The sequence below is a fragment of the Canis lupus genome, chromosome 27 (assembly GCF_048164855.1).
Source record: "Canis lupus baileyi chromosome 27, mCanLup2.hap1, whole genome shotgun sequence".
Classification (NCBI taxonomy): Eukaryota; Metazoa; Chordata; class Mammalia; order Carnivora; family Canidae; genus Canis; species Canis lupus.
The window spans coordinates 31,395,911-31,499,345 of record NC_132864.1 but is presented as its reverse complement, the minus strand read 5'-3'; the positions used below and the strand labels follow the sequence as shown (position 1 = coordinate 31,499,345).

At 41.0% G+C, this 103,435-nt stretch overlaps 1 protein-coding gene across 1 annotated transcript; it reads right to left on the bottom strand.

The window, feature by feature from the left end:
* Nucleotides 1-4,515: 4,515 nt before the first annotated feature.
* SLC5A1 (solute carrier family 5 member 1) lies at nucleotides 4,516-78,855 on the bottom strand. Its single transcript, XM_072803371.1, has 15 exons — nucleotides 78,536-78,855; nucleotides 71,544-71,615; nucleotides 49,885-49,989; nucleotides 49,195-49,254; nucleotides 47,881-47,985; nucleotides 30,674-30,779; nucleotides 29,980-30,060; nucleotides 28,505-28,725; nucleotides 28,125-28,260; nucleotides 26,591-26,698; nucleotides 24,135-24,285; nucleotides 21,831-21,999; nucleotides 18,345-18,560; nucleotides 16,303-16,408; nucleotides 4,516-6,518 (listed from the first exon to the last, which is right to left on the bottom strand). Exons 1-15 carry the CDS (start codon nucleotides 78,668-78,670, stop codon nucleotides 6,301-6,303), a joined length of 1,989 nt encoding a protein of 662 aa, XP_072659472.1. The 5' UTR covers nucleotides 78,671-78,855; the 3' UTR covers nucleotides 4,516-6,300.
* Nucleotides 78,856-103,435: the final 24,580 nt, after the last annotated feature.

The window sequence follows — 103,435 nt, the reverse complement described above, 5'->3', positions numbered from 1 at the left end:
CATGAAATACATTTGATTTCTAAATATCTTTTTCCACCAGAATAATGCTGCAATAATTATATTTATACATAGATTTCCTCTGGTGGTTTCATAAGAGATAATCCTCAAAGTAGTATACTAAATAATGAATACATTTATTTATATTTTTAATAGATACTGGCAAAAAAACTTCCAAAAAGTTGAAGCAATTAGCAAGCATACCAACAACAGGGAATGAGTAGGCTTAGTAGGAAAAAAAGTTGTTGCTTTTTCAAAATTGCTGATCAGTCTGGTTGATGAAAAACCTTGTAGAAGTTCTAATTAATCATCTATTTTCACTTCAGTGAGTTACCTATATATAAACTTTTTCTAGCTTTCTATCTGGTGGTTTATGATGAGAAACATTTTTTTTTAAAGATTGATTGATTGATTGATTGATTGATTGATTTGACAGAGAAAGAGAGCAAGTGAGAACGGCAAGGAGAGAGGCAGAGGTAGAAAGAGAAGCAGACTCTCCTGCTGAGCAGGACTTGATACCAGGACCCCAGAATCATGACCTAAGCCGAAGGAAGATGTTTAACCAACTAAGCCACCCTGATGCCCCAATGAGAAACATTCTAAAGCAAAACAGGAAACCTAGAAACCACAAGAGTTGAAAATACATATTTAACTAAACAAATCATTGATTTTTTTATATCAGAAGGTAGTCCAAATGGAAGTTAAAATATGAGGCTAAAACACATTACAGCAAAAGAAAAAGAAAGAGCTCCCGTAAACAAATGATAACGCAGCAAATAGGCCTTATCATGGCACTGTATCTGAAAGGAAAGACATAGATTTGGGCTTCTCTGAAGGTGATGTAATTCCTGAAATCTAGAAACTAGTCTAGAATGGCCAATAAGTACACATCCAAGGAAGTTATTCCTACAAATTATTCCAAGAGATTTCCTCCTTTGTTGCATGATGTTTGTTTATCCTTGACTTAAATGGAGCACTTCTAAGTGAAACCAATAAGAATTATTTAGGCTTATAAAGTTTTGTCTTATTAAAAAAAAAAGTTTTGTCTTACTATGTTAAGGAAGTCCCTTTTAATTCTTTTTTTTATTGGAGTTTGATTTGCCGACATATAGTATAACACGTGGTGCTCATCACATCAAGTGCCTGACTCAGAGCGCTCACCCAGTCACTCCATCCCCCATGCCCAACTCCCCTTCCCCTACCCCTTGTTCATTTCCCAGAGTTGGGGGCCTCTCATGTTTGTCGCACTCTCTGATTTTTACCAATCATTTTCTCTCCTTTCCCCTTTAATCCCTTACACTATTTTTTATATACCAAATTTGAGTGAAACCATATAATGATTGTCCTTCGATTGACTCTCTTCAATCAGCGAAATACCCTCCAGTTCCATCCAAGTCGAAGCAAATGGTGGGTATTCGTCATTTCTAATGGTTGAGTAATATTCCATTGTATACATATACCACATCTTCTTTGATTTTCTTTTTAAGGTTTACTTTTAATTTATGTGAAATTCAATGTGAGTCCGATGACTTTCCAGGGCAGCTTTCCTTGGAGAGGATTCTTAGATGATGGCCCTTACGTCCAGGCTCCCTCTGTTTTATATTATTTCATTTTATTTTTATTTTTTTATTGAAGTTCAATTTGCCAACATATAGCATATCACCCAGGGCTCAACCCGCCAAGTGTCCCCTTAATGCCCAACACCCAGTCACCCCAAACCCCACCCACTTCCCCTTCCACTACCCCTTGTTCATTTCCCACAGTTAGGTGTCTCTCATGTTTTGTCACCCTCACTGATATTTTCACTCATTGTCTCTCCTTTCCCTTTATTCCCTTTCACTAATTTTTATATTCCCCAAATGAATGAGACCATATAATGTTTGTCCTTTTCTGGTTGACTTATTTCACTCAGCATAATACCCTCCAGGTCCCTCCAGGTCGAAGGAAGTAGTGGGTATGTGTCGTTTCTTTTTTTATATAATAAATTTATTTTTTATTGGTGTTCAATTTACCAACATACAGAATAACACCCAGTGCTCATCCCGTCAAGTGTCCCCCTCAGTGCCCGTCACCCATTCACCCCCACCTCCACCCACCTCCCCTTCCACCATCCCTATTTGGTTTCCCAGAGTTAGGAGTCTTTATGTTCTGTCTCCCTTTCTGATATTTCCCACAAATTTCTTCTCCCTTCCCTTATATTCACTTTCACTATTACTTATATTCCCCAAACGAATGAGAACATATAATGTTTGTCCTTCTCCGATTGACTTACTTCACTCAGCATAATACCCTCCAGTTCCATCCACATTGAAGCAAATGGTGGGTATTTGTCATTTCTAATGGCTGAGTAATATTCCATTGTATACATAGACCACATCTTCTTTATCCATTCATCTTTCGATGGACACCGAGGCTCCTTCCACAGTTTGGCTATTGTGGACATTGTTGCTAGAAACATCGGGGTGCAGGTGTCCCGGCATTTCATTGCATCTGAATCTTTGGGGTAAATCCCCAGCAGTGCAATTGCTTGGTCGTAGGGCAGGTCTATTTTTAACTCTTTGAGGAACCTCCACACAGTTCTTTATAGATTTGGAAAACTAGCCCTTTATCTGATACGTCATTTGCAAATATCTTCTCCCATTCTGTAGGTTGTCTTTTAGTTTTGTTGACTGTATCCTTTGCTGTGCAAAAGCTTCTTATCTTGATGAAGTCCCAATAGTTCATTTCTGCTTTTGTTTCTTTTGCCTTCATGGATGTACCTTGCAAGAAGTTACTGTGGCCAAGTTCAAAAAGGGTGTTGCCTGTGTTCTCCTCTAGGATTTTGATGGAATCTTGTCTCACATTTAGATCTTTCATCCATTTTGAGTTTATCTTTGCGTATAGTGAAAGAGAGTGGTCTAGTTTCATTCTTCTGCATGTGGATGTCCAATTTTCCCAGCACCATTCATTGAAGAGACTGTCTTTCTTTCAATGGATAGTCTTTCCTCCTCTATTGAATATTAGTTGACCATAAAGTTCAGGGTCCACTTCTGGGTTCTCTATTCTGTTCCATTCGTCTATGGGTCTCTTTTTGTGCCAGTACTGCACAGTCTTGATGACCACAGCTTTGTAGTACAACCTGAAATCTGGCATTGTGATGCCCCTAGCTATGGTTTTCTTTTTTAATATTCCCCTGGCTATTTGGGGGTTTTTCTGATTCCACACAAATCTTAAGATGATTTGTTCTGACTCTCTGAAGAAAGTCCATGGTATTTTGACAGAGATTGCATTAAATGTGTAAATTGCCCTGGGTAGCATGGACATTTTTACAATATTCATTCTTCCAATCCATGAGCATGGAATATTTTTCCATCTCTTTGTGTCTTCCTCCATTTCTTTCAGAAGTGTTCTGTAGTTTTTAGGGTATAGATCCTTTACCTCTTTGATTGGGTTTATTTCTAGGTATCCTGCAGTGTGGCAGGATAGAAATGGGATTGACTTCTTAATTTCTCTTTCTTCATTCTCATTCTTAGTGTATAGAAATGCCACTGACCTCTGGGCATTGATTTTGTATCCTGCCACACTGCCAAATTACTGTACGAGTTCTAGCAATCTGGGGTGGAGTCTTTTGGGTTTTCTATGTACAGTATCATGTCATCTGCAAAGAGAGAGAGTTTGACTTCTTCTTTGCCAATTCAAATGTCTTTTATTCCTTTTTGTTGCCTAGTTGCTGAGGCTAAAACTTCTAGTACTATGTTGAATAGCAGTGGTGAGTGGACATCTCTGTCATGTTCCTGATCTTAGGGGAAAGGCTCCCAGTGTTTCCCCATTGAGAATGATATTTGCTGTGGGCTTTATATATGGCTTTTAAGATGCTGAGGAATGTTCCCTCTATCCCTACACTCTGAAGAGTTTTGATCAGGAATGGAATGGATGCTCTATTTGTCAAATGCTTTCTCTGCATCTATTTAGAGGATCATATGGTTCTTGTTTTTTCTCTTGCTGATATGATCAGTTACATTGATTGCTTTTTGAATCTTGAACCAGTTATTGCATCCCGAGGATAAATCCCACTTGGTCATGGTGAATAATCTTCTTAATGTTGTTGGATCCTATTGGCTAGTATCTTGTTGAGAATTTTTGCATCTGTGTTCATCAGATCTATAATTCTCCTTTTGGTGGGGTCTTTGCCTGATTTTGGAATTAAATTAATCTATTAAATTAATTAATCTATTGATCTATTAAATTAATTAATTTAATAGAACTTTTCATTTTAAAAAAATATTCCACTACAATTTATCACTTACTGGACCCTGGTCACCCAAGCAACTTAGTAAGTCCTAAAAAGGCATGCATTGAATGTAAACTCATGTTTAGTAGAGATTTTGAAGTTGAAATCTTCTCTTTTGCTCCCTTTTATTCAGGTTGCTAGACTCTATTCCCAACTGTCTTGGTTCCTATTTCCTAATCTGCATCTTATGCCAACAAAACTCACCACACACAGTCAGTATCTGTTTAGAGTATCTAGAAAACAGGAAATCCAGATGTTACATTTTTTTAATGTTATTATTATCAAAGTAATACATTTTAATTTATGGGACTAAATGCAGCTTAATATAACATCTGTTTGGCATCTTTCATGTATGTATCTCTCATCTCCTTTACAAAGTGACTTAGTCACACCCAGAGGAGGTAGGTAGATGCTATGAGCACCAAGGTCCCCATTTTTCAAAGAGAAAAATATACAGTTAAGACGAAATAATTTACCACAATATACACAGTGAATCATTGGCAATGCCAGAAATTGAATCCAGGACAATCTACTTTGTCCCTCCTTCATCCACCAGCTTACAATCCTTTCCCTTTATCTTATCAAAGCTCAAAAATACTACAAACCCTCATCTGAAACTGAGTCTGTTGAGTAATGCCAACCATATAAAATTCTCCACTTTCCCCTCTTCTCTGCCTCACTTAAGGGCAATATGGACGGTGTATCAAATAGTATCTTTCCTTTCACAAAAAATGAAATTTAACTTCAAAGTTTATATTACAACATAATTGAGATTTCACAGGTAGGACTAAAAGAATTTAATTAACTAATTAATTGATTGATTAAAATTCTATTTGAAAACTTCTCCCTAGGAAACAGGTTCAACAAGAAATACACTCAGAACAGGGAGTACCTACCCTAACTTTGGTCAATAGATGATGACCAATCAAGATACCCCAAAAAGGAAGGGCTACAGTCACATGAACTCATGGGGAGGAGAATCTTTGGATAATTATTTCTATGTTTCAGGAGACTGTGGCTTTTTTGAGATGACAGATGCCCCAAGAGGTACATTTGTTCTTTTATGTGACATAGATCAGTTTCTAAGCTCATATGTCAACATCCGCACCATGAGGAAGAGTGGTCTCTGGAAAATGCATTTCAATTGATGAGAGTCACCAGTCTGTATTGTGTGCAGCCACACACAAGAAAAAAATTAACCAAGGGCAAAGCTTACATAAAAATAATGCAAGTATTTATAAATAAGTGTCCAAATCACCCATTTGGTCCATAAGCATTGCTGAGTTCCTAAGACATTCCAGACACATTAAATGACAAAATAAGTAAAATCTCAAACATGAGGAACTCACAATGGACATTTTAAAGAAAACTAGAAAATCGCCTTGACTCAAGATTACCCACTTCCCACACTGGTCTGAGGCTGGTGCCTGCATCCATCCCCTTGGGGTAAGTCCTGCCAACCCCAAGCTTTCTCTTCAAATAGCAAAACACCCAGGGCAGGGACCCTATCAAGTTCCCATCTTCAACTTCAATGCATTCATCAGTTTGTCAGATTGGTTCTTCTTGGGCTAGAAAAAAATTGACAGGGATATGATGAGAGGGGAAATTTTTTCTTAAAAAAAATGAGGGGAAAGTCATGAAGGGAAAGTGGCATGAACCAGGGAGACCACAACTCCTAAAATAATATTTAAGAATCACAAACAACACTGACACACTGAATCTACCTGAGGAAAAACTTGCATTACGCATAGCAGGGCTTCTTTTTTAGTGTGCCTTTTCCTGGACATGACTGAGTTGGATTTTCCTTCTGCAGCTCTAATATGTACAGCTGAGGATATCACACTGGCCTCAAATACATAAGTTAACAGCAAATAATGACTTTTCTTCAGCTAGCCTATAATTACACATTTATCAACTGGGCAAAATTTACAACTGACTGGTTTATCACAGGCTTAACACCACAGAACAGAACTAAAGAAGACAGAGTAAAAAGTCTGGCCTTCCTGAACAGAGCCTGCAGCAGAAGGCAAGGCTCAGGCAAAAAATGCATGGCAGAAAACTGCCACAGACAGCAGGATGATGCCATTAATGTTCACTACTGTTCGCCAGAAAGGTTTCTCTGAGGTGTCTGTCATCTTCAGCTTCATAGCTTCCTCCTCTTCCTTTGTCATCTTGGGGCCCTTCTGCTGGTCCAGGCCACAGAATAGGTCATAGGCACGCCTGAAGCATCCTTTTTTCTCCTCAGGAACTTCTGTGTCAAAGAAAAGGTATAAAAGGTTTTAGGGAAGATGCCATGACATGGAACATCTGTCATTCTGCAGACATATCCCAATTTTCTTGTTTGCAGGAGTGGAAATGGTACAAAATGTTTGAGTGAACTTGATTATTTATAAGATGATGGTAAAAGATGGATTCTACGTCTTTGTGATCAGCTAAATTAAGCTTTATCTCTATCAGGCCAATCCAAATATATCTTGATTTAGAAAAGTCAGGCTCAAACAGGAAAAAAATAGTCTATGAGAAGAAATGTTAGCATCAGACTGGGAAACTATGACATGAACAACATGGAAAACCCACCTCTGAAATACATAAACTCATATTTGCTTACCACATCACTGGAAAAGTCAGACTTGCACTACTCAGGAGCATATTGGTTATACCTGAAAGTTCCAAAGAGTTCCAAAGCCATGGATCCAGCCATGTGGTAATAATTGGTCTGAATACTCCCCGACACAGGGCAGCAAAAATGAAAACTTCCAGAGCTTAAAATCTGATGTTGCATATCAATACTGCTGAATCAAACCACCCAACTGGCCCTGCCATTCAAAGTGGATGACCACCAAGGGAACCAATTCTCTCCTCTGAGACAGCGTGGCATTAAAGGCTAATAAATCTGGGTTAGAATCCCAGGTATATAGTTCACTAGATATGAAATCAAGCCCACTGTGTTTTCAATACCATAGTCAGAGACTACTTCTCTCCATTCTCCCATTTTTTAAGAGTCACAGACTTTTAGAATTGCAAATAACCTTAATGATTAAGCACATATATGTGTCAGAACTGGAACTAAAACTCAGCTTTATGGTTTTGCTAATTCACCTGCATTCAAGTGCAGATAAAATTGGATAAATAATACCTTCTCCATTAAGATTCTATGAGAGGATGCCCAGTGTGTAGCAGATGTCAAGAGGTATTAGTCTCCTTCTACTCTCTTTTCTTTCATGCACTTAAGAAAGAGAGGCAAGTTTCCTTGTCCCTCTCCACTTCGTTCATTCCACCAGGACAGAAATATGAGAAGTAACAAAAGTTTGGGCTTACTTACCAGCCCAAGGGAGAAATGCCTGGTTGGCTGGGTGGCCTTAGAAAGTCTCTATATCTCATTTTCCCCATCATAAATTTGGAAGAATTATATTTGTATTATCTGCTTAAAAGTAAAATATGGTGCTAAAATGAATCACTAGCGTAAGATATTCATAATAAAATATATCATGATCATATCATTATCAATCATGATGACAATGATGGTGATGATGACAACATGAAGTTGATACAGCTTCATGCTGTTTCTCAGAAAATGGTGACAGTGACAACCATTATCTATAAAAAGCCCTCAAAATATCTTAATATTTTACTTTAATGGGTCAGGGCCTTCCGTCTGCTTTCACCATGAGTTGACCAAGAAACAACAGAATTCAAGTGTTGTCATGAACCTCACAAGTCACTAAGCCAATTCTCCAACCAGGGTGGGAGTCTCCTCTATGGAATCCCTGATAGATGCACTCTTGCTGTTCACCCTTTTCAGACCAACTCAGAAAAGTATTCCTTAGTAGCAATCATAATGGTGACAATTATAGCCAATTCTTAAAATGGAGCATTATCTTGCTCAATGTTTCTTTTTTTTTTTTTTTAATTTTTATTTATTTGTGACAGTCACAGAGAGAGAGAGAGAATGAGGCAGAGACACAGGCAGAGGGAGAAGCAGGCTCCATGCACCGGGAGCCTGACGTGGGATTCGATCCCGGGTCTCCAGGATCGCGCCCTGGGCCAAAGGCAGGCGCCAAACCGCTGCGCCACCCAGGGATCCCCTTGCTCAATGTTTCTAACACTGCTATAAGTATATGCTATCACTTAGAATACTTTTATATTAAAAACCCAAGCTTTAGAAAAAAATGGAATCATTTGCACAAGGAGTCAATAGAGAAGTGAGGATTCAATCTCGGTTCTTCCTGAATCCAAATCCCACACTATCTCTTTGCAATATCCTGCCTCCTCACTTTGAGTTAAGATTGAACGAGTTCTGTACTGCTGAACAGAGGATATTGCACTGCAAGGCATTACAGGACCTCTTCTTCATAAGGTCACTACTTTCAAGAGCAAGAGACATAAGTGATTCTCCTAATACATAGAAACAGACACAGAGAGTTAGACAAAATGAGGAGATAGAAGAATATGTCCCAAATGAAAGAACAGGACAACTTTACAGCAAGAGACCTAAGCAAAATGGAAATAAGTAATATGCCTGATAGAGAATTTAAAGTAATGGTCATAAAGATACTCACTGGACTTGAGAAAAGAGTGGCGTACCTCAGTGAGACCCTTAACAATGAGACAGAAAATATAAAAAAGAACCAATCATAAACTAAGAACTCAATAATTTAAATTAAAAATACACTAGATGGAATAAATAGTAGACTAGAGGAAGCAGAACAAATCAGTAACCTGGAGGACAGAGTAATGGAAAGTAATCAAACTGAACAGGAGAGAAAAATAATATTATTAATTAATTAACAAATTAATTAATTAAAATAGACTTAGGAAACTCAGTGACACCATCAAGTGTAATAACATTTGTATTATAGGGATCCCAGAAGGAGAACAGAGAGAAAAGGAGGCAGAAATTTTATTTGAAAAAACAATAGCTGAAAAATTCCCAAATCTGGGGAAGGAAACAGAAATCCAGATCCAGGAGACACAGTAAACCCTCAACAACCCAAGGAGGTAGACACCACACACATAGTAATTAAAATGGACAAAAGAGAGGAGTTAAGATGGCAGAGGAGTAGGGGGGCCCTAAGTTTGTCTTGTCCCTCAAATACAACCAGATAGTTATCAAATCATTCTGAACACCCAAGAAATCAATCAGAGATCTGAGAAAACAAATGCTGCAAGTCTACCAGTGGACCAAAATTTAGAAGGTAAGAGGTGTAAAGACTTGAATCTGGTGCGGCATAGCTGAGGATATGGCAGAGATAAGGAAGGCTGCTTAAGAAGGCTACCACAATGTATTATAAGCAACAGAACTTTTAGAAGTCTGCTACAGCCGAGATGTGCCTGGCTTAAAAGTTCTTAGGTGGTGAAGCAGAGCAGAATCCCAGCTGTGACAGCATGGTAAGAGGATCCCCGGAGTTGTAAAAAGAATGGGTGATGCCTGAGTTTAGCTGAGTTCCCGGGCAAAGGAGCAGGGATGCTTGCTGAAAACAACGAATCTAGGTATTGCCTTTCTTCTCTGTGTTGCCATCAACTATGAATCACTGCATGGTCATATGACTGCATTCCTGGGATGGGGTCCAACAAAAGACAGAATCCTGAAGAGATACCTCACATTCCCCTGGGAGGAACAGTGCGCAGGCCATGGGAGTCCATAAAATTTGGAGTTTTGAGACTCAGTCACATGCCTGAGATAAAAAGTCACAGATCAGGTGAACACAGAGTTCTGACAGAAACCAGGTAGACAAGACACATTGGTTGCTTTTCTGTGAGGGCTTACTGTAGAGTGAGGGGGGTGCAAATTTTCAGCTCCAAGGTTAGAGAGCAGTGTGCAGCCATATTCATCTTGCCCATCACCGCTGAAAGCCTTCAGGAGGCAAAACAGCGCCACCTAGTGACGTCTGGAGCCGCTTACTTCAAGTTCGGCCTCTGCTCACTGCAGGCACTTTTCCACTAGGGCAGGTCCACCTGAGAATCAGGGAAACAAGCCCCTGCCCTAGAAGACCAGAAGAAAAAACTGGTGCTCACCAAGTTTACTGATCACAGAGGGCTTCGAAGCTTCAGCTCTTAGGGAAAAGAATATGTAGCATTCTTTGTATTTTTATTCTTTAGTCTTTTGGTTTTACATTTTTTAGTTATTTTACTTTTGTCAATCCTTTGTTGATTTTTATTTTAATATATACTTTATATTATTTTAACTTTTTGTTTCCTTACATTGTAGTGTGTGTCTGTTTGTGTGTCTGTGTGTGTGTGTGTGTGTGTTTCTTTCTTTCTTAATTTGGGTTCTAGTTTCTTTTAACAAGTAGACAAAAACACACCCAGGATCTAGTGGGGGTATGTTGTTCTTGTTGTTCTATTGTTGTTATTGTTATATTGTTGTTTTCTCTTTCTTTCTTCTTTTCTTTGCTGGGCAAAATGACAAGATGGAGAAATTTATCCCAAAAGAAACAACAGGAAGGAGTACTTACTGCCAGGGATTTAATCAATAAGGTTATAAGTAAGATGGCTGAACGAGAATTTATGGAATATTACTCAGCCATTAGAAAAGACAAATACCCACCATTTGCTTCGACGTGGATGGAACTGGAGGGTATTATGCTTAGTGAAATAAGTCAATCGGAGAAGGACAAACATTGTAAGGTCTCATTCATTTGGGGAATATAAAAAATAGTGAAAGGGATAAAGGGGAAAGGAGAAAAAAATGAGTGGGAAATATCAAAAAGGGAGACAGAACATAAGAGACTCCTAACTCTAGGAAACGAGCTAGGGGTGGTAGAAAGGGAGGTGGGCGGGTGTGGGGATTACTGAGTGACGGGCACTGAGGGGGGCATTTAATGGAATGAGCACTGGGTGTTATTCTATATGTTGGCAAGTTGAACACCAATAAAAATAAATTTATAATTTAAAAAAACTGTGTGGAGGTTCCTCGAAAGTTAAAAATAGATCTATGACCTATGACCCAAAAATTGCACTGCTGGGGATTTACCCCAAAGATACACAGCATGAAAGGCTGGGACACCTGCACCCCGATGTTTATAGCAGCAATGTACACAAGAGCCAAACTGTGGAAAGAGCCTCGGTGTTCATCAAAAGATGAATGGATAGGGATCCCTGGGTGGCGCAGCGGTTTGGCGCCTGCCTTTGGCCCAGGGCGCGATCCTGGAGACCCAGAATCGAATCCCACGTCGGGCTCCCGGTGCATGGAGCCTGCTTCTCCCTCTGCCTGTGTCTCTGCGCCTCTTTCTCTCTCTGTGACTATCATAAATAAATAAAAATTTTTTAAAAAGATGAATGGATAAAGATGTGGTCTATGTATACAATGGAATATTCCTCAGCCATTAGAAACGACTAACTCTGGGAAACGAACAAGGGGTGGTATAAAGGGAGGCGGGCGGGGGGTGGGGATAAATGGGTGAGGGGCACTGAGGGGGGTTAGTGACTGAGCACTGGGTGTTATTCTATATGTTGGCAAATTGAACACCAATAAAAAATAGATTTAAATAAATAAATAAGAAATTTTTAAAAATTAAATAAAAAGCATTCAAATTGGCAAAGAAGTCAAACTCTCCCTCTTTGCAGATGACATGATACTGTAAATAGAAAACCCAAAAGACTCCACCCCAGGATTGCTAGAACTCATACAGCAATTCACAGTCTGGCAGAATACAAAATCAATGCCCAGAGTCAGTGGCATTTCTATACATTAAGAATGAGAATGAAGAAAGAAAAATTAAGGAGTCAATCCCATTTACAAATGCACCCAAAAGCATAAGATACCTAGGAATAAACCTGACCGACCAAAGAAGTAAAGGATCTATACCCTAAAAACTACAGAGCACTTCTGAAAGAAATGGAGGAAGAACACAGAGACGGAAAATATTCCATGCTCATGGATTGGAAGAATTAATATTGTGAAAATGTCCATCCTACCCAGGGCAATTTTCACATTTAATGCAATCCCTATCAAAATACCATGGACTTTCTTCAGGGAGTTGAAACAAATCATCTTAAGATTTGTGTGGATTCAGAAAAGACCCCAAATAGCCAGGAGAATATTAAAAAAGAAAACCATAGCTGGGGGCATCACAATGCCAGGTTTCAGGTTGTACTACAAAGCTGTGGTCATCAAGACGGTGTGGTACCAGCACAAAAACAGACCCATAGATCAATGGAACAGAATAGAGAATCCAGAAATGGGCCGTTGACTCTATGGTCAACTAATATTCGACAAAGGAGGAAAGACTATGCATTGGAAAAAAGACAGTTTCTTCAAATATGGTGCTGGGAAAATTGAACAGCCACATGCAGAAGAATGAAACTGGACCATTCTCTTACACCATACACAAAGATAAACTCAAAATGGATGAAAGATCTAAATGTGAGACAAGATTCCATCAAAATCCTAGAGGAGAACACAGGCAACATCCCTTTTGAACTCGGCCACAGTAACTTCTTGCAAGATACATCCATGAAGGCAAAAGAAACAAAAGCAAAAATGAACTATTGGGACTTCATCAAGATAAGAAGCTTTTGGACAGCAAAGGATACAGTCAACAAAATTCAAAGACAACCTACAGAAGGGGAGAAGATATTTGCAAATGACGTATCAGTCATATTTGCAAGCTAGACTAAAGGGCTAGTTTCCAAAATCTATAAAGAACTTATTAAACTCAACACCAAAGAAACAAACAATCCAATCATGAAATGGGCAAAAGACATGAAGAGAACTCTCACAGAGGAAGACAAAGACATGGCCAACAGGCACATGAGAAAATGCTCTGCATGACTTGCCATCAGGGAAATACAAATCAAAACCACAATGAGATACCACCTCACACCAGTGAGAATGGGGAAAATTAACAAGGCAGGAAACCACAAATGTTGGAGAGGATGCGGATAAATGGAACCCTCTTACATTGTTGGTGGGAATGTGAACTGGTGCAGCCACTCTGGAAAACTGTGTGGAGGTTCCTCAAAGAGTTAAAAATAGACCTGCCCTATGACCCAGCAATTGCACTGTTGGGGATTTACCCCAAAGATACAGATGCAATGAAATGCTGGGACACCTGCACCCCGATGTTTCTAGCAGCAATGTCCACAATAGCCAAACTGTGGAAGGAACCTCGGTGTCCATCGAAAGATGAATGGATAAAGAAGATGTGGTTTATGTATACAATGGAATATTCCTCAGCCATTAGAAATGACAAATACCCACCATTTGCTTCAACGTGGATAGAACTGGAGGGTATTATGCTTAGTGAAATAAGTCAATCGGAGAAGGACAAACATTGTAAGGTCTCATTCATTTGGGGAATATAAAAAATAGTGAAAGGGAATATAAGGGAAGGGAGAAGAAATGTGTGGGAAATATCAGAAAGGGAGACAGAACATAAAGACTCCTAACTCTGGGAAACGAACTAGGGGTGGTGGAAGGGGAGGAGGGCGGAGGGTGGGGGTGAATGGGTGACGGGCACTGAGGGGGACACTTGACGGGATGAGCACTGGGTGTTATTCTGTATGTTGGTAAATTGAACACCAATAAAAGATTAAGTTATTAAAAAAAAGAAGAATCCATCAAAATCCTAGAGGAGAACACAGGCAACACCCTTTTTGAACTTGGCTACAGCAACTTCTTGCAACATGCATCCATGAAGGCAAGAGAAAGAAAAGCAAAAATGAGCTATTGGGACTTCATCAAGTTAAGAAGCTTCTGCACAGCAAAAGAAACAGTCAACAAAACTCAAAGACAACCTACAGAATAGGAGAAGATATTTGCAAATGACGTATCAGATAAAGGGCTAGTTTCCAAGATCTATAAAGAACTTTTTCAACTCAACAGCAAAGAAACAAACAATCCAATCATAAAATGGGCAAAAGACATGAACGGAAATCTCACAGAGGAAGACATAGACATGGCCAATGAGCACATGAGAAAATGCTCCGCATCACTTGCCATCAGGGAAATACAAATCAAAACCATAATGAGATACCACCTCACACCAGTGAGAATGGGGAAAATTAACAAGGCAGGAAACCACAAATGTTGGAGAGGATGCGGAGAGAGGCGAACCCTCTTACACTGTTGGTGGGAATGTGAAATGGTGCAGCCACTCTGGAAAACTGTGTGGAGGTTCCTCAAAGAGTTAAAAATAGATCTGCCCTACGACCCAGCAATTGCACTGCTGGGGATTTACCCCAAAGATACAGATGCAATGAAACGCCGGGACACCTGCACCCCGATGTTTCTAGCAACAATGTCCACAATAGCCAAACAGTGGAAGGAGCCTCGGTGTCCATCGAAAGATGAATGGATAAAGAAGATGTGGTCTATGTATACAATGGAATATTACTCAGCCATTAGAAACGACAAATACCCACCATTTGCTTTGACTTGGATGGAACTGGAGGGTACCATGCTGAGTGAAATAAGTCAATCGGACAAGGACAAACATTATATGGTCTCATTCATTTGGGGAGTATAAAAAATAGTGTAAGGGGATAAAGGGGAAAGGAGAGAAAATGAGTGGGATATATCAGAGACACAGACAGAACATGAGAGACTCCTAACTCTGGGAAACGAACAAGGGGTGGTGGGAAGCGAGGTGGGTGGGGGGTAGGGGTGACTGGGTGATGGGCACTGAGGGGTGCACGTGATGGGATGAGCACTGGGTGTTATGCTACACGTTGGCAAATTGAACTCCAATAAAAATAATAATAAATAAATAATAAATAAATAAAAATTTAAAAAGAGCACATTTATCTTGATGAGCACTGAGTAATATACAGAATTGTTAAATCACTATACCATATGTCTAAAACTAGTGCAACTGTATGTTAACTATACTGGGATTAAAATAAAATAAAAATGGTGCTAGCACAACTGGATAATCATATAAAAATAAAAATAAAATAAAATAAAATAAAATTCCACCCAGAGTTAAATCTGCCCTCTGCTACAGAATTAATCTCTTCATCCACATTAAAACATTCAAAAGACTTCTCATCTATGTCCCTTTTAAATCTTTGATATTCTCACTTAATGTGAAGGCACTTTTGGAAGTAGGAGAAGCAAGTAGCATGCTCCTGCCTCCCTGCTCCAAGGAAGCAGGAAAGGTATATCTTTTCAACAACATCTCAACTGCCTATGGTTCCAGGTTCCTTCCAGTACATGCAGAGTCACAGGTTTCAGAACTAAGAAGTCTTTAGAGACCAAAGCAGATTGTTTCAAAGATGGGATAATAGGCAAAACCTCTCCCTTCCTGGACCTCAATTTACATGTCTGTAATATAAGGGCATAAGACCAAAAGCTCTCTAGGGCCCTTTCCAGAGCTAGGATTCTATGACATTTCTGATGGCCATTCTCAGAACTTATTCTGCTGCATCTGTGCTCTCCTTAAGATGGAATGATGAGACCTCTGGCCTGGCACCGGATGAAACCACACATGACCTTATGCTCCCACACCTCTGCACACCACATGCCTCCACAACCATCGTCCATGTGTGCACCAAATGTAAGAAGAAAAGGTTCCAACACACAAGCTGAGGAAAGTTTTTTCCATGATCAGGATAAATCTCTGGATCCTCACTAAGCATTATCTTACTGAACTTCAGAGAAAATTTATTTTCTAAATCCTATGTCAGGATAAGATCCCCAAGAGCCTCTCACCTCTCCTCCTGATGTCACTAGACTCACCATTGCTCAGGTTCCATCTACTTTCAGTTCACAGTCTCTGACTCTTCCCTTCTCCCTGGCCATGCTCCCAAATCAAGTCAGGGTGGCAAATACCCGACTCATACTTACTGCGCACTGTGAACTATGAGGTATAAGGAGGCTGCTGTGATTCTGCACCTTTCTCTTCCCCTTGACCAGGTCTCAGAGTGAACTTCCCAAAACCCACTTATCCATCTCATCTCCCACTTCACTCCTTACTCCTAAAAGAGAGATCTGAGCTTTGATGTAGGCATTTTGCAAAAACTTCAGTAAGGTGGTCTTGCTGTTGGAAGGGTAACTTTTTAAGGCTTGGGATAGGCTCCAAATCACAAATCACCTATATCAAGGGTCTCCTCTGGGGTTTCTTGGATGTCCTCCTCTCCAGCATCCAAGTCAATACGCTCCTCTTTGCTGTTGCGTAGGCTCCAACACAGGCGGTAGAGCTGTGGAGAAAGCAAAACAGGTTGGCAGAAAGATCCAAATAGCATATTGGACCAGAAGTTGAGAGAATAAAAAAGATGTGCATCAAGAAAGGAAAAGGTGCATCACTTCTTGGAAGGTGTCAGTGGATGGCTAGTTATTGCTCTAGAACACAGTGAACATTGGAGGTGCTCCATTTAAGGCATTCATTTGGCCAGTGTTTGCTGAATGAAACTCATTAAGAAATGAAAACAACAACAAAAAAGGAGGTACTGTAGTCTCTCAGTACCAACAAAAACATAGATAACAGTTTCCATCCACATTATCTCTAAATAAGTTGAGCACTTCAGTGTAAATTATATGCATGGATATACAAATCCTTATAATATTCAGAGACTAAGAGTCTGCCTTGAATAAAGAAATGTTTGTCAAATTAATGAACTCTTCTTACATATGATAACCAAGTTTGTTCCTTTTAGCCCTGGTGCTAAGAAAGAAGACTAAACACCAATTTGTCCAGACCAGTAGTATAAGAGCAGAGTTTTGTACTATGTGTTTGTCACATTATAAGCAGATAAACTGTAGAATCATAAGTCATATTCGAATAGAATAGAGCTGAAGACACAGTTTCTTGGAAATGAAACCAGAAATTTGAAGAAGTCTGAAAGTCAATGAAATGTATTCATTCCAACTATGCTCTCTTTGGGGACTACCTTGCTTCTCTACTTCAAGAAGAATCATGGAGCTAAATGTGTTTGAGCTGCAATACTTGCAAACACTGAGACATCAGGAATCAATTAATACAGTGCAAAGAAAGCTATTGACAGATTCAGCCAATAAACATAATGGTGGTTCTTCTGCTATAAAAACAGTCTGTTTGACATTAAGATTAGTCATAGCTTTGAAAATTTGGCAATGAGGTTGAAAGTCTCTTAGGGATTCCATAAATCCCTATATTTGTGTATGCATGAGTAAAAAGTTAACAAAGTCCTTTCTCTTTCTTTATGGGTTAATATGATCTTGGGTTAACTCTAGCTCTGTTCCTTGGAAGCCTGGAAAAGGTAAAACATTAGCTATGTTGGATTACCAGATAATACTGCTTATGGTAAAAAATGACCTATAACTGGAAATCTTCATCTGCACTGGGGGAGCTATGAATAAATCCTAAACCAAGGGTGACATCTAGAGTTAAAAAAGAGTAATTGCCATTTCTGGAGTCTTGAATCAATTAGACTTTGATATTGTTTGAAATTTATCAAATTATACTGATAGTTGTTTTTTTTTTAAGATTTTATTTATTTATTCATGATAGTCACACAGAGAGAGACAGAGAGGCAGAGACACAGGCAGAGGGAGAAGCAGGCTCCATGCACCGGGAGCCCGACGTGGGATTCGATCCCGGGTCTCCAGGATCACGCCCCGGGCCAAAGGCAGGCGCCAAACCGCTGCGCCACCCAGGGATCCCCTGATAGTTGTTTGGAGGGTTAATTGGGGGAAAAATTAATGGTATATCAGACTTCAAATTTCCCTGGGTGTGGTAATTTTTGTAATTAAGTATCTCCCTTGTTGGGACCCGTGGAAGTTATGCCATGGAACTGCTAGAAGAAATCTAAGTTCCTATTTGAGACATGAGCATGTAAGCCAGACTAACTCTTGTGCTTATCCATGTGATTCATTCCCCTGCACCTGTGCTGTCTCTTGGGGAGCAGGATCCAGAGAACAGCTTCTGGACCAAAATATGTACTACTATGAGGACTCTTGCTGAAGACACATGCTTGATATTGCTTTGCTGGCACACCATATTTTCTGCTTGTGTTTTTCTATGTAAAACCAATCTCAAGCATGGACTGTTGTAGTCATGTTAGTGTGAGATATCTAATTGATCAAAGGACAACAAAGTGGGTGTTGCAGCATGAGCATGAAACAAGGGCAGGACACATCCCCAAAATGGATACTCACATGCACATCTGGAATTGGCTTGGTGAAGAGAGAGACAACCAGGATGATGACGACAGAAATGACAAAGAGGATGATGGCAAAGTATAGGTAGTGCACTCCACAGATAATCGTGGGACAGTTGCTGGGCTGCATGCAGCTCCCAGTTCCATAGGCAAATTCAGTCACCATACGGGACACCCCAATCAGAAATCCTATGATCAGTCCCCAAAAGGCTCCCTGTGAAAAAAATCCTGAATTAATTAACACCAAACACATGAAACAGCTAGGCATTTCTGGGGCAGGGGGAGTGGGAAAAGGCAAATGAATAAAAATGAGACAAATGATAGCTTTAGGTCTTCTAATGCTAGAACTTGGCATTCAGAATATGACTAGGAACGTGATGTCCAGCCCAGGCGTTTAGCGGGTGTGTTTATCATGTTTCAGTGACATGATACCTCGGTCATAAAATGAGATTCATAATATAATGGAGTACAGTGTCTAATACTTGGTATCAAATGTCAACCCAAAGTCTTAATTCCAAAAACTCTCTTTAATTTTAAAAAAATAATTTGAATCTCCTCCCTCTAGCTACTATCACCACCAATAATTTGAATCTCCTCCCTCTAGCTACTGAATGTGTCCAGATTTAGACACATTCAGATGTAACCTAAGTATCTGCATTGTATTCCTTGAAGACGCTGAAAAACGAATTGGGTCTTTCGAGGATGGAAGAGAAAGGAATGTTTCCATCAAAACATAAGTACATGGGCATGACTGGGTGGCAGGCGCTGAGGTGGGCACTTGACGGGATGAGCACTGGGTGTTATTCTGTATGTTGACAAACTGAACAACAATAAAAAGTAAATTTATTTTAAAAAACATAAGTATTACTTTTTTCATTAGCCTCTCCTAAAGATCCAAAGTCACTGTTTTTAATTTGAGAACATAAAATTATACTATGTGTCTTTATATTAAGTTTTGGGTTTGCATATTAAAAATATGGAAAGCCTTTAAGAGACTAAAAATACTGGAGTACAATTTTTTCAGTTTTTTTTAATCCCTTCCTTCCTTTTTTCCCCTCCTTCATTACTTCCTTCTTGCTTCCTTTTGGTCAGTCCACATCTAGAGAACCAGGTCTGAATCTAGAGGCCACTTTTTAAAAGGACCAGTGACATAATGGTCCTTTTATGGAGGGTATTATGCTGAGTGAAATAAGTCAATCGGAGAAGGACAAACATTATATGGTCTCATTCATTTGGGGAAAATAAAAAAATAGTGAAAGGGAATAAAGGGGAAAGGAGAAAAAATGAGTGGGAAATATTAGAAAGGGAGACAGAACATGAGAGACTCCTAACTCTGGGAAACACTCAAGGGGTAGTGGAAAGGGAGGTGGGCGGGGGGTGGGGGTGACTGGGTGATGGGCACTGAGGGGGCACTTGATAGGATGAGCACTGGGTGTTATGCTACATGTTGGCAAATTGAACTCCAATAAAAAATAAAATAAAATAAAATTTTATGACTAAGGAAAAAATAGTATTGATAAAATCTGCTATAAAGCTTTCATTCTCTTTTGGCAATTAGCCTCTTCCTGTTCCTTCGATTTTATTCTCAAGAGGCTCTTGAAAAATCTGAGAAATTTTGACATTTTCCTCAAGCCTTAGAGTAACACTTCATCACACACCATACCTGACCAGTCCTGAGAATCACTTTGCAGTCTCTACGTGCTACTCTCCAGAGACTCTAGTCTAGACACAGGCTTCTCAACCTCAGCATTGTGGTATTTGGACTCTTTTGAGGGTGGGGGGTGAGCAGGGAGGGAGCTGTCCTGGCTATTGTAGAATGTTTAGCAGCATCCCTGGCCTCCACCCACTAGATACTAGTAGCATATTCAAATCATAGCAATCAAAAATGTTGCCAGACATCACCAAAAGTCCCCTTGGGGAAGGGCAAAATCACCCCCAGTTGAGAACTACTACACTCTATCTCAACTCTTAGACTTATTTTTTGAATACCCTAGTCCTTTGTTGAATTGAGTGTGTTTTTAGTCCACAACAAAAACCAGCCGGGTTTCTAGCCACATTTCACTAACTTGTATTTTAGAAATTTCAGTTTCTGCCAATCCCTATTGAGATATATCCTAAGAAGGGATCCCTGGGTGGCTCAGCGGTTTGGCGCCTGCCTTTGGCCCAGGGCGCAGTCCTGGAGTCCCAGGATTGAGTCCCGCATCGGGCTCCCGGCATGGAGCCTGCTTCTCCCTCTGCCTGTGTCTCTGCCTCTCTCTCTCTCTCTCTCTCTCTCTCTCTGTCTATAATAAATAAATAAATCTTTAAAAAAAAAAGAGATATATCCTAAGAGTGTGCCCATTTCTCTAACCCATCATGATCACTTGCAGGTTTAATTCTGATCTCTCAAGGGCATTTATCTGTGCATGCAGTTTTGTGTTACCAGCAAATCTGGACTATGTCCCTAATGGTAAATGTTAAATGAAGAGAGGCACATGTAATCTTGCACTTCAAAGTTGGGTCACTCCAGTGAACTACTTCCCAAGCATATATTTGTTTCTGTCCTACTGGGAGAAAGGAGCTGTCTCTAACTGAAAATTGTCATCATTTATACTGCTTAGACAATAAGACACATAGTCAGCACCCCCATTCTATCTCATCCTTCCTCGAGAATGTAGGTGGTTTGATACAAAGACAGCTGAGCAACACCCCAGTCAGAAGGCATATCCAAAGGCATCCTTTTCATGGTGTTTCAAAACCTGTAACAGCATCCCAAATGAAAACCCAAACTCTTCAACCTGGCTTTCAAAAAAGTTACTCCTAGTTCAACTTTAACTTGCCCTTTTAGCATGTTTTCCATTTTCCATACACACAAACTCCCTTTCAAGCCAGATGAGATGCCTTTCAAGACCCTCACCCTCACCCTTATCCTTGCATTTCTGCCCCTGAGTGCCAGTACTGTTCTCTCTGCTTTGAATACCCTCTCTTCCCTCTCAGTTTCAGCCCATTCTAATATAGCCTTTCTGTGAATCCCTTCTCATGTTCTGTGGCAAATTTTATCCCTCAATTATTATCTGCTTTCTGTTGTTTTGCATATAAACAGCTTGAGCATCAGGACTTCATCCTTCACTGGCTGGAAGTGCTGGCTGGAAAGCCAAGCTCACTGCAGAACCACTGGAGGGAGCCTGTGCTAGGACTTCCTCTGGAGCTGCTTGCCCAGGGGCTATAAACTTCTTGGATACTGTCATGTTATCAGGTCAAAATCACCCAGATTGAATGGAAAATGTACATCACTTTTTGGTAATGAGTTTGGAACCTGCAGCAAGGAGGAGAGGAGAATCCAAAAGAACATGAACCCAGGAGAGTCCCTAAAGGCTTTCCCATACAAACTTTCAGCGGTACATCTATTCCTGCTTGAGATCCCTGGGAAATAGAATCCATCCCATTCAATGGGGGCATTTCTGTATCCAAGTGGCTTTTCAGGACATGCATAAATGATACTTACCTGCTCATTGACTCTCTTGCAGAAAATAGCAAGCAGGAAGACAGCTGCAATGGGTGGTCCCAAGTAACTGGTAATGGACTGGATGTAATCGAAGAGCTGCCCACTTTGTGCTGACTGCACAATGGGTACCCAGGCAATGCTGATACCTATCAGCACCAGGATGAACAACCTGAAATCAAATCCCCCCAATACAGTGTCAATAAATGGCTCTATGTGAGTAAATATATATTGCTATGTATCAAGTGTGTGTGTGTAGCAAATATATACACATAAATGTATTTATATGTGTGTACATAATTTCATTTATTATATATTATATATACATGGTGTGTGTGTCTGTGTGTGTAATGTGACACAGCAAGGAAAAATAATTTGCGAATTCATTCTTGAGGCTTTTTTTTCCCCTCTATATTCTGCCTCTTTGGGAAAGTTATCTGTGCCTGTGAATAAGTGAAATGCACTCGATTAACCTAAACCAGTCACTGCCATAAGAGAATCACACTTTGACAAGAGTAGAGTATTGGAACAAGGGTATGGATTTGGGAGCCAAACGGTCCTGGATTCAAATTTTCTTTTCTCTGTGTGACATAGGATACCATGCTTAACCTCTCTGAGTCTCAATTTCTCCATCTGTAAATTGGGAATAATATGACTGACCTTGAATAAGGATTAACTATAGTAAAACACCTAGGAAACAGTAGGGACTCAATGAATAGTAAAGGCCATAATTTTTATTTTCTTCTCCTTCTCCTCCACTTCCTCATAATAAAGTGAAAGCCACAGCCCAAAAGAGTTTATAAAGGAACAGTCTAGATAGAAAAGGACACTATCAAGTATTTCCAGATCTCCTCTTGAATTTTACTTGAAGTCTTAAAGAGATTGGAGGGTTCCCTTACAAGCTCCTCTCACTTGTGCTCTTAATTAGAAAGAAGTCTGCGATTCCCTTACTTCATTTCCATAAACTTAAGGCAAAAGAGTCTTAAACTAACCTCTGAAAAACAGTGTTTTCACTCATATATTTCTCCCTCTGGAATGCCCTTCCCACTGCCCACCATTTACCTCCATCCTACCCACTATTTTGGACTTAGCTCAGGTATCCCTCTTCTAGGGTCTTTCCCCAACTACTGCATACCATATTCACCTCTTGGTTGCTTTTATAGTTCCCATAGCAAAGTCTGGGATTGTTTCCTGTATGCTCATCTAGGGCAAGGATAAGCCCCAGGACAGCAATCATGAGATGCACCAAAGTATGAGCCCCAACAACCTTACAGCCAAGGGAGCCAGCCCTGAGCAAAGCAACAAAATGGTTCTCTTCTCGTGTTGCATCATGAGCCTTATAGATAACAGGGGGATAAAACAGTAAAGTCCTTTCTAAGGAAAAAAAAATAGTCAGGGTGATGGTGCTGCTTTCTGTACAGCAAAGTAGTAGATTCAGGCATTGTCAGATTTCCACTAGATACCAAATATCTCATCACCTAACAATGGCCTATCATTTTCCCTTTCCTTCCTTTTCTCTGATCTTGCTGATGAGTCCTATGAGGTGGAAGCCCATACCCCACACACACACTCACTGTGAAACTTTCCCTTGACATCACAAGGACTTGATCCACCTGCTCTGAAGAAGGTGACCTGCCCTAGCCTCACAAAGAGACATAGCAGAGTTTTGGTTAGTCCTCTATCCAAAGCATCTGCTCTATGGTTAGTCAATATTATGAGTACCTCTGACCCATGTATTAACCCTCTGGCTTTTAGTATCCTATTGTGTCCATTATCCCATTTGGCCATAACAAATGTTCATATATTCTGGTGTTTTAGACTTTACAAAGCATGTTGCCAAGCACGGTATCACTTGACCCTCACAACAGTCATGCAAAATGTTGCACCAAAGGGTCAAGGGATCAGAGGCACCTGGGCCTTGAAGATGGCCCATGTGAAGAGCTACAGTGTAGAAGGCTGAGAAGGGTCATGCAGGGCAATATAAAGGGCCTTGGACAAGGACTCCATTGCCCTGAGTTCCAGTCCTGGCTCTGTCACTGTCCAGACTACCTGAATTTAGGCAAGATGAGCCTCATTTGTTTGTTGATAAACTAGGGTTACATTAGATGATATCTGATGTCATATCTTATTCCAGACAGGAAATGCTTCATGATCTTCAATTTAAAGTTAAATACCACTGAAGTACAAATATAACTGGCCACAGAAGTTACTCCCATTCTACCCAAGCATCTATCAGTCTTCTCTACTTTGGGAGGTAGCAGAGCATTCAAACTTTCATGGTAGGTAGCAAGAAAAAGCCGCACTTACCTTCCTGCAATCATAAGCTCTTTCTCAGATGCTCCCTTTCGGACCTTGGTGTAGATGTCCATGGTGAAGAGGGTACTGGCACTATTGAAGATGGAGGTTAAGGAGCTCATGAGAGAGGCCAACATGACTGACAGCATCAGACCTCGCAGTCCTGAAAGAGAAAGAGGTTCTGAGTGGTACACACAGCTACTCAGCTCTTTTGTACTTGGGAATTGTGAGGACTCACGGTTTGTTTACCTTCTGAAACTATGCCGTGTTCTCCAACTTATCTCTCCAGAAACTAAACATTTTAAGGAATAGACTGTGGCTTTAAATTATATTGTGAAAAAAATGAAAATAAATAAATAAATAGTAAATAAATAAATAAATAAATAAATAAATAAATAATTATATTGTGAGCCCAAAGCAGTCAACAAAGAGATAAGGACAAAATATATATGAAGTAAATACTTTGTAATTAAATGGTGGTGGTGGTGGTGAATGGTGATGTTGGTAATGGTGTGTGTGGTTTCATCTAGGAGGACTTTTATAAGGCCTTTTACTCAAAAATTTCATGGCATAGCAGAAAGATTCAAACTAGGGTTCAAAAGATGAGGTTTTTCAAGAAAGTGAAAATCTAGGCACCTGGGTGGCTCAGTAGTTGAGTGTCTGCCTTTGTCAGGTCATGATCTCGGGGTCCTGGAATTGAGTCTTGTATCAGGTTCCCTGCAGGGAGCCTGCTTCTCCTTCTGCCTATGTCTCTGCCTCTGTGTGTGTGTGTGTGTGTGTGTGTGTGTGTGTGTCTCATGAATAAATAATTTTTTTTTAATTTTAGTGGCCTGTTGGAGAGGGGGCACGATGGCGGAAGAGTAGGATCCCCAAGTCACCTGTCCCCACCAAATTACCTAGATAACTTTCAAATCATCCTGAAAACCTACGAATTCAGCCTGAGATTTAAAGAGAGAACAGCTGGAATGGAGTGAGAAGAGTTCGTGCTTCTATCAAGGTAGGAAGACGGAAAAAAAGATTTTAGTGGCCTGTGGGTGGCCCAGTCAGTTGATATCTTGATTTTGCCTCAGATCGTGATCTCAGGATCCTGGGATCAAGCCCTGCTTTGGGCTTCATGCTCAGCGGGGAATCTGCTTCAAGATTCTCTCTTTCTCTCTGGGAAACAAACAAGGGGTAATGGAAGGAGAGGTGGGCGGGGGGGTTGGGATGACTGGGTGCCGGGCACTGAGGGGGGTACTTGACGGGATGAGCACTGGGTGTTATACTGTATGTTGGCAAATCGAACTCCAATAAAAAAATATACCAAAAAAAAGAGATTCTCTCTGTCTGCCTCTGCCCTTCCCCTTGATCATTCATGCTCTCTTTCTCTAAAATAAGTAAATCTTTTTTTTAATGTTTTAAGTCTTAAAAAAAAAAAGACAGAGAACTAACATAAACACTCCCACATAGTTCAGTGTAATCCAAACCTGAACTCTAAAAGAACCAGCCATGTGACTCTTCAAATTGCAACCTTAATTAATAAGCAGCCCTGCTCAGCAGAATAGTTAACGATTACCTCCCATTTGTACAGAAAACATGAAAATGGTTTGCCCAAGGTCACACATCCAGTTTGTGGTTTAAAAAAAAAAAATTCTTCAATTCCAGCCTTGAGCAGAATTAAGCAAGCCAGACCGCCAGTTGCTGTGTGGGCTTGGAAAAAATCATTTTCCTTCCGTAGGTCTCAGTTTCCCTAACTATAAAATGAAGAGGTCTGACTAGGTAGTCTCTAGGTGACCTCTCAGTAATAAAATTTTATAAGTTTATTGTAAATTTTCCTGATCAATACCTTTGAAATTTTAGTCTCCTGAGACACTTAACCTAATGAGGTTTGCATCCCTTGAGCCAGAATTAGATTTTCCTTCGACATGAAACATGAACAGTAGCCCCATAGGTCTACCCCAAAACTGTTAACTACTCTGGACTACAAGTATTCAATTGCCTAGGATAACACATTCTCTGTAGTGAGAAATCCCCTTGTGGCCCATCCATCTACTGCCTCAAACTTCCTTATACTACCGCTAATATTGCTCTACCCTTCCCTCCAGGTTTTTCCTTGGAATATCAATTCATTCTAAAGGAAAAACTTTACTTAGTTCAAGCTTCCATGTTAATGTCTGTTGGAGAGCTCCAAAATACCTCCTATATGAGCATGAAAAAGTTGGGTTTTTCACTAGCACATTTTCAAATCACCACTTTTCCATACCCGACTGGTGAACACATGGTAGGTCTCATAGAGCTCAACAAAGTCATATGTCTCCTTTCCACTGAGGGAAGACATGTTCAAAAACTGAGGACACCCAGAAGGAGGCCTTCCCTACTGGGCCACCAGGCTCAAAAATTGCTTTTCCTCAGAGGAACACAGAAATCTACATAAAGTATAAGACAAATCAGCCTCCAAAGAAAGACTTTGCCAGCAAGATGACTCTCACCATCAGGCATGAGCTCCACCACCAAAGTCGGGTAAGCGATGTTGGTACAGCCAACCTCAGTACCACAATATTTCTTACATTCCGAGGGGACGGTGCAGGCAACTTTTTCTAGGGAAAGATGAAAAGCCATGTCAGCAAGCAGACATCGGGTTCTGACAGACATCAGCATCTCAAGATTTGCTTTCTTGAAACAAGGCTTCAAACAAGACATTCCTACCCAAGGCCCTGAATTGGTTCCACAGAGAGTACAGCTTCAAGCTGCACCCTTCTATCCCATGCCCCTGCCTTGCTGGTTTGCCCATCTCCAAGATCTGACCAGGGAGAAAAGCATTCTTAGGCAGAGGAGAGGGAAAGCAAAGCAATGCTCAGGGTGAGAAGAGAGAGGGCACAGAGTTTAGACTTTAGCTAGGCCTCCCTACAACTTAGCAGTGACCATTGTCTTGTTTCTCCTGAAGATCACAGTGACCTTTAGCTCCCAATTTTGAGGTTTATCTGAAGTAGCTTTTTTGCAAGTAGGATTGAACACCCAGATGACTGAGGGAATTCCCCAGTGGGAGGGCTATTAGGTAGTACTTCCAAAATGTGAAAAATCTGGGGTAGAGAGAGAGACAAGAAGTAGCCTGGGAGGGGAAGGGGAAATAATCTAGAGACGTGGAGAAAATTTTAGTAACTTCTTTAGAATTAAATCAATAAACATTTATTAGGTATCTACTACAGATATATCATTTGGTGCTGTTCCCTAGAGCACTGATTCATTATAGCACTATATGATATACTTTTATGTGCGTCATACCCATTACAATATAAATTATTCAGTTAGGACTATTTTTCTCATGACAAATGATCCAGTTTAGGAGTGTAAGAGTGTAAGTGTTCCTATTAGGAACACTATGAACATCCAACGGCAGCAAGTGCCCCCACATTGTCTTGTCTTCATTTTGGGAGTTCACCAAAGTTTTGCTCCATGGTGCTCCTTTTTTGCCATTATTTCATATTCCAGGAAACAATTTTGACCTATGATGGCTGACCAAAAAAAAAGCAAATGGCAATGCTGAAGAAGCCACAAAGGGGTCAAGAAAGATGCTATTACCCTAGATAACAAAGTATAAGGCTCAGGGCTCTTCAAAGAAATGGTCCAAGAAACAGGGCTCTGAGCACCAAGCAATTAGAAACTGGTCAGGGTCCTTTGACATTAAAGACATCATACACACTACCATAGCCTGAGGAAGACTGAGCAAAATGTTAGCAAATATTAGTTGGAAGGAGCTACAGATAGAGGTATATCATGACTTCAGAGAATTTGCAAAAAGGGAAAAAGTAATTGTCAGTGTAAGGAACCGGGAAAGACAACCCCAGAGGTTCTGTGACTTCAAGTTGTTCACTACCTAAAGGGAGAACAATAATACTTGGTAATTGTGGCAAGAATAAAAGAAGGCGGCAGAAGAGGAAGAGCAGGGAGCTACGAGGTTTTAGAAGTGACACAGAACCAGGAGAGTGGGTGAGAGGGGCTGCTGAATCCAGCAAAGGGCATCACCTGTGTACAGAATGCGGCTGATCATCCCTGGCATCACCATAAGGAACATGGGTAGCAGCTTCATGTACCCACACAGGATACAGCCGGCCTTCACATGAGACATGTTTTTGGCTGAGAGGCAGCGTTGCACAATGACCTGCCAAGGCAAGCCAGTAAGAAAGGGATGCAGGCCAGAGATCTCTCAATGCCCTCTAGCTATTCTCAGTTCCACATGTCCTTGGTCCTTGGCCTTGTACCCCCTTGTTACTAGGGCTCAGTGACACCAAACTACATGAACCCTGCCCTACTATACCCAACACCACAAGTCATAGAGACAGACAAGAGTCCCTGTAAAGACCTGGAGAACACCCCCATCCACCCTACATATCCAGCATGGGTACCTGATCTGTGCACCAATACCACAGGGCAAGGATGGACAACCCAAAGATGAGCCCAGGCCATGGCAGATCTCCACTGATGGGATCTCGGAAAATGTGAAAAGAGTCAGCTCTTGGTGTATAGCATTCTTCCTTAACGGTGAAGTTTCCATCAGTAATCACAGTTGGAAGGGCGTTCATGTACTTTGTCATGAAGGCATCATACCCTCCCACTTCGTGAAAAGCTGGAAAACATCAGCAATAAACATATTAAAACTCTCCACTCTGCATTCGGGATTCCTGAGAATGCCTGAGAAACCACCCTCACTGTGTGGTCTTGGACAAGTCACTTTCCTATTCTGGGCTTCAGTTTTCTTGTCCATTGAATGGGATTATTAACCCTGCCCAGGCTTCAAGGGGTGCTGGGGGGACACGGGGTGGGTAGCAACTGTGAGTGTCCAAAGCAATAACCTGTGGAAGTATTTTCATCACAAACCTTTTTTGAAAGGAAAAGTATTTGAATTATTAAAAGAAACACCTTGGTTTTTTTTTTAACACCTTGGTTTTGAAGATTCAGAAATGTTTTTCCCATCACCCTTCACTGTCAGCAGCAGCCTTTAAAATCCTGCATGGAGACCTAGAGATCCACAGACTCAGCCATACCACCCAGGGCCACAGCAGTGTGGTAGGATGGACAGAGAAAGGGTGAGGTGTCTGGAACCCTACCACCTCTTTGTTGTGCATCCTTGAATAAAGCATTCCACCCTCTGCCCTGCAGATTCCCCTCCCACAAACAATTACCACTAGGGAAAATCAAACAGAAGCTCCTGAAAACAGAATAGAGAGTTGATAATAGGCTTCACAGGACACAGAGTGGGGCCCCGAAAAACAAAATGCATTATATATTATTCCATAACAAGTACTTCTAGGTCTAGGGTCTCCAGTCTTGTCTTTAGGATTTCAGACAAAATTTCAAAATTGGGGTCAGGCGCCAACATAGACTGGCTATTTTTTTAATTTTGTCAAATAAGGACATAAATAAGAAAATGATCACTTACTATCATCAATTCATTAAAAAGGGACATTTAACATCAAATATAGACAAGATGTAATCTGAGGTTTAAAATACAACATCTGAATATATTTAGCCTGATGGATATTTAGACTTATCTCTTTTTTTGTCCAGTTTCTCTGTGGAGGGAAGACCATGACATCAGAGGCCCACGCTGGGGACCACTGGCTCAGTCCATCTAGAGAGAACAGTAGGGACCAGGTATTACCTGGGCCAGGACCAGCCTGAGGTCTCCAGGGCTGGGGAAGGTGCCCTTACACACTCACTAGAGTAGCCAATCCAGGTTAGACCACTCCCCTGGGGAGGGCAGAAGATGCCCAGCTCACCGCCTGGGCCAGTAGCAGGCAGGGAGGCTAGATTTGCTTCTTTCTCCCTAGGCTTCTTCCTCTGCCTCCCTGCCCCCTCAGCCTGCCACAGCCCCACTTACCAAACCCAGTCAGGATAAGAGACCCCACCAGCATGATGGCCGTCTGCAAAGTGTCTGTGTAAATCACAGCTGCCAGGCCCCCTAAGCAGGCAGAGGAAACAATACATGTCACCTCACATACAAGGACCACTTGTCAGCCTACCTCCTTTGTCCACTCCTTGCACCTCTCTCTCTGCACATCCTCTGAGCACACCTCTCAGTCACCTGTCTGCCTTTCCTTCCTTCCCTCCTTTGCCTTGTTACAGCAATCATTTAAACTACCAGGCCTTATTGCTCCCACACACACTCCAACTACCTCCCATTGACCACCCTTCTCCACCCAAATGCATCTGCTTGCTCAACCTACCCTAACACTATGCCGTGCCCATTCCTGACTCTATTCCCTTGTTTTCACTGTCCCTGCACCTGGCACCCTCCTTGATTCTCCCAACTCAGCCAACTTCTATCCATAACCTGGAAGGCCAATCCCTGCCCCACTTCCTAGAAGAAGCTACACTAACTATTCCAGCCAACACTGGAGTTTTCTGGAAGCTCCCTATAACTTGTTAGGGTCTGAATGTTGGGACTCAACAAAGAGTCCATCCTAAAACTATTTCCTTGGTGTATCTGTGTATCTCTCTTCCACAATAGAAGCTATGTCTCCTACTTCCTCCTCTTTTCCTGTGCTTTTGCTGAGTCATTTGTATGGACTCACCTGTGATTGTGTAAAGGCCAGTGATTGCCAATAAGATAAAGATGGCCAGGTAAAGATCAAGACCCAAGGCCATGTTGATAAATATGGCCCCAGAGAAGATATCTGCCTGGAGGAAGAGAAGAGACAGAGTTAAGGGTGAAGGAAGCCAGCTGCCTGAAGGCTGAACCCCTGCCCTGGCAGAGGCACTTCAGTTGCAGAGATAGAGAAGCAAACTTGGAAAGGGTAGCAGAAGGTGTCTCCTGAGTAATATCAATGCCTGTGATTTCTGAGCCCAATGTTGACCATATCCCCTTGCCTTTTGGCTAAAGTCCCTCAATTAGAGGTTCATATTATTATCCCCAGTTAAGAATATAAAGACAAGAACTGCACAATTCCACATATATAAGGTCTCTGACATTCAAAGTTATATAATCATAAAAAATAGTGAAAGGGAATAAAAGGGAAAAGAGAGAAAATGAGTGGGAAATATCAGAGAGGGAGACAGAACGTGAGAGGCTCCTAACTCTGGGAAACGAACAAGGGGTGGTGGAAAGTGAGGTGGGCGGGGGGTGGGGGTGACTGGGTGATGGGCACTGAGGGGGCCACTTGATAGGAGGAGCACTGTGTGTTATGCTATATGTTGGCAAATTGAACTCCAATAAAAAAAAAACACATCAAATTTATATAATCAAAGACTAGAATGGTGATTAACAGGGGCTGGGGGGAGGGGAAATGGGAAGTTATTAAACAGGCATAAAGGTCCAATTAAGTAAGATAAGTAAACCCAAGACATCTGCCACACAACATTGTACCTATAGTCAACAATAATGTATTTTACACTTAAAATTTGTCAAAAGGATAGATGGCATGTTAAGTGTTGTTACCACAACAAAATAAAATAAAAAATAGAAAAATATGAAAAAACATAGAAAAATATGAGTACCTCAGAGTCATGCTCTATTCCTGAGTTTCTCAATAAGCTATATTCCAGATGATAATAGATATACAATGAAAAAAACGATTCCCTAGTCAAAGAGATTTGTGAAATGCTGGATTATTCGATCTGAACACAACTGAATACACATTCTTCTAGTGTACATGGAACTTTCTCCAGAATAGACCACATACTAGGTAACAAATCAGGTCTCAACCGATATCAAAAGATTGGGATTGTCCCCTGCATGTTTTCAGACCCCAATGCCTTGAAACTAGAACTCAATCACAAGAAAAATTTGGAAGAAACTCAAACACATGGAGGTTAAAGAGCATCCTACATAAAGATGAGTGGGTCAACCAGAAAATTAGAGAAGAATTTAAAAAGATTCATGGAAACTAATGAAAATGAAGATAGAACTGTTCAAAATCTTTGGGATACAGCAAAAGCAGTCCTAAGAGAGAAATACATCACAATACAAGCATCCCTCAAAAAATTAGAAAAACTCAAATACACAAACTAACCTCCCACCTAAAGGAACTTGAGAAACAACAACCAATAAAACCTACAACAAGCAGAAGAGAGTTAATAAAGATCCAAGCAGAACTCAATGAAATAGAGACCAGAACTGTGGAACAGATCAACAAAACCAGGAGTTGATTCTTTGAAAGAATTAATAAGATACATAAACCATTAGCCAGCCTTATTAAAAACAAAAGAGAAAAGGCTCTTTTAATAAATTAATAAACCATGAATGAAAGAGATCACAACCAAAACCAAGGAAATACAAATGATTTTAAAAACATATTATGAGCAGCTATACGCCAATGATAGGAAATTTCGAAGAAATGGATGCATTTCTGGAAAACCACAAATTACCAAAACCGGAACAGGAAGAAACAGAAAACCTGAATCGGCCAATACCAGGGAGGAAATCGAGGCAGTCATCAAAAACCTGCCAAGTCACAGAAGTCCAGGACCAGATGGCTTCCCAGAGGATTTTTTTTTTATTTTTTTATTGGAGTTCAATTTGCCAAAATACAGCAAAACACCCAGTTCTCATCCCCACCAAGTGCCCCCTCAGCACCCATCACCCAGAAACCCCAAACCCCGTCCACTTCCCCTTCCACTACCCTTTGTTCGTTTCCCAGAGTTCAGTGTCTCTCGTGTTTGTCACCCTCACTATTATTTTCATTCATTTTCTCTCCTTTCCCTTCAATAACTTTTATATTCTTCCCAGGGGAATTCTATCAAACGTTTAAATATAGACTATATTTATATTATTTACATTTATATTTAGACTAGAATAGCTATTCTGGACGGAATCCTTCCAAACTCGTTTTATGAAGCCAGCATCACCTTGATTCCAAAATCAGACAAAGACCCCACCAAAAACGAGAATTATAGACCAATATCCCTGATGAACACAAATGCAAAAATTCTCAACAAAATACTAGCCTTTATGATCCAACAATACATTAAGAAGATTATTCACCATGAACAAGTGGGATTTATCCCCTGGATGCAAGGCTGGTTCAACACTTGTAAAACACTCAACGTGATAGATCATATCAACAAGAGAAAAAACAAAAACCATAGGATCTTCTCAATAGATGCAGAGAAAGTATGTGACAAAATACAGCATCCATTCCTGATCCAAACTCTTCAGAGTGTAGGGATAGAGGGAACATTCCTCATCATCTTAAAAGCAATCTACGAAAAGCCCACAGCAAATATCATTCTCAATGAGGAAACACTGAGAGCCTTTCCCCTAAGATCAGGAACATGACAGGGATGTCCACTCTCACCACTGCTATTCAACATAGTACTAGAAGTCCTAGCCTCAGCAATTAGGCAACAAAAAGACATAAAAGACATTCGAATTGGCAAAGAGGAAGTCAAACTCTCCCTCTTTGCAGATGACATGATGCTGTACATAGACAACCCAAAAGACGGGATCCCTGGGTGGCTCAGCACTTTAGTGCCTGCCTTCGGCCCAGGGTATGAGCTTGGAGTCCCGGGATCAAGTCCCATGTCGGGCTCCCTGCATGGAGCCTGCTTCTCTGTGTGTGTGTGTGTGTGTTTCTCATGAATAAATAAATAAAATCTTAAAAAAAGAAAAGAAAACCCAAAAGACTCCACCCCAAGATTGCTAGAACTCATACAGTAATTTGGCAGTGTGGCAGGATACAAAATCAATGCCCAGAAATCAGTAGCATTTCTATACACTAACAATGAGACTGAAGAAAGAGAAATTAAGGAGTCTATCCCATTTACAATTGCATCCAAAAGCATAAGATACCTAGGAATAAACCTAACCAAGGAGGTAAAGAATCTATACCCTAAAAACTACAGAACACTTCTGAAAGAAATGGAGGAAGACACAAAGATATGGAAAAATACTCCATACTCATGGATTGGAAGAATTAATATTGTGAAAATGTCCATGCTACCCAGGGCAATATTCACATTTAATGCAATCCCAATCAAAATACCATGGACTTTCTTCAGAGAGTTGAAACAAATAATCTTAAGATTTGTGTGGAATCATAAGACCCCAAATAGCCAGGGGAATATTAAAAAAGAAAACCATAGCTGGGGGCATCACAATGCCAGATTTCAGGTTGTACTACAAAGCTGTGGTCATCAAGACAGTGTGGTACTGGCACAAAAGCAGACACATAGATCAATGGAACAGAATAGAGAATCCAGAAGTGGACCCTCAACTTTATGGTAAACTAATATTCGACAAAGGAGGAAAGATGATCCACTGGAAAAAAGACAGTCTCTTCAATAAATGGTGCTGAGAAAATTGGACATCCACATGCAGAAGAATGAAACTAGACCACTCTCTTGCACCATACACAAAGATAAACTCAAAATGTATGAAAGATCTAAATGTGAGACAAGATTCCATCAAAATCCTAGAGGAGAACACAGGCAACACCCTTTTTGAACTTGGCCACAGTAACTTCGAGCAAGATAAATCCATGAAGGCAAGAGAAACAAAAGCAAAAATGAACTATTGGGACTTCATCAAGATAAGAAGCTTTTGCACAGCAAAATAAACAGTCAACAAAATTAAAAGACAACCTACAGAATGGGAGAAGATATTTGCAAATGACATATGAGATAAAAGGCTAGTTTCCAAGATCTATAAAGAACTTATTAAACTCAACAGCAAAGAAATAAACAATCCAATAATGAAATGGGCAAAAGACATGAACAGAAATCTCTCAGAGGAAGACAGACATGGCCAACAGGCACATGAGAAAATGCTCCGCATCACTTGGCATCAGGGAAATACTAATCAAAACCACAATGAGATACCATCTCACACCAGTGAGAATGGGGAAAATTAACAAGACAGGAAACAACAAATGTTGGAGAGGATGTGGAGAAAGGGGAACCCTCTTGCACTGTTGGTGGGAATGTGACCTGGTACAGCCACTCTGGAAAACTGTGTGGAGGTTCCTCAAAGAGTTAAAAATAGATCTGCCCTACGACCCAGCAATTGTACTACTGGGGATTTACCCCAAAGATACAGATGCAGTGAAATGTCAAAACATCTGCACCCCAATGTTTATAGCAGCAATGTATACAGTAGCCAAACTGTGGAAGGAGCCTCGGTGTCCATCGAAAGATGAATGGATAAAGAAGATGTGGTTTATGTATACAATGGAATATTCCTCAGCCATTAGAAATGACAAATACCCACCATTTGCTTCAATGTGGATGGAACTGGAGGGTATTATGCTGAGTGAAGTAAGTCAATCGGAGAAGGACAATCATTATATGGTTCCACTCATATGGGGAATATAAAAAATAGTGAAAGGAAATAAAGGGTATAGGAGAGAAAATGAGTGGGAAATATCAGAGAGGGTGACAGCACATGAGAGACTCCTAACTCTGGGAAATGAACAAGGGGTAGTGGAAGGGGAGGTGGCCGGGGGCTTGGGGTGACCCCGTGTCAGATCCTGAAGCCACCACTTGCCCGGATAAGCACTGGGTGTTATACTCTATGTTGGTAAATCAAACTCCAATTTAAAAAACATACGGGCAGCCCCGGTGGTGCAGCGGTTTAGGGCTGCCTGCAGCCCAGGATGTGATCCTAGGGACCTGGGATCGAGTCCCACGTCAGGATTCCTGCATGGAGCCTGCTTCTCCCTCTGCCTGTGTCTCTGCCTCTCTCTCACTCTCTCTGAATGAATAAGTAAATCTTTTAAAAAATAAATAAAAATAAAAAACATACAAAAAAACAAGAAATGCGGGATTAAATAAAACTAAAAAAGTTTCTTCACCACACTACTTCCCTGAGCCTTTAATATACAGAGAGCATGTACTGTGAATCCCCAGGAGGGGAACATGGTAAATGACCCTTGACAAACTTATTTAACTATGGAACTCTGTTTGCCAAGGAATAACTATTAACACCTTGAGATTCCTCCAACCCACCTATGAACTGCTGCTCTAAGCTATTATCCATCATTTACACCTCAGTGTGCAAAAGTTTATCAGATCTATTCCCCAACGCAAGTACTAAAAAGTCATTGACAGGGAAACCCCACCCATACTCTGGAGTGAAGAGAAACTTTAGCAATATCATAGGTTTATCTTTCAGTCCAGATGGAGTACACCTTGACTCAAACACAATCAGAACATCACCAAGAATCCCTTGCACAGCAGGCTTACTTCTAGGTAGTTTTATCTACATTATCTCAAGAAATTTTAGGGAGAAGTGTTTCCTCTTCACCCCAAAATATAACTTCCCCAGTTATATTCTTTTTTTATATAAATTTATTTTTTATTGGTGTTCAATTTGCCAACATATAGAATAACACCCAGTGCTCATCCCATCAAGTGCCTACCTCAGTGCCCATCACCCAGTCACCCTCACCCCTGCCCACCTCCCCTTCCACCACCCTTAGTTCGTTTCACAGAGTTAGGAGTCTCTCATGTTCTGTCTCCCTTTCTGATATTTCCCACTTGTTTTTTCTCCTTTCCCCTTTACTCCCTTTCACTATTTTTTATATTCCCCAAATGAATGAGACCATATAATGTTTGTCCTTCTCCGATTGACTTATTTCACTCAGCATAATACCTTCCAGTTCCATCCATGTCAAAGCAAATTCACCAGTTATATTCTTGATGCAGTTTTCTTTCTCTTCCCTGCCTCATTTATCCCCATAAAAAAAAAAAAGTTTTACCTGGCTGGATGGTGCAGTTGATAATTTAAACCAGAAAACACTGGAGTCACCCAAAATGAATATTCATGGAAGCTCCAAAATACCCCTGGGATGGGTAGTATTAAGGGATGATCATGGTAAATCTATTATTTCCAGATTGCTTGGTGTGGAAGAAACTAGAACTCCCCTAAATGCAATGCACAAGCTATTTCATTGCATAAAACCTAATATATTTCAGGGCGTATAAAGGGCCACCCAGTCATAACCCTGGGAATGGTGCCCTTGCATCTCCTCTCCATTCTTAGTTTCCCCACCCCCACCTCCTTACAACTCCCTGGGGCCCTCCAGTGGCTCAGCTCCCCACCAATCAAATCTCCTAGTTGGCAGAGAGTTTGTCTCACACCAAATCCAAGCTTATATGCTAATGCACAACCCTCTCTCCCAAGATGGGTCTCCTGAAGACTGGCGCCATATCTCCTCTGCAGATTCTCTAGCCCCAGGGGACCCCATATCATTGTCTTTCTTAGTAAAGGAGGAGACATAGAGTCAGAATGTAAGGAGAGAATAGTGACTTAGAAAGAGACCACAGGGATGCCTGTGTGACTCAGCAGTTGAGCGTCTGCCTTTGGCCCAGGGCGTGATCCCAGAGTTCTGGGATCGCATCCCACATCAGGCTCCTTGAGAGAAGCCTGCTTCTTCCTCTGCCTATGTGTCTTCCTTCTCTCTGTGTCTCTCATGAGTAAATAAATGAATAAATAAAATTTTAAAAAATAGAAAGAGATCATACACACAAGGATTAGTGGTCAGAAGACCTGAGTTTTAACACCAGTGCTGCCATTATAGGACTGAGTGACCTTGGATAAAACATTTCACCTCTCCATGTCTCTGTGTTCTCATCTTTAAAGTAATAAGCTCTGATTCTGACAGCTTATGATTCTCAGTAGCTGGAACTGGGAAAGTCCTACAGTCAAAGAAAGCATTCCCCTCCCAGGTCCTATTCCACTCTATCCTATAAAACCAAAGAGGAAGAAAGACCCCCCCAGATGCACATCAACTTTGCTAAGAGTTTCATATCCACTCCTTCCTGACTCTGCACACTGAGCCACTGGAATTGCAATGAATATTTATAATGCTGGACCCTTCCCTCCCATGCCTCTGTATCATCACATAAAGTTATTTCAGTTGAAGGGGCCCCATTTATTGATTACAATGGAATGCTGCTAAGTGCATACACTTTTGTTTGGTGGGTTAGCTAATAAGCATATATGGGCAATAAAAGGATGTTACTGCCTTAAAAATGCCCTTGTTTGGTTTATTTTCCAGAATAGCTCATTTTTAATGCTTTATGACAACATGCCATAGGAGACTATGCTGTCATTAATATTGGCTTTCCTGGGACATCTGGGTGGCTCAGTCAATTAAGTAGCCCACTCTTGATTTTAGCTCAGGTCATGCATGATCTCTGGGTCCTGGGATGGAGCCCTATGTGGGCTCTGTCCTCAACAGAGAGTCTGCTTAAGGATTCTCTCTTTCTGCCTCTGCCCTCACTTGTTCGTGCTCTCTCTCTCTCTCCCTCAAATAAGCAAATAAATCTGAGAGGAGGAGGGGCAAAGGGAGAAGCAGACTCCCCACAGAGCAGGGAGCCTGACATGAGGCCCTATCTCAAGACCCTGGGATCATTCCCACCAACAGTGTAAGAGGGTTCCCTTTTCTCCGCATCCTCTCCAACATTTGTTGTTTCCTGCCTTATTAATTTTCCCCATTCTCACTGGTGTGAGGTGGTATCTCACTGTGGTTTTGATTTGTATTTCCCTGATGGCAAGTGATGCAGAGAATTTTCTCATATGCATGTTGGCCATGTCTATGTCTTCCTCTGTGAGATTTCTGTTCATGTCTTTTGCCCATTTCATTATTGGATTGTTTGTTTCTTTGGTGTTGAGTTTAAGAAGTTCTTTATAGATCTTGGAAACTAGCCCTTTATCTGATATGTCATTTGCAAATATCTTCTCCCATTCTGTAGGTTGTCTTTTAGTTTTGTTGACTGTATCCTTTGCTGTGCAAAAGCTTCTTATCTTGATGAAGTCCCAATAGTTCATTTTTGCTTTTGTTTCTTTTGCCTTCGTGGATGTATCTTGCAAGAAGTTACTACGGCCGAGTTCAAAAAGGGTGTTGCCTGTGTTCTTCTCTAGGATTTTGATGGAATCTTGTTTCACATTTAGATCTTTCATCCATTTTGAGTTTATCTTTGTGTATGGTGCAAGAGAGTGGTCTAGAGGGAAACTCTTACACTGTTGGTGGCAATGTGAACTGGTGCAGCCACTCTGGAAAACTGTGTGGAGGTTCCTCAAACAGTTAAAAATAGACCTGCCCTACGACCCAGCAATTGCACTGTTGGGGATTTACCCCAAAGATACAGATGCAATGAAATGCCGGGACACCTGCACCCCGATGTTTATAGCAGCAATGGCCACGATAGCCAAACTGTGGAAGGAGCTTCAGTATCCATCGAAAGATGAATGGATAAAGAAGATGTGGTTTATGTATACAATGGAATATTACTCAGCTATTAGAAATGACAAATACCCACCATTTGCTTCAACGTGGATGGAACTGGAGGGTATTATGCTGAGTGAAGTAAGTCAGTCGGAGAAGGACAAACATTATATGTTCTCATTCATTTGGGGAATGTAAATAATAGTGAAAGGGAATATAAGGGAAGGGAGAAGAAATCTGTGGGAAATATCAGAAAGGGAGACAGAACGTAAAGACTGCTAACTCTGGGAAACAAACTAGGGGTGTTGGAAGGGGAGGAGGGCGGGGGGTGGGAGTGAATGGGTGACGGGCACTGGGGGTTATTCTGTATGTTAATAAATTGTACACCAATAAAAAATAAATTAAAAAAATAAAAAATAAAAAAATAAAGACCCTGGGATCATGACCTGAGCCAAAGGCAGAGGCTTAACCAACTGAACCACCCAGGTGCCCCTCAAATAAATAAATAAATAAATTTTTTTTATTGGCCTTCCTATCTTCAGTCACAAATTACAACACACAACTCCTAAGATAATGCTATAATTAAAGTCCAATAAGACTTTTCTTTAAAGATTTTATTTATTCACAAGAGACCGAGGGGGCGTGCACAGGCATAGGCAGAGGGAGAAGCAGGCTCCATGAAGGGAGCCCGACGTGGGACTCTATCCCAGGTCTCCAGGATCTCGCCCTAGGCTGAAGGCGGCACTAAACTGCTGAGCCACCTGGGCTGCCCCGCAATAAGACTTTGAGGAAGTGTTAGGCTAATAGAAATCTATTTCCAGCTACCAGGGCAAATAAAAATTCTAATAAAACCTCCCTCATGAATTGAAATCTGGGGCAAATTCTATCTCTTCTATCTCTCATGAGCCACTCCTAACTTCAAGAGTAAATTCTGGGATCCCTGGGTGGCGCAGCGGTTTAGCGCCTGCCTTTGGCCCAGGGCGCAATCCTGGAGACCCAGGATCGAATCCCACGTCGGGCTCCCGGTACATGGAGCCTGCTTCTCCCTCTGCCTGTGTCTCTGCCTCTCTCTCTCTCTCTCTGTGTGACTATCATAAATAAATAAAAATTAAAAAAAATTAAAAAAAAAAAAAAAGAGTAAATTCTGCCCTTAGAACTCTGAAAGCCAGCAGGAATGCCTCTGGATATTGCACCATACCTAAGCTCATGTCAGCCCAAGTGCTCTGACATTAGTCTTTGAGTCCTAGGTGCCCAAACTTTATCTTCTTCATTAGTTTTTTTTCTGCTCCATATTCAGGGAATTTTATAGTTTACCAAATGCTTTCAGATACAATCATTGTTTTGATCCCCAAAACAAGGTAATAAGATAAATATATTGACTCCGCTTTACAGATGAGGGATACTAAATTGATGACAAGCTCAAAAGCTAAAATCTGGTTGTCTTCAAGTCCAGTGACTTTCACAATGTTGAAAAGTAGGGGTTCTCTTTTCTGGAATATTTTCTGCAGACAACAAGATCTTTTATCATTTAAAAAACATTTTTTACTTACTTTTAAAATACAATAATTTATGGGTATAGATGGAAAAAAAAACAGCACAGAAAGCTACATACTGAAAATTAAAAGTGTCCCTACTGCCATCACGCAGACCAAAGGTAAACACTGTTGAGAGCTTCTGTTCTACCAAAGGATTTCTAAATGTCTTGCAGAAAATTCTATGTCAACCATTACGTTCCACATCCCCCCAAAATAATAATTATCAAGATGGAAAATATGTACAGTTTGATGCTAAGATGGGGAAGAAAGATGACAAAATGATATGCACATTCCAATTGGAAGTCTGTAAAAGAAAGTACATAATATGGGCAAAGCCGCAATACAAAATATCTGTATTAAAGTCATGGGATTATGGGTGCTTTTCCACTCTAGATTTTCTTAAATACAGTTGTTCCGTTTTTCTTACAGTTTCAAAAGTGGGAGGAGCAGAAATTTTAAAACACATTATATTCTTCATGGGTATATAAATATACATATATATGTAGTAAAAATATAAAAACATACCAGAAGAAAACATATCAAGTCTAAGGCATGTGTAACTTTTAAGACGGAAGGAAACAGGCCCAAGAAGGGTAGAGATATTTTCCATCATATTTGTAATGTTTTTTTTCCTTTCTTTAAAAAAATGACAGATTTTTTTTATTATTGGTGTTCAATTTGCCAACATATAGAATAACACCCAGGGATCATCCCATCAAGTGCCCCCCTCAGTGCCTGTCACCCAGTCACCCCCACCCCCCACCAACCTCTCTTTCTACCACCCCTTGTTTGTTTCCCAGAGATAAGAGTCTCTCATGTTCTGTCTCCCTTTCTGATATTTCCCACTAAAAAAAATGACAAATCTTTTAAAGATCTATAGAATCTGGGTTGTGGTATTTACTATATTAGTATTCGTACTTTTCTGTATATTTGAAGTATTTTGTTACTTTTTTTATTTATAAAAATAGGGGAATGAATAGGGAAATATACCACCAGCATCAATAGAAAAGAACTCTTCTATAATCCTAAGAGACCATTTGTTTCACAGCTCTTCCCAGATTGCTCCCTCTCTAAGCTCCTCTTAGCCCTTAACAAAGGGGGGGAAAGGAAGAAAGGAAGGAAACAAGCGAATTTCCCCAATTTTGCTAAGCAAAACCAACTTGAAGTGAAACCAAAAATTATCATATTCTAGACTAAGGGTCAGCAAATTTTTTCTGTAAAGGTTGAGGTAATACATGTTCTAGGTTTTGCAGTCCATACAGTCTCTATCTAACCTGCTCAACTCTGTAGTTGAAGGATGAAAGCAGCCACAGACATACATAAAGTGAGTGTGGCCATGTTCCAATAAAACTATATCTACAGGGGCACCTGGATGGCTCAGTCAGTTAAGCATCTGCCTTCTGCTCAGGGTCCTGGGATCCAGACCCAGGTAGGGCTCCTGTTAATGGGGAGTCTGCTTCTCCTTCTCTCTCTGCCTCTCCCTGTCACTTGTGCTCTCTCTCTCTCTCCCTCAAATAAATAAAATATTTTTAAACTATTTCTACAAAAACAAGCAGTTGGATTCAGCTCGAAAGATTTGTTCCCATCACTTTGAAAATTTGGCTGAACAATGTCCATGACACTCATGGGAAATAATAAAATTACAGATTCAGTTGTAACACCTCTTAGAGTAACTGAGTCTCTGACCACGAGACTTGTACACGTTACTTCATCTCAGCTCTGATGCTTTGAGATCCTATGATTTTATATTTGTGCTTTTGCTGCCCATTCTGGTCCGAGTTATATCTGAGCACTCAATAAATCCTGCCTGGCAACGACATTTGAGATGGAGAGCTCCATTGCTCAAATTTCTCTTTTCATTTGTGAAAGTGAAAGGCTCAGGTAATGAGTGTTCAAACCTTAAGCAAAAGCCAAACCTCTTATTTTCACTCAAGGATCCAAAATGGACAGTGGAATTGCTGTAAAAGTTTATTGCAGTCATGTTAATAGCGCCAGCATATATTAACAGGTACATTTGGTCATCACATGTAATTCATAAAATCTGAGGCTTATCTCAAGTGATTGCGCACTTAAATAAGATATGTGATACTAGGAAATTTTACAGGGCAGAATGCTTCTCAGAACTTGATAAAGCAGGTGCTGTAAAGGGGATAGCAGGAAGACAAAATTCAGAGGAGCACATGGAGGAATAATCAAATCTGGGTCTCAGAGCCCAAAACCTGGCCACAAGATGGTAGCCATAGCCAAGATTTCACACCACTGCTGTTCAATGGCCTGGGTTACATCTGGGCCCTGCGTCTGAAATGTTTTTTCTCTCCTATCAATTATATACCCACTGGATCCCTATATCTTCCCCAAGCCTTCCTGGCAGATCTCTGCTTCCTGTATGCACTTGTATCTCACAAGACCACCCTTCTTTTCTTTTTCCCCATCACAAACTGTCCATGCCTCTATATACACACAACAAAAATAATTCATCTTTGTGGGCAATGTAAATAAATACCTATCATACTTTGTTAACTAACAGTTCTTTTTTTTTGTCCATGAACTTTGAACTCATGTGTATCTTAACGTGAGTTCCTAGGAGGTACATTCAACATCAGTGTAATTATTTTAGTGATTTCATGCTCTATGACTCATGGTGAATCTGAAGTCAGCCAAATATATAAAGTCAGAGTCTCACCTGTCAGCTCTTCCCTGCCCCTCTCCTCTGCCTAAATGTCCCTCCTTCAGATCCTTCATACACCAGTGTGCAGTCAATGCTCTCTTCTCAGTCCTCCCAAATCCTAGTCTTGGAAATTTGTTTATATTGTAAGGTCATTTATAATTTTTTTTTTATTTATTTATGATGGTCACACAGAGAGAGGAGAGAGGCTGAGACACAGGCAGAGAGAGAAGCAGGCTCCATGCACCGGGAGCCCGACGTGGGATTCGATCCTGGGTCTCCAGGATCGTGCCCTGGGCCAAAGGCAGGCACCAAACCGCTGTGCCACCCAGGGATCCCTGTAAGGTCATTTAAACGGCTATCTTAATATTTGTCAAGGTCTTGAATTTTAACTGACTCTGTACTAGAGGAATGAAAGATTTAGAAGGCAAGGGCTACATAATGTCAAAGGTTTGGATTCAATAACAGGGAATCTGCTGCTCATCCTAGGATGCATTCTGCTACTGTTTAACCCCATGGAGTTCCTTCTTGGGACCTCAGTTTCCCCAGGTATAAAATGAGAACGTAGGACATAGAACTAAATAATCTATCCCATTCCATCATGCTATGCCTTCATCCCATCCAAACATAGAGATGAACTGTGAGAAGAACACAGACTCTGGGACTAGAGATATCTGGATTCCAATCCTGGTTTTGCCGTACACTTGCTATGTGATTTGGGACAAGTTACTTAACTTCTCTGAGACTCAGTTATCTCACCCATGAAATAAAAAATAAAATAGAAATCCTTACCTATGCAGTACTCTTATGTGAACAGGAGATGGAATAAGTAAAGCCCCTATTGGAATTTAAGCCAAGAAATTGACATTAAATAAAGGGTAGCTATCATCCTTCTACACACATTATTCAAGAGATTGCTGCCTCCAGGCAGCAGGTGGAGCAGGTAGGATGTTAGGCAAGGCCTCCAGGGAGGAGCCCCAGAAATCATACTGGGAGGGAGTGGTACTATTCAAAAGCAAAATTCAGAAAAAAAAATGACTGCTGGGGGTGGGCTCCATCAGGACTTGAGCTGAGCAAGACTGCCCCTCAGTTATCTGGGGGCTCCCAAGTCAAGGGAGGTTTAATCAGTAACCTGAACAATAGGTGAGGTGATTGGAAGGCAGGGAGAGAGGTTGGGCATTTAGTTTATTTATATGACTACCCTACACCAGCTCCAAGGGCAAAGAGTACCCTTTCCATGGCAACTACACTTAACAGACTTTTACCTGCTTGAACTGTGGACTTGGAGAAGGCTTGATTCCAAGAAGGGGAATCCAGTGGCCTCCTCTACATGCTCATTAGACAGGTGCCACCTCACAAGCTGAACCAGGAGCAGTTCTCTTGCCAGCTCCTGTCTAGCTCCAGGGTGACCTCCTCTCCTTCCTGCTTACATTTCTTTTCTCCTCTAAATCTGCTCTTCTATCCCTCAGGAAGCCTCATTTCTCCAGCACTCCCAGCATTTTCCAGCCTAGGCTCTGCACACTGATATCTAATGACATAGCACTGAAAATTCCAAGGTCTTCATCTTATAACTAAAAACTAACCCTGAAGGAGGGGAGGAGAAAGTAAAGGTGGTGAAATCATCACACTGGTGGCAAAACACAAAGACATCAGTCAAGAGTAGTAGCAGTTTGAGTCAGGAAGCTGGGCAGGAAGGGAGCAGTATTCTGGGCATCAGTCCCAACTCCAAGACAAAACCCTATCAGTCCTATAGGCAAGAGCATGTTTACACTGAGTTGTATAAAAATGTATGTGCAAGACCATTCAATGAGAAAATAATAGTCTTGTCAATAAATGGTACTGAAAGAATTGGATATACACATGCAAAAAAGTGAGGTTGGGCCCCTGCCTCACATAGTATACAAATATTAATTCAAAACACCCAAGTGTAAAAACTAAATACCTGAGAGAAAACAGAGGTCAATCTTCATCATCTTAGATTTGGCAATGGATTCTTAGAAACAAAAGTAAAAGCATAAGCAATCAATTTAAAAATAGATAAATAAACTTTATCAAGATTTAAAACTTTTGTGCCTCAAAAGATACTATCAATTGTACGGCTGGGGATTTACCCCAAAGATACTGATGCAGTGAAATGCCAGAACATCTGCACGCCAATGTTTATAGCAGCAGTGTTCACAATAGCCAAACTGTGGAAGGAGCCTCGGTGTTCATCGAAAGATGAATGGATAAAGAATATGTGGTCTATATATACAACGGAATATTACTCAGCAACTACAAACAACAAATACCCACCATTTTCTTCAACATGGATGGAACTGGGGGGGGTGGGTATTATGCTGAGTGAAATAAGTCAATCAGAGAAAGACAAACATTATATGGTCTCATTCATTTGGGGAATATAAAAGATAATGAAAGAGAAAAAGGGGGAAAGGAGAGAATATGAGTGGGAAATATCAGTAAGGGTGACAGCACATGAGCGAGTCCTAACTCTGGGAAATGAACAAGGGGTAGTGGAAAGGGAGGTGGGCAGGGGTTGGGGTGACTGGGTGATGGACACTGAGGGGGGCACTTGACAGGATGAGCACTGGGAGTTATGCTATATATTGGCAAATCGAACTCCAATAAAAATATATATACAAAAATAAATAAATAAATTAAATAAATAAATAAATAAATAGAAAACCTACAGAATGGAGGGACATATTTGCAAATCCTCTCTCTAATAAGGGTCTACTACTAGAATATATAATCTTTTTTAATTTGTTTTTATTGGTGTTCAATTTGCCAACATATAGAATAACACCCAGTGCTCATTCCGTCAAGTGCCCACCTCAGTGCCCATCACCCAATCACCCACACCCCCCGCCCACCTCCCCTTCACCACCCCTAGCTCGTTTCCCAGAGTTAGGAGTCTTTCATGTTCTCTCTTTCTGATATTTTAACTCAACAACAAAAAAAGACATTCAACCCAATTAAAAGAAAAACAGTATATGCATGTAGGCCAGGACTAGGGCTGGAAGGTAATAGTACAAAAAAGAAAAATAAAGATAAATAAAGGTATAGATATTTCCCTTAGAGAAAGTATAGTCAAATACAATGCGTAGACTTCATTTAGATTCTGATTCAAACAAATCAACTGTAAGAAGATATTTTTTATATAAACAGGAAAATCTGAATATGGACCAAGTATTAAATCACCTAAATTAAGAAATCCCTGTAGATTTTGCTGTGTGATAATAGTACAACGATTATGTGTTTTAAAAGTCAAAAGTATATTCCGAAGAATTCACAGTGAAATAACATAATATCTGGGATTTGACTTAAAACACTGCTGGAAAAAGAAAGTAGAAGAAATAGATGAAAAGAATAATAAAACAATAATCATTGTTAAAGCTGAGTAGTAAGTATTAGGTCCACAAGCATTCATTATACTATTCTACCTCTGGGTATATAGGTTTGAAATTTTCCAAAATAAAAAAAAATTGTAAATGTTATTTAATATTGTTGTTGTTTTGGCTTTAGTTAATTAGGAAAATAAAACCATTAGCAGCTGGTTGTTTTTTTTTTTTCAGCACTCTCTAGCTAGCTAGAGCAGAAGGCTCATTTCAGATCCCACCTGACTCAGATTTCATCCAGGACAGATCTTTTTGCAAGATGCTGAGATTGATCTAATCTTACCTTTGGTCCTGAACAGGGAAAAACAAGAAAACAAAGGAAAACTGATCATACCCAATGAGAAAACCCCTCTGACAGAGCAGTGAACACTTTGTAACTCCCTATGTGGCCTCAGAAAATGCCACTTTCTCTCTACCCTTAGATTTGGCAATGGGTTCTTAGAAATTACACAAGAAGCATGAGCAACATCAGAAAAAAACAAATTTAAAAAATGATAACAATGAAAAGGACAGTGAGGTAGAGCCAGAGGTCTGGGTTCTACTCCTGATTCAAGATCCTGAGCAAGTACTTTCCATTCCCAGTTTTCATTACACTGTCCACAAAGAAGAGAGAGAATTTCTGAGGCCCTTTCAAGAGTTGTCATTGACCACCCATGTTTAAGCATATTAGAAACATCACCTAGAGCCAGATTATGATACCTTCAGGCACAAAGGCTCAAAGCTAACTCTAATGTTGGAACCAGTCCTTAGATATTGCTAATTCCCTTTCAATCTGTTAAGAACAATTTTCACTGAAACTTTTTAAACTTGTTTATGTTTTTAACTTTCTACATGGTGGAGAGTAAGGAGTTCCATGTGTTGGCTCCTTGATGCATGAAATAGAACTTTACTTGTTAAGGAGCAATTAGAACTAAGGGATCAAGTTAATAGAAGCAAATATTGCTGCCCCTTGGCTGAGGAGCAAGAGTGGGCAGAGTCTGAGACATCCAATGCCAGTCCCTGGGGCAGTGGACTCACCGAGATCTTAGTGAAAATGTAGAGTAACAGGGACAGAATAGAGAGGTAGATCTGGATTCGCTTGCCTCCAAATCGCTTCCTCAGGTACTCTGGCATTGTCACCACCTGCATGGGATGTAAGAGAGGTCAACGCCAGACAGAGTGATGAGAAGATCCAGAGCAAGCAGAGCAGTGGCATCTACCATGGCTTCAGAAGTATGATCAAGGGTTAACCCTCATGGATCAGAAAAGTCTGTGAGGTAGCCAGATGGCTCCCATTCTCTAATCCCATCCCAACCCATATGCCCTACCACTGTATGGGTAAGGTATTATCCCAGGACATTGAAGGTGCCAAATAGACACTTTTTTAAATGAACACATGACTGTACATAACCAAGAAAGCAGATCTTTGCCCTAAAGGAGGCAGTAATAGATATATATTCCTATACAGAGTGCCTACTGTGAACAAGACATCATAACAATGGTGGCATCTTTTCAGTTAACCAAACAAAATGACCAGGCTGGGTATGTGCTTCACCTACTCTGCACCCAAGCTTTGCCAAGTATTTTGGCTACAGCCCTGTTCAACTGTTCTCCCAGTTCCTTTCTGCAAATTCTGACTATACTTCTGTCTCATTCTCTTAACCCTGAGCCTGCTGTCTTCTGGGATCACACATATCACCAACAGTTCATGAGCCTCCAGAAGATATAAAGTCTGCCCTATGTTTTTTCTGTATTTCTTTCAGCTCCTAATGTATAGATTTAGTAGGTATTCATTATATCTCACTAAACAGGTGCCACCAAAGCTGTCTTAGGTAAAACGTCAGAGAGATTTAGTCAGGAGACTGAGCATGCATTTGATAGTTGAGTACCAGTTATTGGGAAAATATAGTTCTTTTTTCTCATGCTGCTTCCCTTCCAGGAGCAGGGGCACACAGCTATATGGTATACCATGAGCTCATGGTATACCATGAGCAAATGCATGGCAGTGCCTTGCAAGCGCACACCCAATGTGAAGGAACATGATGATTAAGAGTGCTCTGAATAGAATGAGGTTGTTTAGAGGGCTTCTTAGACAGTCAAGTCATGGCTGAGTGGATTTGTTGAATGCTCCCAAAAGTAGTCAAAAATTTTATAACCTGGAAAAGAAAGCCAAGGCATAGGCATGCTCTGCCATTTATGCCATAAAGCCTCCTCTGCCTTCCAAGAGGATAGAGTTCATATCATATATGCATGTGTATTACACATATGTATTTTTATATATACATATCTATAGATAGATATATAGATGATAGATAGATTCAGTAGGAAATGTATAATAGAGCAGATACTTACCCCAGCCTTAATGTAAATGGGAACAAACACCCAGCCCAAGACAACTACCCAAATCAAGGCCTAAAACAAACAAACAAAAAGGTAGAGTCAAACCCGTAGGATGGTTAGCCCAATCTGCTGTCTGCAGGACCCTCAACTATTACGGGAAAATCACTAAGCATTTTATCTTGGGGCTCTGAGGACAACTCCCTAGGTGACCATCAGAAACTGAAAGAGGCCTTTGCTGCCTGATTGGCCCAAAGGAATGGCAGTTGGGTAACAGTGGAGGGGACCGCAGGGGTCTGCTCACCGATATCATAGCTCTTTTGCCTCTTCTCTTGTTTATAAGGAGTAAAATACCATTTAGAGAACTTTTAAATAATAATAATAATAATAATAATAATAATAATAATAATAATAATGGTAATCTGGTTGTAAGAATTTCCAAACCTCCAATATGGCCAAAAGGACACAAGAGGACTTGGATTTTTAAGAAAAGAAAAAAAAACTCTATTGCCATCATATCAGTGGTTTCCTCATGCTACTCTGGTGGAAGGGGAGCAGGACTAGAGCTCCTAAAGCTGTGCCTCTCCTCCATCTGCATTGAAGGATGGCCCTAATTGGTCCCCTAACACTTAGAGCATATGTTGAACTGCCTGACTGCTAAACTTCCTTCCAGCTCCAGAACACAGTGTCTCTGATGTTACTCACATTCCATTCAAAGCCTCCCATGGCAATGCCTGCAGCAGCTCCTGTCCCCGCCAGCCCCACAAAGTGGCCACTCCCAATGTTACTGGCAAAGAGAGATGCTCCAACCTGAAAACACAAAGAAAAAGTCTGTTAAGAATGTTATGTTCCACCAGTACTCAGAGGTAAACCAGAGAAGAGGCATGTCACCTATGAGAAGGATAAGAAAGAACAAAGGCAGGCTAGGAACTTGACTGTGTATCTGTAGGGACCACTGGTTCACAAGGTAGATGTGGGGTGTTGGGTAATAGTGAAGATGAAATGGAAAGTATTGGGAAAGAATCCTCTTTGGGGATTTGGTGTGTATGTATACACACATACGCACTGGGTATCCTCAAATCAGATCATCTGTGGGTCCTCTGTCAGCCCAATGGCCAATAGCGAAGAACACATGGGAAACTCCACAGCCCACCAAGCTTTCCTTATAAGCCTTCCAAGAGACTGTCTGCTCAGAAGCAAGCCCTGTGCCATTCATCTTCATGTCCTCCATCTGTGTCCTCCAACACTTCTATTTTTTTTTTGGCCTTTTTAATATTTTATTGATCCAAAATTTACTTTTTTTATAAATTTATTTTTTATTGGTGTTCAATTTGCCAACATATAGAATAACACCCAGTGCTCATCCTGTCAAGTGCCCACCTCAGTGCCCATCACCCAGTCACCCCCACCCCTGCCCACCTCCCCTTCACCACCCCTAGCTTGTTTCCCAGAGTTAGGAGTCTTTCATGTTCTGTCTCCCTTTCTGATATTTCCCACTCATTTTTTCTCCTTTCCCCTTTATTCTCTTTCACTATTTTTTATATTCCCCAAATGAATGAGACCATATGATGTTTGTCCTTCTCCGATTGACTTATTTCACTCAGCATAATACCCTCCAGTTCCATCCACGTCGAAGCAAATGGTGGGTATTTGTCGTTTCTAATGGCTGAGTAATATTCCATTGTATACATAGACCACATCTTCTTTATCCATTCATCTTTCGATGGACACCGAGGCTCCTTCCACAGTTTGGCTATTGTGGACATTGCTGCTATAAACATCGTCCTCCAACACTTCTGACATAGGACCTTAACCAATACTGGCTGTCAGTAAATGTGGACAGTTTTGATAAAAAGAATCATTTGAAGGAAGTCTCTGGGCCTCAGTCCTCTCACTTATCAGAGAAGGCCAGGGGGTAGAGTCTATAATTTACAAATGATTCCTAACTATTTTTTTTTGATTCCTAACTATTAAACTCTATAATCCCATGTGCCCCCAAGTAACATGAGATGCTACTAATAATAACTCTCTGAGTCAATATAGTATTTTTATTTTAAATTTTTACAAAGGTCTCCTGGACTCCATGGACACATGCACAAAACACTGCATTTTTCAAGGATACGTGTATGTCTAAATACATAGTTTAGAAGACAGATTGGAAGGATATATATTAAAAACCCAAGACTGGAAGCCTGGAAGGAAAAAGGAGAATGAGACTGTGATTGGGAGATGAAGGAGAAAACATCAGCTAAAACAAGTGAGGGATCTTTCACTAACCAATCACAATACTGTGCCATCAACGCAATTGCATATGAAATCCAAGAGAACTCTAGAAAGTTTTAGAGTCCTTCTGTCCCAGGAGGAGAAGCATAGCACTAATTGATAAGTACCAAACTAGTATAATTATCCTCATTCTTGCTGAACAATGGAGGAAGGCTGGTAGTTATTTGTCTAATATCCCTAAGATTGAACAAATCTGGAACAAAACACAGAATGTTATTTCCCAAAAGCTAGATTACTCCAAGAAACTATCTTAGCTATATCATCCCCTACCCCCAATATAAGGCAATGGTTGCTTAGTACCAAATAGTTAAGACAGAGAAGAAGGAGTTTCCTAAAGGCCAGGCCAGAAGGTCTCTGGAATGGTGAGATAATGGTAAAAGTAGCTCATTCATTCACTCACTCAATAAATATTAAATTTATTTAATATTTATTACCTCAAAGTATCAAGCACTATTCTAGACCTTGAGGATTCCACTGTGAATAGCACAGACAAAATCCCTATGTTCCAGAAGCTTATATCCTAACAGGGGAAACATAAATAAATTTTTTAAAAAGAGAGATCATAGAATGGCAAGTGCTGTGAAGAGAATAGAGAGAGTGTGTGATAGAATGACTAGTCCCAATTGGAGAGTCAGGAAAGGTCTCTCCATGCAGATGACCTCTAAGTTAAGATTGAAGCAATAAAGGAAGTCCACTATGCCAAAATCAGAAGGAAAGTAGTCATAGTTGAGAAGCAAAAAGGCGGCCAGAGTGGCTGGAGTGTGGTAGGAAAGGAGAGTTGTGTTGTGAGATGAGGCTGAGAAGTTAAGCAGGCATACATCATGTAGGTCCTAGCAGGCAAGAATAAGAGGTTTGGATTTTATTCAATGTGAGATGTCACTGAATGGGTTTGTTTTTGGGATTGGCTTTTCTTGTGTGTTGGGGGGGGGGGTGGACAGCAGGAGAGAGAGAGAATCTCAAGCAGGCTCCACACCCAGAGTGTGAGCCCGACACGGGGCTTGATCTCATGATTCTGAGATCATGACCTGAGCCAAAATCAAGAGCAGATGCTCAACCAACTGAGCCATCTGGGTGCCCCTCCACTACAGAGTTTTAATTAGTGGAGGGGCAGGACTTAATTTGCTTTTAAAGATTGTTCTCCTGACAGAACATGAGAGACTCCTAACTCTGGAAAACAAATAAGGGGTAATGGAAGGGGAGGTGGGCGGGGGGATGCGGTGACTGGGTGACGGGCACTGAGGGGGGCACTTGACAGGATGAGCACTGGGTGTTATACTATATTTTGGCAAATCAAACTCCAATAAAAAAAATACAAAAGAAACTCATCAGTTCAAAATAAATAAATAAATAAATATTGTTCTCAAGCATGTGGAGAATATAGTGCTGGGAGCAAGGGAGAAAACAGAGAAACTGGGAAGCTATTGCTGTATCAGTGTGAGAGGACAGTGGCTTGGTCTCTGGTAGGAGAAGTCAAGACAAAGGCAAGTGTAGAGATTGGAGTGTGTTTCAGAAATGAAGTTGATAGGAGTCCTGAATCCAGGAGTTACCTTTGATGGATCAGATGTGGGAAATTAGGGAAAGAGTAATCAAGGGTAACTCCTAGATTCAAGACTTGAATAGGTGGATGTCATTTATTAAGAAGAAGAAAACGAATCCATAGATGAATGGATAAAGAAGATACGGTAATATATACACAATAGAATATTACTCAGACATTTAAAAAAATGAAATCTTGCCATTTGCAACAACTTGAATGGACCTAGAGAGTATAATACCAAGTAAAATAAGTCAAAGAAAGATAAATATCATATGATTTCATTCATATGTGGAATTTAAGAAACCAAACAAAAAAAGAAAAAAGATACAAACAAAAAAACCAGACTCTTAAATACAGAGAACAAATTGGTGATTGCCAGAGGGGAGGTTGCAGGGGATCGGTGAAATAGATGAAAGGGATTAAAAGTACATTTATCTTGATGAGAACTGAGAATTGTATTGAATTGTTGTATCATTATATTATACACCTCAAATTAATATAACACTGTATGTTAATCATATAGGATTTTAAAAAGAAGAAGGGGAAATTCAGAGGAAAGCAGATTCATCAGAGACATTCACCTCTTTTCCTCAAAGCTTGGTGGGTATAACAGTCCACTTTTAATCAGAACTCCCTTCTGCATGTAGCCTGCCTGTCCTGGCCCATTATCTTTTCATTTATCATCTCCCACTTCATAAATTATTAAGCCTAATGTTGTACTATTAAGGGCATAATTACCAGTAATGATTAACTGCATCAGATTAACCTTAAGTTCAAGAAGTCCTCTCTAACATCCCCCCAAATGGGAGCATTGGACTTTAAGCAGTTGCAGGCTTTCCTGAGGTACCCCTTCACCATCTGATGGAATGGGGGCCAGGAGAGCTTTAGGGGTACCACATGTCCTGCTCAGATTCAGTTAATTTCTGTCATGGTTACTACTGTTCTCTCAGTCTCTTACCTTGCCTCTTTCTAGACTTCCTCCCTTTACCCCAAGGCCTTTATTCAACCATTTACCAAAACTCTGACTCTGCCTTCACAATGTTAAAGGCATCTAGCACTTATACTGCCCTTTATACAAGCTGTAATTATCTCTCATCAGGTTTCTAGATGATCTCCAGTCACACCTACACACAACTCTGATCAAGCCACTTTCCTATTCAGAGACCTTCCTCTAACCTCCAAATGGTCTTGTCAAGCAATCTTCCTGGACTCCAGGTTTAAAGATGTAGTCCTAGGAATTCAACAATATTTCAAATTAAAGTCCCCTCCAGTGAGAATTATGAAATTAAAAACTAAACATTATATGGTCTCATTCATTTGGGGAATATAAAAAATAGTGAAAGGGAATATAAGGGAAGGGAGAAGAAATGTGTGGGAAACATCAGAAAGGGAGACAGAACATAAAGACTCCTAACTCTGGGAAACGAACTAGGGGTGGTGGAAGGGGAGGAGGGCGGGGGTGGGGGGGAATGGGTGACGGGCACTGAGGGGGGCACTTGACAGGATGAGCACTGGGTGTTATTCTGTATGTTGGTAAATTGAACACCAATAAAAAATTAATTTATTAAAAAAAAGAAAGAAACTAACTAGAAAAAAATAGTGAAAGGGAATAAAGGGGAAAGGAGAAAAAATGTGTGGGAAATATCAGAAAGGGAGACAGAACATGAGAGACTCTTAACTCGGAAACGAACAAGGGGTGGTGGAAAGGGAGGTGGGCAGGGGGTGAGGGTGACTGGGTTACGGGCACTGAGGGGGGCACTTGATGGGATGAGCACTGGGTGTTATGCTATATGTTGGCAAATTGAACTCCAATTAAAAAATATATGTAAAAAAAAATAAAATAAAAAATAAAAAAAATAAAAAAAATAAAAAAAATAAAATATATATGTAAAAAAACTAGAATTTAAATACTTTATTGATTTCTTACTATCTGGATGGTCATAATATCAGTGAACTTAAATCTTCTCTCATGACAGGGTTTTTCAGGAGTCAAATGAAATTATGAATCAGTAGTGACTGACATTTAGTTGGCCCTCAATCAGAGTCCTCACTCTCCCACGAGAGGACAAAGACAATTCACAAGAGCTACAATGGACACTCTTATAGACTGAATTGTGTTCCCCAAAAATTCATGTGTTGTAGTCCTAACTTTCTAATGTGACTTTATTTGGAGACAGGGTATTTAGGGAGGTAATTAAGGTTAAATTAGGTCATAAGGGTGGAGCCCTAATATGATAGGACTGCTCCTTATAAGAAGAGGAAGAGACATCGTGTCTCTCTCTCTCTCTCTCTCTTTCTCTTTCTCTCCTTCCCTCCCTCCCTTCTTCCCTCTCTTCTTCTCATTCTCTACTCAGAAAAGAGGCCATGTTAATGGACAGACAGAAGGCACCCACTTACAAGCCAAAAAAGGAAGTCTCACCAAAAACCAACCTTGACAGCACTTTGATCTTGAGCTTCCAGCCTCCAGAAACGTGGAAAAATAAAGTTCTCTTGTTTAAACCTCCCAGTCTATGGTATTTTGTTATGGCAGCCCAAGCAGGCTAACAACAAATACCACTGCTGTGTCACTTCCACTCCCCTGCCAGGTTTTCACCCTTCCTCTCACTGAAGCTGGTTAACAATGCTTTCATCACTCTTATCCCACTCTCTGTCTACTCCTCACCCACATTCATGCTCAGGTAGGAATCTTGCCCCATCCAGGGATTGACCCTGTGACATGAATAATCATGTCCTTCTCTGTAATTTCTACCCACATTCCCTCTGACTTCAGGATTTTAGATTTCATCTAAAATTTCCCCAGCTTGACCTTGCTTCCAACTAACTTCTTTCCACGCCTTTCTCATCCCTTGATGGGGTTCAGGAAGCTATTCCAAGTATTTAGATGTCTTTACTGTACCTGTGCAAGATGAGCTGGATCTGACCATACCCAACAGGTTTTATAGCATGGTAATTGGAAATAACAAAATATGATATCAAAAATGGCAAAAAGACTATTTTCCTTTGAGTTTTGGGAAATTCATAATCCTATTTTACTGTCTAAACTTCCTACCCTAGAAATTTGGCAGGAGGAGAAATATATGAAGAAATTATAGAATCATAAGTCTTCCAGAGTTGTCTGGACCCACAAATGCCACAGTTTGACTCCCCTCTGCAACACCTCCAAGTGATAGTCAGTTTCTGGATGTGTGTCTCTAGTGACAGAGAACTCCCTACCTTCAAAGGTAGCTGAATCCACAGTGGAACAATTCTAATGGTTAAAAAGTTCTTCACCTTGAGCTGAAATCTACCCATCTCCCTACTTCTGCCTTCTGAAGTGATACAAAACAAGTCAAGTCTCTCTCCCACAAGCTAGCCCTTCCAATGTCTAAGGAAATGGGGCTGCTCCCACTCTCAAATCTTCTCTAAGGCTAAGCTTCCTCTTATATGTCTACTCCTCACTGGCCATGGACTTGAATCTCACCAGAAATTATAGGCCTTCAAGGCTGTCTGCATTCAAGTTCCCTCATCCTTCTCCATCCCCAGTAGCCTCCCCATACCTTTTTGCATCCCTTATAATCCAGCTAAATTATACTGACTCAGTTTCCTAAATATGCTCTGGGCTTTCTTACCTTCTGTTTTTATTTATGCCATTTCCCTCTGCTTAAACTTCCTCTCCATCAAACTCTGATGCCTCCAAAACACTAACTCATTCTTCAAAAGGAATCCCAGTCCCATCTCTCCACTGACATCATTCAGAGCTGATCTCTTTTTTCCTATAATCTCTTACTTCCATTCCTCACTGTTGCACTTTCCTGGGGCATGGCACTGCTTCTGCACAAGTGTTGTCTCCCAAGGGGGAACCCTCTTGCACTGTTAGTGGGAATGTGAACTGGTACAGCCACTCTGGAAAACTATGTGGAGGTTCCTCAAAGAGTTGAAAATAGAACTACCCTATGACCCAGCAATTGCACTCCTGGGGACTTACCCCAAAGATACAGATGCAGTGAAATGCCAGGACACCTGCACCCCGATGTTTATAGCAGCTATGTCCACAATAGCCAAACTGTGGAAGGAGCCTCGGTGTCCATCGAAAGATGAATGGATAAAGAAGATGTGGCCTATGTATACAATGGAATATTCCTCAGCCATTAGAAATTACAAATACCCACCATTTGCTTCGACGTGGATGGAACTGGAGGGTATTATGCTGAGTGAAATAAGTCAATCGGAGAAGGACAAACATCATATGGTCTCATTCATTTGGGGAATATAAAAAATAGTGAAAGGGAATAAAGGGGAAAGGAGGTATGAAAATGTCATTGAGTGCTACCTAAAAATCACATTTTGCGTGACGGGAAAAATAAAATAGGAAATATATGAGACAATGTATTTACTTGCCAACATCCAGTCATCTGATGTTAGAACTGGAATTACCTTGGAAATAATTAAGGTCAACCTTGTTATTTTCAAGTGAAAACAAAATTATAGCCCAAGGAAGAAAGTGATTCAAGTTTACATATTAATGCTATCTTTACTTCCACACCTTTAGGAAAGTAAGATAGTATGTGTACACTCCAAATAACTAACCCAAGAGTCAAGAATTGCTTAAGGCAATGGACAACAGCTGTGTATGTCTTTCTAGCTACCCCATCAGAAGCAGCCAATGGATTTGCAAAAAAGTATCCCGTATCAATTATCATGCTTGGAAGCATAATTAAGTGGTATGGATCCCACTTTCTTCCTTTTCTTTTTTTTCTTTTTTATTTATTTATGATAGGCACACAGTGAGAGAGAGAGGCAGAGACACAGGCAGAGGGAGAAGCAGGCTCCATGCACCGGAAGCCTGATGTGGGATTCGATCCCGGGTCTCCAGGATCACGCCCTGGGCCAAAGGCAGGCGCCAAACCGCTGTGCCACCCAGGGATCCCCTCTTCTTTTTCTTCTAAGCACACTGGAGACTTGCAACCTGGTTCTAATCTTGATTCTGTCAGAACAAAGTATATGACTTTGAGCCAGTCACTTCCCTGCCTTGACTTCCGTTTCTTCCACTATAAACTGAGAATAAGAATCCTTAGCTTACCTCACAAGGGGATTCTCAGGCTTAAATGAGGTGATAAATACGAGACACCTTTAAGAAAGTTTTGCCCCAATACAAGGGAAGTGGCAGGTAAGGACAAAATTAAAAAGAGAGAGAAAGAAAGCTTTGTCCCCCAAAGGCATGCTATTCTTAATACTTATGATGCTTTTATACAGCCCACGTGTTTATGGAGTACCTTGAATTTCCTGAAAAAGACAGAGTGGCCATTTTTCCTTAGAGGGAGCAAGATCTTCATAGTTCAAACAGAAAATAAACTCAGTTAATTTCAGGAAACTATTTTCTTTATTAATGGACCAAACTGTCCAGAGCTCTGGAGACGCTTTTCACTCCCATCTTCTATCCTCCCTTAAAGGAATGATACAAGAATATCCCAGAGCATCCTCTCCACCCTTTCTCTGGGCTATGCTAGATGCTTCCCTTGAGATATCCTCAGACAATGGTTCTCATAGTATAGCATGTATCAGAATCTAATGCTAAAATACAGAACACCCAGTTAAATCTGAACTTCAGATAAACAAATTCAGTTTTAATAAAATTATGTTCAAATATTGCATGAGACATATTATACTAAAAAAATATTCATTGTTTCTCTGAACCTCAGATTTAATTATCCTTCCTTTATTTTTATTTGTTAAATCTGGCAACTCTAAGTACAATCGCCTGGAAAATTTGTTAAATCACAGATGGTTGAGCCCTATTCCTTCATTTTTCTAATTCAGTGGGTCTGGGCTGAGGCTGAAAATTTTGCCTTTCTAACTAGAGCCCAGATCTTGCTGATGCTGCTGGTATGGGAACTACACTTTGAGAGACCCATCCTGGGAGAATAAAAAAGAGAGACAATTGTGGACATTGCTGCTAGAAACATCGGGGTGCAGGTGTCCCGGCAGGAAGGAGCCTCGGTGTCCATCGAAAGATGAATGGATAAAGAAGATGTGGTTTATGTATACAATGGAATATCACTCAGCCATTAGAAACGACAAATACCCACCATTTGCTTCAACATGGATGGAACTGGAGGGTATTATGCTGAATGAAGTAAGTCAATTGGAGAAGGACAAACAGTGTATGTTCTCATTCATTTGGGGAATATAAATAATAGTGAAAGGGAATATAAGGGAAGAGAGAAGAAATGTGTGGGAAATATCAGAAAGGGAGACAGAACATAAAGACTCCTAACTCTGAGAAACGAACTAGGGGTGGTGGAAGGGGAGGAGGGCAGGGGGTGGGGGTGAGTGGGTGATGGGCGCTGAGGGGGGACACTTGACGGGATGAGCACTGGGTGTTATTTTGTATGTTGGTAAATTGAACACCAATAAAAAATTAATTTATTAAAAAAAAGAGAGAGAGACAGATGACTAACTTTTACAGTGCCCCCTCTATGCCAAGTGTGGGGCCAGGCACTTCACTCACTTTTTTTTAAGATTATTTTTTAATTTATTTATTTGTGAGAGACAGTGCACGAGCACAACAGGCAAGGCAGGTACAGGGAGGGAGAAAGAGAAGCAGACTTCCCACTGAACAGGGAGCCCAACACAGGGCTTGATCCCAGGATCCTGGTATCATGTCCTGAGCCAGAGGCAGACACTTAACTGACTGAGCCACCCAAGTGCCCTTGTACTTCATTCACTTTATTTTACATCATTCTCACTATAGTCTGTGAGATAAGGATTATTCTCATCTTCATTTTACAGAGGAGAAGACTGAAGAACAGAGCAGTGATTTGCTCAGGGTCCCATAGTCAAACATGACCAACATCCAAGGGACAGAAGGGGAGGCCATAGCACCACTCTAACTTTCCTCCTTCTTCCCCAGACATTTCCTTCTGAACATCTCTGAAGGGGCACAGTCGGGTCAGAGTCCCATACTTATCTCACTGTAAATTTAGGAATAGCATGTGTACATCTGCATCATGCTTGTATTTCAGATTCTTTCCTCATCCTCTGGGGAACTGGTCTTTAATCTGAATTAGGATTTTGATTCCATATGTCTTTTCATAGGAGAGGCTTGGAAAGATTTAACCTTTGACTCTTGCTATCTCTTAAGGATCACAATTCCTAGACTGGAACAGAAGAGAAGGTGGGGCTCATATATTCAGACCATTTTATTTCTGAGATTCTGGTAAATATTTAGACATAGGCTTTGCTCCAGAGCCATCATAATCTCTGTTTACTTTACGTTGGCTTACGTCCTCCATGAACAATGGTGGCCTTTCAGTCATTATCTTCACAAATCTCTCTCCTTTCCCTAAGAACCAAAAGGGCAGGAAATCAGGAAACTACTGCCAAAGCTGGCATTTTCCCACAGGTTGTTGGCACAAAAGATAGGTAAGGTCTTCTGTTGGCATTTATAGGTCAAGGAGGCTAGAAACCAACCCTCTCACCAATTCAGATAGGCTCATTCTTGCAACCATCACTAACTTGTGGGTCCCTCACTCAAAGGGTCTGATTGATAAGCGTTGTCTCCCCTATACTGGCCTCCTCTCAGTTCCTCAACTATCCCAAGATCCTTCCCACTTCAAGTCTTTGACCATTCTGTTCCTTCTGCTTGAATTGCTCTCCCTTCAATCTTTATAAGGCTGCCACCTTCTGATCCTTCATGACTCAGCCTAAATGCTTAATCTTTGGAAAGGCCTTTCCTGATCCTCTTATGTAGGTTAAAAAGGACCCCTTTCCTTTCCTCACACTCTGGACTCAAATATACTTCCTTCTGAACACTTACCATTATTTGTAATCTTGGATATATTTTGTAAGAATATGTGTCACACACACACACACACACACACACCAGCACCTAACACAGAATGTGGCACATAGTAGGTAATCAACATATAAATATAGAATGAAAGAATAGTAATGCATAAATGGACAAGTAATTGAATTCACAGTTTAAGAAGGAATATCTGAAGATGAGGTACAATAATAACGATGGTAATGGGGGCACCTATCTGGCTCAGTCTCTAGAGTGTGCAGCCCTTGATCTCAGGGTCATGAGTTTGATACCCATATTGGGTGTCGAGATTACTTTTTAAAAATGATGATAATAATATTAAGAATAGGCAAAATAGGGATCCCTGAGTGGCTCGGCGGTTTGGTGCCTGCCTTTGGCCCAGGGCGCAATCCTGGAGTCCCGGGATCAAGTCCCATGTTGGGCTCCCTGCATGGAGACTGCTTCTCCCTCCTCCTGTGTCTCTGCCCCTCTCTCTCTCTATGTCTAAAATAAATAAATAAATAAATAAATAAACCTTAAAAAAAAAAGAATAGCCAACTTGAGTAATACTAATTATATACTACTGTGGAAGATTTACATATTAAATCTGAATTTAAAACTGAATCCTCTACAATCAACAAAACTATAAGACAACCTACAGAATGGGAGGAGATATTTGCAAATGACATATCAGATAAAGGGCTAGTTTCCAAGATCTATAAAGAACTTATTAAACTCAACACCAAAGAAACAAACAATCCAATCATGAAATGGGCAAAAGACATGAAGAGAAATCTCACAGAGGAAGACATAGATATGGCCAACATGCACATGAGAAAATGCTCTGCATCACTTGCCATCAGGGAAATACAAATCAAAACCACAATGAGATACCACCTCACACCAGTGAGAATGGGGAAAATTAACAAGGCAGGAAACAACAAATGTTGGAGAGGATGCGGAGAAAAGGGAACCCTCTTACACTGTTGGTGGGAATGTGAACTGGTGCAGCCACTCTGGAAAACTGTGTGGAGGTTCCTCAAAGAGTTAAAAATAGACCTGCCCTATGACCCAGCAATTGCACTGTTGGGGATTTACCCCAAAGATTCAGATGCAATGAAACACCAGGACACCTGCACCCCGATGTTTATAGCAGCAATGTCCACAATAGCCAAACTGTGGAAGGAGCCTCGGTGTCCATCGAAAGATGAATGGATAAAGAAGATGTGGTCTGTGTATACAATGGAATATCCCTCAGCCATTAGAAACAACAAATACCCACCATTTGCTTCAACGTGGATGGAACTGGAGGGTACTATGCTGAGTGAAGTAAGTCAATCGGAGAAGGACAAACAGTGTATGTTCTCATTCATTTGGGGAATATAAATAATAGTGAAAGGGAATATAAGGGAGGGGAGAAGAAATGTGTGGGAAATATCAGAAAGGGAGACAGAACATAAAGACTCCTAACTCTGGGAAACGAACTAGGGGTGGTGGAAGGGGAGGAGGCTAGGGGTGTTGGAAGGGGAGGAGGGCGGGGGGTGGGAGTGAATGGGTGTCGGGCACTGGGGGTTATTCTGTATGTTAGTAAATTGAACACCAATAAAAAAAAAACTGGAAAAAAAAAAAAGAAAGGGGAGGAGGGCGGGGGGTGGGGGTGAATGGGTGACGGTCACTGAGGGGGACACTTGACGGGATGAGCACTGGGTGTTATTCTGTATGTTGGCAAAGTGAACACCAATAAAAAATAAATTTATTATTAAAAAAAAAGAAATGACAAATACCCACCATTTGCTTCAACGTGGATGGAACTGGAGGGTATTATGCTGAGTGAAGTAAGTCAAGTGGAGAAGGACAGACATTATATGTTCTCATTCATTTGGGGAATATAAATAATAGTGAAAGAGAATATAAGGAAAGGGAGAAGAAATGTGTGGGAAATATCAGAAAGGGAGACAGAACATAAAGACTCCTAACTCTGAGAAACGAACTAGGGGTGGTGGAAGGGGAGGAGGGCGGAGGGTGGGGGTGAATGGGCGATGGGCACTGGGGGGGGGCACTTGACGGGAGGAGCACTGGGTGTTATTCTGTATGTTGGTAAATTGAACACCAATAAAAATAAATTTATTAAAAAAAGAACACCAATAAAAAATAAATTTAAAAAAACTGAATCCTCAAAACATTCTATAAGATAGATGCTATGTTCTCTACTTTTAAGTTGAGAAAACTGAAACACAGAGAGGTTAAGTAACTCACTCAAGGCTACAAAGCTAGGAATAGGGGAGTTCAAAACTAAGCAGCCTGGTTCCAGAGACCGTGGTCTTAGCCCCAATTCTAAGTAATCTCCCTAATATAAAATTTACCCAAAGAGAAACATATAGCTCTAGATGATCTAAAATGTGCCATGCCAATGGTAGAAAGGGAAAGCCCAGTTACATTTCTAACACAAATACTCCAAAGTCTTCATCTTAGCCAATAGTTTCGGCATTCTCCTGACTTCAAACAACTAGAAATGTTGATTATAATTTATTTTTTCCTTTCTCTGTCTGGGAAAGTGCTAATATATTAGAAAATAGGAAGGTATCCAGAGAGAAAGAAGAAACCGGGAGTTTATGCACCAACAAGGTGACAGGAAATTGGCTAAGAACTGATGCCTGAGAACACAAAGAATACGTGGGGTGGTGAGTGGCTGTGTCTTAATCGAGGAACTCCTCAGAGGAGATTAAGCCATAAAGAGTGGCAGGGAAATGGCCCCACCAAAAAGAGAGAGAGGAAAAAGGACAAGGGGGAGAAAGTGAGGAAAGAAAGAGAAGAAAGAGAGGAAGGATGAGGTGGCAGTAGAGGAATAAGAAAATGAGAAGAAGAGCAAGAACAGGCCATTCAAAACAAGGCAGCAACTGCCACGTTAAGCTCTCACTACAAAAGAGATACATATGTATGGGAACAGCCAAGTTTTGCAAAATCTTAACTCAACCTGAGAAAAACCAAATGTTTGAGATAGTAAGGAAGCATAGTAATACCAGACTTTTCCAAGGAATCCAATGAGGGCTGAAATCAGGCACTCTGATTGCAGCCAGTTTGCTTTTCCAGTTTTACTAACACAAGCCTTAAAAAAAATCTGAAGAAAAAAAATGTTCTCTGTACACAGACAGAAATGTGGAGCACTGCTGGAGAAGGCTTTGACCTGGACCCGGCACTCTCCTAACCTCCTAAATTCTTACCACTGCCTACACTCTACTGTAGCCAGTCCTCCAGAGAGCAGAATGCAGGCTGCTGCATGCAATGCATGCTGCATGCTGTCTGTTAGGTAGACATCCACAAGGGGATCCAGCATGAGTATCTAAAGACATGTCCCTCTCCTCCCTCCTATTTCTTTAATTCAGCACGTATTTCTCAAATGCACACTAACACAAGGTCCTGGACTAAATATTAGAAGAAAAAAAAAGATTAAGAAAAACATAGGCTCAGCCCTGGGATAAACAAAAGCACACATAGCTACATGCAAGAAGAAAATCATCGGAACAGGAAGAAAGAATCAACTGGACTTGGTGGTCATTTCTACCCAGGCTTATGAAGGTCAAGTACTTGTCTGTCTTTGGTCTCCCATCTTCCTGAACTTTGCCCCCTTGGTGAGCTCTCTGCCTCTCCTGTGTCCATTTGCCTAGTTCATGTTCTTTCTCTCTCATTCATGAGTTCCCATCTAGGCCTAAGGCCTGTCAGACTTTTCTAAGACCACCCCAGTAGCATCCTAAGTAGATGAACTTTGATTTGGTCATTAATATTCAAAGACTTAAATATCAAATCAGATATATTTTACTCAAGAAAGTTTAATAAAGGGTAGCCCAAAAAAAAAAAAAAAAAAAGGGCAGCCCAGGTGGCTCAGCGGTTTAGCGCCGCCTTCGGCCCAGAGTGTGATCCTGGAGACCTGGGATGGAGTCCCATGTCAAGCTCCCTGCATGGAGCCTGCTTCTCCCTCTGCCTGTGTCTCTGCCTCTCTCTCTCTCTCTCTCTCTCTCTCTCTCTCTCGAATAAATAAAATCTTTTTTTAAAAAAAGAAAGTTTAGTAAGTATAAAAAGCTATTTTCTTTCCTCAAGGAAAAGTTTCATCAGAGTCTCTGGTTAACCCTAAAGGAAAGAATTTCTTGCTTTTCAGATAAACCTTTAGAGTATACTTATTGATCTCACAAATTTCCATCCCAAAGGATAAGAAGAAAGGAACCTGAATAACAAGAAAGACATAAAAAGCTATAGCTCTGTAATTATCTTGTATGGATTTGAGCAACCCATGGGGTTAATCTTTTTTCTTTCTGGACCACTCAGATAGGATACGATGATAGTCCTTTAAAAGTTTTCAGTTGAGTGGATGGAACTGGAGGATATTATGCTGAGTGAAATGAGTCAATCGGAGAAGGACAAACATTATATGGTCTCATTCATTTGGGGAATATAAATAATAGTGAAAGGGAATATAAGGGAAGGGAGAAGAAATGTGTGGGAAATAATCAGAAAGGGAGACAGAACATAAAGACTCCTAACTCTGGGAGACAAACTCGGGGTGGTGGAAGGGGAGGAGGGCGGGCGGTGGGGGTGAATGGGTGATGGGCACTGGTGGGGGGCACTTGACTGGATGAGCACTGGGTGTTATTCTGTATGTTGGCAAATTGAACACCAATAAAAAATAAATTTAAAAAAATAAAAATAAATAAAAGTTTTCAGTTGAAAAAAAGAAAAACAAGAGCTAAGCCTGAAAATTTATTTTTTTAAGCCTGAAAATTTACTGTGTATATGTCCTCACTATAATCTCAAGTAAGTACTATTGTTGCCATTACAGAGATAATAAATGTAAGACACAGAGATGCTTAGTAACTCACACAGGGTCACACAGCTATTAAGGGCAGAGGCTGGATTTAAACACTAGCAGCCTGACTCCAGAGCCTAGGCCTGAACAAAGGGTCAAAAACTAGGGCCTATAGACCAAATCTAGCCTTCTGCCTCTTTTTGTAACAAAAAAAAAAAAAAAAAAAAAAAAAAAAAAAACTATTAAGGGACACCTGGGTGGCTCAGCGGTTGAGCATCTGCCTTTGGCTCAGGGCGTGATCCTGGGTTTAGGATCGAGCCCCTCATCGAGCTCCTTACTGGGAGCCTACTTCTCCCTCTGTCTGTGTCTCTGCCTCTCTCTCTCTATGTCTATCATGAATAAAAGAAATTTTTTAAGTTCTATTAGAACACAGTCATGCCCATCCATTTATATATATTGCCCATGGCTAATTTCATGCTACAATAGCAGAGTTGAATAGTTGTGACAGAGACCATATATCCTACAAAGCCAAAATATTTACTATTTGGCCCATTACAGAGAAAATTTGTCAACCCTTGCCCTAAGTCACTAAGATATACTCCTCTGGGAAACGAACTAGGGGTGGTGGAAGGGGAGGAGGGCGGGGGGTTGGGGGGAATGGGTGATGGGCACTGAGGGGGGCACTTGACGGGATGAGCACTGGGTGTTATTCTGTATGTTGGTAAATTGAACACCAATAAAAAATTAATTTATTAAAAAAAAAGAAAAAATAATAATAATAAAAGAAGGAAAGGAACTGTGTTTATTGAGAGACCCACAGCCATTCAATTTTCAAGATCCTCTTTGGCAATAGACTGAATAGTATGCCCAAACCCATTCTTGTTTCCTCCTCTGTGGTGAGGACTCTTAAAATTTTAGTACTGGAGGAGCCTTTGAGATGCTCAATCTGACTATCCCCCATCACAGAGAAGACTGACTCAGAGAAGTTAATGATTTGCCCAATGTCACAAGGCTGGGACAAGCCAAGTCCTTTGGTTCCTTGTGAGGTTCCCACTCCCTCTGGAATGCTTATCTTTGGATTGAAGGGGTTTGTCAAAGGGTTTATTCAACCCCATTATATCCCACCACTCTCTTGGAGCTGACTCTGGTAAATGTAACCAAATCCTCTTCCAAAACAAGAATTCACCACTGGGCTGTGTATCTGTGGCCCAGCCTCTCTGAATAATTTCTGCTACCACTAGACAAGGAGTAGGGAATTTGCCATTGAATGCTCACATTCCTGATTTCCCATCTCTCAGATCCCCAAATAATCATAGCACATAGGCAGCTGTTTGTTAAAGCTGCCAACCATGGAAGGGAATCTTGAGCCATCAAATCATCCCACAGTCACAAAAGTATGGTTTCATACTACTCAGTTGGCTTGGCTTGCTCACGCATGACTCAGGCTTCTGGAGGCTTCCCTGCCTGGCCCCCTGTGTAAGCTGCCTCCTCTTGTAATCCAACCCTAGAGTGTTTGCTCTTCCTCTTCAATTGTCCCTCGCTTCTATTCTCAGGCTGAGGCACAAATGACTTCTCTCTCTCAGCCTTATTAACTTTTAAAGAATGGGGCATTTTTCCAGAGCTCCTAAATCTTCACCTGTTACACATCATAACTGCTCCTTTCAAAGTCTCCTAGCCTGGAAAGGAGAAAAAAAATGAGTGGGAAATATCATAAAGGGAGACAGAACATGAGAGACTCCTAACTCTGGGAAACGAACTAGGGGTGGTGGAAGGGGAGGTGGGCGGGAGGTGGGGGTGACTGGGTGATGGACACTGAGGGGGGCACTTGATGGGATGAGCACTGGGTGTTATTCTATATGTTGGCAAATGGAACACCAATAAAAAATAAATTTATAAAAATAAAAAAAAATAAAAAAAAACAAAGTCTCCTAGCCCCAGGAATGTCCCCAACTGGCCTCCCTGTTCAATCTCCTTTCAGACTTTGCAAGATCCTTTTTCCTTCTACTTTTTTTGTGGGTGACTACAAAAGAGTATTTGCTCACTCCTCCTAAAACACAAAGTGACATGGCTAAAGGCAGATTAAGCAGGCAAAGTGTTAGAGAGTTTCTGACAGAGATGTGAGTTCCGGAAAGACTGTAGTCCTGTGATTTTCTCCTTGGGCCTGCACTTTTGAGAAGTGATATTCCAGTTATGAACTTCCAGGCCTGATAGACAGGATTGAACTGATTTCATACTTTAATATAAAGAGAAATTTATATGTATATGTTTAATATGTTTAAAATCTTTTTCAATTTTGGAGGGGAAAGTACTTAGATTCATGTCTTCTCATATGCTGTATCTTCCTTTAACTCCTTCTTTCTTTTTTTTTATTTTTTTATTGGAGTTCAATTTGCCAACATATAGCATAACACCCAGTGCTCACCCTTCTTTCAAATGTGTATTGCATTGCAATAGTGCTTTAATATCATTTTAAATTTTAGAATGAAAATGATTATGCTTATTTTTCTTCTACATTAACGGTTTTTAAATTTTACAAATTAGCAGAACCTTGTTCTCAAATAAAATCTTAGCAGATTCTCCTTATATAAAATAAATAAAAGTCAGTTTGCCAGGAAGAAGGGAATGGGCAGGCTTTGAGGTACTTCTGAAGTGAATATATTTTTAAAACACACTATTTTAGAATATAAGCATACTTTATTGAATCTAAGATACCAACTACTGTAAGACATACCATGTAGCACCAAGAAAGAAAAAACATTGCCACTTAAACTATGGTATGCTACTGGTTGTTTGATTATAACAAAGAGCCATTGGAGTGCAGGTGCCCCTTCAGATCAGTACGTTTGCATGTGATGTAATGAGCACCTGGTGTTATATGCAACTGATGAATCACTGAAATTTACCCTTGAAACTAATGATACACTGTATGTTAATTAATTAAATTTAAATAAAATTTTAAAATGTAAAAATCATTAATGTAATCTCACAAAGCCTTAGATGGAGACCACTGTTGGAAGAAGAAGTTGAATTTCAGCCCAATCAAGGAAGTAGTGACTTCTGTACAAAAGAAGAATGATGCCATGCTTTTCCATTGTTAGAATAATCCAACACTGAAACATGATTAAGGAAAACAACACCCACAGGAAACCCCACATGAACCTTGAACTCTACATGCTTTGGGTAGGGCTAATTTCTCTTAACAACCAAATCTCAGCCCAGACCCATTCCCAGGTGCTATCAGGAAGAAAGACATCATTGCTAGTTAAGATGTGATGTGTTCCTAGGACTAGACAAAAATGCATATCTCTTAATGATGGTTCTGTCCCACTCACACTACCCTCCACTCTCATTGGCTTCTCCCTGACTCAGAAATTAGAAGCTGAGGTCTTACCTCCAGTAAATCAGCCCTAGAAATATTACATAAAGAGATATGAGAGTTTCCTGTCACAGTGCGGGGAGGGAAGAAAAAAAGGAGGCCTGGATGTAAACTGAGGGCAGATGAGTACTTGGCAGGCTTACTGTAGAGAGCAGTGAAGCATTAGACGGGGTTGGAGGTGTGCTTGCTTTGGCAGCACATATACTAAAATAGATGGGGGGGTGCACTGCTTTCAAAATAACTAAAGTAAACTTCTGATTCAGTTCTCTAATTCAGTAAATCTCAAGACCACTAAGATTTCATCTACCTCAGCTCTGAAATCTGTACAGCATACTGTTCAATAAAACTTTCTACAAAAATGGAAACGTTCTGGATCTGTACCATCTGATATGGCAGACACTATCCACATGTAGCTATTAAGCACTTGGAATATGACTATTATGACTGAGGAAAGAAATTCTTTATTTTATTTAATTAATTTCAATTTAAATAGCCCACATGACTAGTGGCTACCATACTGGACAGCGCAGTTCTAGAGGGACTACCCTAGCCTTGTCTTGAATTTTGTGACCAGAGCTGCCTCTTAAACACCAGCTTTTAGGAAAACATCAAAGTATAAAGCTTGAAAAGATATGTCAAGAGGGAGCACCATAAGGAAGCCATGACATAAATCAGCATTGCTCAGTATTCTTGGCCACCTTAGGGATAAGGCAGATATGACTTAAGGGATAACCCAAGCAACTATGAAGATTCTAGTTATTAAAATCCATCCCAAAACAAAGGCCAACTGCAGGGCCAACTGCAGGGTGTAGTGTGGTTTCCTTGCAACTCCTCTCATGCTCTGCATTTGACAGTGACACTTTTTACTTTCTTCTCTTCCTCTAACCAACTCAGAGTTATCACATTCTTCTAATTGTTTCTATGCTTCATTACCCACCTCTTTCACCTGCCAGTCTTGCTTGTATCTTAAGTCCAGGGATTACACAACTTGGCCAACTTGGTTAACCAGTCATTTTGATGAGATGGTCATTGGACTGAACTGATGAGCCAGCAGAGCCCTAAGCTGATAAGATGGAAGGTGCTTCCCAGTTTCTCTTCCACACATGCATGTGTCCTTTGACTGAGATAATTCTGTCCATGTATGAGTATCGAGAAAAATACCTCTCAAGAAAATGAGTGGGCAGCTATTAGAAATGACAAATACCCACCATTTGCTTCAACGTGGATGGAACTGGAGGGTATTATGCTGAGTGAAGTAAGTCAGTCGGAGAAGGACAAACATTCATTTGGGGAATATAACATAATAGTGAAAGGGAATATAAGGGAAGGGAGAAGAAATGTGTGGGAAATATCAGAAAGGGAGACAGAACGTAAAGACTGCTAACTCTGGGAAACGAACTAGGGGTGGTAGAAGGGGAGGAGGGCGGGGGGTGGGAGTGAATGGGTGACGGCACTGGGGGTTATTCTATATGTTAGTAAATTGAACACCAATAAAAAATAAATTTAAAAAAATAAAATAAAATAAAATAAAAAACAAAAAAAAGAAAATGAGTGGGAAGTATCAGAGAGGGAAACAGAACATTAGAGACTCCTAACTCTGGGAAACAAACAAGGGGTGGTGGAAAGAGAGGTGGGCGGGGGGTGGGGGTGACTGGGTGACAGGCACTGAGGGGGGCACTTGATGGGATGAGCACTGGGTCTTATGCTATATGTTGGCAAATTGAACTCCAATAAAAAAAAAAAAGAACGAAGCTGGTTGAAAAAAGTACCTCTCAAATACACAAAATCCTCCAAGAGATGAAGGAAACTGTAGGAACAGTAGGGGGCTCCTCCTCCATCTGTTCTTTGAATACTTATTGAGGTTCCCTTGTGTATTAGGCATTGCATCAGGCTCCCAAGGTAAGACAGTCTCTCTACCATGGGACTTAAAGTAACTAAAAGGTAGTAAAAGAACTACTCTTTATTGTGTTTCCACCCCATACGGGGTATCCATTTCTCATAACGCTCCTGGGTATATATCACCATCCCTATTTTATACATACAAAAATGGAAGCTCAGATTTGCCCAAGATCACTTCAGTTTGTGTGCTCTTGTTGCTTCTCCACACTGTCCACCTGGTGCAGTCTCTTCTCTATGCATACTGCAAAGATTCCAAGCACTATTTATGTAGAGGATATTCCCTTGCCATAAAGGATTAAGGGTAATCAAGAGACCTGGTAAGCAGAAGGCCCATTACTGGAGATTTAAGGCAGGAAGGAAGAATCACTGCCACCAAAAGCCAAGAATAAAAGGGCCTCCTACAATATGGGGACTATTGTAGTTAAGCAAGTAGTTTTCCATGGACGTCCGGGTGGCTCAGCGGTTGAGTGTCTGCCTTTGGCTCAGGGCATGGTCCCAGAGTCCCAGGATTGAATCCCACATCGGGCTTCCTGCATGTAGCCTGCTTCTCCCTCTATCTGTGTTTCTGCCTCTGTGTGTTGTGTGTGTGTGTGTGTGTGTGTGTGTGCATGTGTCTGTGTGTGTGTGTCATTAATAAATAAATAAAAGCTTTAAAAAAAATGCAAGTAGTTTTTCAGAGAAAACTTACCGGCCACCACACCATACTCCGTCCTGCCAAGAAGAAGCCTCCAACAGTCCCACGATTAGTGGAAAACATAGCCTGAGGAGGAAAGGCCAAAAATTTAATGATAAATTAGAACAGAGCAACTTTGCCAGCCAAACAGACACACCTCTCCCACTCCCATATACTTGCACTTTCTTTTACCCACTTCACTTCCTGAAACACCCACATTCCTCATCCCTTGGCACTCCTCTATACTTAGATGAAGGATGCAAGGACCTACATTTGACACATAAGAAGACTAGAGCTCAGAAGATTTAAACACCTTGCCCTGATGCTAGCTCTGCAATGAGTTCACAGTATAGTTTCAAGCAAGTCACTCCACCTGGACCAGTTTGTTTGTTAAATAAGGGGAATTGGAACTTTTTGTGCCTTTTTTACAAGCATACAAGGTGCCTAATGAAATATCATTCTTTTTAAAATCACTATACAATATATATACAATGGAATATTACTCAGCCATTAGAAACGACAAATACCCACCATTTGCTTCAATGTGGATGGAACTGGAGGGTATTGTGTTGAGTGAAGTAAGTCAATCAGAGAAGGACAAACATTGTATGGTTTCATTCATACAGGGAATATGAAAAATAGTGAAAGGGATTAAAGGGGAAAGGAGAGAAAATAAGTGGAAAGTATCAGAGAGGGTGACAGGACATGAGAGACTCCTAACTCTGGGAAATGAACAAGGGGTAGTGGAAGGGGAGGTGGGTGGGGGGACAGGGTGACTGGGTGACGGGCACTGAGGAGGGCACTTGACGGGATGAGCACTGGGTATTATACTATATGTTGCCAAATCAAACTCCAATAAAAAAATGCAAAAAAACTGGAAACACCAAACAAAATGCAAAAGCAAAAAAATAAAAATAAAATCACTATACAACACGTGAATTATATCTAATTAACAAAAAAAAAGAAAGAAAAATGCTATAGGACTGTATGGTGTTCTTACTGAATACATTAAAGATGGAACAATCAAACTCAATTCAAAACTTTCCTCTCTAGGATGTAGATAAGAGCTTGCTGGAAACATTACTTTTCAACATATTGTGAGTACTGCGAAATTATTATTACGAGTACAGAGGAAAGAGGGGATTCCTTCTGACTGGGGGTGTCAGGGAAGGTTTCACAGAAGGAGCAGCACTTCAGCAAGTCTTGAAGATAGAATGGGATTTATTAGAGGGAAGAAGAAGGAAAGGACGTTTCAGAATGTGGGAACAGCATGAGAGATAACCCAGAGGTAGAATGGCAGTAGTGTGGGGAGGAAGGGAACAGTAAACAGTATTATCTGGTGAACCTGGCTGAGGCATATGGATGAGGAGAGTGGTGAATAGTGAAGGCAGACAGCAGACCCTCACATGCCAGGTTAAAAAGTATAGGCTTTATTCCATAGGCAGTGGGGAGCCACTGAAGGCTTATGAAGAGAAGAATGATATGCATCTTTAATAAATGACCACAGCCCCTGTCACAGCACATTTGGAATGTTGCCTCTCAACCTTCAGCTTATTCCTGTCCAGCACAGGCCCAGGCCCCATCCTCCAGCTCAAAACTGGGACAGTGACTCTGCCCATGGCTTCTTTCCCCCTCCCTTTCTCTATGTCAATGGCTTTCCCTTAGCTGATCATTTGCTAATCTCCCTGAAAATGCTAATGGCTGATAATGACTTAGCCCTATTAAAGGTGTTTGCATTTTCACATGTGACCCCTGAGGCTGAAGACCATCACTGATCCAAAGGAATTAACCTCAGATGATGACATTTCAGACACTTAGAAACTCATCATTTATTCAGCAAACATGCCTACTACAGGTAGCATGTTACTGAGTGCTCAGATGGACTGGACTCAGTCCATTAGGAAACAAGGTCATTCGTACATCCAACAATCAATATAGATTGTTAAGCTCCCCTGTGTGCCAGGCAGTGCCAGGAAGAGCATGGCTCAGATCTTTCTGGACTCCTGGCAGGTCTCCTTCCCATAGGACATGCTTTTAGAGCTTCTGTAGTGGTTTTTCTGAGAATAGCAAGAGGACTAACAGACCCAAAGAGCAGAGAAGGTAGCTAGGGGCTGAAAAGAAATGTGTCTCAAGGATTCGGGCTCTAGCAGTTTGCCAGGGAAGGCCATTCTGAAAGTCATTCTGAAGTCAAAGCAGGTTGATATGTCCCAGGTAGTACTGGAGGGACACAAAAAGTGGGTTTGGAGCCCAGACATAACATTTGCAAGTTGGTGTCAGTAATGAAGAGCTTAGAGGAAGAACGTGATAGTAAAGACTAGAGTTGGGAACTGGATAATTCAAGAAAGATATTGGGGATGGGTATAAGGCAAGGAGAGGTATATCTACACCAAGGCTTTTCTTCTCTAGAAAGTTCATCCCCTCATCTCCACAAGATGACTCTGCATACCCATCCTTCAAGGGCCCTCAAATGCAACCTTCCCCGTGAAACTTTACCTGACACTCCTCCACAGAAACCTCCTCTACTATGGCTTCCTCCCCTGCCCAAACAAAAAGAATCTCTCTCTCCTGTGAACATCTAGAGAACTGCCACCATACCTCATTCATAGCCCTTACACTATTTTACTTTGTGTTGCCATATAACAATTTTTCCAGCTCTATTGGGGTATATTGACAAATAAAAATTGTTTATATTTAAGGGATATAATGTAATATTTTGAAATATATATTCATTGCCAGGGACTAAGACAATGGAGGAAATGGAGAGATGTTGACCAAAAGGTAAAAGGTAGGGGCACTTGGGTGACTCTGTTGGTTAAGCCTTTAACACTTGGTTTTGACTCAGGTTATGATCTCAGGGCTGTGAGATGAAGCCCCAAGTCATGCTCCACACTAAGTGGGGAGTCTGCTCAAGATTCTCTCTCTCTCCCTCTCCCTTTGCCCCTCCTCACTCCCTGTGTGCTTGCGCTCGCTCTATCTCTCTCAAAATAAATAAAAATTTTTTACAAAGGTGAAAGTTAAAATTATAAGACGAATAAATTCTGGAGATCCAACTTACATCATGGCAATTATAGTTCATAATACTCTATTGTGCATAGTTAAGTTTACTGGAGAGTACGTGTTCTCACCTAAGTGTTCTCACCACACACAAAAGAATTGTAACCATGTAAAGTGATTGATTGTTAATTAGCTTGATTGTGGTAATTATTTTACAAAATCTTAATCCCCCTAATACTTAGTATAATTCCATTTGCATGGTGCGCATTCAATAAAATGTTAGATAAAAGGGTTTCTCAGTGTGTTCTGTCTCCACTCTTCCCCCATATCCCACCCTGACCACTCCTAGAAATGAGCAACACCTCTCCAGGCAAGTATTTTTCAGACTGCCAGCAACATTCAGTAGGTGCTTCCCAGAGCAGCATTTTAGCTCAGGTACCCTATCTCCTTCTTCCCTGCTGTTCATTCCCTACAATGGAAAGACACTGTCTCCATGAGCAAGGGATGCTCAAAGGAAAGCTCTAAGGTTACTGACACCACTTTGTAGAGTATGGCATTAAATTTGCCTGTCCACCCTGCAGCCAGAAAAGAATTATTTAACAACTGCAAGCTGCAGAGCAAAAGAAGCACAATTACTGACCCATATTTTTTTCTTAAAAGAATAAAAGTATCATTGAATCAGAGGAAGGAACTTCAGACCTTTGCTTATACTTAAGAAACTGGGAGTGTTGGGCCAGAAGTAGAGAAGACTCAGGTGTGGCCTATCATCTTCTGATAGGTAAAGTGAGACAGTGTGGTCTGCATAAGGCACAACTAGATACAATGGAGAAGCTCCAGAATGTCAGATCTGGGGTCAGTACCAGGAAGATTTTCCTCACTGTCAGAGCTATGCAGAGATGGAAATGGTACCACTGGGGAGAGTCTTGGGGAAATATTCGAGTGAAGTGTGGACAACTGGTCAAGATAATTTTGTCAAGTGATTTAAGAAGAGATTCAGGAATAGGATGAAGAGGGATGAACTTGATAAACTTTAGGTCTTCACTTTATGAAAGTATGTGAGGAAAGAAGGAATTCAGCACCACCAGGACACTGTCTCAGCAATGCAAGTGGTGGTAAGGACCATAGAGACAGTATTGCCATAAATGATAGTTTTTTAGGGAGGCAGAAGGTAAGACAGTAGAAAGAGCCTGCCTTTGGTATTGTAAAACCTGGGTTCTAATCCCAGCTTTAGCGCAGAGTCATCTGACTTCTTGTCACCCTCTGATCCTCCCCTGTAAAATTGAAAGGTTGGGTTTCCCCAGGGGCAATTGTTACTCAGGCATTAAATGATGCTATTAGTGCAAATGATTACATAAAGCAGGGGTCAGTAAATTTTTTCTGTTAAAAAAAAAAGATCCAGATAGTACATTATATAGGGTTTGTGAGATACAATAGGATCCTTTTTTATTTTTTATAACCCCTTAAAAGTATAAAAAACATTTGTAACTTGTGAGCCATATGAAAACAGGCTATGGGCCAGATTTGGCTCATGAGTTGTAGTTTAACAAGCCCTAGCATAAGGGGGTTCAGGATAGCTTAAATGTATCTTCCAGAAATAATAAAGTCAGATTTAGCCTAAATACAAAATCCCCCGAGAAACAGGTGGTGAAAGAAAAATGGAAATATACAGTGAAGAAGTGATAAGTTCAAATCCAAATATGATTGGATGAGGCAGCACTGGAAGAGGGTAAAACAGAACAAAATAATGTTGGAAGAGATGGGGATGGTGACAGAGGGACATTAACTGTGGGTGCCTTCTAAGATAAGGAAACACAATAGGCCAGGATAGCTCTGTCTGTGCAGCCCAGAGAACATGCAGGAGTTAAGATGCCTATCTCCAAAGCAAGGCACTTTTGATACTCCAGTAGAAAAAAGAGGAATTTAAACTGGAAGAAATCCAGCACGTTAAATGATCAGGATCCAGAGGCACTGGACTAATGGTGAAGAGTAAATGTAGACAAATATTAGCAGGCTCATTAAGTAGCATTTAACAAGACAAGTGATACTGATTCACAAATATTTGAAAAGTGTAAACACCATAATCAGCAGGACTAGCAGAGGCTAAAATAAGATTGGTTAGGGGAAAAGAGATTATCAGTGATTGTCTGGGAAACAGGCAGTATGGCACAGCTAGCAAATGATGGATTCACATCTTGGCTACAGCACTTATAAGCTGGGCAGGGATGAGGGGAGGAAGGTAGGTAAGGTGGTAAAGCCCCTGGTACTATGGAAAACCAAGAGTCAAAAGACCTGAGTTCCAGGAATAACTCCATGTATTGCAACCTTAGGCAAATCCCAACCACATAAGGCTTTAGATTTTTTCTTGTAAAATGGGGGTTAGCATTCCTGCCCTCATCTTGAGGCTTTTTGTGAAGATATCCTACCCAGGTGATCATTTTTGCCCATTTTATATAAAAGGACAGAAAAAATTCAGGGCCTGGCTCATACCTTGGAGGGCAAATGATAACAATATTTAAAAAGACTCCCAGACTCATTAAGCATTTTCAAGTTCATCTCTACAAATCCTCACAACAACATTGGAACGGTCTTAAGAATAGGTAAGATTGTACTTATTTATACTTGAGTAAACTGAGGCTGAGGTGGTTACCCAAGGTCGTATAGCTAGAATCATGTCAAAATCAATAATAAACTTGAGAATCCTGGCTCCTAGTTGGACTCTTCTGGGAAGGTGAGACTACTGGGGAAGAGTCAGTCACACCTACCCCTTGTGACACTTGGAGAAGATTTTAGTCACATCTGGTTTCTATAACTACTTTAAAAACAAACCAAAAAAATACTTCCTTTTATTCCTAAAAACAAAACAAAACTCTGTGATCATGGAAGGGTTAATGTCCACCTCTTCCCCTCTAAATCAAGAGTTCGACTACCAGCTGGCATCACAGCCTCCTGGCCCAACACTCACCCAACCAAAGCCTTTGAGAGTGTCTGGAAAATGTGCACTTTTGGATTGTTTTTTTTTTTTTTAGGATTTATTTATTTATGAGAGAGAGAGAGCATGCACACAAGTGTGGTGAGGGGCAGAGAGAGACTTCTCAAGCAGACTCCCGGCTGAGTGCAGAGCCAGAGCCCAAAGAGCTCAATCCCATCACCCAGGAGAACATGATGTGAGCTGAAACCAAGAGTCAGTGGCTCAACTGACTGAGCCACCCAGGTACCCCCAGAATATGTGCACATTCAAAACACCTCATCTTCTACTTGCTGGGTGTGCCAGAGTCTGTCATAGTGAAATTTCTAAGTTCCAATTTCTAAGACTGCTAAGAACAAGTTTCTCTGGTTTGGTGTGTCCCTAGTCCCCAAGGGGAGCCACAAGCACTTCCCTCTTCCCAGCACCAGGCCACCCTCCAGCCTTCCTCCTCCTCCACCCAGCTTTGCCAACTCTCACTCATTCCAGCCTCCTGGGCTTGCCCGTCAGCCTTTCCTTTCCGAGGAGGACACCGGCAGCGCTTGTCCATTTTGGGCTGCCCCACAGTCCCTGCAGCTGCCAGAGGCTTCTGCCCTTCCTGCTCTAAATTGTTTCTTTTCCATCCAAAACTCTGTGACTAAGAAGAGTCAGGACAGTCCTAGCTCCTTGGGACTTACCTCCCAAGCCCAGGGATCTTCCCTGCAACCCCAAACTCCCTCTCCTGCCCCTCACACTGGCGCCCAGCCTCTCCAATTCCCCCCTCATCCTCCTCTGCTCGCAGGCCAGGGGTGTCCTCCCTGGACCTTCCTGGCCAGCTCCCCTGGACACCCCTCTTGCTTCTGCTCGGTCCTTGCTTGCCCCTCTCACCTCACACTGTGCCCCCCTGAACTCCTCTCAAGCGCTTCCAAGTTATTTTCAACCCACTCCACTGACTCTTAAGCCCCTGGTTCCCTCCTCAAGGCTCCCCAGGGCTGTCGCTCCTCTGTGCCCCCGCCCCCGTTCCCCCTGGTGGCCCTGCCCCCTCAGCCCACGTCTCAGGGCCCTCACATACCCACAGCCCCACAGCCATCACCACCACAAAGTAGATGACGATGACAGAGATGTCGGCGGCATTGCGGATGCGCTCGTGGGGCGCGAGGGGTGAGGCAGTGGCGTTGGTCATGGGGCTCCAGGTGGTACTGTCCATGGCGGCTGCGGCGGCGATGTTCCCCTCCCTGCCAGGCCCCTTGCTCCTTATAGGGCCTCCGGGTTAATGATCAGCCCCGGGGAGGCGGGGAGAGGGCACCCGGGGCTCCGCGCTTCACCGTCGGGGAGCAGCCTTGGGCGCAAACCGCACGGAAGGAGGAGCAGACGGAGCTGTTGGCAGAAGGGTGGCAGGCCGGCAGGTAAGGGCTGTTCAGAGAGTGGGGAGGGGCCGGCCAAGGGGTGGTGCCCGTCTGGCACAAAGGCCCGCTGTGCTCCTGCAGCGGGCACCTGGCAGGGCAGCCTCACCTGCTCTGCCGGGGGCAGAAAGGGCGTGGCCTCACTGAGGAACCAGGCTGCCTGGGGCCTGGGGCCAGGGGCTTAGAGGCTTCAGGTCGCCTGCCACCTGCCATCGGACCAGTCCTGAGCCCTCTGCGGACAGGCTTCTCCATGTGTAAAATGGGTGTAGGACTGTTCCCAGGAATCAGCCAAGTTCTCGGTGTCCATGGAGAAAATTCTGGGGAGGACCAGTTGTTGGATATTGCTGGAAAGAAATTCAGATCAATTGCAGTCTCTTGGCCATAGGGACAGCCACCCACATACCCATCTTTCTGACTCCCCTGCAGCCCTCAGAGGCACTGCAACCCCCATTGTGAGGAGGAAGAGAGATTGGGAGAAGGGATCCCACTGAGAGCTATTTCCTTGCCCTGTGTCTGTCACCCAATAATGTGATTTGGGGCCTTTCTGAGGCAGGTAGGAAGGAAGATACTAGAGAATCCCTTCCATGGAGCTCATCAAACACTGACCCTTCCTGGGGACTCAGCCTGCCCATCTGGAAACACATGTCTAAGCCAAAAGTCAGGGCTCAACACAGAGATGGCTGAGAGAGGAAGCACGAGTCACTCAAGGTCACATAGTGAGCCAGTGACAGAGCTAGTCCTATAGCCTAGGCCAGGGCAGGCCTAGTTCAGAGGAGGGTTGGGGAAGCTTGCAGGCGCTGGCACTGGAGGCCACAAAGCAGCCACTTTGGAGATGGGAACCTTGCTGGGGTGATAAGGTATAGGGAGGGGGAAAGACCACATAAACCCTGCCAGGATCCTGTTCTGTTTCAGGCGCTCCCTGCTCACCACCAGACAACCACCCAATGCCCAAATGCCAGCAACTCATTCCTTTGTACCCCACTGTCTCTGAAGTCTACTCCCCCTTTCCGTATCAGCATTTGCTCTTCCTACTGAAGCTACAGTCAGAGAATCATTATTTGGGCAGCATCCATGTAGGTCTTCCCCCTTTCCCTCTACCTGTTGCCCAGGACCCATCATAATGCTGGCCATAGGGAATAGGTATTCCTCTTCTGGAGAACCTGGAAGTAGGGGCTCTTCAACATGGATGCCTTCCAAAACTTCAAACTCAGCCATCAGCCACAGCTTCAAGCAACTCACCTTTCATCCATGTCTATCTGTTCCCAAATTCAGCAGAGCATTTTCACCTGGCTCTGACCAAGCAGAACCTCTGCCCTCAGGGAACTTCCAATCTGGTCTGGAAATGAGCTCATCCACAGCAAAAATTCAGTCCTGAACCCCCAGCTTCAGGCAGCCAACTCATGCCAATTCCCAAAAGTGAAGTCTGGCAATGAGAACATCTGAAAATGAGCAAGAGGAAGGATCTAAAGTACTAAAGGACTTCAAACAAGGGAGAGACCAACCTTTGACCTGTCTTAGACAGCAGACCATGGTCAGAGAAGGAAAAGATGGTAGCTTGGAAGAGACCAGAAAATGTATTCATTCATTCCTTCATTCATTCTTGCAACAAAAGAATATCTTCTATGTGCCAGGTCATGTGTGCCAACACCAAGGATACAGCTGTGTATCTGTGTACAAGATTCACAGGCTTCTAGTCCTCACAAGGCTTCTAGTCCATCTTTGATGATGGGGAAATAGACCATCATCAAAAATGAGACAAATACCTATAAACTTAGCATTGTGATATGTGCTTTGAAAGAGACATACTAATATTCCAAATCTGTAGCAAGGATTTTGACCTGGAAATGAGGTAGAGTTGGGGGAAGGCCTGGAAAGGTCTGGTTTGAAAAGGGCCATGAAAAGAGGAGTGAGCCAGGTAAGGTGGAAGGGAGGGATGTACCAGGACAGGACAAGTTCGGGCTAAAAATAAAAAATAAATAGGGAGCCAGAGTGGTTCAGTTGGTTAAGCATCCAACTCTTGATTTCAACTCAGGTCATGATCTCAGGGCTGTGAGATCAAGCTTCACATCGGGCTCCACACTGGCTGTGCAGCTTGCTTAAGATTCTCTCTCTCTCTCCATCTCTCCCCTCTCACTCCCTCTAAATAAATAAATAAATAAATAAATAAATAAATAAATAAATAAATAAATAAGCAAGCAAGCATGTCACGAGCAAGTAACCCCTCTACCATGGGGGTGGGGTGGGGGAGGCAAAGAGATCTCCAGGATGCCTGAGGCCCTTTTACAATTTCTGTTCCTCAGTGGTCTCCTCTAAAAGGACAATTTAACTCAACACAACAGCAGAGATTCCTCAAAAAATTAAAAATAGAACTAACATGTGATCTAGGAATCCCACTTCTGTGTATGTATATCCAAAGGAAATGAAATCAGTATCTCAAAGGGATATCAGCACTCCCTTGTTCATTGAAGCATTCTCCACAATAGACAGTTGGAAAGTTACAGTGTCCATCATCAGATGAATGGATAAAGGAAATGTGATACATATACATACTACATATATGTATATGTGTGTGTAGTGGAATATTATTCAGACATAGAAAAATAAGGAAATCATGCCCTTTGCAAAACACTATGGATGAACAAGAAGGACATTTTGCTAAGTAAAATAAGTCATAAATAAAGACACATACAGTAAGATCCCATCTATATTTGTAATCTATAAAAGTCAAACTCATAAAACCGGAAAACAGAGATGAATAAGTTCTGGGATCTAATGTAGAGTATGGTGACTATAGTAAACAATATTGTATTCTTGAAAGTTGCTAAGGGAGTATATTTAAGTGTTCTCACCATAAAAAAACACACACACACACAGACACAAGCACACAAAATGGTAACTATAAGAGGTGCTGAATGTGTTAGTTAACTTAATTGTGGTAATCATATCACACTATACATTAATTAAATCATCACATTGTACACCTTTTTAAAAAATCATGCTGTACAACCTAGTTTTTAAAGAAAATAATTATTTCCCCTATGCAGATAATTCCAGGGGAACACAGTAAGATGCACCACCTGCCCCTCACAGCTGGCCAGAGCTGCTGGGCCACCGCTAATTAATAAGGATCCTATTGGCTGCTCTCCTGACCTCACTGGTGCCAGCCCAAATCAAGGTCTGGTTACAAAAAGGAACCTTATTACCTTAGAACCCTGAGAGAAAGATAAAAACTGGCCAAACAGCCAGAGTGTGGGGAAGATGAAGCTGATGAGGAAAGATAGACATAAGAGCAAGATGCAGACCCCATCTGAGTCCACACAGATTCACAAACTCAGGTCAGATAGAGGTCCTAAGCTTGAAAAACCAGGTGCCCACAGATTCACAGCTAAACCTGACTGTTAGGAGAATATTATTCAAATGACTCTGAGGTGACTAAGCTAATATCTACAGATGGCAGGGGAGGAACCCAGGATTTGGAGCGTAATGACTCATCACTGAGTGGGAATTGTTTCCTCTCCTCTGCCTCCCTTCTATACTACTCATCTATCCAGGTCCCATTGGAGTCCTACCTCCTTCTACCAGCCAAAGAGCTCATCCCCAGCAGGCCTCAAACGTGCAGTGTGACCTCTCACTGGCCAAACCGTGCTCCATAGCAAGGAATCCCGTGGTGTGATGGCCAGTTCCTGAATTCTTGTCACTCAGTGAAATAACCAGCGTAGGTGCAGAAGCTATGGGTTTGGAAAGTTACCTGGAGAGGGGAAACCACATAACTGATTTGAATTGCAGCTCAGCCATCAACCAGCAGCAGACCATAGATAGCTCATTTGACATCTGTGATCCTCTGTTTAAACATCTGTATAATGACATAGACAAGGACTGTTTTGTGTATGGATGAGGTCCAAATGAGATGAAGGTGCGAAGTGGCCTCGTTGACAACAAAAAGGCAAAGGTGGGTACTGAGAGGGCTGCTATGATTTTCTCTCTTCTTTCCCTTTCCTTGTTGCAAGCTCATTTGTGGGAAGCAGCCTGTTGATTGGTTATTAGCTTCTTGTGGCTACTATTAAAAAATTACCACAAATATGACAGCTCAAAACAATGGAAATGTATCATCTCAAAGTTCTGGAAGGCAGAAGTCCAAAATTGGTTTCACTGGGGGAAATCCAGGCTTCAGCAGGACTGCATTGCTCCGATTTTAAGGAAGGATACTTCCTTGCCTCTTCCAACCTCTGGTGGCTGCCAGCATTCCTTGGCTTGTGGTCATATCTCTCCAATCTCTGTCTCCATCTTTTCACATACATACACATGTGTATGTGTGTGGGTGTGGCTGTATGTGATAAAATATACATAACAAAAATTTGCCCATCTTAACCCTCTTTAAGTGCACAATTCAGTGGCATTAATATATTCACAATGTTGTGCTACCATCACTACTATCCATACCCCAAGACTTTTTCATCATCCCAAACAGAAATGCTCTACCCATTAAACACCAACTTCTAACCTTTCCCCTGGAAACCATCATTCATATTTCTGTCTCTATAAATTTCACCATTCTAGGTACCTTTATACAAGAGGATCCATACAATCTACCTCTATCTTCTTTTTTTAAGATTTTATTTATTTATTCATGACAAAGAGAGGGGCAGAGACACCGGCAGAGGGAGAAGCATGCTCCACGCAAGGAGTCTGATGCGGGACTTGATCCCAGGATCCTGGGATCACACCCTGAGCATGAAGGCAGACGCTCAACCGCTGAGCCACCCAGGCATCCCTCTACCTCTATCTTTACAATGCCTTCTCTTCTTTGTCAAATCTCCTTCTGTCACTAAGGACATTTGTGATAGCGCTTAGGACCCACCAAGATAATCAAGGATCATCTCTCCTCATCTCAAGATCCTTAACTTAATCACATGTGCAAAGACATGCCCCCTTTCTAAATAAGGTAGCACTTACAGGTTCCAACAGTTAGGACCTGGTACCTGTGGATGGCCATTATGACTCTACTGCAATCAGTGATGGTAAAGGAGTCTGAATGTGGAAAGATTTGATGGAGGTAGCAGGATTGGAGCTGCTTTGGGAAGGGTGTAGGAAGGAGGGCACTGTTGAGTCTAAGCCTAGAGAAGTAAAAGCCAAAAAGCTGCCAGGCAAAGATAAGGTGAGGATAAGTGAGAATGGCCAGGAAAAGGAACCAGTGAGTTGAACCCCGGCTGCTTGCCCTTCCTCTTCAGCACCCAAGCTGGTATCTGGCATGAAAGGAGTAAACAGAAGGACAGACACTAAGAAGGACAAAAGGCTCCTGGCCATCCCTCTAAAGCTGAAGTCGACAGGAGTTGACCCCTGGTGTCTCCATCCAATCATCTGAGCTCTGGCTAGGTCACCTTGGACAAACCCCCTATGTTTGTTGAGAATCACCTCTATAGTAGAGATGTTAGTTCAAATGAACTAACAGAGGCTTGCTGAGATCCCACTATGCATATAAGGTTTGGTCTGGGACCAAAATCCTGGCTACTTGGTGGTGGGCTGTAGCTCTTTCCTCTACATCCTAAATCCCAGACAAGTTTCAGGAAGAAGCTGCAGAAGATTCTACGTAGCCTACCTCAGCCCTGGTCCTTAACCTGGGGCAGCAGGAATAACACATGGCCCAGAATCAGGAAACCTGGGTTCAGGCACTGGTTATTCTGTCAAGGGGTCTTAGACAAGTCACTTCCCTCCACCCCAAGACTGTTTTTGTTTCTATCAAATTGGCAGAATTTGACCAACTGGTCTCTTAAGAAGGTTCCTGGTACCAATTCTATGACTTTATTCAGGGCCTTGATTTTCTCTAAACCTCTGTCTCTCATTTATAAACTGGGAGCAGTAAGCCCTTGATAGTTGCATATCAACCCCACTTCATCCTAAATCTCACCCCTCACCCCATCTGCTGGCCCCAGGGCTGACATTTTCTACTGCTAATTTCTAAAATTGGAAAGGGGGACTATAACCCTCCCTAGACATTCCTCACCGGATGAGCTCAGCAGCTCTAAAACAGTATAGGAAGCATATCTAGTTGAAATTGTACCTCATATGGAAAATATTTCATCATACTGCCAAGCACATATTTCGTGTTCAATAAAATATTAACCTTAATCATCATCTTCACCACCTGTCTCAATTCAAAGTTACAGGGCCCTGAGCTAGGGACCTGCCCTCAAAGAGCAGAAGACAGATATAAAAAGGAAAACCTATACTGTGTTTCAGGACAAGTGGTACAACTTTAAGCTTTACAATGACCCTATTTTTATGGATAAAGCGCTGAAACTCAAAAGTGGTTAAGTAATTTGCTCAAGCAGATAAATGACCAAGCCAGGGCTCAACACCATGTGGGTGTAATACCAAAGCCTATATTTTAGTTACTGGAAAAGAAGGGAAAGTGAAGCCTTAGCACTGATACCAAGCCTACTCCTCAGCTAGCATCCCTCTATTCCTCCACTGCCTCGTCCCTGGATTGACACTTGGACCCAACTACCTGTAAGTGTGAAACATTTCACAGAGTCACTAATTATAACAGATGCAGGTAAAAGTCAGTAGGATTACCAGCACCGTCTTCTGCCAAGCACCCTGGTTTTTTGAAAACCCACAGCCCACAATGAGAGCAGGTGAAGTAGCAAAGTTAACTGTCACTCAAGTCTTAGAGAAGTGGGCTTTCTGACAGCCACACTTCATTGTGACTGTCACCCCATTAGTTCTAACTCCCTCTGTGATATGAGACAGAGAAGCAGCTCCCAGCAGGAGGCCTGCAGGTATTGGCTAAAGAACTCATCAAAGCTCTTACCTGTGAACCTTATCCCTACACAGCTAATTGCCACCCATCCATCAACCCATACTGAGGATAGAATTCCAGGAACATAAAAACCAGGCTTAAAAATCCTTGGGCAACAGAAAAACCCACAAAGGTAACAGTGGGAATGGCAAGTCATTCGTATATTCAACAAATATCAGTTGAACATCTGTCTAGGCATCAGGGGTATAAAGTGAACAAGATCAATTTAGTCCCTGTCAAACGAACAAGGAGTGGTGGAAGGGGAGGTGGGCGGGGGTGGAGGTTTCTGGGTGATGGGCACTGAGGGGGACACTTGATGGGATGAGCACTGGGTGTTATGCTATATGTTGGCAAATTGAACTCCAATTAAAAAATATGTAAAAAAGAAATAAAAATAAAAAATCGGGGGATCCCTGGGTGGCGCAGCGGTTTGGCGCCTGCCTTTGGCCCAGGGCGCGATCCTGGAGACCCGGGATCGAATCCCACATCAGGCTCCCAGTGCACGGAGCCTGCTTCTCCCTCTGCCTGTGTCTCTGCCTCTCTCTCTCTCTCTCTCTCTCTGTGACTATCATAAAAAAAAAAAAATTTAAAAAAAATCGAAGTGAAAAAAAAATTTAGTCCCTGTCTTTCAGGAGCTTAAAATATATGCATGTGCTTAATGAACATGGGATTTCCTTTTGAGATGATGACAGTGTTTTTAAACTAGATAGAAGTAACAGTCATGTGCACTTGTGCCACTGAATTATTCACTTTCAAATGATTAATTTTATATTATGTGAATTTCACCTCAATTAAAAAATAAAAACTCATAATCATGCACAAGGCATCAGGCCTGGAGACATTAAAATTTAATTCCCACCTAGATGATTTCTTCCCAAACCATTGACTGGTCCTAAAATTTCATGAGTTTCATTCATTTGTTCAGCTAGTCATTTGACGAGAATGAAAAGGTGAGCCTATCTCACCATCAAAGACTATCCCCTCCCATCTAATGGCTGGCCCTGATAATTCTACATTAAGAAACTTCATTCATTCATTTTTTCAGAGCATCCATTCTACACCAGGTACTGGGGTTACAAACTTGAATAAGACACATTCTCTGCAACAAATGCAAAAGTGCAACTATCTCTTCAAGATACTGATTTCATTTCCTTGATATATATACCCAGAAGTAGGGTTGCTGGATCATATAGCAGTTCTATTTCTAATATTTTTATATTTTTAAAAAATTTTTATTTGGGGTGCCTGGGTGATATAGATGGTTAAGCATCTGACTCCTGGTTTCAGCTCAGGGCTCAGGTTGTGATCCCAGGGTCCTGGGGTTGAACCCCAAGTCAGGCTCCATGCTCAGAGTGAAGTCTCCTTGGGATTCTCTCTCCCCACTGCCTCTGCCCCAGGCCCCACCTGCCTATATGATCTCTCTCTCTCTCTCTCTCATAAATAAATAAATCTTTAAAAAATATTTTTATTTGGATCTACTTTATACACAGTTTCAGGTATACAACAAAAGTGATTCAACTTCTCTATATATTATGCTATGCTCACCACAACGTAGCTACCATCTATCACCATACAACACTTTTACAATATCACTGATTATACTCTCTATGCTGTGCCCTTTATTCCTATAACTTATTCATCCCAAAACTTGAAACTTGTATTTCTCACTCTCCTTCACCCATTTTGCCTATCCTTCCACCCTCCTTCCCCCTGGCAACCATCAGTTTGTTCTCTGGATTTATAGGTCTGATTCTGCTTTTTTGTTTGCCTGTTTATTCATTTGTCTTGTTTTTTAGGTATAGAAGTGACCCAAATATCCAGCAATAGACAAATAGATAAGGAATATATGATACAACATACACACACACACACACACACACACACACACACACTGGCATATTACACAGCCATAAAAAAGGATGAGATCTTGCCATTTGCAACAACATGAATGGACCTAGAGAGTATTATGTGAAATGAAATAAGTCAAGCTGGGGAAGACAAATACCATATTATTTCACTCATATGTGTACTCTATTCTTAGTTTTTTGAGGAAGCTCCATGTTTTCCACAGTGGTGCATCAGTTTACAGTCCCATCAACAATGCCCACGGTTCCCTTTTCTCTACATCCTCACCAACACTTATCTCTTGACTTTGTGATAACAGCCATTTTAAAAAGCATGAAATGATATTTCACTATGGTTTTGATTTGCATTTCTCCAAAGATTAGTGATGTCAAACACTCTTTGTATACTTGTTGACTTCTCAGAGTTCCTTTAAATTTCTTGGATATTAAAAAATGATAACAATGTAAGGTGATGGATGCATTAATTAACTTAATTATAGTAATAATTTTAATATGTTTGTATATATAATCACATTGTACACCTTAAATATATATAATTTTTCCAATTACACCTCAAGAAAGTAAGGGGGGAGAAAACAAGAAAATACACACTAGCCGAAAGAAAAATTTTAAAAAAGACACACTCACTGCCTTGAGGCCTTCCCAGTTGACAAGGAAAGTTTACATCTGATATGCCCATGCTGTTCCCTATGGAAGGACACTTTCTCCCCTGGTCTTCACCTGGCTAACTGTCATAATCCTTTCATCTTAACTTGAATTTTTTTCCAAGAAGCTTCTTGACTTGCACCCCACCCCCAGCTTGAAAGTCTCTGAGAACTTAGTTCTCAAGCCCTATTTTCATCCTTCCTGTCTAAATATGAACTAATTCATATTTAGTTGCATAGCTATATTTACTGTCTATGGACCCCACAAGACTATAAGCATCATGAGAGAAGTACCAGTGTCTCTTAGCCATCACTGTGCCTAGTACCGGGGCTGGCATATAGTAGATGCTCAATAAATAGTAGTTGGATGTATAAATAAATTAAAATAGTGAACACAAACAATTATAATGTGATAGATGTTCTAACAGTGAGGGAAGGTGAAACAGAACACACCTTACTTTATCTCACTAAGGGATATAGTGAAAGGGACAAAAGAAATAATCATTAAGAGGGTATAGTTGCATTGAATCTTTAGGGGAAAATAAGAGCTCCTGAAGCAGCACAGCTGAGATGAGGTTTTGAGATGTGAGAGCACAAAATATGCATATTCAGAGAACAGTAAGTGGTTGTGGTCTGTATGACTGGACAGAACTGCCCGAGATAAGGCTAGAGATGTGGGCAGGAATTAGACCCCAAGAGATGTTGTGTGGCATACTAAGCATCCTAGAATTCACCCCATGGAATACTGGGAAGCCAGTCAAGCAGGGGTTCTTGACCTTAGATTCATAGGCGCCGCCCAGAGGTGGATTTTCAGCATCCATGGATTCTAAAATTGTATGTACAATTGTGATCAGACTTGTGTTTTCTTGTGTTTCCAGTTTTTATCAGATGCTCAGATTAGTGACTCCAAAAAAATTAAGAACCACCACCCTCCTTCACCAGCCTCACTAAAACAGCCCCACCTCCACCCCAATTCAGTGACTTTCATAGTACTCCTAACAAAACGTAAGTATCTTGTTGATTTCTTTGCTACTTGATTACTGCCTATTTTCACTTCTGAGAGGACTTTGTTTTGTTCAAGGTTCTATCTCCAATGCCTATCACACATGGCCTGGGACATACAAAGCTCAAAAAATATCTGTTGACTAAATAAATCTATCTGTAGGTGGGGGGTTTTATTGTGATAAAATACACTTAATATAAAATTTACCATCTTAACCATTTTTAAGTGTGTGGTTTTAGTGGCATTAAATACACTCACATTATTGTGCAGCCATCACCAGTATCCATCCACAGAACTCCTTTCACCTTGCAAAACTGAAACTCCATACCCATTAAACAATAACTCCTCAGCCCCTGGCAACCACGATTGTACTTTCTGTCTCTGTAACTATGCCAGGTACCTCATAGAAGTGGAATCATAGTATTTGTCCTTTATGACTAGCTTATTTCACTTAGCATAACGTCCTCAAAGTTAATGCATGTTGTAGTGTGTGTTAGAATTTCCTTCCTTTAAAAAAAAGAATTTCCTTCCTTTATAAGGCTAATTCCATTGTATGGATATGTTATATTTTGTTTATCCATTTATTCAGTGATGGACACTTGGATTGCTTCCATCTTTCAGCCATTACGAATGCTGTTATGAACGTGATGTGTGGGTTATTTTCTTAGTTCTTTTTGAAATAAGAGTAGTCACAGGATGAGTGAGTGGATGAAAGGATAATGGATGGATAGATGGATGAATGGATGGATAGATATATCAATGGATGACAGATGTATCAGTAAACTAAAGTGCTTTGAACTGAGAGTTCAGAGGTCTGCTTCCTGTTCTGACTATGACACTTTCCATCTGTATGACACACCAGACATCAGCGATACTATGAAGCAAAATGACCCCTATTGTAACAATGGCAGTAGCATTGAGTTAAAGAGAATTTCAAAATATTTATAAAGATGACTAACTCTATGTTAGTTCATGATCACAATTGGCATGTGTCAGTAAATGGATTATGTTCTAGACTTGAGGGTATTACTGACTAAGAATAGGGTTTCCCAGAATGGTAACCCTGGGAAGAAAGGGAGTGATTCCAGTTGGGTGAAAAACCACATTCTGTATTAAATATGAAACAAGTATAACATGGGTCAAAATAGCAACAACAGAGTCACTGGAAAGTTCAGGACCTTGAGCCAGAAGATACTGACAGTAAACAGATCCAAATGCCAAAAAACTGTGTATAAATGAAGGATATAGAGAGGTGAGAATTTGAGGATATTGAGCTCTGCTCTGAACTGGACCACAAGATTTGTGCATCCACAATCTCACCATCTATAGCAACTGTAAGAATCAGCCCCAACAGGAAAATGAACAAATATATATATATATATATATATATATATATATATATATATATACACAGTCCAAACCTCTCTCTCTCTCTCTCTCTTTGAAATAAAGAAATAAAATATTTTAAAAAATAAAAAGATCCTGGGATGCCTGGGTGGCTCAACAGTTGAGCATCTGCCTTTGGCTCAGGGTGTGATCCCACCATCCCTGGATCGAGTCCCACATCTGCCTCCCTGTATGGAGCCTGCTTCTCCCTCTGCCTGCAACTCTGCCTCTGTGTGTGTGTGTCTCTCATGAATAAATGAATTAAATCTTAAAAAAAAAATAGAAGCATTTCCTTTAAAAATTTAAATAAATAAATAAAAATAAAAAGATCCTCCTTTTCCCTCTCTCTGATCCTCCTCCTCACTGCTTACACTTTCTCTTAAAAAAAAAAAAAAAAAAGGAATACAGGGATCCCTGGGTGGCGCAGCGGTTTAGCGCCTGCCTTTGGCCCAGGGCGCGATCCTGGAGACCTGGGATTGAATCCCACGTCGGGCTCCCGGTCATGGAGCCTGCTTCTCCCTCTGCCTGTGTCTCTGCCTCTCTCTCTCTCACTATGTGCCTATCATAAATTAAAAAAAAAGGAATACAAATGACATATAATGACATATAAACATATTAAAAGATGTCCAATCTCTTTCTAAAAATGACATAGTAAAGCTACAGTAAGATACTATTTTTTACCTATCAGGCTGAAAAAGATTACAAACAAATTGTTAATACATCGTGTTGTAAGAGAAAACATGTTCTGTCACACAGATTGGAGCTTATATTGGTACCACCTCCAACAGGTAATTTGAGAGCATCCATCAAAATTATATCAAGAGGTTGGGTGACAGGTACTGAGGAGGGCACTTGATGGATTGAGCACTGGGTGTTATACTCTATGTTGGCAAATTGAATTTAAATTTTATTTTTTTGTTTTTGGGGGTTTTTTTATTTAAATTTAAAAAAAGAAAATATTCTTTTTAAAGAACTCTTAAAAGTTAACAATAAGAAAATTAATAACCCATCTAAAAAGTAGGCTAAAGGGACACCTGTGGAAGGGGAGAAGGATGGGGGGTGGGGGTGAGTGGGTGACGGGCACTGAGGGGGACACTTGATGGGATGAGCACTGGGTGTTATTCTGTATGTTGGTAAATTTAACACCAATAAAAAATTAATTTATTAAAATAAATAAATAAAATAAAATAAAAAATAATAAAAAATAATAAAGGGATACCTGGGTGGCTCAGCGGTTGAGCACCTGCCTTCGGCCCAGGGTATGATCCTTGAGTCCCAGGATGGAGTCCCACATCAGGCTCCCTGCATGGAGTCTGCTTCTCTCTCTGCCTGTGTCTCTGCCTCTCTCTCTCTCTCTCTCTCTCTCTCTGTGTCTCATGAATAAATAAATAAAATATTTAAAAAATAAAAACAAAAAGTAGGCAAAAGATCTGAACAGACACTTCATCAAATAATATATACAGATATCTTTTAATATGCAAATAAGCATAGGAAAAGATGCTTGACATCATGTTATTAGATAATTACAAATTAAAACAAGACGCCACTACACACCTATTAGAATGACCAAAACCCATTACACTGACAACAACAAATGCTGGCAAAGATGGGAAACAACAGGAACTCTCATTCATTGCTGGTGCAGAAGAAAAATGGTACAGGGATCCCTGGGTGGCGCAGCGGTTTAGCGCCTGCCTTTGGCCCAGGGCACGATCCTGGAGACCCGGAATCGAATCCCACATCAGGCTCCCTGCATGGAGTCTGCTTCTCCCTCTGCCTATGTCTCTGCGTCTCTCTCTCTCTCTCTCTCTCTCTCTCTCTCTCTCTCTCTCTCTCTCTCTGACTATCATCAATAAATAAAAAAAGAAAGAAAGAAAAATGGTACAGCCACTTTAGAAGAAAGTCAGGCAGTTTCTTACAAAACTAAACATATTCCTACACTACAATATACAATCCAGCAGTTGTGGGACACCTGCGTGGCTCAGTAGTTGAGCACCTGCCTTAGGCTCAGGGTGTGATCCCAGGGTCCTGGGATTGAGTCCCACATTGAGTCCCACATCAGGCTCCCTGCTTGGAGCCTGCTTCACTCTCTGCCTGTGTCTCTGCCTCTCTCTGTGTGTCTCTCATGAATAAATAAATAAAATCTTTTTTTAAAAAAATCCAGCAGTTGTGCACTTTGATATTTACTCAAAGGAGTTGAAAACATGTTTGCACAAAAACCTGCACATAGATGTTTATAGCAGATTGATTCATAATTGCCAAAACCTGGAAGCAATCAAGATATCCTTCATTAGGTGAATAAAGAAATAAACTGTGGTACATGAAGAAAATGGAATATTACTTGATGATAAAATGAAGAAATCTAGGGGCACCTGGGTGGCTCAGTCAGTTAAGTGTCTGCCTTCAGCTTAGATCATGATCTTAGGGTCCTAGGATCAAACCCCTTATCAGGCTTCCTGCTCAATGAGGTGTCTGCTCTGCTTCTCCCTCTGCCCCTCCTCCTGCTTGTGTTCTCTCTTGATATCTCTCTTTCTCAAATAAATAAACAAAATCTTGTTTTTAAAAAAAAGAGGTAAGCTTTCAAGTCATGAAAAGACATGAAGGAATGTTAAAAATATATTAATAAGTGAAAGAAGCCAATCTGAAAAAGCTATATATATAATTCTAACTATATGACATTTCATAAAAGACAAACTATGGAAGCAGTAAAAAAGATCCATGGCTGCCAGGAGTTAGAGAAAAGGGGAATGAATACCTGAATACAGAGAGTTTTTAGGGCAGTGAAATTATTCTGTATGATATTATAATGGTGGATACATATTATTATACATTTGTCAAAACTCATAGAACATACAACACCAGGAGTGAACTCTAATGTATGACTAGATACATGATATTGATAGTGACACAGGCTGAGAATATGGGTAAACGGGTGATAATATGGGAACTCTATACTTTTCACTGAATTTTGCTGTAACCTAACACTGCTCTAAAAAAATAAAGTCTATTTTTTAAATTATACATGTATATGACCTTTGACCCAACAATTTAACTTCTAAGAATTTATACTACAGGTAGGCTTACATAAAGGCAAAATGACCTATGTCCAAAGTTCTTTATTGCAGCACTATTTGTAATATAAAAAGATTAGAAGCAAGCTGAATGCCCATCCATAAACAACTGGTTGAATATATTATAGTTTATCCACTTAATGGAATAATACGATGCAGCTACTTAAAAAAGAAAAGGAAACTCTCATGTACGAATATGGATTGATTTTAAAGTGATTTTTTTAGGTTAAAAAATCAAAGTGTGCAGAACAATACATAGTATGCAAACATTAGTATAAAATAGGGGGTAGGGAAGAACATAGGTACAGATTTGCTTATGTGGGCATTAAAAATCTCATGGATACACAGGAAATTGACAAAATTGATTGGCTTAAGGGAAGAAAGTTGGATGACTGGGAGGCTTTCTCTAAATATACTTATGTACTTTATGAACCATTGGAATGTATTGTTTACTAGATCAATAGATAGTAGAAGGAAGGGAGATAGGGAAGAAAGTCAAGAGAGAGGAAGAGAATACATACTACAGTAGGATCTCTGAATATCTAAGCAGTTAGAGACCTCAGATTTCTTCAAACTTGACTTGATAATATATTCACTCACTCAATAAATGTATCTTGAGTGTCCTGTACATGCCTGGCACTGTTCCAGTTGCTACAGATAGCAGGATGCAAAGGTACAGAGGTACACAATCTAATGGGGAAAGACCTTACGGGTTTACCAGTTAGACACTGAAGCCCAGACAATGGGTGGACCCTGGTCAAGGTCAAATAGTTTGTGATGGGAGAGTCAGGGCTGAAACTCAGGTCTATGGGCTCTTGTTTGGTTTTATTATCTCCCATGGAGTAAAGCAAAGAAAATGGACTTGATTACACAGGCAATGTTTACAAGTGTGAAGATAATTGAACCACAAAACTGACTTCTCAGAAAGAGCTATCCTTTCCTACATATAGAAAACTTTTTAATAGTCATTGCCAGCCAAAGGAAAGACTTTTCAATGCTATTTAATATTATCTTCATCCTGTACTCACAGGATTATTTAGGAGTCATTATAAATAATCACTGTTAACACACACACACACACACACCTTTCCGAACAATGGTTCATTTGCTCCCATTGAGACGCCAAAAATACTAAAGAAAGGCAATAAGGCAGAGACTCAGCTAAAGAATGATCTTCTCTCTGAGTAAGAGGGGAAAAAAGTAACCTATAGTCAAGTGTCCCTGATCTCTTGGATTTTCTTAAGTGTCTTAGGCAAACTCCTTAGTAGGTTTTTTTCCAAGTTTGGGAAATCCTACCAGGAAGCAAGAGAAGAGTGTCATTCTCACTACCTTGGATGATAAAGGTGCAACAGTCAACAGCTTGAGGCTTAGCCTGATGTTTTAGGCTGACTTTGATTAAAGTAAGGTAAAATGAAACCATACATACACAAACACATATATACCCACATAGGCATATACACAAATGTCAACCCCAAAGCACAGAATAAAAGTCTGAGATAAAGAACCATTAATTTTAGATGGGCTACGCTTAGAGAAAGAGCCACTGTGATGATCCAAAACACAAAAATCTTAAAATCTCTATCTTTGGAGTGATTCTATAATTGGAGGAGGGTCTGTTGCTTGACCTTCCAAATTCAGTTTGGCTCTGATAGGCAGAAATTATTAAGGAATTGATTCTTGCTAAGATTGCAACTGCTGATAGAGAAAGGATTTGGTTTAAGGGTTGTGCTTGAAAAGAGTGGAAAAGCCGAAATTTATTATATGGGCTTAGGCCATGGACCCAAACACATGCCTCATTTTTAATGGAAGTCCACTGTAAAACCCATTTGCTCTGCTCTCCAGCCAGCAGTAGTCATTCCAGGTCCCAGTTTCAATGTCTTGTTTTGACTCATTCTGAGTCACTCCCCACTTGTCTCCCACTTCCACTCCTTGGGAAATCACCTGAGCTGGGAGGGCTTCCTTCAGCATTCACAAAAGTCATAGTCCCATGTGAAAGAGCTGTGAGCTCTTGGGGCAAAGGCCTCTTTGAATACAATTATCATTAACATGATTACACCCACATAGCCCTGATATGGGAGGACTGTTTGTACCTTCTTGAGCATAAGATGCTGTAGGTGAATAGTCTTAAGAGCCAATATTTTAACATCTAAATCAGGCATGTGTCAGGTTCTCCATTTCTACAACCTCTAAGAATAATAGGCTCTTTGGTTGAAAAGAGTTAGGAGCATTCAACCAAACCCCTCATTCTATAGTGGAAATTGAGACCCAAAGAGGAAGGGTTACTTGTCCAAAGCCACAGGATGGTCTCTGAACTCCTAATCCAATGCTCTTCCTTCTCCAAAAACCTTGTTCAAAACAAACTTACAATTTTTCACAAAGTTAAAGCTATACCTATCCTATATAATTCCATTTTTAAATATTTTTTCAAGAGAAGTCAGAGCATATGCTATGACCTGAATGTGTCCCCCCACCCAAAATGTATACGTTGACTCCTAGACCCCAAAGGTGATAGTATTGGAGATGGGGTCCTTAGGAGGTGATTACATCATGAGGATGGAGCTTCACAAATGCGATTATTGCCTTATAAAAGAGGCCCCAGGGATCCCTGGGTGGCGCAGCGGTTTGGCGCCTGCCTTTGGCCCAGGGCGCGATCCTGGAGACCCGGGATCGAATCCCACATCGGGCTCCCGGTGCATGGAGCCTGCTTCTCCCTCTGCCTGTGTCTCTGCCTCTCTCTCTCTCTCTGTGACTATCATAAATAAATAAAAAATTAAAAAAATAAAAAATAAAAATAAAAGAGGCCCCAAAGAGCTCCCTAGCCACTTCCACCAGATGAAGACACAGTGAGAAGGCATCAGCTATGAACCAAGAAGAAGGCCCTCACCAAAACTCAACCATGCTGGGTCTTTGATGTTGGACATTCCCATCTCTGAAACCATGAGAAACAAATTTCTGCTTTTTATAAGCTACCAAATCTATGGCATTGTGTTATAGTAGCCTAACCAGACTAAGACAACATATAGCCACAAAAAATCTAGTATACAAATGTTCACAACAGCTTTATCTATAACAGCCAGAAACCAGATACAATCCAAATATTCATTAAGAGGTAAATGAGGGACACCTGGGTGGCTCAGCTGGTTAAGCATCCACCTTAGGCTCAGGTCATGAACTTGGGTCCTGGGATCCAGCCCGCATCTGGCTCCCTGATCAGCAGGGAGTCTGTTTCTCCCTTTCCCTCTGTCCCTTCCCCTGGCTCAGGCTCTCTTTGGCTCTCTTTCTCAAGTAAATCATTAAAATCTTTTTTTAGGGCAGCCCCTGTGGCGCCGCGGTTTAGCGCCACCTGCAGCCCGGGGTGTGATCCTAGGGGCCCGGGATCCAGTCCCGCATCGGGTTCCCTGCGTGGAGCCTGCTTCTCCCTCTGCCTGTGTCTCTGCCTCTCTTTCTGTGTGTCTCTATGAATAAATAAATAAAAATATTTTTAAAAATATTTTTTTAAAAAAATAGATAAATGGATAAATAAATTGTGATATAGCCATTCAATGGAATGCTACTCATCAATAAAAAGGAACAAACTACTGATCCCGAGAGCAACACAGATGAATCACAAAGACATTGACTTGAGAAAAGAAGACAAACATAAGAGTACCTATTGTATGTCCACAATAGCCAAACTATGGAAGGAGCCTCGGTGTCCATCGAAAGATGAATGGATAAAGAAGATGTGCTTTATGTATACAATGATATATTACTCAGCCATTAGAAATGACAAATACCCACCATTTGCTTCAACGTGGATGGAACTGGAGGGTATTATGCTGAGTGAAGTAAGTCAATCGAAGAAGGACAAACAGTGTATGTTCTCATTCATTTGGGGAATATAAATAATAGTGAAAGGGAATATAAGGGAAGGGAGAAGAAATGTGTGGGAAATATCAGAAAGGGAGACAGAACATAAAGACTCCTAACTCTGGGAAACGAACTAGGGGTGGTGGAAGGGGAGGAGGGCGGGGGGTGGGGGGATGAATGGGTGACAGGCACTGAGGAGGGCACGTGACGGGATGAGCACTGGGTGTTATTCTGTATGTTGGCAAATTGAACACCAATAAAGAATAAATTTATTATTAAAAAAAAGAGAGATGGTGGTTACATGAGTGTAAACTTTTATTAAAACTTACCAAGCTATAGTAACAGATGATGACTACACTTGTGGTAAGCACTAACTAATGTATAGAATTGTTGCCTCAATGTATCATATACCTGAAACTAATGTGAAATTGTATGTTAATTATACTTAGATAAAAATGATTTTTTTAAAGATTTTATTTATTCATAGAGACAGAGAGAGAGAGACAGGCAGAGACACAGGCAGAGGGAGAAGCAGGTTCCATGCAAGGAACCCAATGTGGGACTCGATTCCAGGACTCCAGGACCACACCCTAGGCTGAAGGCAGGCGCCAAACCGCTGAGCCACCCAGGGATCCCATTATATTTTTTTAAAATTTATCAAACTTATATAATAATTAAAATCTGTGTATTTGATTGTATGCAAATTATACCTTAAAAGAGTTATTAAGGGGTGCCTGGGTGGTGTAGTCAGTTGAGCATCTTGGTTTGAGCTCAAGTCATGATCTCAGGGTCGTGAGATTAAGCCCCACATTGGACTCTGTGCTCAGTGTGGAGTCTGCTTAAGTTTCTCTCTCCTGGTCCCTCTGCCCACCCCCCAAGTGTGCTCTGTCTCTCAAGTAAATAAATATTATTTATTTAAATAAAGAAATCTTCTTTTAAAAGAGTTAATTAATTAAAAAGGGAAATACAAGCCCTTATAGGTATATTGCTTTTCTGTTCACAGAGCACTTTACCTCCTGTTATCTCACAACAACATCACAACAGCCCTATAAAGTCAGTGAGGCAAGGAAGGGAACACTGTCTCTATTGTATAGGAGAGAAAACTAAGGCTGAGAAGCAGCAGCTTCAGCCATCTGGGCCAAGTACTGGAAGAGTCTCTGTAGTCACAGGACCTAAAGAGCATACAGTCTACCTCTTACTTGTCAGACAGGTACACTGTGGTTCAGAAGGTAGGGACTTGTGAGTCCTAGAGTGAATCAGTGGCAAGATTAGGACTAGGCTCTTGGGTCCCTGACTTTTGGCTAAGTGCATGCCCCAACCCACAGAGCCACTAAGCCTCCCCACTGAACTTTTGCTGCCCTCCCTCCTCTCTCAGCCTGATCCCTGCTTTTGCTGCCTGGGCTGCTCTCAGATCCCTCTGACGGCTCCAAGCCTTACGTCCTTAAGCTAAGCCACAAATCCTAACTCTACACTCTTCCTTCCTCGTGTAAATTCTGGGCTCTTCAGGACCTACTCTTAGCTGGTTGTCAAGGACTCCAAGGTTCTACTGAATTTGTCCACAAAGTGGTTTCTTATGAAACAATTCTCAGCATTACTCCACTTAAATGGAGTAGATATCTTTAGACATCTTTCAGTGGTGTTTGAAAGAGTAAGATCTTAGTAATAAAAGCAAAAATGAAAATAAGAGATCCTTTTCCACCCATAAGATTATCAGATGTCTAGAAGATTAATAATATCCAGCATTGGTGAGGGCAAGAGAAAACAGGCACCCTCGTACATTGTCAGTAGGAATGTAAATTTTTGTGATGATTTAGCAATATCTATCAAATGTTTAAATGCGTCCTCTCTGACCTAGCAATTTCAACTTCAAGGTATCTATCCTATAGAAATAGTCACACAGATAAGAAAAATATTTACCTAGTAGAGTAAAAACTAGAAATAATCTAAATGTTGGGGATTCTTGGAATATGGAATCCTATAGAGCTTTTTTCACATAACATATGGAAGAAAACTTTCTTGTATATTGACAACTGCCTTTTTTTAAAATACTTTATTTATTCATTCATGATAGACATAGAGGGAAAGAGAGAGGCAGGAGATACAGGCAGAGGGAGAAGCAGGCTCCCTGCCGGGAGCCTGACATGGAACTCGATCCCGGGACTCCAGGATCGCGCCCTGGACCAAAGGCAGGCGCCAAACCGCTGAGCCACCCAGGGATCCCCTTGACAACGGCCTTTAAAAAAAAAAAAAAGACTGCTAGTATTCCATAGTACATATGTGCAATAATTGATTGGACCATTCCCCTATATATAGGCATCCAGGTTGTTTCCAGATGTTCTTTGTTTTACAAGAGTGTACACCCTTTAGAAAAAGGGGTGAAAATACATGTGAATTAAATTCCAATGAACTGAACTGAATCAAACTAAAACATGAACAGTACAGATTGACAAATGTTAAAAATAATGCTCATGGAATATTAATTATTATCATTATAAGTACATATAAGTAAAAAATTTTATTTAAGATAAATTCACATTGAAAAAATAATAAAAATAGTCATATGAAAAGATGTTAGCATCACTAATCATTAGGGGAATGTGAATCATAATCACAATCAAATCTCTTTCTACCCATTTGGATGACTGTTACCCAAAATAAACAAAATAAGAAGTATTGGGTGAGGATATAGAAAAATTAGAATACTTGCACACTGCTGGTAGGAATGTAAAGTGGCACAACCACTGTGCAAAATAATATGGCAATTCTTTAAAAATATTAGAAATATAATTATCAAAAAAAAAAGAAATATAATTATCATATGCTTCAGCAATTCCACTTCTGGGTATAAATCTTTTTTTAAAGATTTATATATGTAAACCTGGGTATATACCCAGGTATATACCCAAAACAATTGAAAGCAAAGATTTGAACAGATATCTGTATACCCATGTTCATAGTAGCATTATACACAATAGTCAAAGATGGAAGCAATCCAAGTGTTCATCAACAGAGGAATGAATAAACAAAATGTGGTCTATCCACACAGTGAAATATTATGCAGCCTTAAAAAGAAAGAAAATTCTGACATACGCTACAACATGGATAAATTTTGAGAACCTTATGCTAAGTAAAATAAGCCAGTCACAAAAAGAAAATTCTTAATGATTCCACTTAAATGAGATACTTAGAGGAATCAAAATCATAGACACATAAAGTAGAATGGTGGTTACCAGGGGCTGGGTAAAAGGCAAATAAGGAGTTATTATTTAATTGGTAGAGAGTTTCAGTTTTACAAGATGAAATGTGTTCTGCATATAGATGATGGTGATTGTGGCACAACAGTATGAATGTAGTTAAAACCATTGAACTTTGCACTTGAAAATGGCTAAGATTGTGAATTTTAAGTTATGTCTATTTTACCACGATAAAAGTTGGGGAACAAGAGAAAAGAAAATGAATGTGGGGTTTCCTTGATCTGTAAAGACATTGAGGAAAAAACATTGTATGACTCCACTTAAATGAGGTACCTAGAATAGGCAAATTCACAGAAACTGAAAGTAGAATAGGTTTCCAAGAGCTAGAAAGAGGGAGAATAGAGAGCTAGGCTCAAGGGCACAGAATTTCAGTTTGGGATGATGGAAAAGTTCTGAAGATGGATAGCAATCATGGTTGCTCAACAGTGTGACCATACTTAATGCCATTGAACTTAAAATGGCTAAAATGGTAAATTTTATGTTACATATTATCTACCACAATTTTTTTAAATTCCTGCAAAAAAATAATTCTAGGGACTCCTGGGTGGCTCAGCAATTGAGTGCCTGCCTTTGGCCCAGGGCACAATCCTGGAGTCCTGGGATCGAGTCCCACATCAGGCTCCCTGCATGGAGCCTGCTTCTCTCTCTGCTTATGTCTCTGCCTCTGTGTGTGTGTGTGTGTGTGTGTGTGTCTTTCATGAATAAATAAATAAAATCTCTAAAAATAATAATAATAATAATTCTAAATCCCACTATGGTAAGAATATGGGAGAACCCACAATTTCTTTTTTTTAATAAATTAATTTTTTTATTGGTGTTCAATTTACCAACATACAGAATAACACCCAGTGCTCATCCCGTCAAGTGTCCCCCTCAGCGCCCGTCACCCACTCACCCCCACCTCCTGCCCTCCTCCCCTCCCACCACCCCTACTTCGTTTCCCAGAGTTAGGAGTCTTTATGTTCTGTCTCCCTTTCTGATATTTCCCACACATTTCTTCTCCCTTCCCTTATATTCCTTTTCACTATTATTTATATCCCCCAAATGAATGAGAACTTACACTGTTTGTCCTTCTCCGATTGACTTACTTCACTCAGCATAATACCCTCCAGTTCCATCCACATTGAAGCAAATGGTGGGTATTTGTCGTTTCTAATGGCTGAGGAATATTCCATTGTATACATAGACCACATCTTCTTGATCCATTCATCTTTCAATGAACACCGAGGCTCCTTCCACAGTTTGGCTATTGTGGACATTGCTGCTAGAAACATCGGGGTGCAGGTGTCCCGGCGTTTCATTGCATCTGAATCTTTGGGGTAAATCCCCAACAGTGCAATTGCTGGGTCGTAGGGCAGGTCTATTTTTAACTCTTTGAGGAACCTCCACACAGTTTTCCAGAGTGGCTGCACCAGTTCACATTCCCACCAACAGTGTAAAAGGAACCCACAATTTCATACTCTGCTGAGGGGTGTGTCATCTGCAGAGCAGCTTGGCATCACATATAAAAATCTTAAAAATAGGGGCACCTGGGTGACTCAATTGGTTAAGTGTCTGCCTTTAGCTCAGGTCATGATCTCAGGGTCCTGGGATTGAGCCTCATATTGGGTTTCCTGCTCTGCGGGGAGCCTGCTTCTCCCCTTCCCTCTGCCTGCTACTCCCCCTGCTTGTGCTCTCTCTGTGTTTCTGTCTCTCTCTCTCTCTCTCTCTCTCTGTCAAATAAATAAATTAAATCTTTTTTAAAAAATCTTAAAAATAATCAAGTTCTTTGACTAACAGATCCTGTCCTAGGAATTTATCTTAAAAAAATAATCATACAAGTGTGAGAGATATTCATCTCAGTAATATCTAAATATCCTTTGAATAAAAAGGATGTTTAAATCTACAACACGTTATCCAAAGTGCAATCTCATTTTATAAACATGTGAAGCTTATTTATAAGTAGATAATATAAATGTGAATATATTTAATGCATAACTGTATTGCATTTAATACATATTTAAAGTCTGAAAGAATATATACACCCAATGTTAACAATGGCAATTTAGGGATCCCTGGGTGGCGCAGCGGTTTGGCACCTGCCTTTGTCCCAGAGCGCGATCCTGGAGACCCGGGATCGAGTCCCACGTCGGTCTCCTGGTGCATGGAGCCTGCTTCTCCCTCTGCCTGTGTCTCTGCCTCTCTCTCTCTCTCACTGCGTGCCTATCATTAAAAAAAAAAAAAAAAAAAAAAAAAACCAACAATGGCAATTTATAGGATATAGGCTTAAGAATAAGACTCTTTTCTTTTGGCTTGTCTATATAACTTTTTTTTTCAAATAAAATTCTGTATTACAGGCATAATTAGGAAAAAAAGTGAATATAGGCAAGACTCACATTTAACTTGTCCTCATACTGCTGGGTGTAGAAGGGGCTGTGGGACAAGAAATGACGATTGGCAAGTTTTGTTCTGTTGCAATCAACAAGAGTAACCTGGCATTTGGGCTCATGAGTCCAAGGTTGCAATTTTTATAATGCCTTATATAGAGAAAGGTTTATATAAGTGTACACCTACATAAGTACAGGTGTAGGCAGAAGATGATCCCAATAGGTGATTTTATATTCTGAGTTTAACACAGATTTGTTAGTATTTTTGGAACCAAGAAAGGCTTTACAGAGAAAGCAACATAAAAATACCTACTTAGGGACGCCTGGGTGGC

What these genes read in the sequence shown, in the direction of transcription:
- SLC5A1 (XM_072803371.1), bottom strand. Translation starts at nt 78,670, where the DNA reads ATGGACAGTACCACCTGGAGCCCCATGACCAACGCCACTGCCTCACCC. An exon ending in GGAGTATGGTGTGGTGGCCG is followed by an intron (nt 49,990 to 71,543) that starts GTAAGTTTTCTC and finishes TTGTGTTTTCAG; the next exon opens with GTTGGAGCATCTCTCTTTGC. An exon ending in CCATTTACATTAAGGCTGGG is followed by an intron (nt 47,986 to 49,194) that starts GTAAGTATCTGC and finishes CATCCCATGCAG; the next exon opens with GTGGTGACAATGCCAGAGTA.